Source organism: Eublepharis macularius, chromosome 11, assembly GCF_028583425.1.
Source record: "Eublepharis macularius isolate TG4126 chromosome 11, MPM_Emac_v1.0, whole genome shotgun sequence".
Lineage (NCBI taxonomy): Eukaryota > Metazoa > Chordata > Lepidosauria > Squamata > Eublepharidae > Eublepharis > Eublepharis macularius.
In genome coordinates this window covers 61,178,631-61,322,809 of record NC_072800.1, presented here as the reverse complement: position 1 = coordinate 61,322,809, position 144,179 = coordinate 61,178,631, and the positions used below count along the sequence as shown (strand labels likewise).

Here is a 144,179-nt window from a genome sequence, read left to right as displayed (position 1 = left end):
ATTAGTGACATAATGTTGGAGTAGTGACAGGAGAGAACTGCCCAGGTACCACACTGGACTCATGAATTAAGCTGAAAGGCATTCTCTGCCCTGCCCCATCTTTGGGGACACACTTTCCTCTGAGGCCAGTTAACTCTTCTTACATCATCCATCACATTTTAACACAAGTTTCCATCTGTCTATATTGGATTTTTAAAAATCCTTAGGAGACTGTGAACTGTGTAGAACTTTTACTTGAGTGTACATACTATCTAGTCAGTCTGTTAAAAGGCAGCAGGATGGCCTCTTCCTGAGCAGTTGCCTCACCTTCTCAGAGACTTCCTAGTGCACAATTGTTGCCAAAAAGTAATTAGCAATGGTTAAAATACATTTGTAGCATACCAGTAGTGATTTACTGGAAGGAATACTGAGGTGAAACTGTTTCACTATATAGAGGAGTTCTCCTCCCCCAATATAGGCCTCTCAACTTTATTTCTTCCTTTTCTTCCCTCCCTTCCTCCCTCCCTCACAGTTTGTCTGTTTTCTCTATTACTTGTTCATTCTCACTGTCTTGCTTCTTTCCCCGCCCCTCCTCCTTTTGAATTTTCTCTAGGTTATTTCACATATTTCTCTATGCATATCTTTCTTCTAGAGTATCGCTTAAACACTGCATCTAATTATCATAAGAAGAGAGTTATATTTTCTCTTTGTGTGTCAAAAATGAAGATGAGTTGAATGACACCCTTTAACCTACTGGCTCCCATAGTTTTTCCTCTCCTCCAGACGGGCATCTTTCTCCAGCAAGTCACTGCTGTTAATGTACAGGGAAGTCAGCTTGGGGCCCTGAAGCAAGCACCAAACTCACAAGGACTTCACAAAGAAAACAATCTTATTCTATTCTTATGGAAACTTTGGGATACAGGGAAGGGGTAGCAGAGAGGTAATAGTAAACTGTTACTGAAGGAAAGTGAGACTGGCTTTCGAGTGAGACTGTTATGCAGTTTTTCACCAAACCCGCAATGGAAGGTGGAGAAGGGGCTGGCGGCTGGCATCCTTTGTGATTTTAGGTTTAACCTTAGAATCGAAATCACATACACATTGCAGAGTGCAATAAGGTTGAAATGCAACTGTAAATCAACTTTTGTGCTAGCTTATTAATCAGGTCAGAAACCTAGTACAAAGCATATTCAAAACTGCCTTCAGCTATAACTTTCTATGCACGTTTCCAATTGGATATGCTTAGCATGTGTCATCCTGTACTTTCCTTGATTAGATCTGATTTTATGTTAATCCTACCTTGCCTATCTATCAATAGCTGGGAGCCATCTGCACTGTGAGGGTATTGATTACTCCTATGGTTGGATTTTGCTTTCGAACAGCCGCCCAGCCTCTCTTTGTAACATCTTCAGCCTCCTGCCTTTCTGTTCTTCCTAGCTTTAAGTATAAATTAATCGGACTGATGGATATTTCATGCCTCTGATGAAGTGAGCTCTGATTCAAGAAAACTTATTCTACAGTAAATTTTGTTAGTCTTTAAAGAAGCTATGGGAGTCCAGTTTTTAAAAAAACCTTTGCATTTTTCATACATCAGAGACTGGTTACACACAAATTTAGAATTGCTTTTAGGTTTTTCATAGGTGGCAAAGAACAGCAGAAGGGCTGAAAAGCATTTCAAGCAGTTCCTGTGAATTCAGCCTATGTATTATGCCCTACATTGAATTATGACAAGTTACTGGATGATAGGGGTCATGGGAGAGAGACAGCTCTCTTTTTGATAGGTAATGAAAAATGAATGCCTCTGTTGTAGTTAGGTGCAGACATGGTACCCCTCACTTTGAAAAAGAAAAGAAGAAATATCACTCAACAGTTTGGGGATGTTTCTGTTGGCTTCTGGTGTCATTTTGTTTAGAGCCAGCCTCTTCATCCTCCTTGCTCCAATTAATTTTTTTTTAAAGTACTGATAAATAATCCACTTAATTTTCACAAGTTTGTATTCAGCAAAAGGATTGGAATTTTTGTATAAGTACCGATCAGTGTGAGTTGGTTTCCTGTAGACCTTGTGACCTAACTGATCGGTACTTACACAAAAACTCCAATCACCACCCCCGACAGAAAAGAGGCATAATGAAAACATTAGTGGATCGTGCAAGATGGATATGTGAGCCGCGCTTTCTCAATGAGGAAATTAATCATCTAAACCACGCACTTCAGGCAAATGGCTACTCCAGAAATGAAATCCGAAGAGCAATCAAACCCAGGATGAATCAAACAACCAAGGAAAAACAGTCACCTACAGGAAAAGTGTTTTTGCCATATATCAAAGGAATTACTGATCAGATGGGAAAGCTTATGAAAAAGCATAACCTTCAAGCAGTATTCAGACCCACCCGAAAAATACAACAGATGCTACGATCAGCAAAAGACAGCAGAGACCCCCTCACCTCTGCAGGAGTATACCGTATACCCTGCAGCTGTGGACAAGTTTACATCGGGACCACAAAGCGTAGCATCCAGACAAGAATAAAAGAACATGAAAGACACTGCAGACTTGGACAGCCTGAAAAATCAGCAGTGGCTGAACATAGCCTAACTCAAACAGGGCACAGTATCTTATTCCAGGACACCAAAATACTGGACAACACTTCCAACTACTTTGTCAGACTGCACAGGGAAGCCATTGAAATTCACAAGCATAAGCAAAACTTCAACAGGAAAGAAGAAACCTTAAGCATGAACAGAGCATGGGCTCCAGTTCTGAAAAACACCAGGCCAACAAAACACTCCACACCCGACAATAGCCCTGCAGAGAAGATTAGCACATCAAGCACCAATCCATATGCAAAAGAACCTCCTCAGGATACAGTGAAGCCTCCCGCCATTAGCATTCCACACCCTGGGAAACTCTTACAGAATGACTCAGTGAAGCCTCCCGCCATTAGCATTCCACACCCTGGGAAACTCTTACAGAATGACTCAGCTCGACCCCACCCCTCCTGAGTAGATACAAATGACCTACATCTTTTCCACACTGTGACACTGAGAGATCTCTGTCTTTTGGTGCTACACCTCTGAAGATGCCAGCCACAGCTGCTGGCGAAACGTCAGGAACTACAATGCCAAGACCACGGCAATACAGCCCGGAAAACCCCCAACAACCATTGTTCTCCGGCCGTGAAAGCCTTCGACAATTACTATATTTTATTACTATATCTCAGCTAGTTATAGATATATACTTTTCAGTATTTTCAGTATTACTTTTCTGTATTTCTTCAATCTATATATATAAAGACAAGTGTCCTGACTGACTCATCAACGCCCAGCCCAAACCTCTGGACCAAGAAGCGTGAAATTTGGGGAGAATGTTCCTTTTGTGGTGTAGAGGCTCACTAAGAAGGGATTTTAATAAATTCGCCCCCTAAGGGGGTAAAAAGGGGTAAAATGTGTTTTCCCATAGGGATATAGCTTCCCTGTGTGGCTGGGAGGCTGCTCTTCCCCTCCCCCCGCCAACTGCCAACTCAGCCGCTCTGCCCTGAGGTCATTTGCATATGTGGCCTTGATTGGTGATCATCCCAACATTCTATACAGTACTCAGGACGCATTTAATGACTCCCTGGCTGATTTCGCACACGTTGGATAATGCACTTTCAATGCACTTTAGCTATCGTTTGGAAGTGGGTTTTTTGTTTCACACTCGAAAAATTCAGTTCCAAATGATCTCTATAGAGGATTGGAAGTGCATTATCCAACGTGTGTGGAATCAGCACCTGTGAAGTTCCTCATCATGCTCAACCCTCCTGGCTCCCCAGACCACAAACTTCTTCTCAAAACGGGGGCTCCAGTGATGCTGCTTCGGAACCTCAACCCACCCAAACTCTGCAATGGCACCAGACTGCGAGTGAAAACCCTCCACAGGAATGTCATCGAGGCCACATTGTTCACCGGCAGTGCTCAGGGAGGGGGAGTCAGTGATCATACCACGCATACCACTCATACCATCAGAGAACCCCTTCAAATTCGAGACTGCAGTTCCCCCTCTTCAATAAATGTTATATTTCAAAATTCCCTTCATCAGTTTAAGGTATCAACATGCTTCGCTTCATTCAAACACTTTTGTGAATCTCAGGTACTATGCTATTATACTACAAAACCAACTCAACCTGCCCCCCCAAATCAAAAATATTACTTACCCATAAAGATTATAACTGGATTTAAAGTAATTAAATACCGTAGTGAAGCACGGTCATCAAGCTAGTCTATATATATAAAGACAAGTGTCCTGACTGACTCATCAATGCCCAGCCCAAACACCGGGACCTAGAAACGTGAAATTTGGGGAGAACATTCCTTTTGTGATGTAGAGGCTCACTAAGAAGGGATTTTAAAACATTCACCCCCTAAGGGGGTAAAAAGGAGTAAAATGTGTTTTCCCATAGGGATACAGTTTTCCTGTGTGGCTGGCAGTCTTCTCCTCCCCCCGCCCTGCCAACTGCCAACTCAGCCATTCTTCCCTGAGGTCATTTGCATATGCGGCCTGATTGGTTGTCACTCCAACATTCTAAATAGTAGGCGGTTGCTGTTGGGAGTCACTGAACGTGTCCTGAGGTAAAAATACACCTCCTAGTCTTCCCCTCTAGAGTTGCCAATCTCCCTGTGGGGCCTGGCTTTCCTGTGTGGCTGGTAGGCTGATGGGTCAGCTGTGGAACTCTGTGTTCTGAGGTAAAAATCAAGTAAAGGAAACTGCAGACAGTTGAAGAAATACAGCACAAGACTCCTGAAAAGGGATTTCATATAAAAGTCATTATGGCAACTGAGTTTTTAAATGTTCATGGGAGATGGTGCATGACCTTTCTAGGGGCCATTTCAATGCAAACCTCTCACATGAACCTGCCGAAGTGCCCACCACACCACCCCTCCCTCAGTCCAACTCCACCTCATACTTCTCACAGCCATCTCCTCTTACTGCCTCCAAGAAGCCTCCTGCCAGACATTGTGCAAGATAGACTGATGCTAAAAGGAGGACGCAACTTAGAGATGTAGCAAAAAAATATGCACATCGTACTCCTGCGATGCACTGAGCAGCAGTGGCCAAGTACCAGCCAGTCTCGAGTCCAAGGGAAAGGTGACCATCCCTGCAGGCCTGGGCACAATAGTAATGACACTAGCCGACCTAACAGCCAAGATATACCCTGATATCACCACTATCACGGAGAAGTCCATGGACTGGCTGTGCAAGCATGCCATTCTGACTCCCAAGAATGACAAGGCTGCCATCATTAACGAAAGACAACTTAACTTCCTCAAACGGGCAGAAATGGAGAACAGATCTCCAGAAATTCACCCCCTAAGGTGGTAAAAGGGGGTAAAATCTGTTTTCCCAAAGGGATACAGCTTTCATGTGTGGCTGGCAGGCTGCTCCCTGCTTGCACCCCCACCCACTGCCAGCTCGATCACTCTTCCCTGATTGAGCCAGCCTTTCAAGGTCATTTGCATACATGGCCTGACTGATCCTCACCTCCAACACTCTAAACACTTTGCAGTTGCTATTGGGAGTCATTGCATGTGTCCTGAGGTAAAATGCACCTCCCAGTCTTCCCCTAAAAGTTCACTCAATTTGCCAATCTCCCCGTGGGGCCTGGCTTTTCTGTGTGGCTGGCAGGTTCCTGCCTGCTTGCACCCCACTCTCTCTGATTGGTCAGCTGTGGAACTCTGTATTCTGAGGTAAAAATCAGATCAAGGAAACTGCAGACAGTTGAAGGAAGATGGTAACTGGATTTAAAGTAGTTAAATACTGTAGCAAAGCACGGGTATCAAGCTAGTAGTCTATAAAAAAGTTTACCCATAAATGGCATTTAGTACTATAGGGTCTGAGGTGTTCACTACATGCTCAGATCCTATTCTATGAAAATGCACCTTTCCTCCAAAGACAAAAGGACTTTAATGCATTTCACAGGGACCAATGTAGAACTTCTATTCCTGAATTGTAAGAATACCCAAAGAAGAAACATGTTAACTCTTTGTAAATGAGACTCTGAGATGACTCAGAATGAGTCCATGTGGCATAATATATCCTTTCTTTTTTGTTTTTCTTTTCTAGTCTAGCTTGCCAAATCTCTCTCTCTCTCTCTCTCTCTCTCTCTCTCTCCTTCCCTCCCTCCCCCCTTTGGCATAGTTTTGCTAAAGAAATTGTAGATGGACTACAGCAGCAGTAAATACTTATTCTAGAGGATTACCCACATATAAAAATTAACAATCATTAGCCACGATTTATGTATTTGTTAGCTTGTTTAGCTATGCCTGTGATCACATTGAATTCTTGTGACAACTCAAATCACATTGTAAAATATTTCATAGATTAAAGCACTTTTCAGATGTTATGGTCAGCAGTACCAGGAGTCTCTTGATGCATGGGGGTCACCATGTTTGTGTGAAACGGGCAATGCATGTATTAACCACATCTGTGGATCTTCAGTATGCATGAACTGATTGTATTGTCATATACTGAGGTTGTATGCACTTGGTAAATACACATGTTGCCTCTGTTCACACAACATGGCAATTATGCATATCAGGAAATTACATAGGCAGTGGACTTATATATGATCGGTGAGTTCCTAGTCCATGTGATTGCTACATCTGAAAAAGGCTTACATCATGGCAATTGTTTCCTATTTATTTCATGCTTCTCTGGCTATCTAGTTCAGAAGGGCCATCCACAGGCCAGCCTCACCTTCCAATAGATTGGTGGAGCGTAGTATATAAGAAACTAAGTTACGAATGACAAAGCCCCCAGTTCAAACCTTTCCTCTGCCATGAAATCACTGTGAAATGATGGTAGGCAAGCATTCTCAGCTTCCCATCTGCAAGATAAGGATATTACATTGGCTTACTTATAGGGTTGTTGTAAAGATGACAACAAGACAATATACGTTGTGTGCTTCGAACACTTGGAAGCACCATTAAAATGCTCAGTATCATCATCAAACCCAAAAGTGCTCAAAACATTCTGTCCCCACAGTACTTTATCACTCCTCCCCATCTAGACATCTCTCTTTCCACCCCCTGCCAAGTTCATTAGGAAGCATCTGATCTAGACCAGAACCAGAGTTTTTCCAATATAGCTCAATGCGCTACTTTCCTTACGCTTCATTTCACACTCAACACTTTCTTGATGAACACGAGAAACAAGCCTTAAGAACGAAGGCTGAAATTTAATTAAACTCTTTCCCATTTAGTGAATGGGTTAAAAAGAAGAGTTAAATGATAGCCTCTTTACCTAAACATGCGCTGTGCATACAGAATGGTGCACACTACAATTTAACATACTGTAACGTTATGGTTTTGGTAATTGCTATTCATAGCTTTGTGGGCCTGGTATAAGTGGCCTGACAGTCTCCATTGAGATCCTGACTGTATCATTTAGAAGACCTTTATTTAGAATGCAGAATTGTCCATAGAGTTGTTCACGGCAAATGACTGGTGCTGTCAGCCACATTATCTACCACACCCAACTTTATGTCATTACCAAATGCTACCAAGCCTTTCTGACAACTGTCAGAACTTTACCATAGCATATTAGAAACATTTTCCTTTTATGAATATGTGTGTCACTATTTACACTGTGTGAACTAGTTCACAATTTACACTAGTTCACAATGTGTGAACTATTTACACTGAAAAATATCCACCAGAAACTCACTGTGATGGGTCTGTTTTAGATCTCAGGATCCTCACAACATTGATTTTATGTGAATTAACATTTCACCAGAAAGATGGGAAACTCTACCACAAGAGGGTGAGGGACTGGCTTTTCCCCCTCAATCCACAGTAGAACCCCCCCATGCCAAATTACAAACTACTTTTGAACATACCTTGTAGAAAACAGGTATTCAGAACCAGAAAGGGAGTTGTATTGTGGGGTTCCACAATATCTTCAGAGAGGGAGTTGTATTGTGGGGTTCCACAGGGCACCCCATGTTATTCAACTTCTATGTAAAGCCTTTAGGAGACATAATTTGTAGCTATGGAACTGGATATCATCAATATGCAGATGACACTTAGTACATGCACTCGCACGCTCTCTCTCCCAAATCCCCTAGTGATGCAGTAGAGGTTTTAAATCACTGCCTGACAGCTGTAGTCAATTGGCTGAAAGCCATCAAATTGAAACTTAACCCAGACAAGATGGAAGTGATGCTGGTTGGCAAGGCAGAGATCTTGAAGGACTTTGTGCTCCCCACTTTGAATGGAGTTCAGCAGACCCTTAAGAGCCTGAGGGTTATACTTAAGGGGACCCAGTGCTGCTGCTAGAGAAGCAAGTTAATGCAATTGCAAAAATACATCTTCTGCAAACTCCGTCTAGCACGGAAAATGGCCCTCTACCTTGACTTGGCTGAACTGGCTACATAAATCTACAGCCTGCTAATATCAAGACTTGATTACTGTAATGTACTCTACACAGGTCTCACCTCAAACTCAACTCAAAGACTCCAGTTGGTATAGAATGCCACAACTTTAAGTATTTGGGGAGCTAGGCATGGTATGCATATTATTTCTATTCTGCAGTCACCCCATTGGCTGCCGATCAGTTACCAGGCTCAACTCAAGGTTTTTGCTATCACAAACAAAACCCTTCATGGTCTTGGTCCTTCATATCTGTGGGAGTGCCTCTCACCCTATGCTCCACCAGGACAGCTTAGCTCATCTGAATAGGGCTTGCTGCAGCTGCCCCCCTGCAAATGGGGAAAATCAACAGCTGCTCATATGCATACATTGTCTGTAGTGGCCCCCACCTTATGGAACGGCCTATCTGAAAAAGGCAGACTAATAATAATATCAATCAATCAATAAGAGATGCATCTGCTGTAAGAGAGGATAAATTGCAAGTGATTCTTGACAAACAAGTAAATTTCATTACTCAGTCATGTTAATAGATTATGCAAGTGCAATAGTGGCTGCAACATACAAAGTATTTGTTATTTATTAACAAGGCAGAGCTGCTCAACATAGTGCTTAAGACAAATTTCAAAAGGAAACATTAAGACAATCTAGTGAGAGAGCCTCCCATGGAAACAAGGTAGGGTACCTTTTCATTTTTTTCTCTTTCTTAGTATGGTTTCTAGTTGAACAGGTTTCCAAGTCTACATGGTTTGAATAATGTGATCAGAGACCCTAGTGAGACTAACCAATGTGCTTTGTGATCAGTGATCATTCCATTGTGCTAGTCAAGTCTCTGGAAACCCATATTCTGCACACAACATAACTAGTGACCCATCCAGCAGATCTAAATGTTCCTTGACTCAACACCATCTATTTGAGTAAATGCTTCTAAGTTTGCTTGAAATAGTTCCATATTTCAGAACAATTGTACTTAGAGTCTAAACATTCTGAGGTTAGCTTACGGTATGAAAGCGACAGCATAATAAGCCATCCTTGCATTATAATTAAAGGTAATACCTCTGCTTAGCAGAATTTGAATGTTAAATGTTTTTGTTTATTCTCTGACTGATAGCTACAGAAGCAGAGTAGTACACCAGCAGGTAAGTCAGGTAATCTTCAGTAAGCAACAACAGCAAAACCCCACTCTACTTACTATGGACCAAGTAGTAAAGTCTAACTGCCTGGAATATTCTATGTAGTATTCTGTATAGTGATAGTAGGCCTACACATTATTTACTGGACATGGTTGATTAACAGCAAAAGAAAAGCCCTGATGGATTGGATCAATGTTGTTTCTAATGTAGCATCCTGTTTCTTACAATGGCTGACCAGAAATCCCTTCAAGCATACAAGCATGGCATGGAGACCAAAGCCTCTTCCTTGTTGCTGCCCTTCAACAACTGCTATTCAGAGATATACTGCCTTGGTTCCTAACAAAGGCTTGTGTTTGGTCTCTGCTCCAAACTACTTCTTGTAAACTAGTCTCAGCTTTAAACCCAAACAAAAACACATAATAAGAACACTTAAAACCAAGCTAAAAATATACGCAGTACAATAAAATACACATACATAAAAGCAACAATGAAAACATTGAGCAGGAAGGAGGGATCCCTCAGGGAACACCAAATGAAACAAAAAGTCTTCACCTGCTGGTAGAAGATGGCAACAGAAAGGAACAGGCAACTTTTTTCTGGCAAGAGAGTTCCAGAATTTTGTGCCAGAAAAAGAAGGCCTCTCCCAGGTTGGCATGTGCCTAATTTCAGAAGGCGGGGCACCTGAAGCATGGCCCCTGAAGATTATCATAGTGGTTGTATTGGTTCATAAAGGTGTACGTAGTCCTTCAGGTATGCGAGTCCCAAGCCATATAAGGCTTTAATATTCAACACCAGCACCTTGAATTGTGCCCAGAAACAGATTGCAAGCCAGTGTAGAGGGACAAAGATTGGAGAGATATGGTCCTGTTCACCAATATTATGACGGCAGCATTCTGCACAGGGGTGTGCATAACAGAGAAATTAGCTGAAGAATTACACACAGAACTTGCTGGTTCAGCTTGTTAAAGCAACTTCTGGAATGCTAAACCAAATCCAGGAAACTAAATTGTAACAAATCCCTCCTGCCCCAAAGTCTGTGTGTTTAATTTTGGTTCATACCTTCCAGCAGGAGGCAGGCACTGGGCTTGCCTCACAGGGCAGCAGCTTGTTTTCCTGAACAGCACCAATCAGATCACAAGGGAAGAAAGCTCTTAAATTATTAATTAACTCTGGTGGCAGGAAGGGGGAATGAAACCAATACGCATGAGTACATCTCCCCACCCCCACCCTATAGCTACCTGGGAAATGGCATTCTCTGCCTCCCTGCCAATCAGGGCCTAGCAAGGGGAGACCCCCCCCCTCCCTCCCTTCCTCTCCGATCAGCTTTGGAAACATTTCGAAGGGAGACTTCAGTCATAGGCTTCGATCTGAAAGACACTTCCCTAGGAGTTAGCACTATTGAATAACATGAGGTTTACATCTGAGTAGACATGTATAGGATTGCTTTCATAGTCTTTCAGGGCTCTCTCTTTTTCTGAGTCAAATGGCAAATGTATACCAACTCTGCCCTTCCCCGGCAGCAAAAGGAAAACTTATGGGAAAAACAAGGTGGGGGTGGAGAGAGATTCAGCCAATTATTCTGTCTGCCTGCCAGTCTGCACTTGAGCAATGAAGAACATTGGCAGTGAGAATGCCCCATTTTGGGGCAGAACACTGGGCATCAAAAGGAAGGATTTGGATTTCTCCCTCACTGTGGGAACAAAACTTCAAAGAAAAAGGAAACATGAAACTGACAGGCAACAGCAGAATGCAAAGGTAATAAGTTATTGGAGCTATAAAAAAAGAAAAAGTGAACATGAAGCAGAATTGTTTTTAATGTTGCTACACTCACTGCAGTGGTTGGAGTGCTCCACTACTTGGGAAAGCGCTGCCGCTGCTGCTCCACCTGCCAACTCTCACCTTCTATGGGCCCATTGTTTGTGCTTGTGTGTTCTTGTGCTTGAGGAAAAATTCAGCAGCTCAGTGGTTTAGACTAGAAGAGGAACTAATGGTTGATGCTGTTTTTGGTTAAGCATGAAAACAGCTGCCCCAGAGCCTTGTCCCCTGCCATTGAAAAGAACAGTGTGTGTTTGTGCATGTGCAGCCAATGCACACACACAGGCCCAAATTCATGAAAACAAAAAACCCTGATCCGTTTCCAGCCAGCACGAGCCCACCTGGAACAAACTAGTTACGAATTGATTACGAAACAGAATTATTCCAGAACCCACTGAAATCAAAACTTTCTTGGTGTACACCCTTATTCTTCATCAGCTAAAGTTTCCAAACATTTTTCAAAGGCATCCCTTGTGGACTCTCCATTGGTTCACTTCTTTGTATTACAGTGATCTATTCTAGATATAACTAGGGCATGCACCACAACGGCAAGATCTTTTCTGCTCCAGAAAGATTGCAGATGGCTAACCAGGTAAAGCTGGTAAATGGCACTCCTAAGCCCCAGCTGCTGCCTGCTTATACAGCAGCAGACCTGAATCCAACACCACCCCCAAACTATGGACCTGTTCCTTCAAGGGGAATGTAACACCATCCAGAACAGATGACATCTTAAGTTTCAGGTCAGACCTTCAGCTCACCAGTAGCCCTTCAGTCTTGTTGAGATGAAAGCCTCAGTTTATTTGCCCATGTCCTTTCCAAAATTGCCTCCAGGCACTGGTTCACCACCACCACTACCAATTTATATACCGCCCTTCAGGACAACTTAACACCCACTCAGAGCGATTTACAAAGTATGCTGTTATTATCCCCACAAAAAAACACCCTGTGAGGTGGGGGGGGGGGCTGAGAGAGCTCCAGAGAGCTGTGACTAGCCCAAGGTCATCCAGCTGGCTTCAAGTGGTGGAGTGGGGAATCAAACCTGGCTCTCCAGATTAGAGTCCTGCGCTCTTAATCACCACACCAAAGTGGCTCATGGTTTCTACAGCCTCACCACCTCAATGGTAGTGCCGGCCCTGCTTGCAGGACCCCAGAGGCCAAAGGCCTTGGAGCTGAGCAGCAGTCCCCCATCCCACCTTCTGAACCTTCTGAACTCTACCCTCCAGGTAGGAGCAGAGGCACTGCAAAATGGTGTCTCCCAGTCCCAGCCTGGAAAGGCAATCTAGAAGGATGCCACAATTTGGTATCAAAAGCCAGTGAGAGCTCCAGGAAATCAACAGAATCACACTCCCTCTGTCCATCTCCCAGTGCAGTCATTCATCATCATGACCAAGGCTGTTCCAGTCCCATAACTGGGACAATAATCCAATTGTAAAGGATCCAAACATCTGGTTCATCCAGGAATACCTGAAGTTGTCCAACCACCACTCATTCAGTTCCCTTGCTCAAAAACAGGACATGTGAGACAGGTTATGATCATTTTACATGATTTGCGAGTGATCTGATTGTCTATTTAAATAATTGCCTGCTGAGCAGAGCTTTCACACAGCAAAGATGAGGGTAGTAGAACTCAACGGGGCTGTGTGAGAACACACATGCATGAAAGGCCATTTGAACTGTATTGTCTGGTTAGGAAGGAATGCAAGGAAACAACCTGCCGAACACACATGAACAGATGGACGAAATATCACATCAATAGTTGAAAAATCAGCTCTTGGTACAAACTGGAGAACTGGACTCAAGCTGAACAAGTGGATGTTTAAGCTTCCCTAGTGGGAGTTCCATTGATTCACTCCTTTGTATCCACAAAGCTGACCCTTTGTCTCCCTGCTAAAGTGAACGTGGCAGTTCTTGTGGTAGGGGAGCCTGCCTTTGCTTCTACAAAAGATCATTAGATCATGATGAATGTTTCTCGGTATCAAAAGCACACACTTTTATGCTCTCATATATAGTAATATATATTTATTGTTGGAAGACTGCAAATCATACAAGAGTTGATAGCCTCCTATACATTCTCTTAATTTTTTTTTCATTTTTTTAAAAATTTCATTTTAAAAAAATAACAGAATTTGACCTTTCTGTATTACAGAGCAGTTTGTCAATTAATGTTTACTTGTACTATTAAAATAGTACATGAATGTGTGTGAGCAGTTCTAGGAAACTGGAGTCTTTAGACAGAAATGCATGAGTAGCAAAAAAGGAAGTACACATTTAAAAATTTCTCAGGTGGAAAAGCAGCACCCTTCTTCCTTTAGGCTGGTCATTTTAAGGGTCTTTTCAAACAGTGAGACATAAATAAAGGGGTTTTTTTTTCCAGCGAAAACCTGCACAGCAGCAAGCATCCACTGCAAATCAAAGGCTGTAAAGATTTGTCAGCAAAGCCATCTGTGTTTCTCTTCAAGGGGTATAAGTCAGGCAGAGCTGGAAATATGCCTCAGGGTATGTCTCAAAGCAGCTGTTCCCTAAGGAAGTTCTGCTAGATCCGCTGCCCATTGGGGATAGTTTCTTTTCATTCAAAGTGAATTAGGCTAACTAGGACTTGAGTCTGAAATCTGATCAAAGCTATTTATTAAAATTCCCTGCTGTTCTTTGCCATTGAGATTTGTGAAGGTGTTTCAAATTGTTTACGGGCAGTTCAGTTTCCTACATCCCATCAAAAATATTAATAATTCACATGTCAGTTATCTATGTTTCATTGTCTCTGCTGGTTTCAAGGGTTGCCAGCCTCCAGGTAGTGGCTGGAGATCTCCTGGAATTACAACTGGTCTCCAGGCCACAGAGATCAGTTCACCTGGAGAAAAATAGCTACTTTGGGGGGTGGACTCTATGGAATTATGCCATGCCAAGGTCTTTTCCCTCCCCAAACCCCACTTTCTCCAGGTTTCTTCAGGTTTCACCCCCCAGATCTCCAGGAATTTCCCAACTTGGAGCTGGCAACCCTACTGGTTTCTCACTCTCTTTTCTCCCAATTCAAGGTGCTAGTCTTGGCCTAGAAACAGGGCTATGTATATCTGCACAAAAATTAAAAATTCTTAAGCTTGAAAAGCAGATTCCTAATGGAATCTGTTGGTATTACACCTATCCTGAAATCTGGGCACTGGCTTCCTATCTGCTCTTAGATTTGCATAAACTTTGTACCCTTCCTTTCAAAGCCCCCCCCCCATGGCCTGCCCCTTCTCTCTTTACTTATATCCTAATACATCCGTGTGACCTTCTCTCCTCCAGCTCCATCAGTCTCAGCTTCTGGTGGCTTCCCTGCAATAACTAAAGATGTTACCCCTTCTCCCTTGCCCTCTCTTATGCCTGGTGTAAGATGCTGCAGTCTCTCTGGAAGATGCAGAGGGTCTTCTTAAGTAAATATGGTATAATTTTATTCACAGTGAAAAAAGAAAGTAACGGAAGACCAAACAAAGTCCTTCATAGCAGTTTTCCTAGCTAGTTTACCCTGAGCTTTAAGTAAAATCTGGTCTGGTATTATTCCAGATTTTGTTACCCTAGTACCAATAATAAAATATGAAGTGCTCTTTTGAATAATGCACCTGGAATTGCCTCCCAGAACACTTTTCCCATTTCATTGAAATCTTTCCTCATAACCCATTTTTCCCATGAAGCTTTGCCACAAGTCCCCTCACTACTAAAACCAAACCTAAACATGTATAATGAATACATATTCTCCCCCAGTTTAACCCCAGCTCCCCTTTTGTGAACTTTAGAGTTATGCCAGTAGGAGAGGGAAGGGGCTGGGATAAGAAAGAAGCCATCATCCCTATCCCTTCCCTCCCATTTTTTCTGACAACCCCCCCCCAGTCCAGCCAAGAGGAAGTGGGCAATGGAGAAAGGAGATAATCAATGGGAGACCTCCCAGGCGTTCTTCCTTGACTCAGATTTCCAATTGTTGGGTCTGTGAACAGGGGCCAGACTTCTTATACTCTGTTAAGAACTATGCAGAGGGGGCGTGGCGTCGGCACCGAGAGGAATGGACGCCTAAAGCCAGAGCTCCGGTTCAATTCCACCCCTAAACCCCGATAAGCACTTCAAAAACGTTCTACACAACTTAGTATGAAGGGTAAGCAAGATCTTACTGCAAAGAAGCCCAACTCTAAGGCGGTGAAAAATTTGCAGAGCTATTTCCCAGCTTCGCAAGCAGAAGGTACGGAGGGGGAAATAGAGGGAACGAGTGCAAACATGGCGGCCGCGATGGTGAATGCTGAGGCGCGAAAAACTCAGACGGTTTCCTATGACCCAGCACTAAAAGCCCTACTGCTAGACATCGAATCGAGCTTTTCTAACAAAATCTCCCATCTAATGGAACCACTATCACAACAATTAACTGACCTTAAGATAGTGATGGACTCTGTGGTCGCTAAATCGGATCAGGCTCTTACCCAGACTGCGGCTTTAAGGGAGGACGTCCACTCCCTTCAATCAGAACAAGATCGTGTCCACTATAAGATCCTGGACATGGAGATTCAGCTGCGGGGTGCTAATTTGAAGTTTAGGGGGATAGAGGAAAATGTGGCCGTGGATGCAGACCTGGCCGTTTTTTTGGCGGGCTGGCTGATGACGGAGCTAAAGCTGGAGGAAACCCATGCATTGACTATATTCAAAGCTTATCGAGTGGGCCCCAGAAATCCAGATAAGAGGCGGGGACCTAGAGATGTGGTGGCCGTCTTTGCCGACTGGAAGCTGAGGAAAAAAACGCTTGAGGTGGCGAGGGCGCGAAAATTCCTCTCCTACAATGGAGCGCGAATCAGCGTCTATACAGACCTACCGGCCGAGATTTTGGAGCGACGACGACAACTCCGACAGATAACTGAGGAACTCAGAAATGCCCAAATAGAATACAGCTGGACCCGGTATTCTGCATTGAGAATCTCGTTGAAGGGCATACAGCACCTGATCTCTACTCCCGAGGAAGGCCTCCGGTTTCTACGTGAGCTAAGCATAGAGGTCGCCATGGAGACGGAGGCCAGCTCTCAGAAAAGAAAACGACCGCTGCCCATGTCTCCTCAGAAAAATAATAAAATACCGGTCCGGGACTCTTGAAGCTCTGACTGGTAGGACTTATGACCAGAATATGTTGTGTTGGAACGTCCCAATCTTACTTAATTTACTCGTGGGTAGGGGTGGTTGGGGTGGGATTGAAGGGATTGCTTCTTTATTAGCCCCTTACACAAACAGTCCTCTGTTCTGTTTATTTACAGCAACCTCGTTGCAGAGATTTCTCGCGAGGCTGCTGAGGACTGTGTAGCACCTTAGTTTCTATTTCTCTATTGGAAACGGTTGCTTTAGAAAAATATTAGATCTTGTGATAATTACATAAATACACTCTTCAAGTTCTTCCTGGAAAATAAGTAACAAGACGCTGAGTACTCGTTGTATATAGTTTAGTACGGTAGTTAAGGCAAGTTAGTGATTTAATATTAAGAGGTGTGCCCCTTGGGTTGATCCACTTCTACATAAAGTAATAAAGAGAAATCTTAATTAATTAATACCTTCTTGATTGGCATATCAGATACTCGGAACTCATTGCAGCTTGATCCGACGTTGATAAAGGGGGGGAGGTAACGAAGCAATCTATACACCAGTCACAGCTTGCAGTTTTACCAACTGACTATCTGCTTGCTCCTTACTGCATTTTGCAGAGGTAAGGGCAAGAATTAATTAATCATTTATTACAAGTCTGGGGACAGTTGGTTTAAAGGAATATAAATAGTGAGTTAATTGAATATATCTACACTTTCAAGCTTTTACCAAAAACAATATTAAAGTGCTGCGTGCTTATTGTATATAACTTTGTTAAAGTAGTTAGGCAACTTAGTGATTGAGTGCTAGGAGGTGCATCCATCAATTCAATCTACTCCTCCATAAGGTAACAAACAGACATCTTAATTAATTGATTCTTGATTGATTAGCAAATTGTACACTTGGAATTAATTGCAGTTTGATCCATCCATAATCAGAGAGAGAAGGTAACATAGCAAACCACAAGCAACTTAGTGATTTAAGGTTAAGAGGTACATCTATTAATTTGGTCTACCCCCACATACGGTAATAATAAGAAATTTTAATTAATTGGTACTTACTTGATTGTAACTTGATTATCATATACCTGGAATTATTTGCTGTTTGATCCATCCATAATCGGAGAGGGGAGGTAGCATAGCAGACTACAAGCTTATCACAACTGTCAGTTTTGTCCACTGACAGTCTGCTTGCTTCCCACCATATTTTGAAAGGGTAAGGGCGGAAGTCGATTATTTATTTATTGAAAATTACCAACATAGTAGATTAACTTACGCTTGCTATACATTTCATTGCATTTGTGTTTTGTGATACAATTTCTCGTTCCTTTCCAATGAATTTGTTGCATGATTGCCTTCAAAGTGATGAAATTTGATTGCTTAATTAATTAACACCAGACAGTGATTTACTTACCTGAATCTTATTGCATTCACGTATTGACCCTTTCTTTGGTGCTTAGATCATTTCAGCCATCTCATTCATATCTATTATAAACTACTGAGGCAGGAGCCCTTACACTCCTGCTAGCGGTCTCTATACTTGCACTTTTGGTTCTGCAATACCAGTACATTTCACTTCAAAGGCCAATTTTGATACTCTACTTTTACCCATTCTATAATGGCCTCACAACCACATGTCCATATTGTCTCGCAAAATGTGAGGGGTTTAAACAACCTGGTGAAGAGAAGGAGCGTTCTGACCAGCCTGGCGAAACTGAACGTAGATGTAGCCCTGATCCAAGAAACACACCTCCATGCATCCTATGAGGCGGAGCTTAAGGCCCCATGGATAAAATTGCAATTCCACGCAAAGGGCTCCTCCAAATCCCGCGGGGTGGCAATCTTACTAGCAAACAGGGTCCAATTTGAACACAAAGCCACCCTACGGGACCCTAGAGGCAGGTTCTTATTCATAAAGGGGCACTTCAATGGACAATTGCTTACACTGGCATCTGTCTATGCGCCCAACACGCAGCAACTGGAGTTCACGGAAGAAATCCTCCGAAAATTAGAGGCATTCCAGGAGGGATCAGTAATTGTGGGAGGGGACTTCAATTATGTAGCACACTATGACCTAGATAAATCCTCATTTCCCCGCAACAATGCACCTCGAGTGCCAAGAAGGCCTAAGAACCCCAATCGTGACACACAGATGCTCACGCTATTTACTCGGTTCCACTTAGTGGACATATGGAGGGAGATGAACAAACTGGCCAAAGATTACACATACTATTCCCCACGCCATGACGTATACACCAGGATTGACTATATCCTGGTGTCCCCAGATTTGAGAGACAGAGTACTACTCTCCAGCATAGGAGACATAAGCTATTCGGATCATGCTTGGGTAACGTGCAAATTATCCCTAGATAGGCCCTACGAAAGGGAGAGGCATTGGACGTTCCAGAAAAACCTCATACTTAATGAGAACAATGTCCTACAAATCGAACGAGATATCACCCAATATCTCAAAGATAACCAAACAGGCACGACATCCTCCCAAACGGTGTGGGACGCTCTTAAGGCGGTACTAAGGGGACAACTGATCGCTCTCTCTGCCTCTCTAAATAAGAAGAAAAAACTCCAAAAACAACTCATAATGGATAAAATCCACCAATTGGAACGCTTACACAAGGATAGAGGCAGCAAAAAAACCTATAAACAGCTGCTCCATGAGCGCAAAGCTCTGGAGTCACTTGAAACGTCCCAAATTCAAAAGAACATCTTATATTTAAAACAAAAGTACTGGAACCACTCTCCTAGGACCCTACGTTATCTGTCCTGGAAGGTCAAGGAGAAGAGAATAAATAGGCACGTCAGACTTATAAAAAACGACAAGGGACAAACGTTCACTAAATCTCCCGAAATATTGAATGTATTTACAAAATTTTACACAAATTTATATACTTCCTCCAGGCCAGATAAAACGTCAATTAGGAACTATCTATCAACCCATAAGAACATTAAAAAACTGGCAGCGGAACATAGCCAATTAATGGATACCCCAATCACCGCCGCGGAACTGCTGGAATCCATTAAGAATTTAAAGAGCAATAAGGCATCTGGGCCGGATGGCTACCCGGCCGAATTCTATAAAAAGTTTGCTTTGGTATTAATCCCGCCCCTGTTATCGGCCTGTAATGAGGTGCATAAATTGGGGACCTTACCTGGAACCTGGGCTGAGGCAGTCATCACCATGATCCCCAAGGAAGGCAAAGACCCCTCTAACCCCGGTTCGTATAGACCGATTTCTTTGCTGAATGTCGATTATAAAATCTTTACCTCAATATATGCACGACGCTTCAATTCTTTCATTGGAAATTATATTTGTACGGATCAGATAGGCTTTATCCCCAATAGGGACATCTCCGACAACATTTATAAGGCGCTGAACATTTTAACATTCAGTAGACACAGCAAATTACAAACCACACTCCTCTCCTTGGATGTCGAAAAAGCTTTCGACACCCTGGAGGTCCCGTACCTGCAGTTGCTCCTTTCCCACATGAAATTCGGCCCCAACTTCCTACAAACAATTAAAGCGATATACGCAGGCCCCAAGGCAAGAATCAAACTTAATGACTTAGCGTCCGATCCCTTCACTCTACACCGAGGCACGCGCCAAGGGTGTCCCCTTTCCCCCATCCTTTTCGCCCTCGCGATAGAGCCCTTAGCAGAGGAGATAAGAGCCAATGAAGGGATTCGAGGCATTGAAATAGACAACCGTACTTACAAAATATGCTTATTCGCTGATGACATCTTGCTGTTTCTTACGTGCCCACTTGCTTCCCTAAAGGCTCTGGCAATTGTTCTTGCTCACTTTGGGTGTATATCGGGGTTGAGGATAAACCAAGCCAAATCCACCATCCTATCAGTGAATCTCCCAGAGGAGACGTGTAACGACATAAAACGGCAATTTAAATACCAGTGGGCCAAATCACACCTCCGATATCTGGGCATAAATATCCCTCCCAACCCAGCCCAGCTACTCCAGGTAAACCACGTCCAAAAGATGAAAGAAATCAAACACCTCCTGCTCAAATGGAACAAGCAAAACCTGGCATGGTATGAAAGATACCATTTGATAAAATCCTTCGTCCTCCCAAAATTGACATTTTTGTATAGAACAATTCCGATTGAAATCCCTAGCAAAATTCTGAGCCAATGGCAGACGACATTAAACAGATTCTTGTGGCAGAATAAGCGTCCTAGGATTGCCTTCAAAGTTTTGTGCGCCCCTAAAACAGCAGGGGGCTTTAACTACCCAAATATAGGGCTCTATTCTGATGCAGCCAGATTGACAGACATCCTCCAGATATTACTCCCCTCTGGACACTCTGATTGGATAAACATAGTGGGCACCTATTCCCAGCCAAAAACGTTGCGAGAGACTTTCTGGTCTACCCCAAGTTTGCGTCCTCCCTCCATATATCAAAATATGTTCCTTGCTGCACTGCTGAAGCTTTGGGACAGACATAAGCGTTCCCTTCTCCCGGTCATATCCCGCTTTTCAGTGCTCACATCACATAAGGGCATGCCTCGCCAGCATAATATAACCGCACTGCGCTCCTGGGATGACCTGCGGGACTTGAGGTTGTTGGACATAGCCACCAAGGATGGTATTATAAGCAGAGTAGACTTGAACAACAACCTGGGCAGGGAAGTCCCCTGGTTTTTCTACCTGCAACTGCGATATCTTCTGCACGAACTGAATATAAAAAGCGTAATGACTAAACCACCAACTAAATTTGAAACACTTCTGGACTCCCACTCATTTAACCGTAAAGGTCTCCTGTCAAGACTATATCTCACCCTGCTTGATACCAAACCCCTAAACACTGAAGCGCTGCTCAATAAATGGCAACAGGACTGTGGGATAGAACTCACACAAGAGGATAGAGAGCATGTTTGGCACTCTGCATTGCTTAACTCCCCTGTCACCACTGTGCGCCTCCAAACCTATAAGATTATCCACAGGTGGTACCTTACTCCCCAAAAGCTGGCGAAAATATATCCCAGCAGATCTCCACTCTGCTGGAAAAAATGCGGGGAGCAGGGTACGTTCCTGCACTGCTGGTGGGAGTGTACAAGTGTTGCTGCTTTCTGGAAGGCGGTTCTCCAGGAAATTTCCCGTATCACGACTTATGTGATACCCCCAAGCCCGGGACTTGTCTTCTTGGATCTTTGGGGAGATCTAGATATTCCCCATCTGCGGAAGGCATTGGTCAGAACTCTCCTAGCAGCTGCAAAGGCTGCAATTGCACTCAGGTGGAAATCGCGATTCCCTCCCACTCTTGACATATGGTATAGAGTGGTGTGGGACCACTTTATGATGGAAAAGATCACAGACAGAATTCGAGCATTGCATAACCCCTCCAAACCTACACAATTTTACGCACAATGGTACCCTTTCCTGGAATTTTTATCTCAGAATGAATGGCTGATCTCTAAGCTACCTCACTACGCGATTATAAACCCCGAAATTTGAAATATGGATTTACTCTGCGACATAATGGATGTGCCTGTACATGATTCTCTCGATGCTGTTATAATTAGCTTGCTTAACACTGTATTAGACTCCTATTGATTATGTATAATATTTGCACACTTGAATATTGCCAACTGTTAGTGTTTTGATGTTTATGTATTGTTGTATCCGAACATTGTTACGTATGATGTCATCTTTTTCCTACGCATTTACTGTTGATCTTGTTACTTGTTACACTTTCAATAAAAAATTTTTTTTGGAAAAAAAAAAAAAAGAACTATGCAGAGATGCTCCTTAAATAATGAGTAATTATCATACTCTTGTATACGTATCTATCTGTTCAGATTATTGTATAGAATCACTTCTGCTTACTCTGTGAGGAAACACTATAAAAATAACATAGGTAGCTGAATATACCTACATTATAGCGAGTTGTGCTTAAGCTTAAAAGATTGGATCCAGAGGAATGGGTTTCTAGATCTACATTAGCTTAACTTCAGAGTCTTTATTCCTAAAAGCCTTAGTCTTTCCTGGACATAAAGACAGAAGGGTAAGAGATCTTTCTTTTGCAGCACATGCCAAAGGCCCAACAATTTAAGAAAAAGTGTTTAAGCACAGAGCTGTCCTCCCAGGGTAAAGATCAGTGGATAGAGGCGGGCACAAACCAAAATATGAACCGAAGTTCCTCACGAACCAGGCTGGTTCATGGCTCGCGAACTGGTGATTCATGGGAGCATATTTCTTACGAACTATGATGAATTTTAGCCCAGTTCATTTGGTTCATATTTCGGGTCGTCACTGCAGACAGCCTGGCACTGATCAATCAGTTTCCTAGGCAACAGAGGGGATGGGCTCTCTGCAGACCTTCTGCTGAGCTGTAAGTGACGTTTTCACAAACTGGTTCGCAAACCGGGGCAAGTTCGTGAAAGCTCATGGTTCGTGGTTCATGAAATGTGACAAACCATGAACCACATGGCTCAGAGTTTTCCTGGTTTGTGCCCATCTCTATCAGGGGATTTTAATAGCAAAAAAGGATGTGGCTTTCATGTGGCTCTGATCTGAATTGGAACTGCAAGGGAGTGGGGTTATCTGGGGTTTTATTTTCTTGGTTTTACATTGTGAATTCTAAGCTGCTTTGAGCCATGAGGAAAGGCGGAATATAAATAAATATGTGAAGAAGAGAGGGGGTATAGTAACCGTTCAACTCTTGCTCAGACTGAATGAAATGAGGGGTTGTAGGTCAAAAAAAAGGGAGGAAATAGTGTTGTTGTTGTTTTTTAAATAAATGAGTCTTCAGGTAAGTAATATTGGATGGTCCTGCAGAGAAAGAGAAAAAGGGAGTTTTACTTTCATTGAGCTATATTGAGCACAGTTGCCTTGTCAACTTACTTTTTGTGGTTCTGGACAAATGAAGCAGGCCTCTGCATTTCATGCTCTAATAACATGTTCTAAGATAATGGTTGGTTCTTTGGAATGTGTGTGTGCCTATACTTCAAACCATAATTAAAGGAACTGCAAAAACTCTGAACTCTTTGGAGCTCTGAAAATGGAAGCTTCGTTAAGAAATGGTAGGGTGGAAATTGGAATAGGAAGTCAAAGAGCCAAAACTATCAGGTTGTGGCAGTTAGAAAGAGTATTCTGAAGATACCTTTGCACTATACCTCCCCCAGCCCCAAGAAATTAAACATGCTTTTCATGAGATTTTAAAATGCTCAGAATAAAAGGTCAAAGAAGAGTTTTGATTGACAGGGATGGAAGGAAAGACATTAGGGACTCTTCAAAGGCAGACAGGAGAATGAATGCCAGAAGTTAATATACATGTATTCTGGATATCAGAAATTAGTGTACTTAAGTAGAATGCCAGACATTTATGTACATTTGCAGAATTTACATAAGAGTTTGATTTGCTAGCTTTTCTCAAGACATTTCGTCAAGCAATAGGATGTATCACATATAAGAGTTTCATTCACATGTTCATAGTCCTACACTATTAAAATGCCATCATAAAATAGAGCAACTTTACCAGTTCTATAGCATGAATTATCCTCATACAACATGTTCCAGTATCCTTGAAGTCTGTTTTTAGCAATGTGTGACTTTTTAACCAAAGTGGATCATGGTGGTACTGAAACTTGTCTCCTAGAAAAAAAGGGTAACAGCCTAAAATAATCCACAGATTATATGTTGGTGCTATAATCCACAGATTATATGTCAGAAGAATCTGGATATTCCTCTGTATGACCTCAAGCATTTCAAGCAAATGGAGTATCAAATGAATACGAGACAGGTCATTTTTGAAAACAGTTCTAAGAGAAGAGCAAGGATACTGAAAGTGAAGTAAGAAAAGGAGCCACCTCATAATTTAGCTTGTTTGCAACAGCATCCTGTTTGATAATTGGGTTTGCTCTTAGGAATTAGTGGCTTGCAAAAAAAGTCATTGGAATTTTTTTTTAAGTTCCCTTTTTAATGTTAGACTGCAGGCCTGTTATCTTTCTTTCACAACTAAATACCAGCAAATGCTTCATCTGTTACTGAAGAGCTAACATTGCCAATAGTAGCTAGAGAGAGAAGACAGAATTCCAGTGGTGAAGAGTTGAGGGGTGGGATTTCTTTCTAAAGCAGAAGGAAGGAGATGGGATTGGTGTAAAAGGCTATAAATGAGAGGAACCTTGCATATTTATAAACTGAATCTTCTTTGCAAAGAAGCAATATTTGACTGATCAAATATTGCTTTTTTAAAAGTAGAAATTCCATCTTGCTTTAACCACTGTCCAGTGCTAGTTTTCCTTAATGATCGCCAGCTGCATTCCTTTTATGCTATTGTTTTGGCTCAGGTTCCAGACAAATTTTGGATCCCTGAGCACTAAAAAAAACTTTACTTTGTGCCTTCCCCTCTCTTCTAACAGAAAACAGATTTCGGTTTGGTTATATAAGTATGTGATGAGGTGGAGGAATAAAATGGCTACCCTTTATTTTTTCAGAGTACATGAAGATATTTTTGTCACAAGAAAATCATCCAGAACTCCTCTAAAATAAAAGTACATCTGAATATGAATCTAAAAATGACAGCCTTTCCTAGTGTATCTTCAAAATGTAAAGCATGGTTTCAAAAACATTATCAGTTTTAATCTTATTTAGTGCTTCTGCACAACAGAGATTTGCAGCAGAGGTATTAATCATGCTTGTATGTTGGGACTGCCATCACCATGTTAGGAAATTCCTGGAGATTTGGGGGAAGAACTTAGGAACTGTGGGGTTTGGGGAGGGACCTCAGTGGGGCAAAATGCCATAGAGTCCACCCTCCAAAGCAACCATCTTCTCCAGGGGAACTGACCTCTGTCACCTGTGGATCATTTATAATTCTGGGAGATCTCCACCCCCACCTCTCCAGCAGTTTGAGTTCAGGGTCTGGGAGAATGAAAAACTTGCTGCTGCAGAGTCCACCCACTATTCTAGGCTTGACCACAGCCCCATTCACCAGTGTGAATGCCTCTGCCTCCTTCTGCCCCTTAGCCATCAATTTACAATGATAGGATGGGGCATAATCTCATTGAGTTCCCCACTTTCCAGGACTCCACAAACTCTTGTTGCTGAACCATCTTCCTGTGCCTCTCCCATCTGAAACTGACTGAGTGTTCACGTGTGTATAGTACGTTTTAAATTACAGCAGCCTGCAAGGGTGGAAGATGCATTTTCTCAGTCTCCAACAAGCCTGCTCACCTCAATGCAAACAGGGACCTTGCATCTCAGTAAAGATAGCTTAGATGAAAGGATCTAGAGAAGGGGATATGCCCATTATCACAAAGCAGAAATCTCTGCTTACTCAGTGAATTTCCCAGGTTTGCAAAAAAATTATTTTTAAACCTCAACCCCCAAAATTGTAGTCTGAAAATGCTTCCAAAGGGACAGAATGCTGAGAACAGATGGTACATTTCAATTAATGGGAAAAGGTAGGGGAAAGGTAAATTCATCTGCTTAGTCGCCTGAGAGTTCTGGACTCGGGGGAAATCTCAGGGATGCAGTGAGATTTCCAAAATGTTCCCCCTGCTGTGATTCCTTGTGGGCTCACTACAACTGGAATAATGTGGAAAACAAGGCTTGATTTAAACTTTAGAATAAGGAAGAAAGCTGGGGATGCTCCCTGCTGAAGATAGCCTCTCTCTCTCTCTCTCCCTTCTGGTTCTTCTCTCTGAGATTTAACTCCTTCCTCAGCAGAATCCTAACCAGGTCGACTCAGAATCCAAAGGTATATTCAATGGAACTTGCCCCCAGGAAAAGCTTCTTAGGATTGCACTGTAAACCTCTGAATCCTTAGCCCAAAACCCTGACACAAGGCAACCCCTAGTTACAGGGGGCAACCTTTTTACAACCAGCAGCCTCACTTTTAACTCCCTCTGGAACTTCTGGGTGAACTGGAGAGCACCGACTCTGGAAAAACTGGATGTTGATAGTATAGCTGCAATGGAGATTGGTCAGAGGCAATATATTTTGTTTACTCTATAGAGGGCCCTCTCTTTCCAGTTATAAGCTTTCATTAAAACAATGTCAGCCTGTAAGCGAGCAGTCTGGAAGGGGAAGTCTCTTAAAACAATGATCAACTCCAGATGAAGGGAGTCGAAGGTCTCCGAAGCTGAAAAGGCATTCCAGCCCAGAGGACTGGAGTAGTCCGTAGTCAGCTCAGAAGACAGCTGATAAACCAAGAGTATTCTGAAAGTTGTGCTAGTTTCTGTTATTACTTTCCACTTGGTTGTTTCTTCATGTGCGTGGTATGTAACCCAAATCCCACTTAATTCAGCGTCAAAAATCACATTCTTTTAATGGCTCTTAATCCCAGACTAAAGGGATCCCAAAAAGCAATTGTAGCTGGAGAAATAAAGCCAATGATAAGAACAGTGAGTTTGTTCTTTTCAATCTTAGCCTTTTTGCTGATCAAGAAACACCATACTGATCTCTTATCAGCTAAAGAAAATCATGGTTAAAGAAAGCACAGTAGCCATATGGCTGATTACAAGGACGTTCAAGGCTTCCTGAGAACTTTTGCAAATACTAATCTGAAAAGGCATAATTATATATGGGGGAAGAGGATATATTACTGTGTGGTCCCTAATTCTTACCTACATTCACCTGTGGACAGATGCCTGTTCTTTGATGTTGCCATAGTTCTTGAAGGAAGAGGCTAAACGCAGCACATTTTTTGTGTACATGAACTCTGACAAAGTTATAGGCAGAGGGAACAGAGCACTATTCCAACAGTGAAATCATATATACTTGCCAGAGGGGAAGCCTCATTAAATGCAATGGGACATCTGTATTCTGAATGATCATAAAATAAGCTTTATCAACTGTCAGTTTAATTGTTCGATATCCAAGCATATTTAATTTTAGATTAAAATAGATAAAGGAGACTTGAGTCATCATAAAGTCATAGAAACACAGAGTCGGAAGGAACCCCCAAGGGTCATCTAGTCCAGCCTCCTGCACTGCTCAGGATATTCATAACTATCTCCTCTGCCCCTCACTTCCCCCAGTGACTTCTGCTCTATGCCCAGAGGAAGGCAAACAACCTCCAGGGTTCCAGGCCAATCTAGCCTGGAGGAAAATTCCTTCCTGACCCCAAAGAGGTGATCAGCATTATTCTGAGCATGTAAGAAAGAGTTACAAGGGCCTGGCACCAGCTCATCCCTTCAGGCCCTCCCTCTCCCAATCTGCATCACTAACAGATCACTAAAGCTTATGCCAAGTCATTAAAGCGTTAGTCTTTAAGATTCCCTTTTTTTTTTGCATAAACAAATTAAAATGAATACTGATACTTTAGGTATGACAGTATTATGCAGCTGTCATGGTGTGGTGTGCAGAATTTAATAACTATTTTCAGAATGAAATGATGCAAGAAGTTTGCCATCAAATCTTAATTATTCGAATAATTTAATCTGGTTCGGCTGCAGGATGGCCAGCTCTGCATTCAGTGAGCTAGCCATCCCATTGGCATGGCAGGCATCCAGGTTTATTCTGCAGAGAGCCAGTTTGGTGTAGTGGTTAAGAGCACAGGACTCTAATCTGGAGAGCTGGGTTTGATTCCCCACTCCACCACTTGAAGCCAGCTGAGTGACCTTGAGCTAGTCTTGGCTCTCTGGAGCTCTCTCAGACCCACCCACCTCACAGGGTGCTTTTTTGTGGGGATAATAATGGCATACTTTGTAAACCGCTCTGAGTGGGCATTAAGTTGTCCTGAAGGGTGGTGTATAAATCAAATGTTATCATTATTATTATTATGCGTGCATGCGTGCGTGTGTGCAGAGTAGCTTCCTTGCCAGTGCCCTCTCTTTGGCAGTGCCTGGGGCAAGTGACCGCCCCCCCCCAGCCCTCCCCTAAATACAGCCCATCTTCTAGCTTAGTCTTCTTTCTGACACACTTTCAAATATTTCGACAACCATGCACATTTTGAAATAGCTCATTCCTATGAGGCTGTGTACCTTGCTCCCTTTTCTAAATGTTTGAATCCACTCTTAGTTAACACTAAGGAAGCTAGAAAAACTTTTACCGACTTAATAAGCTTATCAAGATCAAAATATGCCTTTCTTTGACTAAGCGGAAACTACACTTCATAGTACAATCCTAAATAGAGTACAATCCTAATAACTCTGCTTATATACCACTCTTCTAGACAGATTAGTGCCTCACCCAGAGCTGTACAGAAGTTAGTGTTGTTATTATCCCCACAATACAGCTGGGGAGCTGGGGCTGAGATAGGGTTGCCATGTCCCCCTACCCCCTAGGTGGGAGATGGGAGGCCTGGCACCTACCTTGTCTTCTCTGGCCACACATGACATGACATCATCAAAGTGACGAACTGATGGGCCGATTCAGCTGGATCAGGCTGCTGTGGAGTGTGGGAGCACTGCTGTACTTCACTGTGGTCCAATCCAGGCTGATTCAGGCCCGATCTGGGCCAAATTGGACTCAATACAGGCTGATTCAGCCCAGATTGGGCTGCTGCAGAGCACAGGCGCACTGCTGCATTCCACAGCTGCCTGATCTGGGCTGATTCGGGCCCAATCCTAGCTAAATTAGGCCTAATTTGGGCAGATTCAGCCCAGATTGGGCCACTGCAGCACACAGGAGCACTCCCGCACTCTGCAGCAGCCCGATTAGGCCGCAATTTGGGCCCCCCAAGAGGCATGTTCTTCCCTCTGCCAGTCAGGTAAGCAGAGGTGGGGGGTGGAGGGTGAGAGTGGGGGATCCTGCATCCCCAGTGGGAGACTGGCAACCCTAGACTGAGAGGAGTGGCCACCTATTGAGCTCATGGCAGTAGTGGGATTCAAACCAGTAGAGGCTGATTCGCAGCCAAATCACTTAACCACTGTGCTACAGCACAGTTAACCATTGCCTAAGTCTACTGACTTCAATTGATTTAGAAAGGCGTATCTTTATTCAGGATTGCACTAGCAATCTCTTTATGGTGGTCTAGGAAACGGTTTGCTCCTTCCATAACTCCGCCTCATCACTGATAGGTACTGTTTTGGACCCCAGTCTTTTTGGACCTCTCAAAAGGAATGCCATGAATTTACTGTTCCTAGAGTCTCAAATATTCTTTCAGCCCCAATGAATATGAAGGAAACTGTGGCTGGGAAGTGTATGGCTGTCATGGAATTAAGAACATATTTATTTCTAGACTTGGGTAATGGGTGCTATTCTCTGATTTCTACCAATAATATATTTCTACAAGAAAAGCTTTGCCCTGAAATAAAACAACTCTCTAAGAAAGGGCAATACTGCAAATTATTCCTTTTTTTTGCTTCCAGTTTTTTTGTGTTTATGTAAATGTATGAAGTAAATAAAATATTTTCAGAAATGTCTTAGATACTATTGCTTTGACATGTCTACAAATTACATCCCTTTCAGTGAAGTGATTTCTAAAATTTGTAAATGGATTGTAGTCTATTTCACTGATTATTGCATGTATTATATAATATTAATCTTACCATATTGTCCCCCCATACTCCCCCCAAACTCTCTAGTTCTAAATAGTGCAAGTTCAAAGTAGATTAATAAGGATTCTTTGAGAGTTCCGTGTAGGTATTTGTTCCTCTCTAGGATTCTTAATAGACAGCCTGAGTTCTTCCATCTCCTTGACACGTCATAAAGGGAAAGAAGCCCTTCCAGTCTGGCAGTGTTCCTCCATGAGATGCCTTTTATCTTAGTATGAGCCAGCCCTTCCAAGCCCTTGGCTCTCCCTGGACTTAATCTGCATATGCTTTCCAGATGAAAAGTTGCATAGCCATGAGAAGAATCAGCTCAGATTTTCAGTTAGAGGACTGCCACATACTGCATTTGTATTATGGCAAACAACAGGCAAAGCCTCCTCCACCACCCTTTTTTAAAATTTAGAGATTTGCTGCTTTTGGTGGTGAGATGTGTGGCTGGTTTTCCTTTCCTGCACTCAAAGATCACTTATGCCCTGGCGTGAAACACTTTTACTTGGAAGTGAGGCCAATTGATTGCAATAGATCCAGCTTTCAAAATAGATGTTCTAAAAACTGGATCTTTGCGTGCAGTTTTATGCTTACCCACTCCCTTCAAAGGACTCAAATGTCCCTCACTAGTTCCATGAAAGATCTGACAATTGTACTACTTCGTCCAGTCAAATTCCAAAAGTAACATTTTAGATGTCAAAAATTCTGTTCTTCTTTAAATCCAGCACCTGAAAAAAAAATCTACACATCATGGTTTTTTAAATGGTGAAAACCCCTATATACATGAATGCTTTTCTCACCAGTGAAATAGAAGTCTTGGAAAAATCAATTATGTATGTATTGCAAAGAAAACTTGGTGATGAGAAAACTATTTAGACATCCCCTCTCCAAATCTGGCCTCTACCATTTACTGTTTAGGATTTTTGCTCCTCAGGATGACGTGGAAAAGAAGTAAGTCATAAAATTCTTTCTTTGGGGGGAAGGGTTTTCCACAGGCTACAGGGAAGCACACTTAGAATTAAAAGTCCCAGGAAATAAGCCATCTGGCTTTTGAAAGAAACAGGCAAAATACAGGAGGGGGGTATAGCTTTTGTGTTAAGGGATATCAACTCTCAATGTCATTTTTCAAGACAGAAGAATATTGTGTATATATTAGATTCATAGATGAGATGGTGTTATTAGATTTCCAAAACTGTAAACCCTGCTGTGTGTTTATTCTAAATATCTCTGGGACAGGGTTCTGGTGGTCACACCCGGTCATCTTCTGTGCCCTTTCTCGATATGGAAATGCTGAAGTTGCTGGAAGTCACCCCAAAAAGAAAGCATTGTTCGAGAGTCTTGGTGCAGTCAGCTGCCACGTGTGTAGAGATCCAGTTCAGAACAAGAGGAGGCGGAGGTAGCAGGAAGGAATACCTTTAATTTGACAAACTAGAAAAGAAGTAACCCGGACTTGGAGTTCCTAAAGCCACATCAGCAAAACTGGAATTCTTGCAATGCTGAGATTTTAAAATAGTGCAGTTAAATAGACCAAGGAAACTTTCTCATCATAGAATAACCATCTACATTTTCAAATACCATCTGTATTTTTTAACCATTTCGGTAAATAATACTTTGTATAGTCAGGCTAAATACTCCCACAGTCTCTATACAGATACCCAAAAGTGACATATTTTACAGTCCTAACCTAAGCATAGTTATACCCATCTAACTGTGCAATCCTATGGTGAGTTACTCCAGTCTAAGCCCATTGAAATCAATGGACTTAGACTGGAGTAACTGTCCACAGGATTGCACTGTAAGTTTATTGAGGCCAACTTTGTTTAGGATTGCACAGTGAACGTTTGTACTTGAATGGGCTCTAATTGAATTAGTTCATATTAAGAGTTTAATGCAAGTACATATATTCCTAGTCTATAAAATGTAACTAATTGCTATGGTTCTGTCACAGATTTAAGATTATATGCCTCCAGGGTGTCTTCAAATTTACATTGCCACTAAACTGAGTGGCAATGCATCCATGGGATGAGAAATCTGATTCAAAATGTTGCCCAGCAGCAGTGGTACTAGGCAGATAAAAGGAGAGGGTTTGGTGCAAGACTCTGGCAAGCATGTGCTATAGCGGGCTGTGCCTGGGCCTAAAAAAAGATGGGAGAGGCATTCTACTGGCTGGGTATGGTAGCATGCCTTCATGCTCTCATTTGCTTCTGACAGAGCCCTGGAATCTCAATTTTCATTTTTAAAACATAGTTTTCCAGCTAGGTCCTACACTCCACTGTCCCTATTTACCAAGCACAAGACATACCTTCTTGAACCTGTCTCTGGAAAATTATTGCTTTTATTTTTGTCCATTGGGAAGGCCTTGTTAACATTTTGTTGGAATAACTTCTAAGAGTTCAACTCTTTCCCCAGGATCTTTAGAATAGGGGCCCCAATGTGGTGCCGGTGGGTGCCATGGCACCTGCCAGCACCTTTTCTGGTGCCTGCCAAGCAGGGGTCATTTTGTAGAAAAAGAGCTGGAGGAACTCATTAGCATAACTAATTTGCATATGCCACACCCCCTGGCATCACCTATCCTGGCTGTTTTGGACCCAATCCTGGCCATTCAGGGCCGAAATAGGGCTCAAAATGGCAAAAAGGAGCTGAAATGGCCAAAAAGGGGCCCAAAATGGTCAGGATGGGGCCGCTGCTGAGTGGGAGAGTGATCCACCACCCGTCAGAGGCCTGATTTAGGCCTTTTGGCCTCAATCCAGGCCAAAACAGGCCCAAAATGGCTGAGAGTCAGGTGGGAGGGGCCACCTGACATGTGACCTCTTTGGAGAACTACCGGAACTGCGTTCCTGCGCATTCCCCCTCAAAATGAGCCCTGCTGCCAAGTGTTTATAGAAAATGGACAGGGCCAGATGAGGCTTTTGCCCAGCAAGGCTTTGATTGGCCACTGGAGATACGATTATCTGAGCAGAGTTTTTTAAAATGTTGCTTTGGAATCAGCTGTCATTCCAGCACAAGGATCTTCACTGAGTGACTGAATGTAAGCTGCCTCCCATGGCAGCCATTTTGTGGTTATGCCCACCACCCTGTGTCAAAATTCCAAACGTTCCCACAGGCTGAAAAGGGCTGGGGATCCCTGCTCTAGAAGATACAATCAGAATGGGAGATAGTGATTAGAGTTTCCAACCTCCATGTGGTGGTTGGAGATCTCCCAGAATTACAAGTGATCACCAACCCACAGGAATCAGTTCCCCTGGAGAAAATGGTTGTTTTAGAAGATGGCATTAGGGGTGTGCAAAGGCACACCGTTTTGGGTTTCTCGTTTCGGATACAGCAAAACCCGAAACGGCTAGCCGTTTCGGGTTTAGCAGTTCGGGTATTGTTTCGGGTTGTTTCGGGTTTCTTTCGGGTTTTTCAATGGGAAAATGCCTCCGTCTTCCCGGATGCCTGGGGGAGGCATTTTCCCACCGAATCAAGCCACAATTGGTGGGGACCTTCCTCTAACTCCTCTCTAACAACCCCCCAAGTTTCAGACTGATTAGACGTTGGGGGGCCATGTTATGGCCCCCCAAACCAGGTCCCCCTATCCTCGCCTAAGAAAGGGAAAAGTGAGAGTCTTTTTAGCTTGCTGCTGCTAATCTTCTTTTTAATACAAAATACAATTTAATACAAAATAATACAACCCACTTCACCGTTTTTGACAGCAATTGTGTTTGGGTGATTCTCTGATGTGAAGTGAGTTGTGTTATTTTTGTGTAGTACACTGCTTTCATGCCCTGTTGTGCCTTCCTACTGTGTAACCTAAAGCAGTTAAAGAAATAAAGTGCTTTTGACAGCAATTTTTTGGGGTGATTCTTTAATGTGAAGTGAGTTGTGTTATTTTTGTGTAAGATACTGCTGCCATGCCCTTTGGTGTGCCCCCCTGCTGTGTAACCTAAAGCTGTTCAAGAAATAAAGTGTTTTTGACAGGAATTGTGTTTTTGTGATTCTCTGATGTTAAGTGAGTTGTATTATTTTTGTGAGGTGGAATGCTGGATTGCCTTTTGGTGTGCCCCCCCCCCTGCTGTGTAACCTAAAGCTGTTCAAGAAATAAAGTGTTTTTGACATTAATTGTGTTTTTGTGATTCTCTGATGTTAAGTGACTTGTGTTAATTTTTCTGTTTGGGGGACTGCTGGTGTAATGTGTCGTAATGCTTTGCCTACTTGTACTTTGAAAGGGAGAAAATAATTTTTTTGAAACTTTATTTTGTGTTGTTTGTTTTTTATTCTTTGTTGTGCAGTTGGTTCCCATCATAGGGAACAATGGGGTGGGCTGGCCAGCCATCTCTGTAGGTGGGGGGGGGAATTTGAGGGAGGGTGTCTGTGGTTCAGGTGCTCTTTCACAGGGACCAGCTGGCGCTCAGAAGTGTGCCCACCATTGTGGCACCCCTCGGCTGTGCAGAATTGCCCTGGGAAAGAGAGTTTAGAAGTTCCCATCATAGGGAACAAAGGGAGAGGGCTGGCCTTTGCCAGCCTGTTCCTGGGGTTATGGGTGTGGGGCTGCTGGGGGTGGATTTGGATCTGTGAGGGGCTAATGTGGGGATTTGGGTCTGTGTGTGGCAGCTGGGGGGAATTGGGTTTGTGTGGGGCTGTAGGGGGGTGGACTTTGGGGGCTGAGAGCACCTACTTGGGGAGGCCATGAAATGCCCCCCCAAGTGGGAGCTGGCTGAGCCTTGGTGGGGGATGGGAGTAGAGGTGGGAGAAGGGCCCCTGAGGGTTGGGGGGCATTTTGCATGCAAAATGCCACCCCTGGCAAGACAAGCCTCCCCCAGCTGTAAGTAGTAGAGAAAAGAGCACCTACTTGGGGAGGCCATGAAATGGCCCCCCCAAGTGGGAGCAGGCTGTGCCTTGGTGGGGGGTGGGAGGAAAGGTGGGAGAAGGGCCCCTGAGGGTTGGGGCAAGACAAGCCTGCCTCTTCATTTTTCCCCATAGGAAATAATGAAGAAGATTAGCAGCAGCAAGCTAAAAAGACGCTCACTTTTCCCTTTCTTAGGCGAGGATAGGGGGACCTGGTTTGGGGGGCCATAACGTGGCCCCCCAAAGTCCAATCGGTCTGAAACTTGGGGAGTTGTTAGAGAGGAGTTAGAGAAAGGTCCCCACCAAATGTGGCTTGATTCGGTGGGAAAATGCCTCCCCCAGGCGTCCGGGAAGACGGAGGCATTTTCCCATTGAAAAAACCCGAAAGAAACACGAAACAACCCGAAACGTTACCCGAAATGTTTCGGGTTTTCTGAAACGTTTCGGGAAAACCCAAAACGTTTCGGGTAACGTTTTGCGTTGTTTCGGGTTTCTTTCGGGTTTTTTCGGGTATCAGGTTGTTTCGGGGTTTTTTCGGGTATCATACACCCGAATTGCACACCCCTAGATGGCATTATATGGCATTATATCCTCCTGAGAATATCCAGTATGGCATTATATCCTCCTGAGGTCCCTTCTTCCCCAAATCCTGCCCTCTTCAGACTCTACCCTCAAAATATCCAGGAATTTCCCAACTTGTAGCTAGCAACCCAAGTGTTGATGGCGGGCACATATTATCTCAAATGCACCTGCACAAACTTTAAGGTTCATATATTGGGTTAACACAGTTTAAGAAGGATGTATACAATAAAGACAATAAGGATGGTCAGAGTTCTGAAAAATAAGTCCTATGAGGAAAAGGTTGATGGAACATTTTTAGCATGAAGATGAGAGGATTAAGGGAGGACATGACAGCACTTTTTAAGTCTCTAAAGAGATGTCATGAGGGCAAAAACTTATTTCTGGCTACTCCAAATTCTGTTGGGTTTAAGTCAGAGAAGGGCAGGTTTCAGCTGAACAGTCACTTCACTTTTAAAATGGTGTAGGACAGAATAAATACAATGTGTACTGAAGGCAATTTACAGCAGGTAGAATAATGGGGAGGGTGAGGCAATAATCCTTGGCATGAGAATTGGGGAGAGAAGTTGTGAACGTATCCTTATTTCTGCCTCTGAAATGTTGCAGGATATGCTAGGTGTAGAGGTCTGTTAAAATGTCTCATGTCAATGCTGGCAAAATAGATGGTATTTATTAGGGGGTTCTGGAACAATCTCGTTCCATTGCTAGTTTGTTCTGGGTCGGCCAGTACAGGCTCCTATCTAATCCATTTGATTTTTTCAGTTGCATGATCCATTTTCATTTTTTTGGCCCATTGTGTGAGAGAGCCGTACATGCTGTTCTTTTCAAGAAGGGTGGGGAAATGAGGTCCTGGGGTGGCTGTTTTTACACATAATAGCATCAAAATTGCACAAATCACAGTCCTCCCTCTAAACCTTCAACCCACCGAGTTTTCCCCAGTTATATACACACACACACACACGCACGCACAATACACCCTGAAAAAAGTGAGTGTTGCAATAAACTAGCTGGCTAAGTGAATGGGGGGAGGCGGCATTACAATCCTTTCTGTCCAGTTTTTTTCTTTTTCTATAGTGCCAATAAATTATTACCTTTGGTCCTGTGTTTCCTTGTGCTTACTCCCAGGGAAGTGTCTTTAGAATTGCTGTGTATGACTGAAGTCTTCTAGGGCTTTTTATCAAGTTTGATTGAGCAGATCATCTCCTCCCCACTCTGCACTTTTCCTCACAGCGATTCCACATGCCCTGATTTGGGGGGGGGGGCAGACCGGTGCCCAAATAGCACTGCAAAATAAACCAAAATGTAAGACCCATTGTAAGACCCATGTTATTCAACAGTGCTTACTCCCAGGGAAATGTTGTTTGAATTGCAGCCTAATTCTCAATCATTTCCAAAACTGATTGGCATGAAAGGGAGGGGTCTCCCCTTGCATGGACCTGTTTGGTAGAGGTAGGAGGGGAGATGCACTTGCTTATTTCCCCTTCCCGTAAGGTCTCTCTTCCCTTGGGATCTGATTGATGAAATGCTGTTAAGGGAAACAAGAATGCTGCCCTGTGAGGTGAGCCCAGTGCCAAGGTAGGAACCAAAATGAAATACAAAGACTTTTTGGTGGGAGGGGCTCATTTCTATTTACTTTCCTGGTTTTGTTTTAGCATTCTAGAAGCTAATTTGCCAAGCTGAACCAGTGAGTTCTATGTGAAATTTGGGCACTTTTTTCCATTATGCACTCCCCTAGTATTTATTGGCCACAGTATGGAACTTCTTTCTGTCCTTCTACATAGGTATAAGTCTTCTTTCTTCTGACCTGAAGCCTACCAGTGCATTATAATCTGCCTAATTCACTCCAATCAGAGAATGAGGTTTAGTACAGCCTTTAAACTATATTGCCACTGAAGTTTAGATAAATATTTCCATTAAACTTGAATGATTATGTGACCAATGTTTTTTATGGTGCAACACATCATCAAGAATGGCATGACTAGTTTTGTGTAGTCATTAATTAATGCTGCAAGAAGAATGTAATTTCTAGAAGTAAAATTAATTGGTGTTTAAGAGTCTTCCAAATTACCTGTCTTCAGTCATTCTGAACTGTGTGGTCACAGTTTTTAGGACAAACTTGATGGAGAATTCTCTCCTAAAAATCAGACACGGACTCCTATCCTCTGAACTCTCAGGGAGTAATCTAAGGCAGGGGTCTCTGACATTTTTAAGCCTGTGGGCACCTTTGGAATTCTGGTGTAGGGCAGTGGACACAACTAAGATGTGGCAGCTGCAGAAGGTGGAGCCAACCATAAAATATCAGAGAGTAAAGTTATGTGTATCCCTCAGTATTTTATGCAGAAGTTCTGTTTAACAGGATGCCTCTCAAATAGCATTTTGTATAAAAATATTTTCTTGGATATGCACAAAATAAGCATACATCTAAAGTAAGCTAAGAAATCCTCATCTGACAGTATCTGCTTCATTTTGCCAGCATCTAATACGCTTGTGCAAAAGGAAAGGGCCCAAATGCTTTTACTTTATGTAAGCCCTTCTCACAGAAACTTTGGCCAAATCCACACTTACCGGCATAGCGCTAAACGGAATGATAGCATCTTCCTGGCACTCTTTCTGATGTCATCGCGCCATGAGAGCGGCATCATTGTGCAATGATGTCATAAAATGCTCCAGGAAGACACTATCATTCCGACTGTTTAGCACTATGCCGGTAAATGTGGATTTGTCCCTTGTTAGGCACTTAGGGTTGGAGATTTTGGGGATGAAGTCCGGGAATGGTAGGGTTTGGGGAAGGGAAGTACTTAGGGTGCTTACCTCCAGATCGGGGGGGGGGGGACGGGACAATGCAGGTGTGGGGCCCTGATCCATCATCCTTGCTTATACACAGTCCAGAAGCCCCAATAATGTCATTGCCAGCTGAAAAATGGCAGTGACGGGGTCCAGTGGGGCAAAATTGGCCCCCAACCAAGCATTTTTGCTATATTTGGGCCGAATTGGTTCCACTGAGACCCTGTAGCTTCTAGTTTTGAACTACAAGTGCGCCCTCTGGAGTGCACCTGCATGCCATTTTGCTGTGTTCTCCAGCAGATCCCAGCTTACCTACCCTCTCCTTTCCCTCCCTCCTTCTGGCCAGGAGATGAAAGGCAGAAGCAGAGAATCTCCTTCTCTACTGGGGGGCTGGCATCCCTATGCCATAGAGTCCATCCTTCAAAGCAGCCATTTTCTCCAAGGGAACTGATCTCCATCATCTGGAGAGATCCACAGGCCCAAACTGAAGGTTGGGAACTCTACACTAGAAAAGCCTAGGTGGCCTAAAATTTTGCTTGCATTTCCCTCTTTACAGTGTGCATAGTCTCATTGTACATATCTTTGCTTTTTCTACTCTGCTATTTCTTTCTCATGTGTAAATGTAAAGCTGCCTTTTCTCAAACACAAGAATTTAGTAACGCTGAACACATCTTCAGATGGATTCATGGTGAGGTGCAAAATCTCTTGTTGTTAGGATTGCCATCCTCCAGGTGGGACCTGGAGTTCTCATAGCATTACAACTGGTCTCCAGATTACATAGATCAGTTCCCCTGGATAAAATGGCTACTCGGGGGGGGAGGGGGGGTTCTATGGTATCACATGATCACCAACGAGCTTCCTCCCACCCCAGACTCTGCCCTCCCCAGACACTGCATCCAAATCTTCAGGAATTTCTCAACCTGGAGTTGGCAACCCTGCTTGTTGTCCCATGTGTAAGTTCTTTTGAAGATAGACCTATCTGGCAAGTATTAGACCCAAGATACTTCATAAAATATGTATAAAGCTTTGGGTTATGATAACTGCCTTAGTAGAAATCTACAGATGCCAATCTTCATTTGCAAATGGGAATAGCTGGCCTAGATGCTCTCTCTGCGGAAATATCATATATGTTGCATCAATATTTGGCTGTTTAATGACTATCCCAAGAGGCTGAGGTTCCTGCTTAAATGAGTAGCTGCTTTGAAAAACCTGTCATGTAAACAGTTTACTTCGGCTGGTACTGTTTTCTTTGGAAAGACTTAGACTGTGTGGTATTTATCTCCAGGTATTTCAGGATTCCATCAAACCTCAAATCAACATATACTTAAAATGTCTGCAGCCAGGAGGTGAGAAATTCATTGATAGATTCTTGCTAGGTCCCGTTTTCTCTTAAAATATTTATTTACTAAAATTCTGCTCCCTTTCTCCCAGGATCTGCAAAATTTATTGGATATAAACTCACCAAAAATATTTCAGATATTATGTGCTGAGTTTTCCTCCCCCCCCCCCCCACCCCTAATAGCATATATAATTTGCCATACTTTGAGAATCAGTGTGGCACAGTGATTAGAATGCTAGAAGATTTGGGAGATTGAGATTCAAATCCCCACTTCGTCATGGAAGCTCACTGGATGACCTTGAGTCTCTCTCTCTCTCTCAATCTAGATTACTTTATGAGGTTTATGTGATGATAAATTGGAAGGAGGAAGAATGTTGTAAGATGCCTGGTGTCCCCATCAGAGTATAAATATCTAAATACATTTATAAATAAATAAATCGGGTCATATATGTCTAAATCAGAATATTTACTTAGTGGCTTGGGAGCCACATGTGCCTCATTTGCATGCCCCCTATAGTTCTGAGCACGGTTCCACAGTGTGGTACCTGCCCCATGTTCCAGGAAAGTGGGCAATATCTTTAGGCATAGTTTTATTTTATTACTGCCTGCCCAAGATTTCCAAAAAAACCCGTTTATTCTTTTTAAAAAAACCTGTCAAGGTTGCAGAGCTGTACGAGTTCTGTGCTGGATCAACATATACAGCTAAATGAGGTAGTGAAATAGGGCAAATCACAGCTGAATGCTAACACACAACACAAACCCAGCATTTTTTTCTTTTAAAAAAAAGGTGCTGGTACTCATGTTCGCTACCTTGGGGAATCAAGCCCAGAAAAAAAGACCCTGCAACTCCCTGCAAGTAAAAAACTTAGCACAGAGAGATTCTCAACACCCCTTTTGCAGAACTAGAGTAAAACTTAAAGAAAACTTTTAACATAGGGGAACATTTTTTTTAAACCTCCAGCCTAATAACAAATTCCTGGAGAACTTGAAAGCTTGCACACTGTTTTGGGTCATAACTCTGGCTTGCAAACCCTTTCCCTCACTCCAGATAGACAATGGCTGGCTAATGCTTAACAGTAATTGGGAGAGACAACCCGACATGCTTAGCAGTACTCTGGTAATTAAAAGCTATATATGTGTGCATGTGGGATAGTAACAGGACATATAGTAGTCATGTGGGTCTTGTGGTTGATGAGAATTGCCAGTATGGCTCTCCATGATGTGTGGAGTGAGTACCACTAAATAAATAAAGCATGACTCCTCATGTGTGCATACATAAATCATGCCAGATATCAGGTCTTGAAGCTGAAACCTTTAGGGCTAAGACCTAACTCAAAAAACTATCAAGGACGATGTAGAGCCCCCTAGAAGCACACCGTGCAATACTAATGATCACATTCTTCAATTAGCTAGTGACATGATTGGTCAGGCCTGGTATAAGCACTTGTCTTTTCAAAGAAGCAGCAGCTTCTGTTTGTTGCATATGAAAAATGACCATTCTCCCTCATGATCTGTGTAACTAACAGTATAATAGCAAAGAGTCCAGTGGCACCATTAAGACTAACCAACTATTGCAGCATAAGCTTTCAAAAGCCACAGCTCTCTTTGTCTCTTCATCAGAGCTGTGGCTCTTGAAAGCTTATGCTGTAATAAAATTGGTTAGTCTTAAAGGTGCTACTTGACTCTTTGCTATTTTGCTACTGCAGACTAACACGGCTGACTCCTCTGGATCTGTAACTAACAGTGGCATCCTAAGCAGAATCCTACCCTTCTAAGCCCATTGATTTCAATGGACTTGCAAGAATGGAAAACTTCATGGGATAGCACATTTAGAAGAAACAAGCACAGGCAACAAGAAGCTTACTCTGCAAATGTCAAAGCTGGGGATTTACTTGATGGGAAGGAAGGGCAGATTGGCTAGAGAGCCAGTTTGGTGTAGTAGTTAAGAGTTTGGGATTCTAATCTGGAGAACCAGGTTTGATTCCCCACTCCTCCACTTGAAGCCAGCTGGGTGACCTTGGGTTAGTCACAGCTTCTAGGAGCTCTCTCAGCCCCACCCACCTCACAGGGTGTTTGTTGTGGGGATAATAACAATATACTTTGTAAACTGCTCTGAGTGGGTGTTAAGTTGTCCTGAAGGGCGGTATATAAATCAAATGCTGCTGCTGCTGCTGTTGTTGTTATTATTAGATATATAAGGCATATGTAGAACTGGAAGTAGAAGAACTGTATCCCTCCACATGAATGACTTCACAAGGTATCAAGCTGTGAGAGAGATACAAAGGGGGAGTCTGAAGGTTCAAATACATAATACACCCAATACATATCAAGTCAAGAGTACATGACCAGAGCCACAGTCAAACGTATATTGGGGGAGCTCACTTTAAACAGCACTGTGAGGGAATGCTGCTGGGTGGTGAGGGGGTGGAGCTTCTAGTTTCCCTCCCACTTATTTTTTGCCAATAGAAATGGCAGGCTGGCCCCTTTTTTCCGGTTCTACATTTCCTTTCTAGGGCATGCAGAGCCATAGAAAAGAGGCAAAAAGCCTCACTGCCATAGTTTTGGGTGGCAGAAAAGGGTGGGAAGGAAACCAGGGCCGTTTCCGCACGGCTTACCTGAAGCCGGAATGCTGCGCAACATGCCGAAAAAAACACAGAAGTTCACGTTTTCTCGCTTGAGGTAAGCCATGCGGAAATGGCCCAGAAGTGCCTTCTCTCCCTTCACAGTGCTCCCTCACAGTACTGAATGAATGAGCACTGTTTAAGTTCCCCAATGTACATCTGACTGCAACTCCAGACACACACCCATGACCTGACATGTGTCAGGCATATCATGTATTTGAAACCTGAGAAGCTATTAGTGCCAGGCAACAAGATTGTCATTCCATGGCTGTGGCAGAGGCTTCCATCTAATGATCAGTTTGTAGACCACCACTGTGTAAGTCAAAATCTTCTCTGGTGGAGCACTGGGTCCCCTGACAGTTATCACATTACCCTGTTCTTCCTTTGAGGCAGAGAAGAGTATATGCAGTTCTCAAGCCATTTGCCATCTACACAGACCTGTGTAGTTTCAGCAGGATACTTGCATCATATGCCGTCTGACATTTTCTTGGTACCTTCCACCTCCAAAACATAGAACAAAATGTTTATAACAGCAGCCTGGCCTCTTCTGCTTGTACAGAAAGACTGCTGTAGTCTTCCCTTTTTCTTTACTGAGAACAAAACTTAGGCTGATATGGAATATGATGAAAAAAATACTCCAAGGTATTCTCCCCCTCCCATTTTAAAGGCATCTCGGTGTTGTTATCTTTTTGTATCAAATCCCACCCCCAAATAATCAGGCCGAGCAAACTTTGTGTACCTCCATGACTGGAAGACAAGGCATACTTTTACTTTTGAAGAGGGGGAGAGCTGAGACTTGATTGTGATGCGATCATTTTTTCCATATGGTTTTGTTTATAAGCTAAAGTGTTTCTTGCAGACCGCAGTATTCAGCTGGCAGCTGTTTCTAGGTTAATGAAAAAAGGACTTGCTCAAATTCCAGCTGTGCCACGTGACAAGAACTTATATGGCTGAGTAGTATCTGGGAGGGGAACTGGTGTGGAGGGAAGATTGTTCTCATATTTATGATTAGCCATCTCAGCTACAGTATATAGAAGTCTGGGTTAGGAGAGAAAAATAATTTTATTTTTTTGACTACTGGTTTTATGAAGTACTGTATGACTGTAAAGGAGCACCGAAAGAACAGGAAGAAATCTAGCTCATTCACAGCTATCAGAAACAATTATATGAATAGCTCCTAAGGAGTCCAACAGTGCAATCCTAAGCAGAGTTACTCCAGTATAAACCCACTGACTTTAATGGGCTTAGACTGGAGTAACTCTGCTTAGGATTGCATTGCCAGTTAGGTTACAGTCTGACTCAACCAACTCCACTTTGAAAGTGCCATGAGAAAACATCTAAAATTTTTTATTTGAAAATAGTTCACCATTTTTAGGACCATTCTCTGCAGTGTCAAATTCCATCAGGTGACATGACCTTTTCAGGGGCAGTACTGAGATCATGATATTTCCTCCTCTGATAGGCTTAACTAGCAACTTCCTTGATGTCCTTTAGAATGGCAGTCATAATGCCAGTCTAAGTGATTGGTTCTTTGGCATGAGGACATCATTATTTAACATCGTGTGATCCCTGATAGGCTGTGATGGGAAGAAGAAGCTGCTCTTTTAGAAGGCCAAAAAAAAAAAAGATACCCAAACAGCTGTTCAGGAGAATGAGCATCAGGTGAACAAAATGATAAAAACAAGATTTGCGGGTCTTTTAATAAACACTTCAGGCCTCCTTTTCCCACCAAAGGCATACCAAAAATGCATGTGACATGCCCACAAAAATCTGAAGCAGTGTTAAAAATATTTTATATGAAATAGTTAGATCCAAGGGGAAGAGATACAGAGAAAAGAGGTTCTGCTGTGACCTAAACTAGAACTTATGAATCTAAAGGAAGCAGACATTCTTGATAGACGAATGTACAAAGACCAGTCAGTACATCTGTTTTGGGATGCCACATACTCTCCATATGTCCAATGCTCGACAAAGTGTTTATTCTGATTTTTTCCCCTCTTGTATTCTCCAGACAAAGTTTCCTGCTGTAGAAGGCTGGAAAAGAAAACATGGTCTCTTGCTATGAACTGTTAACGGGCTCTTGCTCTGCTTTGCTCGGTTTAAGTATCTTGCTTAGATTGGCCCAAGACTCTGTTTTTTCTGGAAACGTCATTTTGCTCTTGGTCAGCATTCCAAAACCGCAGCGCACTGAAAATAAGTTCCTCCTCCACTCTGTTAGCTTTTTCAGGTTTCCTAACTCTAGCTTTTTGGTTCTTCAGACTTTCTCAACTTTACCTGTATGGAGGAGGAATATTTCTGCCAGTATTTCTTTCAGTGTGTTGATTCCCATTACTGAATTATTTGTTAGATTTAAAAGAAGAATCAATTTGGCATATTTCATGGAAAGGTTACTGCAGAAACATTTGCAAACACTTAAAAGCTCACTCCCACAATGCTTAGCAGGAAAAAAAAATCCTGAAAACATTTCAAAGACAAAAATGCACAGTAAGTTGTACAGAAAAAAACAAGAAGATGGTTTTCTCTTGATTCTACATGATTCACATATGCTCCTTTACCTATGATTATAGCAAAGATTTGAATTAAATGTATAGGCTCTGAAGTCAAGCAGCAGTCATTAACATCTGTTTCTACTTAAGCTATACTTCACTTAGGCGTCCATTCAAAATGCAGCAATTGCCTGCAACGCACTCTTTTTAAAGGGTCAGATCTCCTTGTTAGTTTACGGACTACAAATCTGATGCAATTACATACATTTAAAGTGACTGAGAAATAGTAACTGTATTACCTGTGAAGTGTAAATAGCATGAGCAACTTAGCATCTTTCCCGATGTATTGGTATTTGAACATGTACAACAGCGGGTCATTCCATCCCTTGATTGGATTCAATGTTTCCCTCCCACAAAAGGCATCTTTGGTTGGAGCAAGGAGTCTTTCTTCCAGTGGAACAAAACTTCTTCCAAATGGAGGGAGTAGAAAGGAGATGCTCCAGTCCAGTGACTTCAGCTCATGCATGCTGTTAGGGAGAGTAGGAGAAGGAACAGGAAATACAAGTGTCTTCTTATGTGTGTATATGTGTGTGTGTGTGTTTACTATATAGATACACACAGAGAGGAATTGACCGTATACCTACTACTGGATCATCTTAGCTTAATACTGCCTACTCTGGATGATTGTGGCTCTCTAAAAGTTATCCAATATCTGAGATCTATTAACTAAACACACACAAAAATCTGCTTACTGAGCCCTCCCACTTGCATTTCCTGTTTCTCACATGACTTACAATGTCTGGAGTGGAATATGACATTATAAATAACCAGGTAGATCATGAAAGCTAGAGTAACATTCTCCTTTATTGACACAGAGTTACAGTTAACTGCATTATCGATCCATTTTTAGATCCCTCCTGAGGCCAGAAGGTTCATCTTCACCCCGATCCCAGGGTCTAATATTGGGCAGCTTTGTAGGTATCTGCATCTTTCTCCATCCCCTTCACCTGCCTCCGCTGTTCCTTTCGGCTTTCAGCATCCTCTTGTCTTGCCTCTGTCCAGGTGCATCCTACACCCTGCCCGTGGGGAACTGAGCCGACTGCCGTAAAGGACAACAGGGTGCCACTGTCTGAACTTGCTGCAGTTCAGCCCTGAAGCTTGAGCAGTGGTGGGGATATGACAATCCCCAGGGAGCCATCTATGGCACAGCCCAGTGGGCAGGCCTCAAAGGACCTTTTTGATCCCACCCTTTCTCCATGCAGTAAGATTTATTTTTGTGTGTTATTTATAGCCTGTCTTTCTCTCTGAGGCTCAAGGCAGATTACACAGTGTAATTCGATACAATCGCACAGCTGGGACATTTAATAAACAACTGAACAAAGACTGCAGAAATCTGAAAACAAGTAAAATTTTGATACAGAGTTGAAAACAATGCTGAGACAAAATATAAGCAAATTGACACAACATATTAATAATAATAATATTTGATTTATATACCGCCCTTCAGGATGATTTAACACCCACTCAGAGCGGTTTACAAAATATGTCATTATTATCCCCACAACAGAAAACACCCTGGGAGGTGGGTTGGTCTGAGAGAGTCCTAGAAGCTGTGACTGAACCAAGGTCACCCAGCTGGCTTCAAGTGAAGGAGTGGGGAATCAAACCCGGTTCTCCAGATTAGAGTCCCACGCTCTTAACCACTACACCAAACTGGCTCTAACGATGTGGAACTCTCCAGTAGGAGCTTGCTTACAGCAACACAGTGCACAGTAGTATAGTCTACAGTTCCTGTCCCTTTACCAATGTATCCCTTTCAACTATTTCCTTACAGTACAGTCCTATGTGTGTAAAGAAGCCCTCCTAAATAATTCAGTTTTGTGGAAAACCAAGAGAGTGGGTGTGCTTTCCTGACCTCTTCAGGAAGGCTATTCAATAAGATGGGGACTCATTGAGCCCCATGGCGCAGAGTGGTAAGCTGCAGTACTGCAGTCCAAGCTCTGCTCATGACCTGAGCTCGATCCCGGCAGAAGCCGGGTTCAGGTAGCTGGCTCAAGGTTGATTCAGCCTTCCATCCTTCTGAGGTTGGTAAAATGAGTACCCAGTTTCCTGGGGGTAAAGTGTAGATGACTGGGGAAGGCAATGGCAAACCCTGTAAAAAAAAGTCTGCCAAGAAAATGTCGTGATGCGACATACCCCCATGAGTCAGTAATGACTCGGTGCTTGCACCTTTACCTTTACCTACCACAGAGAATGTACATGTACAGGCAGCTGTTGATTTTGCCCATTTGCTGGGTGGCACCTGGAGATAGGGAGAGAGGCAGTCCTGTAGATATGAGGGACCAGAGGCCATGAAGGGCTTTGTATGTGATAGCCAAAACCTTGAACTGAGCCTGGTAGCTGATGAAAAACCAATAGGGTGATGACAAAATGAGAATAATATGTATACTTCACCTAGCTCCTGATAATTATTGAGCTGCAGAATTCTGCACCAACTGAAGTCTCCAAATTGACTTTGAGGGAAGACCTATGTTGAATGTATTACAGTAGTCTAGACTTGATATTACCATGGCATGGATCTAGGTGGCCAGTTTGGCTGTGTCAAGATAGGGGGGCATCTTATGGGCTAAATTGAGTCTGCAAGGGTCAACTGAACCCCACTGAAACTGTGGGGCACAATGTCCTTCAATATCTCCACTTTCCCAGCCAGCATCACTTGTGTCTTTCTGGGTTCAGTTTCAATTTGTTTGCTTTCAGCCACCATTGACCACAGTAGTTTAAGTGTCAGGCAGTGGCTTAAGGCCTCTACTGCATCACCAGGGGGGTTGGATAACAAGATCCAGAGCTGGCTGTCTTCTGCATATTGCTATCACCCAACTCCAAAGCTACAAATGATGTCTTCTACATCATAGGCTTTACATAGTGGGTGAATTACATGGGGAATAAGATTACGCTCTGTGAAATCCCACACTCTGTGAAGTTCCCACACTGAAGATAGTTGGTCTCCCATAGTAACCCTTTGAAATGTGTAAGCTATCACATTATCAGATATATTGTTAGCTTCTGATGACATCCAAGAAATGAACTATGTAGAAGAAGGGAGGACAAAAAAATCCTCCTGTTAGCCAGTCATTAACAAACTGCATAAAAAATAGGGGAATATGTTAACCTTTAAGCATAGTCCATATACAATATAACTTTGAAAGTCAACTGTGAATCAAAATCTGTGTAACATCACATTTTTTTACTTTGCTTTCCAACTTGTTTCGTTAATGTGGAGGAAAATCAATAGATCCAGCTATATTTAAGTTACCTAATAATTTTGCTATTGTCCCAAGGAAGGATATCTCATATAGTGATTTAATAGTGCCTGAATTTTAATCAATTAACATTTATAGCCTGCCTTTTTCATTAACAGTCAAGGTGGATTACAACATATAGAAAATCATTTAATCAGACAGCAAGGAAATCCAACAAAATGATGCAACAGAATTAGGATTACAGAAGTGGAAAATAATGCAAACAAAAATTGTTTAAGGCATGAAATACCATAATGCCGGAAAGAACAAGATTCAGGTCCAGTAGCACCTTAAAGAACAACTAAATTTCCAGAGTATGAGCTTTCAAGAGCCAAAGCTCCCTTCTTTGAATACATTTAGACTACAATCTTGTTCCTTAGCTACTCCATTATACTACCGTTTTAACAAAAAGGCACTTCCACTAAACCACTGGGGAAATAAAGTGGATAAATGTGCTAAATAAACATATCCTATAAATAAATAGGACTTTCTGGCATGGAAAAACTCTGAGCAAGCAAGGAACTTCTGTTTTACATCCATGTAAAAGTCAGACCATTTTCACATAAATGAAGTCACAGCTAGGAATGCCAGGTGGCCAGGCAACCCTGGAAGCTTTGGGGGTGGGGCAAGGGACAGAAATTACATTAGGCTATATGCCAGCATCATGTCCAGAGGAAAACATGTCAGCATGTTGGTCAATGCTCTAAAAACTTTATGGTATTACCATATAGTTTCTAGAACATTGGCTGATGGCTGATGTCACATTTGGCTTTCTATCCAGGCAGGGGTCACCATAAGTCAGCTGCAACTTGACAGCACTTTATATGCATACAGTGATTGCTTACATGTGTATTTTTCAGCAGAACACCAGGTCCCAGCGATGATTTTTGAGGTGATCAATTACAAGTATTTAGTCTGATCCTTGAGACCTTCTATGTATATACCATGATCCTGCATGTATGTCATGCAGTCATGATGAGGCAGGAAAAAACTTGTTTTAAATTTGAAATTACATTTTCTACATGAAGGTTTCTACCAATGTACCAAAACATGATCAATCGATCTTTCTTTCTTTCTTTCTTTCTTTCTTTCTTTCTTTCTTTCTTTCTTTCTTTCTTTCTTTCTTTCTTTCTTTCTTTCTTTCTTTGTATTTTTAATATAACATCTAGCCTGAAGAAGGATTCTACAAAAAGTATTGACTATTTTGTAAAGATTTGGTTGGTCCTAAGGCCAAGCTATTATGCCATAGATCTTTTAATATATTTATTCTTATGCCCCAATGCAGCTGCAAACATTATATAAATAGGCTCTTTCATTTTGAAACTTTATTTCTTGGTCTTTTTTATTACAAAATAATGAATGATTTCCCCAAAATAAATTTCTTTTACAAATTCACCTGCAACAAAATCATGTGGCTTAATCATTCTTGCCTAGTTTTTGATGACTACCAGTTTGTTGAAAGCTCTTTCAGTTTCTGCCAGACACTGGCAATCTGCAAAAAAACCCATAGGATAGAGGTCCCAGTATATTTTTAATTCAGTTACCAGGAGCACAGGGATCCAATTCCATATACATATGCTTCCCCCAAAGGGTCTTTGGGGTACTTCAAGCAGGAAATCCGCATGGTGAGGAAGCCTTAATTGAAATTGAAATAGAAACTGGGACCCCATGTGACCAATAATTGAATTAAAAATGTGGACAGCTCCATTAAAAAAACCCTCAGTGTCACATCTGGATAAGTCCTCATTATTTAGAACAATGGGGCAGCTCCTGCTCACTCTGTTTGCCAATCCTGTATCTCACAGCGCTTGCAATATTTTTTTATATGGACTCTGACACTGTCCGGTCCGTCGGCTAATGCCAAAAGCATGTTTGAACCAATTTTTCTTTTATACTTATGTTTCAATACATTTTGATTGACAACAAATAATTATTTTTAAAAGAAATCAATTAAAACACCTGGATGTAAAAACATAGAGCATCTGAATTTTAATGGTTTTTTAAAGAAACCAGGAAGTGGTACCTGCCTATCTCCTGCAAGGAGTGTTTTTGGACACTACTCTAAATGTATGATGCTTTAGTACAGGCCTGCAACTCATAAGCTTCAGTTCCTTGTGGAATAACAGGAAGATTTTGTCAGAAGTCCCCAAATAATAAAACTGTGACTCCTCCTGTAGTTGTTTCTTCACAAATCCTATGATGTGCTGTCTAAACTTTCTAATGCAGCCTTATGAGGATCAAAGTAGACATGCAGGTTTTTAAAGAGTTGGGTCCAACTCGAGTTTCCCACAGCTACACAGCAGCTGTGAGGAATGGCTGTTAAAAATAAAGGAGAGCCATTCAAACAGTCCAGTCTTCTTCTCCATTTGTGTAGCTGGGGTGGTGGCTTCACTTCAGTTTCCAGTAGGGCTGTCAAGCTCTTGGAGGAGGCAGGGAATGCCCCACTCTTAGCTTTCACTGCCAACCATTGCTTGAGGGGGAAAAATTTAAAAACCTGGCATCAGCTTCTGAGGAAAACCTGGAAGTGATGGCAGGTAGCTCTAGGAATTGCTGAAAGCTCTTTGGCTTTACCACAGAGTTTCTGGCAATTCCTAGAGCTATCTGTCAGGCTTCCCCTGGAAGTGACATCATCACCCTGGCAGCAACTCCTCCCCCATGCCATGTGTCTACTCCCTAAGCCATATGCCTAAGACATATGCCTGGAAGAATTTCATTGGTTTCCAGGACAACCATTGATTAAAGACATATGCAGTCAAAGAAAAAGAAGTGTTTTTTAAAGCATATCTCAGAGAATTTAAGTAAAAATTGGCTTTGTTTTGTAAAGAAGGAGATATTCTGCACTTTCTCTGTGCTGCTTCCCATTCCTGGCTTCTAGCAAGACAACCATCACTTCCATTGCAAATAGCAGAGGGATGTTCTGGAGATAATCTGGGCCAGGACATTCCAATATCCTTCATTTTTGGCACGGCAACTCCCACAATCATCCTGAAGCTGGTGGCCAATTTTGAAACACCTGGCTTTATCTTCTGCTGAGGTCTGCCTACCACAAATGGATGGATTGATGAACAAACGTGCATTATTTTTTACTATAGATGTTGCTCCTGGTCTAGCACTGGCTCTTGAAAATCTCATAAAATCTGGACACCTTTCATGTTTTATTATGCTATTGCCTACACACATATCCACACATACAAGAAATGCAGCACAATTTCATTGCGTCCTAATACAATATCACGATTTGAAGCATCTTGTTGAATTAAGTTTGTGAACTAAGAAGTCAGCTTCATTTATCATGGGGTGCCATTTGGAGAACTATTTTAAAAAATCCAGGACTGCTTCCAAAACAAAGTAGAGCATTAAAGGGTCAAATCTGACTAAGAGTGTTCAAGTGAGCTTTTATGGTGGCCAGTCTTTCCCTATTTGCTTCATGTGTATAAAAACCCAATTCATTTAGGGGGGGGGGGGAGATAGTGGAAGAAGCTGGAACCAGTGCTTAGGGTACACAGCAAGCAGTGGAGTAGTTAAAGCCCTGTATCAATGTACTACATTTAACTTTTGCAATGCAAACTCCTTTGGCGATAAATAGAATGTGAGTACTACACATTTTTCAAACTCAGTTTTGAAACATCTTTTCTTGTGAGCTCATAAATGTAAATGATGGGTTCTGAGAGCAGCACTGAATGTGAAGACTAAGAAGGGGGGAAAGTAATGACAAAAGAATCTCTCTCTCTCTCTCTCTCTCTCTCTCTCTCTCTCTCTCTCTCTCTCTCTCTCTCTCTCTCTCTCTCTCTCTCTCTGCAACAGAAGCAAGAGTGCCACATGGCTGACTGGATGGGACGGAGCCAAACCAAAGCTCTGCAAAGGCTGCCCTGAATTCTATGTAGACGTGGCTCAGCTGAGTTTTCAGTTTGCAGAAGGGAGGGGGACACATAGAAAAAGAAGCCAACAGAGGACCTTGTCATGCACCCTTTAGCTCCCAGCCTGTATCGCATTTTAAACTTAGGTGGGTAACTGTTCTCGTCTGCAGTAGAACAGCAGGATTTGAGTCCAGTGGCACCTTAGAGACCAACAAGATTTTCAGGGTACAAGCTTTCAAGAGTCAGGGGAATGCTTGCGTCTGAAGACTCTCCAAAGTTTACAATTTGAAAATCTTGTTGGTTTCTAAGGTGCCACTGGACTCAAATTCTGACATTTTAAATGGTCTTTCTTGTACTTGGTTTGTTGCCTTTCATTACTCTTACTCAAAACCATCAGTGAGCACAATCTACCTCTTGCTTAAGTCAATGACGAAATAAAAATTGTTGAGTTGACTTGGGGAGGACCAAAAGTCCCATTATATTCAGAAACAAGTCTTCTGACACTGGGAATACATCTTCCTCTGTTTTTAATTATGGGATCAAGATCACTCTACTGGACACAGAGAGCTTGCAGAGACTCAAATATTATGAAAGGTGTTTCATGGCTCCAGAAAGTTGATAGGCTTTTCATGTTTTATGGTTTTTCTGTGGCCATTTTTTTCTTGCATAAAAGCAGTCATAGTTCTAAAGAGCCCCATATTCAGTTCCATGCATGTGGCAGAGCTTTTTAACAGGTGGCAGCCAATTCATTCCACAGGGAAGTGTTTTGAGTCAAAACAGAATTTGTTGTTTTGTCTGCAACAGGTTAACTCGGCTACTGAATGTTACCAACCATCAGGTGGGACTTGGAGATCTCTCAGAATGACAGTTCATCTCCAGACTACAGAGATGAATTTCCCTGAAGGAAATGGCTTCTTTGGAGGGTGGACTAGATGGCAACTCATCCCTGCTGAGGTCCCTCCCTTTCCTAAACTCCACCGTTCCCAGGCTCCTCCCTATATCTCTAGGAACCTCCCGATACAGATGTGGAAACCCTGTGGCTAACCCCTATGGAACTTACCTTCCGTGTGTGAATGAATTAAAGACTGGATTTGTGTTGCTCTTTTCAACCAATTTCCCACAAGGGTTCCAACTCCAGCTTGGGAAATTCCTGGAAATTTGGGGGTGATGTTTGGGGAGGGGAGACCCTCAACAGAGGTGTGATTCCATAGAGTCCACCCTCCAAAGCTGCCATTTTCTCTAGTTATAATTTCTGGAGACTCCAGGCCCCACCTAGAGGTTGGTAACCAACCATATTTCCCTCCTTTTTCTCTGATGGATGTTTCTTTGTTTAGTGCCTTTAAACAGCCATATGTCAGGCAGAAAATCAGTGGCTGAAGCTTTTCTCATCAGGGCATCCTCATGCCAAGAATGTTTTCACCTGGTGAATGTATGTCTATCATACAGGAATTACAAAATCTTTTTATGTTACAGTATAGAGTGCAAGTCTAAACTGAACTGCCTTCTCATATCATTATTCCATGTTAAACTAATTTGGTAGTAGCCCAGACTAGCCTGCTGTCATAAAACCTTGGAAGATGAGCAGGGTTATCTACAGTTAGCACTTGGATGGCAGACCATCAAGCAAGATTAGGTTTGCTATGCAGAGAAAGGCAATGGCAAACCATTTCTTGCCTTGAAAATCTCATGGTCCTCGAGTCACCATGAGTTGGTTGCAATTTGACAGCACACCATCATCATTATTATTATCAAACTGATTGTGTAATCAAGTTCTCTGCTGAAGGTAAAATACTTAATTCAGCTTCATATTTGCAGGAATGTTCACTAAACTTGACAATGATATCCTTGTCCAAGACCTATAGAGCAAACATATTCATTTAGAAGCTTCAGATGAAGGATTTGTGGAGATTTTTACTTTAAATAAAAGACTACTGCTACATGCATGTCCACCAGACTAAGACTATAGTTCCAACCTATCCATGTCTAGCCTTGGAATAACACTGATATATTTAGAGTTTTGAAATATGTTTGGTTAAAAAAAAAACCATGAGTTAGATGGATTTCATTGCAATCTAAATAGTTATTATATTGGCCTAAGGGTGTGCCTTTCTGTGGCCTTCTCATTTTGGAGATTTTTGTTTATATAAAGCCAATTTATTCTTAGTGGAATGCTGAAAAGAGAAAATGAAAAATTATCTTGTAGTAAGGCAGGCCCAGAAAAGGTACCTTTTCAATAATTTCTGTATTCCAGTTATACATTTCTCCTTCAAACACACTATTGAAAAACACTTCTCGGTCTCTTAAACCAGTAGTCTTCACATTTTCCAGACCTGGAAAATCTTTCACCTGATCTTTCACCTCCAGGTGGTAACATGGAGCCCACCATGTTGCAAGCATTGGACAGGAAATCACATGACATCACAGGAAGAGTTGAGAACTCACTGCTAACTAGGAAGCAGACCAAGAAAGCTGGGGATGAAAACACAAGCTCAGTGGGAAATGCATAGTGAGGAACAAGCCACAGTCAAACAGTCAAATCAGTGGGCTTAGACTGGAGTAACACTACTTAGGATTGCAGTGAAAGCCATAGAAGAATGCTTTCTACTTCCAAACGGCCTCACCTTGCTGCCATGCTGTTCTTCTCAGTATATGTGCAAAAAGAGGTGGGAGCCCTTGCTCTCTACACAAGTGCACTAGCAGCTGGTGATTTCTTAAAGGAACCAAAATATGATAGCTCTTGATGGGCTGCTCACAACAACCCAGCAAGCGATGCCTAGGGTTGCCATCCTCTAACTGGGGCCTAGAGAGCTCCCAGAATTTAGGACTGATCTCCAGATGGCATAGATAATTTCTCCTGGAGAAGACAGATGGTTTAGAGGGTGAATTCTATGGCATTATACTCCACTGAGGTCCCTCCCCAGGCTTCACTCCCAAAATCTCCAGGAATTTCCCAACCCAGAGCTGGCAACCCTAACAGCTTCCATTTCTCCTAGACTTTATGTTATACCATAGAGTCAGCTCTGTGAAACTACCATATTCTCCAGGAGAACTGATCCCTGTAGCCTGGTGATCAGTTGTTGGATGAACTCTATCGCCTACCTGAAGGTTGGCAACCCTACAACTAGTTTAGTTGTAAACTGTGCCTTTAGCTGTTTGACTCCTTAGACAATACTAGGCTTCACCTGAAAGTTGTGATTTCAAAGCTACTGGCCAAATAACTGACATTCTTTGCCATTAGTTCAAAATTACATTCCAGCAACAGTTGGAACTAGTTTAGGAAGATATGGCATTAGGCACCAGCATTTTAGATAGGTACACTTATGCTGAAGAGCTGTTAATGTTGATTTGCTACTCAAAACTGATATTTTCTCCTACTTTTCCTTGAATAAAGGCAGAGTGGAGTTTCCCAAACCTTAGTCCAACACTTTGTCATGTATATGTGTGTATAACTTTCAGTGGGCCTAGTTTCTCAAGGTCTCTGTGTGGGCGGGGCCTCACTTAGGTCTTGGTCTCTGTGCATGTGCTGCCATCTTCCCATGTGTCTTAGTGTTCTCCGTCTGAAAATGTTCTCTCTCAATTGGAAGCAATAAAGAGACCTGTCACTGAGAGTACCAGAGTCTCTTCTGTACTGGCTATTGTCCAGCAGGACTGATAGGTATGCTTATCCCTATCTACCAAGCCTCAGAGTATACTATACTAACTGCTACACCATATTGGTTCTCTCTAGATATGCTTATGGACCGCATCTTAAAAGCTGTAATAGCTGGGGCCAGAAAGAATGAAGCAGGGTGTGTGATAGTGGCTTTGTCCTTTCTTGGCAGGAAGCTTGAAAGCAAAGAAACTCAGCCAAGGCATTGGTGGGTGGCAGTGGACAGCCCTCTTTATGCTTGCCTCTTTAAGAACTTCGTGGAACAAAGTTTGGAGGACACTGCTGCACTTTCCTCCCTGTTTTTCCACAAGTCTTTTAAAACTCCCCTCCCTTTGGCTTGTTGAAATATGTGCTGCTCTCATTCCTTAATGATTCATCCCTGCAAAGATTTAAGGGGGAGGGGTTACAAACTTCAGACTGCAAAGGATTTGTGCATCGCAGTCAGCATTATTCGCCTTAGTAACCTCATTGGTATCAGATCTGCATCCACCCCCTCATGCACAGACCCATAGCAATGTTCTCCAGCTGAACTATTTTATGGACCGTGGAGAGACACTTATTCATGGTGATAAATTTACACAAAGATGCACAACGCATGATGGCCACGGTAATTGTCCTCCTAGCCATCATAATTGCAGATGCTACTTGGAAAATAAATTAGATGCTTGCTTGCTAGGATTTTTTATGCAGAGCATTTCACAAGCTAATATACATTTTCACGCTGCAATAAACAATGTTCTTCACCCTTCACGCTACTGACTTGGCTAACGGTAGTATCTATGGACCTAGTAATGTCCCTTCCTAAGGGGTTATTTTAACACATAGTTAAAGTATTAAACATGTTGGATCAGCTCAGATTGACTTTTTCAGCTACCACAGTGACCACATGATTCCAGCTGCCATATACAATCAAGGACTTTAATGAAAGGAAGACCTGGAAAAGGAACACACACAGCAGGCAACAGACTTCTGAGGTGATAGAATGGACTGTACCACTAGAGACTGCAGGAGGAAGACCACATTTTTAAATTTTACATTAAAATATGTGCAAATAGAAAACTATAATAGCAGACAGGGGTTTGACATTTTCCCCCTATTGTCAGTTTTGTACTTGTAGAGATTTTTTTTAATGTGGGGAAACATTTTAAAATGGAACCCCTGCCACCTACAGCATGAAATGGTACAGTCCATTCTACTACCTCAGATTTCTCCATCCTTTTCTTCAGCGCATGTAGACAAGGCCAAAAAAGATTACTTAAAAAAGTCTCATTAATTTTTCCTGATAAGACAAATGTAATCACAAAAAATATAAATAAGATAGAGCCTCTCAGAAAGAAGTATATGTATATGAACCAATAAACAAGTCTATTAGTAAAGAAAACAAAACAAAATAGAACAGTAAGCGTATAGCCATCATCTAAATTAAAACAAGAAAAAGCCTAAAAACACTGACAATTCAAATTACCAACAGAGTCTGCACAAAAAGAATTCAGGTTACTCTAAAGATATCTTGACTTCATTCTTTATGTTTCTGTTTTTATGGGAAATAAGGTTGCCAGCCTCCAGGTGGGGCCTGAAGATCTCCCAGAATTACAACTGATCTCCAGACTACAGATATCAGTTCCCCTGGAGAAAATAGCTGCTTTGGAGGGTAAACTCTATGGGACTATTCTGTGCTGAGCTACCTCCTCTCCCTTCCCCAACCACACATACCCCAACCTCCAATATTGACAAAACAATGACCAATGGGACCAATGGGTCATTGTTTTGTCAATATTGGAGGTTGAAATGGTTGAAGACGATATGGATAAGTAACGGCCTGAAGAAGGAAGTGGGTTGAACCGAGTAAAAGAGAAGGAGACTGGTTGAACTCTTCGCCGTGGACACTGGTGCTGTGGACACTGGTTCAGTGAACTTAATGCCATGGACATTGGTTCTAAGGAACTCAATAGCTACTATTTCTCTATTGTGGCATTGCTGCTATTGACCATTTCTGGACATTGTATATGTAAATACATCATGCATGAGTGGTGCATATTGAAATTGTTCAAATGAAGGTTTATTTGAACCAGATATATACTGGATGTTAATTTCGTATCTCATTAGTCCGCAAATTGGGCGTTGTGGGGTCGAAAACTTGGGACTGTATGAGAATCACCATTGTAATCACACTGTAAATTGTGTGTGGTTCGTAACTTCCTCGAGCCTGTGTGCTCTCTTGGCCCTGGATGACCAAACAAACAGGCATAGAGCTCAAGGCCCTCTCCTGTGGCTGCCTCCCAGCACTGCCATTCAGCAGTTCACTGCCTCTGCATATGGATGTTCAGTCACCATGGCTGGTAACCTTTCATGGACTTCTCCTCCATGACTCTGTCTAACCCCCTTTTAAATCTATGTTTGTAATGCTCACAACTGCTACAAGCCATGAAATCCACAATAATTACTCACTGACTAATACTAGTTTTGGGTTTAGCATTGTCAGCCCCTCCAACAATAAGAAATGCAATGTCTTATTACTGGTGTCATAGACCCATTGTTTTTATGCCTTCTTCTGGTTCCAAATTTGGCCTTATTTGGAAGCATAATAAACAACTTATTTTGGGCAGTACATGCAATAATGGGAGCCATTTTTTCTTTTGCCTTCAGTTTCCATCTTTGTGTGCCAGAGATCCACATCCTTAAACATTTTGCAGATTAACAGTGCAATTTTAAACAGAGTTAGAGCGGAACTACAAGTGACAAAAGGCACAGGTTGGACACTTGTCAGCTTCCCTCAAGTTTTGATGGGAAATGTAGGCAGCTTGGCGGAATGTTGGACAAGTGACAGTTGAAAAGTCCATTGGACAGCAATCAGAGAGCCAAGCTGCAAGACTAGGATGCCTACATTTCCCATCAAAACTTGAGGGAAGCTAACAAGTGTCCAACCTGTGCCTTTTGTCACTTGCAGTTCCGCTCTTACACTCTTCTATGGCCATTGAAATCAGTGGGCTTAGAAGGGCACAACTCTGCTTAGCAGAGTAGGAGAGCACCACTCTTCCTTTATCAAGGATCATTGCTCAAGCACCATCATCCTTATTACACGTTTCCAAATGTTATATACCATCTGGTGTATGCTGCATTGACTCTGCAATAGCCTGCCATGCTCCATTTCAAAAGCCAAGGTGTTTATTCATTATGCAAAAAATATGCTACAAAAATTGTCTTACTATAATTGGAAATAAGATATATCATCATGTCAAATGGAAGCGCAAGTGCTATTTATTTACTTGTTTACTTCATTCATTTTTTCCTTCATTTTCTTCCCAGTTGGGATCCAAAGCAGCTAACAACATTCTCTCCTTCTCCATTTTTTCACAACATCCCTGTGAAGTAGGTTAGGTTGACAGCATGTGACCAGCCAAAGGTCACCCAGCCGCCTTCCATGGCAAAGTAGGTATCTGAGCCTAGTGCAACACACTAACCACTGCACCCCACCAGCTCTCTTGTTATATAGCAACAATATTCATGCATGTTTGCTTACCTATGTGTACATTCGTTGTGATGTGCAAATGCAGGAGAATGAGGTGAGAATGAGATGCTATATCACTGTGGAACGAGAATGGACATCATCATTTTAAGATTTCAGTTGGAAAATCATAGAATATCACATTTTAGAAGGCTCTCCTATGTTACAAAATAATGCTACCGATACAAAATTAGCAAAACAAGCTTTGTAGATAAGTAGAACATTTGTTTGAGCTGTACTAATTTTAGATGTGCATGACTTTTTAGGTGAAGGAACATTAGCAGCTGAGACTTCCCTTCCTGTAGTCTAGTGTGGTGTAGTCTCTCCTGCCATCTCATTGCGGAGTGTTTATTCTGCATTGGTGAACCAGGCTTCCAGATGCATCCACCCCACTTCCCCATTTGGAGATTTAGCTTCTAGAGACCCTGAGGAAACGGTTGAACCCTGAAGACTGATACATCTAGCAATACACGCTCATAAAATGTTCATCCCCAATGGGCAAAAACAAGGGCAATGATTTATCAGAGACAAATTCCAGGATGCAGGGATTGCCCCCTGAGAAATAATGGTAATTTGAACATATGGCAATAGGAATTCATCTTTCAAGATCATTAGATCAAGCCCAAAGTGGTGACTGCCATTTTGTCTTTCTGATTCATACCAGAAAGTAAATCCTTCTGCTGTTCGTAGATAAATATAGGTAAATGAGGAAGGAAAGTTGATACCCAATTTTAACATTAAAATATACACAAAAGGGCATTTAAAATATACATTTACTGATAATAAAGATCAAAATTTCCAGGTATAAATATTCCTACAGTCCCTATGGCAGAAAGGTGGTTTTGGGGAAGACTCTCTGATAGCCTCTCTTCAGATATCAATGAAAACCTGCAACCATTTGAACATTTTTAAGATCAACCAAAGATGTTCCTTCTATTGGCTATAAATGAATCTGTGCTAGTTAGCAGCATAAAGGTGGACAAGAATATTTATAGAGATAGAATGAGTAATATATATAGAGAATAAGTCAAATTGTTTGATATAAACGAATGTATGATCTATATGGTTTATGATATATAGAAATACCTGAAATTGAAAAATTGGGATAAATTGTTTATCTAAGATGGAAACAAAGGCTTACAGTTTGGGCATATAATGTTAAAAATAGTTAAGGATGTACTGCTTAGAATAATGGAGAATATATATTTGTTTTAGATAGAGGAAGCTAATAAAAGTAAGGGAAAGGGGACAAAGGGTTGGAAAGCTGTTGGAAGTCAACAAAAAGGGGGGGGGAAAGGGAGGGGGTTAGAGATGAAAAAATTGGGGAAAATTGAATGTAAATGTGGAAATAATGGATTCTAACCCAATAAAAATTTTTCAAAAAAAAAAAAAGAATATTTATAGAGCTTAGTACCGCTTTAATATTCACAATGAGAATACCGGGCAAAAAGCTGGAGTGAAATGTATACTATATGGGGATTTCTTCTCTGTTTGCAGTGGGGAATCTGTCTCTGGAATAGATGATGCTGTGGGAAAGGACATGTGCCTCTGAGCATGTTCCAAATGCCTTTTACTCTCCAGTGAATTATCACTATCAAGATCCTGAGCTCACCTCCCAACCATTTGGGATTAGGACTGAAGAGGTGTGATATACTCAGGCAGGCTGAAGGTACAGAACCTCACACGAAGTACTTTACTGCAGAAGGACAAAGGGCTGAGGGAGCATAAAATGCAAGTAATCTTAAACTCCACCACACTGCAGAAAGATAAGATCTTGGGAGGATCAAAATAAATTTGAGCCAAGAATAGTCCCTTCTCAGAATGTCTGAACTACAGATACCCGGCATGTTTGCGGAGTTCTGACCATACACATAATGGATAATGTCTAGGTTGAGAGGATTGATATTCAGGGAGGTGTGACTTGGGATTTTCTCTTTTTGTTAGTTAAATCACTGATTAATTGCCATCTCCCTTATCCCTCAGTTTTCCCAACACAGTTTTTAAATCTTATCCGCTCTATGCTCTGCAACATTTTTTGAGAGAAAAATATACATACACTAAGATTTATAAGCAAATAATTTTTCCATGGTTACATGGTAGTGTGCTATAGTTCAAATGCATGGCTTCATCATGCATGTTTGCTTGTGATAATCGGAGATGGGAGGTACTATATAGCTCCACTGTATATTACATACACCACATACTAAATTTCCATTTTATTTTTCACCTGGTAAATAGCCTGTCTCTTCAAAGGCACATAGCTGTGACTATACACATTCACAGGTACAAAACCCTCTCAATATGGCTATTACATGCAACATCAGCAGGCCCTGACCCATGTGCCCACCCATAAAATCATCAGGCCGACCCAGTGACAAGACCAGCAGCTCTACTATCCCTTAATGTACTCATGCCCTTCACTGTAAAACTTCTGGCCTATCACCAGGATACCATGCCTACTTATGTAAAAGCTCAAGGAGGTGAGAGAGCATGCACCAATAGCCTCTCACCCTGCTATTCCAGAAATTCTTTGTCACGCTTTTCTCACCAATAAGCTGTAAAGCACAATTAGACTAGACCCCTGCTTGGTACCTCAGGAATGAATAGATTAGGGGCCAATGGAGAATCACAGCAGCAGTTCCTATCTCTCTGTTACTCCAGGTCTTAAGCCAAACTAAACTTAACGGTGTCCACGAGTCTGATCTATGGATGACAACACCATTTTAAAGTGATTTGAAAATGTTGGGAGGGATCTCCCCACAGCTGTTTTGGTACTTGAAGAAAAGGCTGGCAGGGGGGACAAGAACACCTCAGCCTGCCAGTCTATGACTCTCATTACATTTTCAAATCACTTAAAAATGGTGGCAGAATCCATGAGTCAGACCTGGGCATGCAGTCATGTCTAATTTGACCCTTAGAGCCAAGCTACAAGAGATGAATTACCCAAGGAGGAGCACGTGAAGGGAGTCGCAATCGCAATGTTAGCAAAGTTAAGTTTTTTAAGAGATTGAAAGGCTTTGTCAATTTCCCCTCTCTACAGAGCCAGGGAGATCACTGCTCAGAGGGTTTGTTAATTTCCACTTTGCCTTGGGAAGACTCTGTCAGTTTCACCTCCCCTTCTAAGAGGTGAAGAGGAAATAAACTTTTTTAGCTGCTATCTCCCTGGCTCTGTAGAGAGGGGAAATTGACAAAGTCTTCTGATCTCTTTTAAAACTCAGCTTCCCAGCTAACATTGCAACTAGGGGTGTGTGCTTCAGGTTTCCGATTCGGGCTTTTAACCCGAATCAGGCTCAATTCGGAAAGATTCAGAAAGATTCAGAAATCCCAAAGCAAAGCTTTCTGAAGCGATTTGGGTCGCTTAAGAAAGTTTGGGGGGCCCGGGGTTAAGTTTAAAGGGCCATTTTGCAAGCAGCAGGGGAATTCCCCCAACCCCCCTCCCAGCTGAAGTTAAAAGGGCCCTACCTCTTGCCAGTGGCAGGAAAGAGTCCTTTAAACTGTCCCGTTCCCTACCTTACCCCCCACCCCCCACTTACCTGGAACCATGGAGGAGGCAGCCCTCCTACCTCCCTGCTGGCCTCCGGCAGCAGTGGCAGCGGCCCTCTCTGTGGTGGCGGTGGCAGCGGTGGGGACGGCCTTCTGCCCATGTGGCTACTGGCTGCGCCAGCAGGCCACAACAGCAGGGAAGGCCTTCTCCACCAGCCAGCTGGCCAGTGCGGCAGTGGCTCCAGCGTTCCGCCCATCAGGTAAGTGGGGTGGGGGATGGGGTTTAATGGTGTGGGTAGGCATTTAAGGGTGGTGGTGGGCCTCCCCCTCCCCCTCCCCTGTCACTTCAGAATCCTCCAAATCTTTCCAGAGCATTCTGAAGTTACTCAGAAACCCGAATCCAAAGCGGCATGCCGCTTTGGATTTCAGGGTTTTCTGGACCTTTTCCCGCTTCGGGTAAACTCGAAGTGGAAAACCCAAATCTTTTTTGCATGCACACCCCTAATTGCAACTCCCTTCACGTGCTCCTCCTCCTCCTGTAATTCATCTCTTGTAGCTTAGTTCTTAGAGAAGTAAGTGCTTGACAACCTACTCAGGCAGCCCAGTCCTGAGGGCTGCTGGGGTAGTGGCAGCCAGCTGTCAGTGTAATATTTCATGATGTGGGAAACCACTATGGACAACAACCACGTGAAGAATCTCTTACTCTGATAAGAAAGCTGGTGCTATTGCTCCTTACATTTCTTCTCGGTCCATCAGTTGAACCAATACTGGATTTACATAAGATTTATATAAACATAGAGAGCTTTCATTTCTATGGAGCACAATCCCATGGCTGCAGGTTTGCCTGGAAGTAAAACCCAATGAGGTGCAATTTTCATCTTGTATTGCATACACAAGTTAATGTGTCTTTCAGAGCTCTGACTTGCAAACTGGGTTTTGCATGTAGAAGCTTGGAGGGGGCAGGGAAATCTGAGCTTCTAAAAATTGCTGCCAAAAACAGTTCAGCTGGGCCAGCGTCATCTTAAAAATCATCTGGAATGTGACAACTTCAAGTACTTTCCAGTGTAAGTTATGGGCCCAGGAGCAGTTGCTGAAAGTGTAATTTACCCATACTCAAAAGGAAGAAAAAAGTGAACTCCCTTGCATGCTATGACATGCATTTCTCTGTTTATCTGAAGACAGATTCTTACAACTGTTCTCAGACTGATCTTGTGCAGAATAAGGCAACCATGAATTCAAGGACAAATTGAGCACATCCTGTTGCACAAATGAAGGAGTAGCTTCTATGGAAAATCAGGTATCCATGCACACCTATAGAGGTTTTTCTTGTCTTTCTTTAAAGAGCTTGCGACAAACTCTTCAGTTTTAAGAAAAAAGATAAGCCCTAATTATGTCCTGGCAAAGTGTATAGAGCAGCAGCTTGTTCTTATTCATCTCATATCCAACACATATAAACATGGAACCACCACGTTTACATGTATTATATGTAACATGTGACTGAGACAAATGAAGGTCATTGTTGGTAAGTGGAAGGTGATGCATACTGGAACAAAAATTCCTAACTTTAATATGCTGATGGGGTGTGAACTGGCTGAGCCTGAGATCAAAAGTAACCTTGGGGTCATATTGATTGGCTCAATGAAAGTGTCAACCCAGTTTGTCACAGCAGTGAAAAAGGCAAACTCTATGCTGGGGATAATTAGGAAAGGGATTGGAAATAAGATGGCCAATGTTATAATGCCCCTGTGTAGATCTATGGTGTGGCCTCATTTGGAATACTGTGTGCAAGTCTAGTAACTGTATCTCAGAAAGACTATTGCAGAGCGGGAAAAAGTCCAAAAGAGGGCAACCGAGGTGATTAAGGAGTTGGAGCACCTTTCCTAGGAGGAAAGACTGGAAAGCCTGGGATTTCAGTCTAGAAAAAAAGATGGATAAAGGGAGAGATGACAGAGGTATGTAAAATTATGCATGGGGTGGAGAAAGTGGATAGAGAGAGCTTTGTCTCCATCTCCTATAATAGCAGAACTTGGGTGCACCCAAAAATTGTTGGCAAATAAATTCAAGACAGACAAAAGGCAGTATTAGTAATTATTGTGGATTTCATGGCTTGTAGCAGTTGTGAGCACTATGGACATAGATTTAAAAAAGGAGTAGACAGATTCATGGAGGAGAAGTCCATGAAAGGTTACCAGCCGTGGTGACTGAACATCCATATGCAGAGGCAGTGAACTGCTGAATGGCAGTGCTGGGAGGCAGCCACAGGAGACGGCCTTGAGCTCTATGCCACTTTGTTTGATCATCCAGGGCAACTGTCTGGCAGCTGTGTGAAATGGGATGCCAAACTAGATGGACTGTTCATCTGTTCCAGCAGGCTTTTCTTATGTTCTTATGATTGTATTATATGGTGTATTATGGTGGTTCTAAAATCAGATTGTTGAAAGCAGCTGTGAGAAGGATTTGGCTGGCACTGAGCATGGTTGGCCTTTACTCCTCAATTTTCTCAATATGAATTGTCATTCTGAGTTGTGCGTTAACTGGAAAAGGAACGGAAATAAATACACACTTCTCAGCAGGGCCAGTATCAATATACCCTGAGGTGGGGCATCTGTGAGGGCTCAGGGCTTCTGGCAGGGCCCCCTGCCACCAGCCTCCTCAAACATGCCTCTTCTGCGACCTGCTTGCCTCTTCTCCACTTGCTTGCTTGCATGCTCTATCTCCTGTGCACCTAGCACCACCAGGGAAGAACATGTGGATGTTGCAAGCATGCTCCCGACTGGCATGGCATGGCACTCTCACCACATACACACAATCCAATGATGTCGAGGAAAGGGCATGCAGGCGGTTGTGAGTACGGGCAGTAAGAGGGTTTGTGAGCAAGCAGGGGAAGGGTACATAAGTAGGTGGTGCATGGTTGGGGGCAGAAAGGGCAATGTAAGCTGGGGTGATGAAGTGAGCAGAGGAAGGGTGGAGGCCCTCGGAGTGCTCTTTGACCAAGGACCCTCAAAAGCTGGATCCAACCCTGTTTCTAAGGCATCCTATCTACTGTCCCCCTCCTCTGCAACTGGCTGGCCAGCTACTTGCCTTCTCCTGAAGAAGCTTTGCTGGGGTGGGACAGGAGAGGTATTGTCCTAAAGCTGAGAGGGTTATGTTTTAAGAAACTTGCACGTAGAAGAAAGATCCTGAAAGTGTTCTTTTGTCCTTGAAATCATATAGCCAGGCTTCCCCATCTTCAAGGAGCCATCAGTGCTTCTGTGAACTCAGCAGCTCTTACTCCAGTTCCCACGTTCATCTAGTAACCAGCATGTTATAGAGGGATATAACTGAACCGTGAGCCCATGCAAGCGTGCAGGCGCAAAGGGAATGGCAAGGTTAGAGACTTCTAGAGTAAGCCCAGTGGTAGGTTCCGGCAATCACACTGACACACAGCTAACACCGGCAGGTATTTTTAAGGGGTTAGATAAAACAGGGAATCTTCAGCCATCAAAGGATGGGAAACATTGACTGGATTCTGTGGTTGCCAGTTTAGCTCTCTACCAGGCAGCCTTCGAAGAACTCCCAGGTACAATGAACTTGTGCTGTCAAACCCACTCTCCTGAGATGTACTGTTTGTGCTGATTGGCTTCCTTACACTGAACATTTTGCTTGACAGCTTCCTACACATCCATCCTTTCACTGCATTCAGGAAGTTCATTGCTGCCACCTGCTTCTAACATCTCTGTTATCAAAGCCCTTCCCACCCACCCTCATATGCATAACCTACAGAGATGCAACCCCATGCCATGCACCCTGTCATCTAAGATACAGCTGTCCTGATGAGGAGGGTTTGTACAGTACATGGGAGAGCTGTGCTTGCCTGCAGATTCTGCTGCTGTCCTTTGCCAAGTTGTGGCTTGGAGATATGGCAGAAGATCGTGGTAGACAGTTGGTTCTTCACTCCCAACGAATTCAGTTTTTAAGTGTTTAGACTTATTCCAGGATTTATCTGCTGGGCAGGGCTCAGATCAGAGCATCTTAAGATAGCGAGTCAGCCCTTTTCTGCCCCCTTATTTCTATGCTTCCTCTGCGGTATGTGCCTCCATGGTACCAGCATGCCTCGTCCCTGCCATATTTCCAGTAACGCCAGCAGATGTCCAGTTATGCCAGTATCAGCCTTAACTGGCATCCTGAGCACTTTGCAGGCTGTTGTTAGGATTTCTCCCTTTCCTTCAGTGAAGGCAACCTTGAGTCATTCCTTCTTTGCTTCTCAGCCTAACCTACCTCGCAGGGTTATTGTGAGGATAAAACAGAGGACAGGGAATTTTGCAAGCCTCTTTAGATCCCCATTGCGGAGAAAAGCAAGGTCTAAATTGCTTCCATAAATATTTTGACTAGCTATGGCAGAGAGACTCTTCACATGCTCAGCAATACTCTCTGGTTCTCAGGTTCCCAGTATGAACACAAGCAGGGCACACAGATTCCTTCAGCAGCTCAGAAGTTGCTGCTCTTCCTAGTCTAACTTGTTACTGCTGGTTGATGTGACGGGACAAGAATTTCTTTGCCTGGTAACAAAGCAAAGAGAGAGAGAGACAGAGAGAGAGAGAGAGAGAGAGAGAGAGAGATGAGGGGGATGGGTGGGAGGAGCGGAAGCGCAGCCGCCTGTGGGTCCTTTTCCCACCCCCTACCTTGGAGGAGAAAGTGGGAGGGGAAGGGAGTTTTCTGCTGCAAAACCTTGGGGAAGGGAAGACGCATAAGGAATGGAGCTTCTCTGCTCGAGGGGAAGCCACAGCCAAGGCACCCCTAGAGATGCCAGGAGGCTGCCCAAGAGAAGGAGACACCCCCTCGGATGGAAGGCGGCTTGGCCAGGCTGAAAGACCACGTCAGCCACCGCAGAGGAAGGCAGAGGGAGGGGTGGCGAGGAAGAAAGTGGGGTCAGTCGAGGGAGAGGAATGATGACGCCCAACCAGACTCAGGATGCCGAGGAATTCCGGGATTGGGGGGGGGGCGAGGTATGCAGAGTCTGGGAGGAAATCCTCCCTCACTTCCCTGGAGCAGAGTTCCCTAGGGATCAAGATTTGGGTCCAGTGGCACCTCAAATTCCAACTAGATGTCCAGGGTATAAGCTTTGGAGAGTCAAGCTCCCTTCCTCAGACACAAGTAACGCATCCACATCTTCTCTACTTTTTTTCAGAAAGGGGGGGGGGCTTTGACTTTCAAAAGTGCATACCCTGGTCTTCAAGGTTCCACTGGACCCGAATCTCACGGCTACACCTCACCCTAGATATCCGTGGGACTTGCCTCGAAGGAAAGGGGATCTGGAAGGGGGCCTTGCAGTCTCCATAAAGGCTGGAGTTGGGAGGGGAGGAAGGCAGCCCGGGAGGTCCGTCTGTCTGGACCAGGATCTGTAGTCCGGCCCGAGATGGAAAGGGGACGGTTTCTGAGCGCGAGTTTTCCTTCTCTGCCAAATGAGAACACCTCGGTTGTCACTCCCGAGATCGGAGGGCCTCGGTCTGAAAAGTGGACCTTGATGGTTCCCAGGCCGAGGGAGCGGAAGGGGTCGTGAGTAGAAGCGGAGCAAGCCGAGCTGGAGGAGGAGGCAGGAGAGGCTTCGGCGCAGAGGCGGCCCCTCTCCCCGCTCCTCTCTCCCACCGAGCCCTCGGCGAACTCTGGAGATTGTCAAGACGAGCGGCTGCCGCCTCCGGCCTCCTCCCAGTGCCTGGCGCTAGGAGGTGGCACGCTGGAGTTGCTGGCCCGGGGCTACCCGTGCCTTCGGAGGCCAAAGGAGGCATATCCCCTCGACACGCCCAGAAGGCTGCGGTCCCCAAAGCACTTGCCCCTTTCAGGCGACAGTTCCAGAGTGGGCGCTTACGGGGGGGCTGCCTCCGGGTAAAGAGCTGGGTCTGCCTGGGTTTCCTGGGAAGGCCTCTGACGCTTCGGGAGGGGGCTCAGAAGTTCCAGGGAGCTCCGGGCAGGTTTCCTCCCGGCCGCTCTGCCCCCTTCACCTGGACGGCAGCGCCTGGACAGCTCCTGCTTTGAAGGCGCCTGGCTTTGCCGCCCGCCCGCCGGCGAGTCCCAAGGCTTCCAAAGCGGGCAGCCCGCAAGAGAAGACAAACGGGGGAGGGACCGGGGGGGGGGCAGGAATCCAGACAGCCAGTCACTTTTTCCTTCCTGAAGCCCCGAAGTGTCCACGTCCTCAGAAAGAATGGAACCAATTTGGCCCCCCTCCGCCTGCCCCCCCGCCCCCCTGGCGTCACTCCCCCTCTGCCGCCCCCTCCCTCGCCCCGCTCTGCCTCCAGCCCTCCCAGCAGCAGCCGAAATTGCCGGGACAGGTTGGAAAGGAAGGTCACGTGACGATCCCGCAGCGCCCCCCCCCCTCGCCCGCGCCTCGCAGCGCTCCCATTGGTGGCGACGCGTTCCAGGGTTCCGGCCGCGCAGGGAAAGGAACCTCCTGCCGTATAAATAGGGCTGCCGAGGGCTTTATTATTTTAGCATCCCGGGCAGCAGGTTTCTGCTAGGTTTGAAGTTGCCCCCACGACTGTATGCCTGCGTCCCTTAGGTAAAAGCTCACCACCAACCCAGGGACTCTGAAACACAAGGAGTCTGCATGTCTAGGCAGTAGACATGCTCAGCTTTGTGGATACGCGGATTTGGTTGCTGCTCGCAGTAACTTCATGCCTAGCAACAAGTCAATGTAAGTGCCTTCGGATGGTTTGGGGACGGGGAAAGCTCTGCTAAAGAATATTGCTTGCCGTTGAATTCTTCGCCTGTATTTCCTTTCGGGGGTCCTAGGGAGCTTCCAGAGCTGACCAGTCTGGGCGTGTTTCAGAACTTTAAAAAATGTACCGCGTGGATAGCAACTGGGTTGCTCCAGTATATAAGGGATTTGGGAGTTACCGCTCTTCTGGGCGCCTGATTTAATGGACAATGAGAGAAAGATCTCATTTCCAACACACGCACACCAGTTTAGAGATTCAAAACTTTCTGAAACTTTCTCCCCCGCCCCCCGCGCAGATGCTTTGGTACTGGCTAGAAGTCAAGCAGTTTCCCCTTCCCACGAACTCCCTCCTCCTCCTTTTTTTTTTAAAGAGAAGACGCGTTTTACAACTGAATCCACCACTCCAAGAAAAAAACCCTCAAAAACTAGTATGATAGAAAAACATAATCAGGATGGTGACGAAGTTGGCTTTGAGTAAACAGACATTCTAAATGCATCGTCTGCTTCGATAACTACAGCGAAGTTTTAGACTACGGGGGGTTTTTTGCCCCACTTACTGGAGGAAAGCCAGGAAATAACAGAGAACCAGCTGCTTTGAGAACAGACAACGCGTTTTAGGGCGTTGTACATCTTTGTGTAAAGCTGGAGCGTTGGTGGTGCTCACCAGGCGCCCTCTAGCGGGAAGAAGGCGGTAGTGCCGGGCATCCGACGCCGAGCATTTGGACCGGAGTCCGCAGGGACCAGCCCTTACGAAAATATGATGAGTGTTTAGTTACTCGTCGCGACACACGCAGGGAGAGAGGGAAGAGGTTCCTAACAAAGAAGTCTCTTGGGATAAGTTGTTCCAAATGTTTTGCTTTGATGTATCTTGAGGGAAAATGAAGACATTTTTGAGAAAACTGGAACAAAAAGGGAAAGAGAGTACACTTTTCATAATCTGGGGGTGGGCTGGGGAAAGAGAACCGAATTGATACGTCTGATGGATATCCCAGGAATCAACCCCACAGTGCCCCTTTTTGGTGAAGAAGGCAGAAAGTAATCAAGAATAAATTTACATATGCCACAGCAACAGTCTAAAATGGAGCAGATTACTTACCAAAATAATATTCCTCATAATAGTAATCTTTCCTCCACATGTGAGTTGTTTTTTTTAAGATAGTGAGCAAGTTATTGAGTATAAAACTTGGCATGGACACTTGCTAGTATCCTAATGTCAGATCAGAACAGCATTCTTACATGCAAGCTAAATTCCCTAACCACACTGGCTGTGGTGAGCTCTGGCTTGGGCCTATTTTTTTTAGCCTCGGGGTGGCTTTAATGTTGCAGCCACTGGTTGAGAGGAAAAGTCCTGTATGTCTGATGCACAATCAGAAGTTGGTCCAGCAAAACATTATCACCATAACTATTTGGTTTGTCTTAAGTAAGTGCGGTAATCTGGATGGCCTGTACTAGCCAGCTCTTGTCAGATCTCAGACACTATGCAGGGTTGGCAGAGGTTGGCAGTGGTAAAGCACATCTGTTCTTCTCTTGCCTTGCAAACTATGATTGCTTTCACACATGTTGGATAATGCATTTACCGTGCACTTTATCAATCATTGCAAGTGGATTTTCCTGCTTCACATAGGAAAATCCAGTTGCAAATTATTGCAAAAGTGCATTGAAAATGCATTATCTGCTGTGTGTGAAAGCAGCCCATATAGGGTTGCCTAAGTTGGCTATGACTTGATAGCACTTCACACACACAAGTAAGTGCAGGTTTTAGCTTTCAAATCAGCACTTCTGTATGGTGGTAATGCCTAAAATTCTTGGTTCATTGCATAAAGACAAATTCTGCCCATATTGTAAAAGAAGCATTTACAGTGTACACATTTTGGGTAATAGGCATCTAGATTAGCTGCAACAGGAACTCTGTTAAGGTTAATAACTGAACACTAGCCAAAAATAATGCAGGACCATTGTCTGTTTTGTAGTTATATTCTTGCATCATCAACTTGACCATACCTTTTATGCACCTTGTAAATAGATGTATTTCTCCCTCTGGTGACAAGGAGAAAGAATGACAGTTTCCCCAACCCAATAACACAGAATTACTATTGCACCAGTAAAAATTGGTATTTGCAAAACCATAAATGAATTTTGTTCTGACCTGGATAGCCTAGGTGTGCATGGTCTAGTCAGATCTGAGAAGCTATGCAGAGTTGGCCTTGGTTAGTAATTGGATGGGAGACCTCCAGCGAAGACCAGGGTTGCAGAGGCAGGCAATGGCAAACCACCTCTGTTAGTCTCTTGCCATGAAAACCCCACCAAGGATTTCCATAAGTCAGCTGTGACTCGATGGCACTCTCCACCATCAGATAAACTTAATTCCCAGTAAGCACCATTTTTAGTCCATTACATTATTATTTTAAAAAACTAATTATTCAAATATTTTACAAAAATGTGATTTTAGAGTATTCATCAGATGCATCAATTAATTTAATCATTTCCACATGACTTATTTTCCCATTGGTATTGTTCTGATGCCAGATGCTTCTTTTTGTTTAAATTTTATCTTAATCAATGTATTTGCAAAATTAACAGGGGAATCCTAGAGTTCATGTGAAATAGTTTGCTTAAAGGATAGTTGTAGAATATTTTTGCACTTAAGAACTCAGAGTATGTAGCATTTGTCTCTGGACAAGCACTTCTTCAGATTCTCTTCTCAGATGTCCCCGTATCATAATCTTGTATGTGGGCAGACAGGTCAGTAGATTTGGGGTACTTCTGAATGTAGGGGGATGTGCTTGGTAGACAGGCAGTATGAAGCTGTGTTATTTTTTTACTCTGCTGCTGCAACAGAGACTTTACCCAACCTTCTCTCCTGCTTTGGGCAACTTATAGCAGGCAGGAGAAAAGTGAGGGAAAGGAAAGCAGCAGCACGGTAGCATATTCTCTATAGGAGTGTGTGTGTGTGTGTGGCAGGGAAAGCACTCTTAAAGAGACATGCTGTCTCTGCACTAGATAGTCAAACATATTTGTAAGTATCCGCATTTTAACACAGTTACTTTAAAATCAGAACAGACAACTTTTAAACCGGTGGTAAATAGAGTTGCCAGCTCCAAATTGGAAAATTCCTGGAGATTTGGTGGGTGAAGCCCAGAGAGGGCAGGGTTTGGGGAGGGAAAGGACGTCAGCATGGTATAATTCCATAGAGTCCACCTTCCGAAGCAGCCATTTTCTCCAGGATAATTGATCTCTGTGGCCTGGAGTTCCAGGAGTCAGCCATCACCTGGAGGCTGGCCACTCTAGCGGTACAATAGACGTAGCACATTATTTGTGGCACGTGGGACTGCTGAGTATAAATCTGCCTTGAAACAAGGCCTCCCATGCCATATCATGAATTACTTCAGAAACTCCATTCCGTTGTTAAGAAGTTTACTGTGCTGTGTGGGAGAAAGACCACTTCAAAGTCTCTCTCTATGTATACAGAAATAGTTTCATGATTCTTTGGTGATGGGGTTATGTAGGGATTTGGACTTTATCTGTTAGAGCAATTCAATGTGCAATCTTCTACCAGTTTAAATTTAGCAGAATAAAATACTCAGAAAGGGAATGTGTTTGCTGATGAATTTGCTAACATCTGAATTCCAAAAGTAATCCAATCTAAGGAATACGCATATCTGAAAGAATCACCTGAGCAAGAATATCTGAAAGAATACCCTGTCCTCCTTAGCATTACAAAAATAGAAGACTAATAAACTCTGTTTGAATCATCTCAGGTTTAAAATAATGATTTTGCCTTTTCTGTAACATTCCCTTTTCCCAAGAGGCGAGTCTCATGTTGTGGATCAGCTTCATAGAGTGCAGAGGGCTGAGGTTCAAAGGGCCTGAGCTTGCTTGCTTGCTTGCTTTATTTATTTATTTATTTATTTACTTATTTATTTACTTATTTATTTATTTAAAACCAATTAATCATTAATTAAACAAATAATTGACTCTTAATTAAGTCATTGAACTATTTGTAACCTGCCTTTCTCATAAAAAGAGGACATAAGACAGCTTACAATCAAAACCACAAACCAGCACTAAGAACTTTTTTGGGTTCTTGGAGGGGGATACTTATTTTTACTTCTGGGTATATCTCAATTCTTCTGCCATCCAGTGCTGGAGTGTCCCCTGATCTTCAGTAGTGGATAAGGGTTACAAAGGATTACAGCAGGGGTAGAAAAGCCCCAGTTTGTGTCAGGTGTTCTATGCATGATCCTTTATACCTGGGTTCTGATTTTTGTAACATTAAATATCAACTTTTATTAATCAGGACTTTAAAATCAGGACTTTGAGGACTGCTGTTTTACTTTGAGGTGCCCTTTGAACCTGAATGAGTCATCCATGAAAGGGTACCACAGTGATCAAAATTTAATTAGCTTTATGTGTAGTCTTTCCTACTTTTGACATTTCAGTGATGATAATGACAACATTGGTTAATATAAAAGGCTTTGTAATTTGCAAATTAATTATCTGTTTTCTTCCTTTTACATCTTTTTTCAGATATAAGTGAGGTCAGTACAATCATTTTAAAAATAAAACCTAATAGAGTAGACTAAATGGCCATTTACTAACCAAGGAGTGCATGGGCAAACTGCCGGTTATTAAGTGTCATGGGGCCTGCCCAAAAAAGTATCCTCCCCTAGTTTCCTAATGGGCAGTCCTTGTACAAAAGCTACCTTCATAGGTGAATGCAAGACTAAGAGGCTCCTGCACGGCAGCAGGAACCACACAGCATGCTTGATGGTTTGGGAAGTGGATAGCTGACCTTTGAAGCCAGTAATCAGAGTAACATTGTTGCATCAGAAAAAGCATGAATGCTGCCTGGTATGACAATTTAGTGCTTTTCAATTTCAGTTTTAATTGCACGATACATGGACTACTAACTTAACTGAGTTTTCTCTGCTAAATATGCATTTCTTTTCACTAATCTATCTAATAATAAATGTAGTTATTTCTAGCATTTAGAATGAAATATTGATAACTTTAGATTTTTCTCTAATTTTATATTTGTTCCTTTCCAGGCAGGGGAAGAACAGAAGGTAAGAAAGATTCTCACGTAAGAATTTGGGAACTATGGGGGGAGGGCGCAATCCTAAACAAGTCTAGTCAGAAGTCTTATTTTATTCAGTGGGGCTTGCTCTCGGGAAGGTATTTTAGGATCGCAGAGGTACTTTCCTAGAGAATGTCTAGCATCCTAAAGAAGAGCCAGGTAGACTGGGATGTGTGAATTTTTAAAATGAAATAGTTTTACATACTATTGGAAGTCAGCCGTGTTAATTTTTAGTGAGCTTTCTGAGGCTTGCAGTTAAGCGTATGTGAAGCATGAAAGTTCAATTCTATACATGACCATTCAAGAAGTAACTTCTGCTAATTTCAATGGAGCTTACTCCCAAGGAACCATGAAAAGGTATTGTTACATTAGTTGAAAATAAGGTTTACTGAACTACTCGAGTTTCTGGTGTGCTTAGGAGTATGGTATATTGATTAAAGTATACTGTCATACATGAAACCAACATTTACAAGAGAAGAGTAAGACCTAAACATTCTTCTTAAAAGTGTCTCTGAAATTGTTAGTATCTAATAGTTGTGCAAACTACCTACGTACAGAAGGTTTTTAAAGGCATGTACAGGCTTGCTAATAGATTAATGCTAGATACTAAATGAGCTACTCGGTCGTCCTTATTAAACATTTCTCTATATCTCTCTACTGATTATTCAGTTGAGTAAACTACCAGTAGAGTAGACCTCCAAAGGTCCCACTTACTTCTCATTACACTATTCAGCAGGGAAACTATTGTTTATGCCTTTCATTGACACCTATAGAGTATTTTTGTCACACTTTCATTAACAGACATTTCTCATCATGACTCATCATGGTTTATATGCTTAAGCTGTTTGCTTGAAAGATTCATCCACAACTGATGCTTTCCTTTTTGTTTTTCAGGGTCCCAGAGGAGACAAAGGGCCACGAGGAGAAAGGGTAAAGAATCATGATTGTGTTCACTTTACCTTCTCCAACTGAATCATTGTTAGTTAACTGGGAAAAAAGCTATTGGTCATGTGTACAGTATAAAGAATCTCAGTTTTCTGAACTGCAATACTAAATCTTCTGGCTATTTCAAATCACCATGTACCTATACCTATACAAAAAGGCACGGCTGCTTATCTCAAGTCCCCCTCCCTTGTGTTTCCTGAGATAATTCAGTTAAATGAGATTGTGATCTGTATGACTGAATGGATTTCCTAGCGTGCCTAGTTTGGGAAAGGTCAGCGAAGTCAGGGGAGCTGTGTGTCTTTAAATGAGGTCAGAATTTGGACCCAAAGTCTAATCATTTAACCATTTTGACGTGGGCTGGTGTCTGCATTCCAAAGTCCCACTGAAGTGTCTGGATTTGATTGCAGCAAATGGGTTTTTGATCTGCATCCATATATTGCAGCTGTGAAATGTATTTACCTGGAGGGATCTTATGTTCATTACAGAGTGATTAGTAGAGACTGATAGCATCTTGATGTGGAAAAGAAAAACTTAGTTAAAGTGCATGGTTAAGATCAGTTCATGTAAGGGGTTCAAGACATCCCTACAGAATATGTGCGCCTATGTGTAATGAAAATAGCAATGCTATCTTAAATTGAACTGCACCCTTCTAAGCCCATTATCTTCAGTGGAGTTAGAAGGATGCTTTAGGCTGCTGTAGACTGTTCCTGCATTGGGCAGGGCATTTGACTACATTGTCTCTTAGATCCCCTCCAACTCTATGATTCTGTGACAACTCTGCTTAACATTGTGCAATAACTCTTGCTTCTGCATTCTTCCCTGCTGATCATGGTTTCAGGCAACACATTAAGAATTAACTCCTTTTGATTTCCACTGGCTGCTGAGTGGCAGCTGTTGTGTCACTTAGTTTGACAGGCTTGCTTTACTGACATCGAGTTGACATAGACATGCATCTAATTATCCATACAAGATTTGATAGATTTGGCACCATTATGTGGCAAATGCAGTTTGCAAGATCACTGTGCCATGACCTTATGAATTCAGAAATGGTGACTGCATATGGTTCCTAATCCAGATCTCCCTCCTTCTTCTACTCTGCAAACTTTTGCCTGCTCCACTCATCTAAAGGCTGCAATATCTTTTCCACACCAATCTTACCCTCCCTACAAGATTCCTTCACAAATCTCACCTGCAATGATTTCTCTAAATATTCCATCTGGCCAGTTGAAGGATACATATTTACAATCTCACTGGTTTGTCATTGAGGCAATGTGACATTAATGTCCCTCTCTACATGTGATATTCTATAGAGGTGCCGTTTGCCTGTTTCAAAGGAGGGAAGCAGGAGGGAACGTTTCAATGTTGATTTAACAGACCAGTTACTATGTATGGGGTTTGCACCAGAGAGGTATAAGAATGCAAGTCGTAAATCAGGCCTTAGAGATGCAGTTGCTGACAGTGCCATCCTAAGCAGACTTCAGTGGACTTAAAAGGGCACAGCTGTGTTTAGGATTGCACTTTACATGCTGTTTCACAAATTGTATTTTCAACGTGAATATGTAGAAACTGACTGTGAATGCATGAAAGAATGTGTGTTCAGCACATGTGTCAGGGAGTCAGGAGTGGCCGTTGTTCCCCACAGCTCATATGTGCAGTAATAGATGCACATAGGGCACCTCATAGATTGTAAATTGGCCCTAAGGTGTTTAGAAGTATATTACTAAAGGTTTTGGTTCTAAGGCAACCCTTAAGACTCATTCCCTGCCCCTTTACTTGATAACCTAGATTTAAATACATTGTTTGACATTTAGTGAAGACTAGCACCATTTGTAATCCAAGAGTTCAACACATACCAAGTGGTACAGTCAGTTTATTGAGTTTCCAGTAGGAGGCCATATATGGCTGCCATGTTGCATTTAATTTGGTAGGTCACAAGTTGTGTGCAGGCTTGATTTAGAACTAATGATGTGCCAAGGAACTAAGATTTTAATCTAAAATTATATATGTTGTGTAAGAAGCGTAGGGACCTCTTCCCCCAGCAAGTATGCTCACTAGAACAGTCAGTGGAGGTCCAGGTGCATTCTGGGTCAGCTAGAAGGAGCTATGGAGTGTATCTCATCACTGGAATTAGTGGTCAAGAGTAATGGTGGGAGGGCTGCTGAAAGAGTCCTACCTTCACTCTCCCCAACACAGATATATGAAATTAAACTTACCAAGTTATATCTACGGCATCACCTAGACTATCACTTCCACTCCACTAGACAGTAAAATGATAATTGTTATGCAACTACCGGACAGAGACCAGAAAAATCTAATTAGCTGCAAGCAATTTGGGATTTGCCCAAATCAGTATAGATTTTGTGCCTAATGCATGAATACCTATTAACAACTGAAAGGCTTTTAATCATTGTAGTTACTTGAAACATGGATGGGTCTCAACAAACTTAATTAAGTCCTTATTTTGATGTTGATTTTAGTGTTAAATAAAGTGTTGACTACCCAGTATCATGTAATTGGGTTGAGAGCCAAATTGACTTGCATTCTCTTGATATATTAGCAGTTGTAATAAAGAGAGGGACAGGGAATTCATAGATTATTTGTATGATGCTTGAATGGTTGGTTTCATTATCTAGTTTACAAGTACATTGCTGGAAATGAACATGTCTCCTTTAGGATTAATGGAGATACAGCAGTTTTATGAAATGGTTTATTTTCATAGCCTAATTCTGTCTCACCATATTAGGCCTACCTTTCCTGTTTCTTACATCATAGTTGTTGTCATTGCATGCTATATGTTACAAATATCCACTGTACAAAAGACAACATCTAATTTTGCCATTGTATGATCTTAAGTGATATTAACAAGTTAATAGATACGAATTACATGAATGAATCATAAACCTTTTTCCCGACATTTTGGTATCATAACATGCAGTTTGGGACCACCCCAGCATAGTTTGGGAGCAAACAGGCAGTGTCCTAGGGAACTTTCTTTGTATTGCAGCTTAAGGTTTCCTGATCCCCTAACCCTCCCAGTGGGAGGGAGAGGACCCAGAACTTACTTTCTTACTCTCCTTGCATGCTCACAAAGCATGGAAGCACTCCCAGTGTGGCACAATAGCCTCAGTTTCAGGAGTGACGTCATCGCACAGGCCCTAGAGTGCTCCCGTGCTTCACACTGGGCTGATTCTTAAAGAATCAGGCCATTTGGGCCCAAATCGGCCAAGTACAAGGCACCAAAGCACTCACGGGGCCTGTGTGATGATGTCACTCCTGGGAATGATATCTCCTCCCCCACCAGCCAGGAGAGAGGCAGCAGGGGGTAGAGGTTGGGAATGGAGGATCCTCCACCCCCACCAGGGGACCTGGAAACCCTGTTGCAGCTAGGGATTGGGAAATTCCAGGACATTTGTGGGTGAAGCCTGGGGAAAGCAGTGATTTGGAGAAGGGAGGGATCTCAATGCAGTATAATGCCATAAAATCCATGCTCCTGAGTAACTGTTTTCTGCAGAGGGACTGATCTCTGTAGTCTGGAGATCAGTGCAGAGGTTGGAAACCTTAATAGCAGCCCCTTCTTGAGGCACCTCTTCTAGTCATTTGTGGAAGACTTTTGGATCCTTATTCCTTCTCCGTATGTCCATTCTGTACTGATTTTTTTTTTAGTCCATTAAAGCTAGAATTAATATGCTCACTAAATTATAAGATCTTCCTTCTTCTCCAAATCCTGTGGTTCTTATTATGCAGTATAACTGGGGAAATTTCAATGGTTCCAGCTTTCAAGCATTGTAAAGGTATCTGGGATTATCAATACTAGCCTTCATTTCTTAATAATTTGACTACTTAAAATCTTCTGCCAGCTATTTCCTTTTTGGACTGAATATTGTAAAATTTTCCCCACAGGGTCCACCAGGCCCACCAGGCAGAGATGGTGAAGATGGTCTACCAGGCCCACGAGGGCCCCCTGGTCCTCCCGGTGTCAGCAGTGTAAGATATTTAAAGTTTTATTTATTGAAGTTGTTTGATGGTGCATTGTCACAGAAGTAGCCTAACATTTTATAAACAGAGACAAATGTCACATCCATGAATATATCGCTTCATATATATTATCCAAATTCCACTGTGGTATGTAGGAATATCTCCAGAATGATGTACAGTCAAAGAATGAATGTGTCCCATTTACCATCTTCTATTTTAAATCTGTGTTCCTTCACTGTACGTTCAAGAGCTGTTCTCCTATTCAGGAGTCCATTAAATGAGCACATATGAACAAAACAGGCCACAAAGTCACTTATGCTGTTTGGCTACTGCTGTTGTACAATGCAGCCCTACCCTGCTAGGTTTTTCTATATGAAATTCTTATTTGCAGATATGAAGGTCTTGAGATACAGACTGCTGCTTCTGCACTCCCTTATTCATTTTTCTGGGAGAAATGTCCAGTCTGCTTCTCTCAAACTTGACCCAGGATGGTTCACTTAATACAAATCTCAAAAAGAAACATCAATAAACTTAATAAGTGTGTAATATTCCATAAAAGAAGCTGTACTAATATTATGTAAAGCACGGAACTAGACTGAGAAGGTTATCAGGTCACTCCACAATTCTAGAATTCTAAATATATTTACTAGGAAATAACTCCTGTTGAATGAAGTCAATGGGATCTATTTCTGGTTAGTAAGCATGTTTCAGGTGAAGCTGCCAGCAGAAATGCTCAAATGTAAATCGTTATTAATCAGCAAGATTAATTTGGCAAAAATCCCAGTGACCCTTGCTGTTTAGTCAAAATGATAAGCTTGTGATTTACTGTGCCATCCTAAGTGGAGTTGTGCACATCTGAGTTCACTGAGATCAATGGGCCTAGAAGTGTGTAACTCTGTTCAGGATGGCACTATTAAATTCCTAAATCCTTGACCGGAAAGATCGGTCAGCTTTCCAGAGGGATCACTGTTCTGTGTTTTAGTAAGCCTATAATGGAAATATAAAATCAGGTGATAAGTAAAGCAATCACGCTCAAAAAACAGAGTAAACAGCTAATACGTCTTTTCCAAAGCACCTCTTAAAGATCTGTAAACCTCTGCTTTATTATTTGTGTAGTTCTAAAGCACGCCTAGAAAAGGCTTGAATACTAATTACATCTAACCAGTACAGTGAAAATATTTCTGTACTAAGATATTTATTTTCCTTGAATATCCTAAATTGCTACTCTCTTTTTTCTCTTAGTTTTATTCAGAGATTTTACCATCAATAAAATGTGTTCCATTCTTTTTTGATCCAAAAGACTTATCCTTATTACAACAGGAGGCATTTTAAGATAGTTAAAATCAGCCATACAGAAAGATAATTGTGTCCTGGGAATACGTTATTTAAATGCAAAAGCTCTTATAGTAATATGTCATTTCTATTTTCTACAGAACTTTGCTGCTCAATACGACGGATCTAAATCAGCTGACTATGGCCCAGGACCAATGGTAAGGATTTTATTTCAATACACATACAAATTCAATACACATGCAAAAAGAGATGTCGTTTAGTGTAATTGCTAGAGTGTCGAATTAGGATCTGGGAGACCCAGGTTCAAATCTCTACGCTCCCATGGAAGTTTCCTGGGTGACCTTGAGCCAGTCCCACACTGTCAGCCTAACTTATCTCACAAGGTTGTTGTGAGGAAAAAATGAAGGGAAAGAGAAAATTGTGAGCCGCTTTGGATCCCCAATCAGGACAAAGGTGGGGTATAAATGAAGTTAAATAAATAAATAACACTAGGAAGTCTTGCTTGTTCTCTTACCAAACTTACCCAAACATTTCACATTGATACCGAGATGACGCTGTCCTCAGCCAGGTGTGTAGAGATGAAGCTAAGGATACCCTGTTGCATGTGTACATACACACACAAAGAAATGGGGTGAACCAATGGGTAGTGCCAACAGTGGCAACCGAAACCCACCACGTTATCTGTTGTGTGCTGCTTCCCCTATAGAATGGCAAGGTCAGACCACCTGTGTCTCTCAGGCTTATCCTAGCTCAGGCTAAACTCATCCTCTCCTGAAACCCTACTTATGGGCCGAGCTGGAAATGGTCGTCTCTCCAGTCTGCTATGGTGCAGACGAGAAGATACCATGCAAAGAGTAGGATTGTACCAGAGATCACTTACAGGCTGTATCTCAGGAGCTGCGAGGGTGGTAATTTGGTAAACAGGCAGGTGATTGGGCCACCCAGTGGCTTCCTGCTGCTCGCACAGCCCCCATGTTGCTAGAATCTGGAGGCCTCTGCATAAAAAGGTCAGAAGATCCCTGTTGGATGAAGCTAGTAGTCCATCTTGTCCAGTGTCCTGTTCCACCAACCAGTTGCCCTGAAGATCCAACAGACAGGGCAGAGATGCCAAGGGCCCCTACAATGTTGCCTCCTAGTGCCTAGTGGTCAGAGGGTTACTATCCCTGAGTGTAGAGCTTCCCTTTAGTCCTCAAGGCATAGATGCATGGCTGACATTGGTCTGCAGCAGGTGCTGGCCACATATTTTTGCATCCACATTGTCCATATTGGCAAGCCTGGAGCTTTCCTTATTGGCTGCAGGCTTAAGCCACCTATAATTGGAAGCAGTCCCATGCATTCAAGTCAGGCTTTACTAGATTCCCCGCTGTATCAGGGGATCCCCCACCCCCAGCCTCTGTCAGCTTCTACCCCCTGCCACTGCTCACCGGTCAGTGGTAAGAAAAGACACAGGGAAATGGAAGAAACAAGCCTGAAGCATGTGCTAAGCTTTGAGCCAAGTTTTAGAGAAATGGGTCCCAGTGTGACCTCTCATGTCCACGTTGCACTAGAAATGAAGTCATTTTCCAGTAACATGGGAGTGCATGCACACCAATTGTGCACTCAGGATAAGTATACGCTGCCCCTCCATTGTCCCCCTCCCTGTCCTACCATTTTGACCTCCAGAGGACCTGACAATACTGATTCAAGTAAACCCAGTTAGGAGCCCAGTAACAGTGATTGACGGTCTTACCATTTCCCCATTTAGAGCAGGCAGCCTCCAGGAAATTTTGCCTGTTGCCCACCACTGCTTTCAACTCCATACTATTCAGTGCAAGGGCTGTTGGATCTACACCCCTACAATGTTGGCAGGCCCTCCTATCCTGAAATTGGGGGAGGGGTCCTGGAGGTGCACTCTGTGTGCCCTCAGTGATGTCACTTCCGGTTTAAACTGAAAGTGAAAGAGTTTCAGTGGTTTTGCTATGTTTGGGGCTCATTCTTAAAGAATCAGCTCTGCTGGGATCCCATTGCTTCTGGTTTAAACAGGAAATGATGTCATCGAGAGCCTGCAAAGCACACATGCGCCATTTTGGCACATGCTCCAGCCACCTTCCCCAAACTTCTCCCCTCCCCTGCTTGCTAGCTGAGCAATGTCGGGGGGAGCAGCAGCTGGGAGCAGGGGATACTAATCATGCAGTACAATTGGTGAAATGTAAAACAGTGTGGTGAAATGTAAAACAGAGATTAAAATCCAGACATACCCTGGCCCTAAAGAAAAGAAAACAGATGAAATCTAATTGTAAAACTGGAAACAATATAATCAATATATATAAAGACAAGTGTCCTGACTGACTCATCAGGCCCAAACCCTTGGACCTAGAAACATGAAATTTGGGGAGAACATTCCTTTCATGATGTAAACGCCCACTAAGAAGGGATTTTAAGAAATTCGCCCCCTAAGGGGGTAAAAAAGGGTAAAATGTGTTTCCCCAAAGGAATACAGCTTCCCTGTGTGGCTGGCAGGCTGCTGCCTGCTTGCACCCCTGCCCACAGCCACTTCCCTGATTGGGCCAGCCTTTCAAGGTCATTTGCATATGTGGCCTGATTGGTCCTCACCTCTTACATTCTAAACACTATGCAGTTGCTATTGGGAGTCATTGAATGTGTCCTGAGGTAAAATGCACCTCCCAGTCTTCCGCTAAAAGTTCACTACGGTTGCCAATCTGCCTGTGGGGCCTGGCTTTCCTGTGTGACTGGCAAGCTCCTGCCTGCTTGCACCCCCTCTCTCTGATTGGTCAGCTGTGGAACTCTGTGTTCTGAGGTATAAATCAGGTAAAGGAAACTGCAGACAGTTGAAGAAAAATGGTATTTTATATAAAAGTCAGTATGGCAACTGAGTTTTAAAATGTTCATGGGGAGATGGTACATGACCTTTCTAGGGGCCATTTCGATGCGAACCTCTCACATGAACCTGCCAAAGTGCCCACCACAGCACCCCTCCCTCAGTCCAACTCCACCTCACACCTCTCACTGCCATCACCTCTTACTGACCCCAAGAAGCTCCCTGGTAGATGTCGTGCAAGATACACTGACGCTAAAAGGAGGAAGCAGCTTAGAGATGCAGCAAAGAAATATGCACATCGTTTAACTTGAGGAAGGAGTGCTTCTTACATGGGTAATTCTATGTGGCCTGCCCCAGAGTGAGCTTACCCAGCAGCCTGGTGATTCTAGCACCTGAGGGGGGAAAACCACCAATGTGGTCTACAAAGAGGTCCTTCAGTAGAAAAAAACCCGGTTGTACATATTTTCCACTTTATTATACTACAATCTTTTCCTTTTAAAATCTCTTCAATAAATGTTATATTTCAGAATTCACTTCATTGGTTTTCGGCATCAATATGCTTTGCTTTATTCAAACATCTTTGTGAAGCTTGGGTACTATGCTATTATACTACAAAACCAACTGAAAAAAAACCCACAAACCAAAAAATGTTACATACCCATAAGTATTATAAATGGATTTAAAGTAGTCAAATACCGTACCAAAGCACGGGTATCAAGCTAATATAATATAATATAATATAATATAATATAATATAATATAATATAATATAATATAATATAATATAATATAATATAATATAATATAATATAATATAATATAATATAATATAATATAATATAATACTAGCTGTTAACCATGGATGAAATTCTGATAACTTTCTGAACTAACGCCAAAAGAGATGATCTCTTTGGATAATTTGGATCCAATAACCTATTATAGTGATATCTCTGAACCAGAATTCTGTCCACTTCAGTGAACGAGAGCTCTCTAATGGAGCAGTAGGGGAAAGAATGACAGCAGCATTAAGCTGGATCTAATATCCACTTTCCCTCCACCCACCCCCACCCCCCATGCAAGGAACTCAAGGTAAAACTAGGCCCTGGTAGGAGACCTAAGCTCTGTGTAGCTTTTGCCAACCTTTGTGAATCAATTCCTCAGTGAGAAATCCAGTGTAGTTACCTTTGTCCCTATCCTCATCCGCCATATAAAGCCACCTTGAGCCAAGAGGACAGGCAAGGTATAAATACTTTAATTAATCAATAATAAGTAAAAACCTAGATAGCTTGCACTTGCTGGGCCAAAAGGTTAAGCTGAGAATATGGAAATCTCAAAATGTTATGTGCAAAATATATCCATCAAAAATACAACTATTCCACTTGAAGCCACCTGGGTGACCTTGGAGCTATCTCAGCCCCACCCACCTCAGAGGGTGTTTTGTTGTGGGGATAATAATGGCATACTTTGTAAACCGCTCTGAGTGGGCATTAAGTTGTCCTGAAGGGCAATATATAAATTGAATGTTGTTGTTGTTGTTGTTGTTATTCTCAAATGAAATGATCTATTTAAAGCTACAATAGAAGGAGATGAGTTTGGCTGCAGTTATTGATCTTTTAAGGATATGGAGAACTATCGTTTTACTTATTTAGGGCACCAGCCATTCTTTCCTTCATCCTGTTCATCAGATAAAATGTGTACGGTAGCCAACCAGCTATATAAAAAAAAAAGACACATGTTCATTTTGGGCGAGTTGCCAGAACTTTTTTGTGTCAAAGCCAGCAATTTGCCAGTTTTTAAAACAAGGATGGATTTTTTAAAAGTAAATTTGCCCCTGCATTTTACCTTACTCTTGCCTAGCCATGGAGTTCTATTTCATGAGTTTTGGCATGTCACACTGCATTGCACATGTGCATAGAGGTGAATGAAGGCATTTTTGCCACCTGAATCTGCCTCCGTCACTCATCTCCCTTTCTACAACTGCACCCTGCCTCAGACAGCAAGAGAATCTAATGCTTCGTTCTCACTTCTTCACTGCCTGGAGTCACTCTAAAATGTGCATGGCTAACTATGCATGCCCTGTAGGGCTTCCCAAATTTTCACAACATTTTAGCTGCCCCAGCAATGACACCATGCCAGAAGAGTTCAGCCTGCCATGCTTGCACTTGAATAAATAGGATGCTCTACTCTTAACATGCTGGGGAAATCTAGAATGGCCTAAAACTGGGCCATTTAGTGACACACCGCATGACTGTTTTTGTATTAAATTGACAAGTCACAAAGAAAACACGAATTTTAATAGTAATCTTTTTCTTAATGAGAAGGTTGAAAACATACCCTTATACACTATAAAAGGGTTGGGAGCAGGGTATCCAGAGGACCACCTCTTCCCATATGAACTCGCATGGGTATTGAGATCTTCCCTAGAGACCAGCTCTTCTGGAGGTGGGGTGACTGACTCAGGGCCTCCTCTGTGTTCGTGCATCATCAGTGGGACTTATTCTCTGAGCTCAGTTGCTTTGAGAACTTTTAGGCACCAGGTACAAACTTTGCTGCTTATCCAGACATTTGGTGGAGCTTACAACAGCCTTAGTTTCCTGCTGTTTAACCTACCAACAACTGTAGGGTTTCTTTTTTATTATTATTTACTATTGATAATTGTTTGAAATTGCATTGTTTTGCATCTCAAAAACGTTGGTTAGCAGCTAAGAATAGAAATATTTAAAACCAATATTGTATTCTATAGCATATTCTACTAAATCACATTGTGTTGGATCCAGCCAGCTTTTTCATTGAATCTCACCCAGTTCCCCTTTCTTCCCACTCCACATGGCTTTTGTACATGCAGGTCCCATGATTTCCAGCATAGCCTTTTTAGTTGGTAAAAAGGGAGCCTCTTCCCTTTTTCACCAGTGAAAAAGCTGGTGGGATCCAGCCTGTTGGCTGCTATAAAGATTCTAGACAATACATTACAAGTTATATTATACTGTGACTAGGAAAAGGCTGATCCAGATCTCTGGGCTTTTGTTTCCATGCTTACTGCTTGTTGACTGTAGGCAACTAATGTAACCTATGTCAACAACAGCAATGTTGTTTGGTTTTGTTGTTATTATATTGATCTCTGTCTCAGTGTCATTTGCCTGAATTAAGTGATGCTGGTGACCTGTTGAGTTATCCAGTTCTCTAAATGGACTTTCCCCTATATCTTTTTCCAGGGACTTATGGGACCCAGAGGCCCACCTGGAGTAAATGGACCTCCTGTAAGTATTTTCTGATCACAGCCATTGATGATCATTTGTCTATGTACATCAAGTATCAGCTATAAATCAAGCCTCGTGCAATAACCCTATCTGTAGAAAATATATTCTTTGCCAGCAAATCCAGTACTACTGTTGCTGCTAGCATCATCCTAGCGTTGAACTGGCATACCTTATCTTTGACCCTCTTACCATAGTATGGAAGTACATTTTCCTCTTCCTCTTCTCCCTTCTCCCTCTGTTCTGCCCTTTTCCAAATTCTTTCCTTAATAATCATACCAACAGATGACAACGTACACAGTACGTCTGCCTGGTATCTCTCCATGTTCCCACTGCTCATTTGTTTTGGCCTTTTATGGTATGGAAGTCCACTATATGTTTCACATATATGTATGTGACATTGTATGTGTCACATATATGATATGGAAGACCGCTATGTGCATCATACCCCAACACTCCAGGGCTTTCCCAGTTGAGTGTCTGAGCCTTTGATCTTGACTCTGGCTTCTTGACACCATATTCAGATCCAAATCTCTTTTCAAGATACTCTCATCTCTAAAAGAGTGCTGCTCACCATTTTAATGTGGATTTTGTTGTTGTCCTCCTTCTAGGGCTCTCCAGGCTACCAAGGACCTTCTGGTGAACCTGGTGAACCTGGTCAGACAGTAAGTAAAAATGTTTATAGTGATGACAATGACTGGAATTTTGAAATTCTTATATGGATTACTTTGTCTGAATAGTGTGTATTCCAGATATTAGAACTGAACAACCACAACGTTGCTAGAAAGGCAGCCTTCATAGCAATTGCTGCAAGGCTATGAAGTGGAATGATCTTCCCTTTGCAGTGTGAAGTTCTGTCTGTTGGTTTTAGCGAGGGTTGTGCGGGCACCTCTTTAGTCAGTTTGGCAAATCAGAAGGATAAGTGCTAAATTATTATTGCCATTTTTGTTTTATTTTGCCACGGTTTTTGTTCTGATATACTTGCATGTTTCACTGTTGCCTTACTTTAAGCTGTCCTGCAGCTTCAAAAAGTGGCACAAAATGTTTTCAGCAAAAAAACCCAAGACCTTTGCTTTTATGAAGTCCAACACACAGGCCCCTAAAGTTTGGAGCAATGGGGCTCAGGCTAGGAACCTGATTTAGACAAGAGCACTAGGACATATTTCATCCAAGGAAGCTGGTACTACTCACATCCACTCTTTTGCTTCAAATGCAATTCTTCTTCATCATCCCTAGGGTCCACAAGGTGCTCGTGGTCCAGCTGGTGCTCCTGGGAAGTCTGGTGAAGATGTAAGTCTTCCTGGGAAATTTTAGAAAATCGGAGCCATCCCAGAATCCAAGCAGCAGTGTTCCGTCTTCGTTGTACTCCTCCTCCCCCATATGATCGCTGCATTTCTGCGTATTCAGATTTCTAATTGTCCCAAAGTTTGCATGTTTCTTATGCCCAGCAGATTCTAATATGTAAAGCAGAATTGTACGGAATCAGTCCACCGGCCTATCTAGCCGGGTACAGCCTGCTTGGATGGACAGCAGTTTTCCCTTATTCAGAGGTTTTTCCCAGCCTCGATTATAGCTTGTGATCCTGGGATTGAACCAGGGGGGCTTGTGCTTGGAAAGCAGGCAGACTCTGGGCGGTGGCCCTTCCTTCTTGTGAACTTGAGAAATAGTTTAATCATGTTTACTCAGAAGTAAGTTACACTGAGTTCAATGGAACTGACCCCAAGGATGCAGCTTAACTATCTCCAATATAAGTTTTAATCCTAAACATAGAACAGCTTTAAAATGTGCCTTCTCTTTAAAAATACCCTGAATATAGGTACATTAACATGTTTGATGTATTTGTTGTCAAGCAAAAAAAAAAACCCCAGTAAATTTATTTCTTCTTTATTTACTGACTTTTTAAGGGTCATCCTGGGAAATCTGGCAGACCTGGCGAGAGGGGTGTTTCTGGCCCCCAGGTGAGTGTCATCTTTTCTGCAGACTTCAGAATCTGCTCGTTAAACCTGGCTACAGCTAAGAGAAAGGGGGAACAATCTCTTCTGCTGCTTTTTAGTAATATATTTAGTGTAAAGACATTTTTACATAATACGTTATTTTTTTAAAAAATATTTCAGTCATTTATGGTAGACTTCAGCAATTTGCCCCAAGAACAAATACGGTCCCCTGAAAAGATTCTACTGGTAACCCCAGTTTCTGACCCAAGCAAAAGGAAAGGAGCAGTGGCTGCAGCAACTGGGATTTACTGAATGGGAGTAGCCTTGCTCACAGTCCCACCACTTCCCATCCCTTCTTCAGAGTGGCCTTTTAGGAAAATTAGTTGTTGGCCAAGAATTATGGGTAAGCAAGCTGTATAACTAATTGATGAATCCATAGAAAGTTTTAAGTCATCCTGAGAACCATATAGTTGAAGGACAGGATATAAATCACATACGTGTTCCTTACTCTATGGTGCACATGTGCATTCAAAAGCTATGTGCTTAGAAGCTCACTTGCTACAGTCACTAGTTCTACACGCACTGTTTAGGAACGCACAGTATTTTGGAAAATAGTGTTGCAGATTTCAATGGAAGTTATTTCTGGGGAAACAAGCTTAGCCAGGGATCTCCAACTCTTTTTGAGCCTGCAAGCACATGGCATTTTGAGATGGGAGAACACTGCCCCAAACTGGCTGCCACAGGAGGCAGAGTCAAGACCAAAAAGGCTGCCACAGGAGGTGAAGCCAAATGGAACACCTCTCTCCTCACCTCCTAGGAAGAAGGAAAGCCTGAAGGAGAGATGGAACAACACACTGACTGGTGCTTAGCAGTCCTCCTAATTCTCCAGTAGAAAACCCTTTCACTTGAATGAGAGCAGCCGATAACAAGGTCTGCCTTATAATAGCACTGCCCACTTTCTGAAAAGCTTAGCAGGCACCAAGAGAGATACTGGTGGGCACCACATTGGGGTGATTCTAAGGGTGTTTCCATGTGTGAAGTTTAACTTGCCTGCTGACTGATCTTGTGGAAGAGAATGATGTTGTGCAAAAGAACATTCTGCACAATCAACGGCATTAGAAACATAAATGAATGAAGCCTAATATATGAAAATGGCCAATTGTAAGCTGTGACTCAAGAGATGCAAGAATTGTCAGTGCATTGTATGTGGGAAGATTGGCCTCCAGATTTCAAAGCCTTTCTCACATCTGTAGGCTTCATCTGCTTGACCTGACATAAAAAATTAACAGCTCTTACTTTTCTATTTTCCTTTCAAGGGTGCTCGTGGATTTCCTGGAACTCCTGGTCTGCCTGGTTTCAAAGGAATAAGGGTCAGTATTTTGTGGGGAGAGAAATATAATTAAGGATAATGAAAGTTAAAGAGACTGACAATGCCACCCTAAGCAGATTTACACCCTTCTGAACCCATTAACTTTTATGGATTTAGAACTAAGCGCTTACAACAACTGGCACTGTAAAAGTCTGTCGTGTTTTCAGTAGCATAGACCATATACACCACGATGTCACTGTTTTGTACAGTTGTTTGTCTTAAACAAAACAATGAAGAAAGCTACTACATAACATGGTTTTCTCTGTTAACTCAGTCAAAATGGTTTCACACTAAATTTGGTAAGAGCTTTTATGTTTTAAGTAAGAGGCTCTTGCCTAACTCCTGATTGTGTCTACGATTCATCAGTGCAAATGCACAATTAGCAAAGCAAACTGCAGTTTTAGTTGAAGGCAAAGAAAAGGCAATTCTAGCATTTCTGTGCAAAGGGGAAGAAGCCCTGTATCAAACTGGTCGCAGGTCATTAGCCTATACCACCCCCGTAAGTAGTAGGGTTGCCAGGTCCCTTTAACCTTCTCAGGAGGGGAAGCTGGCACTTACCTTGGCTATCTTCTTTTGCATGCACAAAGTGTGCATGCACTCCCAGCAGACGCAATGTCACTCCCGGAAGTGACATCATTGTGCCTGTGGGGAGCGCGCCCCCTGCGTGCTGGCCCGGGAGGTTTCTTGCCTCCAGGGCCTGTTCCCCAGGGTCTTTTCCCCTGCTGGCCAGGTGGGTGGCTGTGGGAGGCAGAAGCTGGGAGCAGGGGAACTCCCACCCCCACTGGGGGACCTGGCAATCCTACTCTGTAGCCCTCTCTGATTAACCTTCAAAGGTATATAACTGTTAATCGACTTGGGCCATGCTAGTTTTCCTTCCACAAGTGTCAGCTGCACAAGGCTTTCAGAATACCAGGACTAACAGGAATTGGATATGAACCACGTTGTCTTCGCCAGCCCTTGGAGACTGGAGTAGAGAGACTGGGTGGAATACCAATTGTTAAAACAGCGTCAGGCCTTAATTTAAAATGGTCTCTGATGCCAGCAGTGTGTGATTGTAGGACTAGCAGGGTAACTGTACAGAGCTAAGCTAGTACTTAGTCTCAGCCATCACTTCTTGGCTCAAAGGACATTGCCTAAATGCTTTCAACTGGAGTAGACAATTGTTTCCTGGAATGTAAAACCACAACATGTTGTGGATGGAATGCAGTTCTTCCAACCCCACCAAATGTGAGTGTTGCCTCCATTTTGCTGTGGGAGTAGTGGGTGTGCTATTGTCATGGAAACTGTTTGCACAGGTTCCTGTAATACCATATGACTGTAAGGTACCTCACATGTCCTTTCCTTGCCTACCTGCAGCATTTTGAATGTCCTTCCATTGCAGAAAATATTTGTCTTAGGTTTCCCTTGAACCTGTTTTTCTGCCACTCTTATAAATCCCTGGCAGTATAACAGTGTAATCCTAAACAGAGTTCCACCCTTCTAAGTCCACTCATTTAGGATTGCAGTGCAAAACAGACTATTTTGCTCTCCCCTCAAAAAAATGATTTCCTGGCTACAAGCCATAACCTTTCTTCAATATGAGAAGTTGTGTGTGCATTTAAAATCTGTTACTTTATAAGAATTTAACAATAATTTTTTTTTCATTCATTATAGGGACATAATGGTTTGGATGGCCGGAAAGGAGAACCTGGTGCTGCTGGTAACAAGGTAAAATTTACTGACAAAACAAACTATATGTGTCATTTTTCTTGGGGAGACCATATACCACATAGCAATACCTCCTTTCTCAGTGCAAAGTTTATGTGTTTTAAAATATCACCCTTTAAGTTCTTTCTTTCTACCTGCTTCAATTTTATCCTCACCACAACAGCCCTTTGAGGTAGGTTAGGCTGAGAGAGAGTGAGCAAGCCTCCAGGACAGAGAGGGGATTTGAACCTGGGTCTCCCAGATCATAGTCCTACAGTCTAACTACTATACAATACTGTCTTGAGCTCCCCACTCTCACCCCTTGCAAGAGGTCCTTCTCAAGTGTTTCCTGTTTTGCTATCAGGCACTGCCTTTGTCTGAATAAAGAACTCCTCTCTCCTCTACTCCAGAACAAGGTAGGGTAGGAAAGCTCCTAACTGGCAAGGACGGTTTTTTGGAAAAGTGGGGAACTTACAGTGAAATCCTAAGCAGAGTTACTCCAGTCTAAGCCAGTTGGTTTCAGTGGGCTTAGACTGGAGTAACTCTGCTCAGGATTTCACTGTTAGTGCAGAAGGACTATTCTTGTATCTTCATTATTCCCCTTTGACATATGTGGCCTAGAAAACCAGTGTTTTGTTGAAGGTTATGTAATGATTCTGTATATGAGATAAGCTTTCAAGAAAGGTTTCCTAAAACCATATCTTTTGTGTTATCTCCTGGACTGTGCTGGCTCACAGTTAAGAGAGGATATCCCCATTCACATAGGGATAACAATATGAAGTGTTGTTACCTACATAGGCTTCCCAGTTGCCCAGGCCTGGAGGGGATGGCCCAGCCTCAATTTCATACCCTTGGAGAATTGAAGAGAGAGAGAGAGAAAATTGCCTCTGTAGTGACATTCCAGGAATTTCCCTTAGTCTCTATGTTTGTTATCATAAAGATTAGGGGAATTCCTAGAACATCACCTACAAGTAACATCACATCCCCTAAACTCCACTCTCCTCAGGCATTGGCCCCCCAAATATCCTGCCATTTGCCTCGGCAGTGTTGGGAACCCCATTCATACAATGGGGAATTCTCACTCAGATGCCCTGTGCCTCCTAGACATGGAGCTGTGTAAATTGGTCCTTCTGATCCACGGTTCTAAGGAACAATATTTTTTAATAAGTACCTTTAAAATAAAGCTACAGAAAATACAACAGTATATATCTTAACTTGAGTTGGAAAAATGCTTAAGGAGCCTTCTTCCAACTTTAATGTCTCTTCTGTTGGAGGCAGGATTGCCAGCCAGTGAATGGCAACTAGTAAGAGGCTGAGGGTGGGGATATGGGAGGCACTGTCAGAGCAACAGAATTACATCACTTCTAGGGAAAACCATAGAGTTTCCACGATTCCTAGAACAGAGTGATGTCAGTACCAGGTTTCCACCCAGAATGATGTAACATCATACTGGCAGCAATTTTTTAATTTATTTTTGTCTCATTGGCTGATGGAACTAGGGTTGCCAGGCCCCCAAAACCTCCCGGGGGGGATAGGGGCCTGGCACTTACCTTGGGGGAGAGGGGGGTGCGTGCGCGCAAAGCAAGCGTGTGCCCCCACAAGCGTGATGATGTCACTTCGGAAGTGACGTCATCGTGCAGCCCCTGGGAGCACACCCAGGCTCTGCAGGGGCTCAAAATGGGCCTCATCCACACCGAAATGGGTCTGTTTTGAGGTGCTGTGGAGCACGGGAGCACTCCTGTGCCCCACAGTGCCCGAAAATGGGCCCATTTTGCCATGGGTCGGGCCCATTTTGAGGTACTGCAGAGCACAGGAACACTCCCGCGCTCGCAGAGGCCCCAATCCAGGCCAAAACAGGCTCAATCCTGGCAGCTGCTGTGCATGGGAGTGTGCAGCGCGATGGGGGAGCATGCAGGGAAGGTGTGCAACCCCCCACACTTGTTAGGTAAGTGGGGGCAGGGTGTGGGGAGCAGGGATGGGGGATCCCCCGCCCCCGCCGTGGGTCTGGTATCCCTAGATGGAACTGTCATGGATAGTGTTGGTTGCCAGTGGGAGGTCTCCGCCTTAGCAACCCTAGTTGGAGGAAGAGCCACTTGAAAGGCTTTTTAGGCTGGAGGAAGACTTCTACATTTGCTCACCTGACTGGTAGGCTACAAACCAACAATTTAGTTGTCAAACACCAGTCTCCACTCTTGGCTTACCCCAGGCCCACCAAAGTCAATATAAATATTATAATATAAATATTAAATATCTTTCCATCTGCTGGTTGTGCTATGACACACTAGCAGATACACATATTGCACACTAGGCAAAATATTATCAGGCCTTTTCTTTAGTTGCTGTGGTGAACTGAGGCAGGCAGTTGCTCTTGAGTTTATATGAGAAAGTGTGGAAAACGAGATGTGGGGAGTAAGAACTTTTAATTTTAAATTATGAAAAAGAACCCCCCGACTTCTTTGTCAGGTTCTGATGTTTATTCAGGAACTGATGTTTGCTTAGGAAGGTAAATCAATGAAATGGCAATATGGTTCATAGCTTAAACTATATTAGTCCCACCTTCAGTTTCTGCTGCAGTTGACATCTGATGATAAAATACTTAATTCCTATCTAAGAAACACTAGAACATAGCATATCCAAAGACTGTTCAAACTATATCAAAATGGATCTTTGTAAGTCAAGAAAATTATTGTCCATGTCTTCTCAAAACCAAAAGAAGGTGGATTTGATTGGCAAATCTTATCCTCACTGCAAGCTAAGATATAGTAGATTGAAAGGAAGAGGTTGGTGTGGGCCTACACATGTGCCCCTAGTCAATGTTCCATGTTTGTTCTAATGTGCTTTCAGAACTCTTATTTAAGGAGGCTGTACAACTTATTTCAATGGATTGAATAGTCCTTCATGCTCAGAAAATCCCCATGAATTTTCTTCCATTAAAATGGATAGACTAGCCTTTGTAGCAGGGTAGCTATGTTGAATTCCCATGCCTACAAAATCATTTTGTTCGACTGGATAAACAGTTTGCATAAAAAATAGAACCAACAAGCTTGTGAAAATAAAGATTCTCCCATTAACCCAAAATACTGATAGTCAACACAAATGGTTGTATTCAGACTCCCTCTACTGCCACAGATGTGGGACAGCTCTCAGTCCAATCTGGATACACACCAGGAGAAGGGTCAGGACGAAATTTATGCTTCTTCATACTATTTTCTAAATACCTTGGGAATTGCATTCCAAGAAGTGGTGCTTTCCATACATAAATTGTCTAAATCAATAGGATTGCATTCACTAAAATCTATAGCTTAACTGGTTTGTGAATCCATTTGCCCAAATATTGTTACACAGCGGTGTAGCATGGGTTTAGAGTGCCTGGGGCAACTCCTGGGCTCCATATGCATGCTCGCAAAGAGTGTGCATGCTACCAGGACTGTGCAATGATGTCACTGTGATGTCATTGCCCTTGGGGGTGGGAGTGCTCCTGCAATTTGGGCTGCTCACCTCCCTATCCATCATCAGGCAGGCCTCCATGGCAGCCGCCCACTGCTGCCAGCTTGGCACACTCATTGGCTACAAGATGGCCAGCTCAGCACTTAGCGAGCCGGCCACCCTGTCAGCATGGCAGGCGGCCAGGGCACAATGGGTGGCCTCCTGCAGATGGAGCGCAGGGTGTCCTCAGCACAGCACCCCACAGCGCCCGCTAAAAATTATGCGCCCAGGATGACCACCCCTGTTGCCCTGCCATGCCACTGTTGTTACATCCTAGATACCTTCAGCTAGCATATTTTGTATCCAATCCAAAGAATATCACCTTTGAAACAGAATTTAATGGATTTTAGGTTAATTATAACTAACTTGTCCATAAATTACTTCTCAGTGGGATTTAAGCATGAGTGACATTCTCTAGATTGCAGCTAAAGTTCATGCCATCACTCTTCTAATTGCAAAGCAGGCTTGTGAGTTACTAATCTGAGTTGCTTTATTCAAAGTAAATGTTTATGTGTATGTTATATGGTAGATCTGTAAAAGTGGACCAAACCACTTGCTGAAGACAGTAACAAGCATTGCAATGAAAGAACAATCTAAAAATGTGTTAAATTATACTATTTGTTATTCACAGGGTGAACCTGGTGCCGCTGGAGAAAATGGTACCCCAGGACAAACTGTAAGTATGTTTTTTTATAATGTGTAAAATATTAAATTAACGTGATATTTGTAAATTGCCATTTCTTAAATGTCTCAGCATGTCTCAGCTTGACATGCTGATAACATCACCCAAAAGAACATACCTTGTTTGAACTCCCTCAGCTGTCATGGCCATTCCAGTCATTAAATTGACTGACTTCTATATCACTTGCAGTTCATCCATTTTTTTAGGCTTGCTTTAAATGATTGACATTGCATCCCTTAAATGACTGACATTGGCTAGATCGCAATTCCTGCTTTTTATAACATTAATAATAATTACATTTGATTTATATACCGCCCTTCAGGGTAACTTAACACCCACTCAGAGTGGTTTACAAAGTATGTTGTTATTATCCCCACAACAAACACCCTGTGAGGTGAGTGGGGCCGAGAGAGCTCCAGGAAGCTGTGACTGACCCAAGGTCTCCCAGCTGGCTTCAAGTGGAGGAGTGGGGGTCAGAGTCCCAGCACTCTTAACCACTACACCAAACTGGCTCTCACTACACCAAACTAGCTCTTGTGCCTGGCTGGCAGTGGCATCTATTCAAGAAGCTACTGCAGGAACTAATCACAATCTGCTGACTTCGTGGGCAGATGCTGAAGGCATAGAGAAACACTAAGTAATAAGTCTCAACTCAAAAATCTCAAACTGATTTTAAAAATTATTAAGTGTCCTTTTTAAAATGCTAGGTGGTAGGTGTCATAAGTCATATATATTAAAATAAATTGCATTAATATATAATGCTTAGTTCATAGTGAAATGTTATTATTTGATTAAAATACAAAACTTTTATGAAGCTTCAACAATGCTGTAATCTTACACTCACCAATATATGTATGTAATCCTGTTGCGTTCAGTTAGAGTTATGCATGAATAACATTGCTCAGGGTTACAGCGTGTTGTAAAAACGGGGAAAGATAGATGCTAAATTATATTACTCGATGAGCACACTGTGGTATCTGTGCATATATATTAAGTAACAATTTGCATGTACTTTGCTTTCAGGGTGCTCGTGGTCTCCCTGGTGAAAGGGGAAGAGTTGGTGCTCCTGGACCAGTTGTAAGTGATTACAAACCTGGGCAACCTTCTTATTTGAATTAAGCTTTCATTTCTGTTCTGGATTCTTTAATTCCATACCAAGAATTTAAAACGGCATTTGTTTTCTTTAGGGTGCTCGTGGCAGTGATGGAAGCGTTGGTCCCGCTGGCCCTGCTGTAAGTCAGAATTTTAGTTTACCTAATTTATTATCTTGTCTGGAATTCATCCCAAGTTATGGGTTGTATCTGTTCCCTCTCCCCATTCCCCACCCTTGGTCCATTGAGCAACAGGGGATATTTAAGAATACAGACCTGTCACTTGCAGGTATGCATCCAAGTGCCAAAACATTGCAGGTAGTATTCTAAGGGAGCTCTGCAGACTCTTCAATTCTAGACAAGCTGGTATTGCAATTCCATGCAGTATATCAAGAATGGCCCCAGTTTTAGCCCCAACATCGGAATTCCCTCCAGTCAAACTGCACCAGGGCGAAAGCCCTTTATTTGGCCAGTTGGTGATGTGATCCTCCATTCTCAGCAGCTTGTCCAAGGAAAACACCAGTTAAGGAGTCTGAAGGGCCCATGCTGGTTGGTGGTGCCCAAAGGGAGGGGCATCTGCCAGCCAAGAGGGAGAAACAGCATTTTGTGTGCACAGCATGTGCCTTGCTGTTAGGCATTTACTGCCATTTTCCTTGGCCATAGGGCCAAGCAGCTTCAAAATGAGTTAGCAACTGCTCCTCCTATCAGAAAATGGGAAATTATCCCAGAGGTACTTCATGGGCTGCAGTAGCTGGTTTAATAACAGCAAGAAAAGCTTTGCTTCTGGTTTGGGTCAACAAATAACTTTCCCCATCAGTGAACAGGAGATTGTTCCAGGAGCTCCTACAAGATACAAGCAAAAATTTCCTGATGGGAGAGATGCTATCATTAGAGAAAACAAACAGGGCACTCACAAGGCTCATTAGGGAGGAAAATCCCATCCTTCTCCTGGTCCCCAATGTCTTGCTTCTTGCTCTTTCTGGTTGCTTCCTTCTCTTCCCCTTCCCTCATGCTTGGAAACCACTTTCTCTCTTCCCCCCATCACCTGTTTCTTGCCCTTTCTCTCCCACGCAGTTGCCACTTTCTCTCTCTCTTCCCTCTCTCACATTACTGCTTTTGTTCTCTTTCCCTGTTTTTGCCCCTTTCCTTCTCTCTCTCACTCACTCTCCCTTCCTCAACCCTGTCATCGCTTTCTCTTCCCCATTGTCACTTCCTGTCTCAAACAGTACGAGGGCCGCCCCAGTCAGGATTCCCTTGCCTCCATGGATAGCCAACCCCATGATGCTGAATATCACCTTGCGAGAACTTAAGCATCATTCTCTGCTTTTGTGGGGGCTTAAGCCCCACCCCCTTTTAATGTTTTGGGAGGGATCTATAAACTAGGAGTTTCTCAAAATTTTCAGAAACATCTCCCCTGTCTAAGATAGACCAAACTCCTCCTGTTGTTCCAAGATTTTGTAGCAAAATTTTTGTGTAAATTGATCTCTGATGTTTAGTACATTCAGCTGCAAGCTTGAGACTACTTGATTAAGCTTAAAAGGGTATCCTCATAAGTGATACCAAGAATGCCTTTTTGAAATGAATAGAGGATTTATTTGAATGGAAATGTAATGCCTTTTTAAAAAAAAATATGAAGGTATCTTCTAGAAGATAGATGTTTTCTTAACTAAGAAGAATAGCTGAAGTGCGCCATGAGAAGTTCAATGAGCCTGAGTGATGCTCCAAATATTACATTTCTTAGATGTACATATGAAAACCTAAAGTATAAATAAAGCATCCAGATGCACTTGAAAATGTTGGTTATGCAGGTATATTTGTCAGAATGCAAGGATTGGCTATTTTTCCTGACAAGTGAATACTTAGTGATAAAGTATAGTTTGCTGTCATTTAACGTGTGGAATGAGATCTTTTTAGGGATTTTGAGACATAGCCTGTTAAACACCAGTGGCCAATGACTCCAATGGCAGTTACATCCAGCTGACATATTAAGCATTGAGGGAGCTTGATAGCATAACAACTTTGCAGCTAGACTTATCACATGCCTAATTCTGCCAGGCAAACTCCCACCCATGCTGCCCTGTCTCTGCTAGTGTTCAAATGACCTGTAGAGGGTGGGGGTGGGAAGAAGGGGCATTGATCAACATTGTGATGTCACTTCTGGGGTGACATCCAGAAGTGACATCACACCACTCTAGAAAGTCCTATAAACTCCATGATTTTACCAGATAAAACCCAGAAATGATGTCACAACATTGATAGATTCCTCATCTCCCTGTGCCCCATCTTCAAAAGCTCTCAGTGGTTGAGGGCAGAGGCCTGGCACAGGTCAGCCAGAAAATGTGATCCTAGCCACATCTTCCAGAAATAAATAGTAAATCTTGTTTGATTTATACACCCAAGACAAATTTCCTAATTGGATTTTTATCAAGTCAAGCAGAACCTTTTGCGGGTTTGAACTAGTATAAGGTTGTTGGTATTATGAGGATAGACCAAATCACATAGATAGTCCCCATGCTAGGCCCTGCTCTCTCCATCAGGGTGAACTAATGTTGGCATGGAAAGTCCTCATCTAGTTTAGTCTGCTCATATGATATAAACCTCCATAATTTAGCAGTATGACTTGGGAGATAACTATAGCTTTTCAGGAGCAAAGATGTTACAAAGATAATATGCCTTAGATGTCCAAAGCTTAGATGTCAAATGTATGTCCATTTATTCACAACATTCAAAAACCAGAAGGCGAACATTTTAATCTTCTAGGCCATTCCAGGCTCTTTCCTACAAATTGATGTATGTTCCTACATGCAGGATGTATGTACGTCCACTGTAACACATGAACAAGGTTCAAGCAACACTGTTATTTACAGATTTAAAAATGAAAACAGGGCAGTGCTACTCTCATTTATATAGTATTCTTCCAGTTGATACTGGGAATATGTACATTTGGTTACACTGTTGGAGCAGATTTCTCCTCCCCACAAAGTCTGGCATCAGGAATTAAAGAGATAAAAGCTAATTATACGGTTGTCTCCCATGACGTCATCTAATATGGCTGCTCTGAAGATAATTCTTTCACTTCAGAGATATTTTGTTATACTTCACATAACAAAGTGCCTCCTTTTTTGCTCCACGTATAGTTTCACAGGAACCTCATGGAACTGACAAAACAGTGTCAGCACGTACTTTTTCTTGGATATTTGATGAAGAAATGAAATGCTGGCATCTAGTGAGTCATTCCATGTGATCCTATGACCTTGTGGGCCACAAGTTGAGTTAAAACATGTAGGAACTTCAGACTTTGTCTGCCTTGTGCCTTCTAGTATTTGAGTTCAGGCCTGACAGCTTTTGATCCACCAAGGTAAATGTAGCCCATGAGAGTTCAATAAACCCTCACTCTTAGCTGACTGTCTGGGCCTAGGGAGGGGATGTGTGTCTAATGTACTTCGTGAGCTGTAACACATGGCTAGTGGGCTTCTTTTAGTTAGTTCTTCATGACCACCATGTGGAACTTCCACCCTGCAGAAGCATTTCCAGAAGCTTTCAACCTGCTATCATAACATAAGAACTGGGTCCAAAGCTGCTACCATTAGACAGATCCAGTAATGGATGGAATGTAGGGTAAAAATATTTAGATTAAGGAGGCCTTTTTGAATGGCTTCTGGACTTAGATTGAACCTTTTTTAAAAAAAATCTAGGAGGTCCCCAGTCTTTATGATACCATGGGCACATTTGGAATTCTGACAGTGTGGTGGCCGCGGTCACAAAATGGCTGCCACAAAATGGCAGCCACATCTGAAGGTTGTACAGAGAAGATCTTTGTGCTGGGGAAACAGCTTCTGCCAAAGTAGTATTTTTAAAAATTTGCACAGCCAACCAGATCTCCAATAACCAATCAGAAGCCATACTTGGCAAAAGTCCCACTTGGTCCCATCCACTTTCTAAAAACACTTGGCGGACACCAAAAAAGGTGTTGGTTGATGCAGTGGTGCCCATGTGCACCACTTTGGGGAACCCTGATCTAGGCTAAACAGGGAATGTCTGAAGGCACTTTCAGAGTCCTTTCAGCGTATTATGGTAGTGAACAGTGAGCTCTCTTCATTTGTTCAAGTGGGACTTCTCATAGAGCCTTTCCTGTCCCCATCAGATTGTTCTTCTGTAGGATGGTACCTGAACCTGATCCACATTTTCTTCTGTTAGAACATCCTGCAGACATAATTGTACACTCATACAAGCCTTTGCAAATAATATCAATCATGGCTTATCAGAACTGGGCCTTGTCATGTCAGCATTCCAAAAGAATGTTCATTGATTCAAATAAGCCTGCTCTGTTTTCTCAGTTTATTCTGTCAGAATACCTATACCTGCAGATCTCTAAGCCTTTCTCTCTCTCCTCCACTTTCTTCATCTTGCAGGGTCCTATTGGTGGTGCTGGACCTTCTGGATTCCCAGGTGCTCCTGGTCCCAAGGTATGGACATCTTGAACAGTAGGGCATGTATCCTTGAAGTGAGATTGTTCAGCAACATGACAGGTTTAAAAAAAAACTTTCAAACATGGCAGCATTTTAGTTATACACTTCCAGTGCAATTCTAAACTAAGCCCACTGAGGTCAGTGGATTTAGAAGAGCGTTAATTTGTTTGAAGTTTCCTTCCTGCTAGCATACATGATAATGCTTTGGGAATGGGCCATATCTCACTGAAAAGTCTGTGATTATGTTGATAATTCTGAAATTAGTTAGGATTTTCAAGGGCTGAAAAGTAATGAAATTAAGACCCCCCCCCCATTGCATACATAGATCCATTTCTTACCAGAATGAATAATGTTACTATTATTATGTATACTCAGTATCAGGACATGAGAGTTGCCGTGTTGGATCAGACCAGTGGTCCAGCATCCTGTTTCAGGTAGTGGCCAGCCAATAAAGGCAAAGACCTTCCTCTGACATTGCCTCTTAGAACTGATATTTAGAGATTTACTATATATGGAGGCTCCCTTTAGTCATCTTGACTAGTATCAATCCTTTATCTATCTAATGCCCTTTAAAAGTCATCTATGCTAGTAGCCATCCCCATGTCCATAATTTAATTATTCCATTATTCAAAAAATCCATAATTTAATTATTCATTCAGTAAAGAAATTTCCCCATCTTGAATCTATTGTACATCAACTTCATTAGACCCATTACATTTCATTGGAGAGGAGGACAAGGTTCTCTCTGTTCACTTTCTCCATGCACAATTTTCAAAATCTTTATCGTCACTCTCAAAGGAGACCAGTTCTTAAGAAGTCATCTTTTAATAAGAGGGATGTTGACAATTATTGATGTGTGTCCAATCTTCCCATTCTGGGCAAGGTAATTGAACAGGTTGTGGCAGACCAACTACAGCCATTTCTGGGTAAAATATTTGCCCTTGTGCCCTTGACCCATTCCAATCTGGCTTCAGGCCTGGATGGGGAACCACATCAGCAGTATTATCTTTGTTGGATGGTTTCCAGCTGCCCTTGGATAAGGGCAGTTCATTGCTGCTGATATTATTGGACCTATCAGCAGCATTTGATATGGTTAGTCATGATAATTTAATGGATCAACTGCAATTATTGTTTGGAGTAAAAGGGACAGTCCTCCACTGCTTTTGCCTGTTCCTTGCTGGCATGGAAACAGAGACAGAATCAGCTAGTTGGGATGTGTAGGGTGCCCCAAAGATCCATTTTATCCCCAGTGCTCTTTATTCTGTATGGAAAATCCTTGGTTGAGATCACTGGGAGTTTTGGATTGAGTTCTCACCGATATGCTAATTACATCCAGCTTTATATATCATCATCTAAGCTTCAAAAAGCAGTTGTTTTGGACCAGGATGTTGAGACAATAGTTGAGAGGCTGAGGATAAACAAACTGAAGCTTAATCCAGACAAGAGGTGGTGATGCTAGTTGGGAAGGCAGAGTGCCTAGCTGATGTCAATCTGCCAGCCTTAGATGGGGTTACACTTTTTAGTAGATTAAATTAAGAGCCCGGAAGTGCCCTTCGCCCTTACGGATACAGAGGTTGATTCTCTTGGTAGGAGCTCCGTCATTCATTTATATCCAGCTGATAAGCTGGGCTTTTATTTCGACTCTGTTGACCTAGCCACACTGATCCAGACTGGACTATTGTAATGTGATGTTCATGGTATAAAGTGCAGCAGCAAGATTCCTGCATGGGAGCAGCTGCTTGGAACATATAATTCCAATGCTGTATCAACTGTATTGATGTCCCATCTAGATCCAGGCCCAGTTCAAAGTGCTGGTTATCACCTTTAAATCCCTTCATGGCCTGGGGCCCTCATATTTTGAAGCATATCTCCCAGTAGTCTCGTGCACCAGTTATGCTCCTTAGACAGCCTTCTCCTGGTGGTCCAGTTACCTAGTGGTATCAGATCATGATCTTTCTCTGTGATAGGTCCATTCCTCTGGAATGGCCTACCAGAGTGGCTGAGGAGGGCATAGGATTGCCAGTCTGCAGGTGGGGCCTGAATATCTCCTGGAATTACAACTGATCTCCAGACAACAGAGATCAGTTCCCCTGAAGAAAACAGCTGCTTTGGAAGGTGGACTATAGGGCATTATAACCTGCTGAGCTCCAGCTCCTCTCCAAGCCCCTCCCTCCCAAGGCTCTACCTCCAGAGCTGGCAACCCTAGGGGGAATCTTCACTTGCTGAAATCAAGATGACTGTTTTTTATTTCGGAAGGCATAGAGTGTGGAGGGTGGAGTAAAGTGCTTTGGAAGATTTGGCTGCATTTAAACCATGTGAATTAACTGTGTATTAGTTTTAACTTGCTGCTGGATATTTGTGATGTATTTAATAACCTGGCAGCTTTTACTGTTTTGATAGCTGCCTAAAGCTTATAGAGATAAGGCAGGGTATACATATTTTAAATAAATAAATCATGTCTCCACCTTAGTAATCTCTTTTCTAAATGGCAAGTCCCAGACTCTTTAACCTTTCCTCATAAGAAAGGTGCTGTGACCCCCTGGTTACCCTCTCCTGAATTTTTTTCAGCTCTGCAATATCTTTTTTGAGATATAAATTGTTTAGTACTCGTATCTTCAAATGTTTGCAGTTTGTTAAAGATTTACAGCTCCATCCTGGGCATGTCTAATCAGAATCCTATTTTGTTGGACTTACTCTCAGGAAAGCATTCTTTGGGACTGTTTCTGACACATCTCATGCAATATGTCACATGAGCCAAGATCGAATGTCAAGAAGTGTTCTGTAAAAGCAATTGGGAGCTCCTTTCTGTTTTGAAGAGCAATCAGCCAGAGTCTGACCATGATTATTCTGGCTAGTACCCCTTAGAGTGAGTTAGATGAGTGTTCTGGTGTTATCACCATTTTCATCTCTAAAAATAGACGAGAGTGGTATAGGTTATTTGTACTGAAGGGGGGGGCAACATCTGCTGCCTTGTGCTTGAAAATTTATGCCTGAAATCTCTTTCTCAAACAGGGTGAAATTGGATCTGCTGGGAGCCCTGGCCCATCTGGTCCTGCTGGCGCACGTGGTGAAGTTGGTCTTCCTGGTGCTTCCGGTCCTGTTGGTCCCCCAGTAAGCTAATTTAATCTCTGCAATTTCTGAATATGAATTCTATGACCAGGAAGAGCAAAAAGGGGGTAATACATATATTTTAAAAAATCTTTTGATTTCTTTTTTAGGGTAACCCTGGTGCCAACGGCATTAATGGTGCTAAAGGTGCAGCTGTAAGTATGCCTACATGGACCTGAATCATTTTATGGAACGTGTTTCCATTCATGCTACAGAGAAGGTTGTGATGCGTTCTTCTCTTTTGTTTTGCATTCTGTGTAGGGTCTTCCTGGTGTGGCTGGTGCTCCTGGCCTGCCAGGTCCTCGTGGTATCCCTGGCCCCGCTGGCCCCGCTGGCGCTGCAGGCGCTAGAGGACTTGTTGTAAGTGATGCTCTCTATGATATGTCAAACTTTATAGTGGCTTCTAACGTGTGTAATGGCAACAGGTCTGAAAGCAGGCACTTATTCTCATGCAGTATCTAAACAAGCACATGTGGCTTCTGTGCATCGCAGCCTCTTGGTGTGCTCTGGGGCAAAGCTCCCTGATGGCTCCTTTTCCCCCTTCCATAACGTTGGGCATCTTTGCCACGTTCTTAATATTTATCCAGGGATGAAGCAGTGACTGATAATGATAATGTTTAGAGTGGTGTGTTCAGTTTGAGTAATGCTTTTGACATCCACCTTAAATATCAAACAATCCTAGTCATTTTCTCGCATTTTTGTTATTACTTAACACTTCCCTCAGAGCTAAAAAGCAGACTTGTGAGATAGGGCAGTTTTATTATCTCCTGCTCAGTCTCATAGTTATCATATATACGATATTTTTAAAAAATTAACTTTAGGGTCTACAGAACCCCTTCTACCTCAAAGTGGTAGACCAAGGACAGCACAATTATGTTGGCCCACTAACAATAAGCTTGTAGCTAGGCCATTGGCTGTTAGTGGTCTTCCCTTATTGGAGAATGTGGCTACTTGGAAGGTAAAATGCAATGGGCTCTTTCTTAACTTTCTTTTTTTAAAATTTAGGGTGAGCCTGGACCTGCTGGATCCAAGGGAGAATCTGGTAACAAGGGTGAACCTGTAAGTACTATAGCACTTAATTGTTCACAGCGTATTGGGTGTAAAAGCATTTTTAACTCAAGCCAGTGACTGTTTTACTCTCTTTACTCTATGCAGGGTTCTGCTGGCCCTGCTGGACCTGCTGGCCCAAGTGGTGAGGAAGGCAAGAGGGGTGTCAACGGCGAACCTGGATCTTCTGGTGTACCTGGCCCAGCAGGTTTGAGAGTAAGTACTTTTATACAGTGCAAAAATAGCAAGAGAAAATGCTAGGGGAATACATGACCTGACAATCCTTGAATGGGGTTTTCTGCACTCCCGCAGATTAGAACAGAACAGGCGAGGGCTTAATGGCAGGAAACCAAGCTTTGTATGCATAGGCCCTGGAGCTCCAATTAAAGGATTGTGGTCCACAGGGCAAGCAAAGACCATTGCCGGAATACACTGGAGATCACTGTTAGCTATGGCATCCAGTACTGGACTAAATAAATAATTGGACTGATTTGATACAAGGCAGCTTCCAGTTTTGTCTAGAAGAGCCTGTATTTTGCATCTCAGCTATATAGTTAGCTGGTCAGTTAGTTTGACTTCTGTTCCACTCTTCCATTCCAAAGAATATCCAGATGGACATGCAATAAACCAATAGAATGCAACTTCCATTTTCTATTTAATTACAGTACTCTTTTTTTAAAAGTCACTTTTAACCAAAATGTTTCTAGCCCATGTATCAATTAGTATATGTAAACTTCATGCTGGCGTAGCTGTGGAGATGTAATGTGTGATGTACATTAACTGTCTGCTTCCAGGCCCATGTTCTTCATCTCCAGATCTAATGGAAAGTAGAAGCAATTGACATGCATAAGACCATTTTTCCCCAGGGTTATCCAGTTATAAAGGTCAATTGCAGTAATGCTTCTATTAATGTAAAAATAAAATGTGTGAATTGGCTCCATTGTCATCATTAGGTCAAGTCTTGCTTTGTTCTGTTGATGTGGGGTTGCCCTATATCTAGCTTCCTTAGTCACAACCATAGCACACCCATAATATACTCAAAAGACACTATATGTCAGTGTCATGGAAATGTAGCCTTAATAGTCTGAAAGCTGTCATTGGTTATTTCTCATTTGATTCCCTTGGAGCTGCCATTAAAATCAATAATAGAGAATCAAGATTTTGATGCAACACTGAATTAGAATGCTCTGTGACCAAATTGGCTCGAGATCAAGGATGTATCAAGATAAGCCTAAATTCAGAGGCACAGGTGATCAGTGTGCACACTTGATCAGTCAAGTTGTGCAGGATGCTTCAACCTATTTGGTCCCAACATTTAACTGATAACACAGTGGCGGTAGGTTTAATCCACATGGCTGACTTAAGTATAATCTTGAGGAACATATCAGTTGCTCCACAGGGTACTTCCTGTTCTCTCCATTACAGTCTATATAGTACCCAGTTAAAACCACAGAACAGATTCTAATTCAACTTTTCCAGGGTATTCTGAATTCAAGTTCTCTTTTAAAGAAAAGAAGAAATCAAATGTTGGGAAACAAGGTCTTATTTGTCAGTGTTAAAGGATGTTGTTCATCATCAAATGCATGACAAATGGCAGGCTATGCCAACAACCTTTGTTGTTGTAAACCCTCTTTTTGCCTTGGATCTGAAGTGCATTTGGTTTCTGATCTGATTTTTATGGTCTCTCCCTCCTTTTTATAGGGTGTTCCTGGATCTCGTGGTCTCCCTGGACCTGATGGTAGAGCTGGTGTTATAGTAAGCCAACTTTTTTCCCTTAAGAAACCAGAGTTTTATAACAAATAGTTGGGTTTGTTTGGGATTTTTTAAAATAAAAGCTAGAGGAATGTTGACCTTGTTTCTAGTTTTGTTCCCTCCAAGCTGAGCTTGATGTATCTCTTTGTAGGGTGCTGCTGGTAATCGTGGTGCTTCTGGCCCTTCTGGTAGTAAAGGTCCTAGTGGTGATACGGGTCGCCCTGGTGAACCTGGTCTCATGGGTGCAAGAGTAAGTATGGGTGGGTGGTGTGGCTTTGAAGGGAGCAACATCCAGATTGATGGGTGAACAAAATAGTAAAATGTTAGAGGATACTTGTTTGCTGAAATTAGTTGGCTTTTTTTTAAAAAAGCCCCATTTTAAAAGTGCACTATATATTAAAATACATTGCAGCCTAAGCTTAAGCCCAGTCGGGAGGACGGCGCGCAAAAGACTCAGAACAACCAGAGCTGGGGAAAACAGGCCACAACTTTATTGCAAACAGAAACAGCAAACAAGGAGCATTGGCAAGCATATGGATCGGATCTCAAGCAAAGGCTGGCCCGCCTGTCAGCCGCTGAACCCTCCCCCCCTTCAGGACCCCCGCTGAAGGAGGGGGCACCAAGGAGTGACATTATGGGGGAATCAGATGGGTGTATACCTCTGCCTGATTCCCCTGCCACCTGGGAGTGAGTACCTCGCAACCCCCGCCCGGGTCTGCCACTCACCTCACTCCCAAGATTCCATATGGGAATCCCCTGAACAGGGTACCAGAGCCATGGCCCTGGTCCCCCAGATAGAGATCCGATCCAATGCTACCCGCAAAGCTGTGACAAATAATTCGCAGAAAAACAGGGAGTGGAGGGTGGGGTTCGCGTCCCGGCGCAGACTGCCGGGCGGCGGGAGCCAGGTCTGCCTAAATGCAGAGCCGGCGGACCAGAGGGAGAACCTCGCCCTCCAGGTCCGGCGGTTGGCCCCGCCCCCCGGCAGCCACCCCCCCGGCGGCTCCAATTGGGCGGCCAAGGTTCAAACTGATTGGCCGCCCCAGACCGAGGAGCCTGCCGGGACGCCGACGCCGGGGACTCTCAGCCGATCCTCCCTCCGGCCGCCGGCTGCAAAGCCTCCGCCCGGTAAGTCGGGCCTCGGTTCCTTATGCTATTGTTAACTCCAATGACACTTCATGTGATTAGAACAGTTTTTGTTCATTCCAAGACAGATTGTACATTTTTCTATTTTGCAAATATGAAACTAAGGTAGAAAACCTGTGCACACTTGCTTGTGTTTGTTCCATTGAATTCAGTAGGAACTTCCCAGTAAACTTGTATAGAATTGATAGCAACACATGTTTTCATTTGAATCTTGTGCAAAAATATGTCTTGTGAGAGAGACAAAGACACTGAGATGAACTTTCTGCGTTTTTCAGGGTCTCCCTGGTCAGTCTGGAAGCCCAGGCCCTGCTGGCAAAGAAGGTCCTGTTGTAAGTATTCCACTCCTGATTCTGCAAAGATCTATTTAGAAACATAAATATTTTAGCTAGCTTTTATATTTTTATAAATCGTTTCCACAGTAGCATTCAATGTACTAAGTGTCTGATAATTTGCATCACATTGATCCTAACAATCTCCCTATGACTTAGTTTAGGCTAAGAGATTGTGATTGGCCTATAGATAGCCATGGCTGATCCAGAGCTGAAATGTAGGTCCCCCCATGGCCAACATTCTATCATGGCTACCCAACATAGGCCTGTTTAAAAAAATAGTAGCTAATTGTAGCTAATAAAAATAATGACTAAAAGTTGTCCATCCAGCTTTGTTGATAAAGGACCAGGTTGGTGTGGTTGCTAAGACCACCTTCTATTAACTCTGCTCAGTTTAAGATTTATCCTCCCTTCTGGTTTCAACAGATCTGGTAACAGAGATCCTTCTTTTTGTAAGGTTAAGGATAGATTATTGTAACATGCTTTACATGGGGCTACCCTTGAACATCTCCCAGAAACTTCAGTTGGAATAAAATGCTGGGACAAACATTGATGTGTGTTAGTCATGAAGTACATATTACACCTGTGCTGCAACATCTTTGTGATGCACCTATTTGTTTCCAGGCTCAGTTCAATAGTTTTGATCTATAAAGCCCTTTACAATTTGGGACCAATGCGCCTGAAAGACTGTTCTTTCTGTCTGAACCCTTGTTGATGTCCCCACAACAGGGTTTGCTTGTTGTGCCAGCTCAACTTCACATTCACGCCAAAGTGGTGAGATCTGTGTTTGCTCCCCTCTCTAGAAAAGGTCTACCAGAGGAAATTTGCAGAGCCCATCTTTTTAATTACATTTCACAAGGGTGATTCTTGAGACTTGGGAGCTATGAATCAATGTGATGGTGATGCGAAGAGTGTTACAGTTGTTTTGATTTGTGCTTTGTGTTCAGTTATGTATGTCCTAATTTTTATTGTTATTATGTATTGTCTTATAATTTGGTTAATGTTGTAAACTGTCTCAGACATAGGAGCATGTGGATACAAATTGGCAAATACCTATAGCATAACTCATTGTCAACTGTCCATTTCACTTGTGTAAACTGATGAACCCGACCTGAAACCCGACCTGGTGGATAACACAGGGAGTTTCATTGTCTGTGTACTTAAAATAAAAGAAATGATATTTTTCTCTAGGGTCTGACTGGTCCTGATGGAAGACCTGGACCAGTCGGTCCAGCTGGTCCCAGAGGTGAACCTGGCATCATAGGATTCCCAGGACCAAAAGGTCCCAATGTAAGTGTAATGAGGCCTTGCAGTTTTAATGATGTGGCAACTGAAAGGGTGCCTGCATGATTTCACTTTTAAAGTTTCAGTATCGCAGTGTGCATATGAGAATAATATCACTACAATGTTAGGGTAATGCTACAGCCCATGACCTTAAATGATGCAGAATCCTGTTCATAGAATTACAGAATCATAGAGTTGGAAGGGGCCTGACAGACCATCTAGTCCAACTCCCTGCCCCATGCAGGAACAGCCTAAAGCATCCCCGACATGTATTCGTCCAGCCACTCCTTGAAGACTGCCAGTGAGGGAGAACCCACCACATTCCTAAGTATGCCTTTGTTGGCATAAGGAGCTTTGGGACCTGGTTGTCAGACCCACACATGTGGGCATTTTATTCTCAATAAAGAGAATGGCTACTATTTGGCAGAATCTCTGATGTATGCACACATGCGTAGGAAGGGTTTGCCTTCATATCCAGCACTGCATCTCATTTAACTACAGGTTGCTTTCAAAGTTGAGAGGAGCAATTTTTTAAAGGATCAGAGGTGGCGTTGAACCAAAAACAACGAAGAAGATCTGTGGCCAAAAATTCTAAGGGGCAAACAACATAGGCCGTTTCCAGACGGCTTACCTGGCTTCGAAACGTTGCGCCATCTTGCGGGGAAAACGCGAAATATCGCGTTATCTCGCGCGAGTTTTGCGCGACGTCATGTGATGTCGCGCAAAACTCACGTGAGAAAACGCGATATTTCGCGTTTTCCCCGCAAGATGGCGCAACGTTCCGGAGCCAGGTAAGCCGTCTGGAAACGGCCATACTTAGAAAGATTACTGTGGTCCAGGTTTTCCTGGATTTTACCACTTCAGATCACAAATAGAATGTGTGTTTGAAGGCTCATCTCCTTCAAAAGTCACGCTCTGAGGAAATCTAGCAGGTGAGGGAGCCTAGGCCTCTCCCTGGTATGCTAACTTCATATACTCAAAAGGTTTTGTTTTTTGAAACATGGTGAAACATTCAGACATGAGATCTTCTATCTTCAGTTGAAGATGGAACTGTCTCAAGTAGCCTACAATAGTCCAGACCAAATAATTCAGATCTACAACAATAATTGGCTGAATAAAACACTAATTTTGCTCTGTACCTTTCTTTTTCTTGGCCGTGATACCTTGTGTGTATTTGTCAGGCCATTTGAAAGCCTGATGAATGTAAATAACTGTACTCAATGCCACAGAGGGAGAGAGAGAGAGAGAGATGATTAGTGCAGATTCAAATTACAGTGCAGAAGCATCCTAATTATCCAGTCAGGGCCACAGTGAAAGGCTGCCCAAGGAGGTTCTAGAATCTACTTCCCTGAGGCTCTTCAGAGAAAGGTTGTAAAAGCATCTCTTTGCGTTAAATTACATAGTGGGGTAGTGAATTAGACTTCATTAGTTCCCTTCCACTTCTACATTTCTTTGGGTTTGTGGCTGTAAAGAGTTTGAGTGGATCCTTAGATATGTAGAAGACTGGAGATACATAGGCAGAAATAAAATGCATGGGAAGTAGCTATTGTTCGCTTTGATTTGGAGACTTCCACTAACTTTTTTCCCATTCTGTTTTAGGGTGAACCTGGCAAACCTGGTGACAGAGGCCATGTTGGTCTTGCTGGCCTTCGGGTATGTGCTACTTTATATCCTGTATAACAAGATTTAGAAAAGGATAGGCAAATGTCTAAGAGAACGAAATGCAAGTTGCATAGAGGCTTCTTCTGATTTAAGTCAGATATATTCTTAGGAAGGGAAGGCGGCATGGTATAGCCCAGTCTCATCAGATCTTGGAAGCTAAGCAGGGTCCATACTTGAATGGGTGACCACCAAGGAAGACTCTGCAGAGGAAGGCACTAGCAAACCACCTCTGCTCCTCACTTGCCTTGAAAGCCCCTTGCTGAGGTTGCCATAAGTCGATTGCAACTTGAACACACACACACACACACTTAGATTTTCTTTCAATTGCCAGAAGTTAATACCTTGCACTGTCTTTGTTGTATCAGCTTTTCTTTTACACATCAATGTGTAAAATGGAAATGGATCCCTCAGAAAAAAGGCTTTCTAAGAATAAAGCCATCATGTGAAATTGTAGCTACGCCATGTTTCTATATCAAAGCCAAATTACCTCTGTGGAACAACTCCATGAAAAGAACTCTTAGATGGAGGAAAGGGTGTGTTAATATGCTAGAATCAAATTTTTGTCACAGTACCACTGTACCAAGTGAGTGGATGACTCTTGAGATAAAAGCTCAGATCCTAAGAACTGTGAGCGTGTTCCTCTAGTGTTATGGGGCTTTTATGCCTTCCTGCTGCAGCCCCATTAACTCCCCCAGAAGCATAAGGAGGCTGTCCAGAATGGTGTTGAATATGGCTGCAGCTGAGGTAGATCAATGGAAGTTCCAGCTGTGCTTTCTGCTTATACTAGGACACCACCTGACCTAGCTATAGCTTCTCATTCATTAAATGCCCAACTTCAACAGTTTTTGCCTATTTGGTTTTTGGAAGGGGGCAGAAAGCATGGTGTATGTTTTCTTTTGTAATTAAATTCTTTTTACTCTAGGGTAATCCTGGTCCTGATGGAAACAATGGGGCTCAAGGATCAATTGGTGTTGTTGTAAGTACAAGATGCTTTACAAGATCTGTTAACTTTTAATGTGAACATGGAGTTCCACCACCTGGAATTAGTTGGCCATGCATTTTAATGGATGGTGTGATTTACACATACATTCCTTTGTGTAGTTCTGCCTCGGAGCAATTGCTCGTTTCATTATATACTGCAGAATTCCATGTATTGATAAAAAATTCTAACTTGTTCTCATTTCTGATGTAGTTATTTATTTTCGCTTTATTGCTTGTAGGGTAATGCTGGTGCCAAAGGTGAAACTGGTCCAGCTGGTGCTCCTGGCTTCCAGGTAAGTAATAGATAAACTTAACTAAGTAAATATGGTAATTCTTATTAGAATCTAATATTAAGATGCAGTTTGAAGATTCTATCATTGGAAATCCATGTTTGGAACAGCAGCAAGATGTTTTCAACTTTGTGGAATGGTATATAGAAATTATCTTCTGCTCTGTACATTCTAGTATGTTTAATTTTAATTAGCTTGCTGGCAAATGAACCAGTAATCTAATAATAACATATGCTAAAACTGAGTTCCAGAGCCCAGGTTTGCATGCTAAGGAAATCAGAACTTTAGATGAGAGCAAGCCATTGCTAATCAAATTTAGTAAAATTATCTGAAACCCTTTTCATATGTAACTGAACACGTGCATTTGGCAATGAAGTTGTGTTCACCTCCAGCTCGATTCTGTCTAGTCCCAATAATACCTGATGACATGTAATCCTTGCCAGGTGTAATTAGGGGGTAAAGATCACAGGTTTTTGATCTTGTGTACACTAGATTCTATGAGTTGAAGAAGCACTACACGTTATATTCAACACATGTAGGCATAGCTGGGAGTGGATGGAAGGATGGTATTCCCACTGATTCACTAGGCAATAAGTATAAATACATTTAGATCCATGTAAAAAGGGCTATAATTAACCTGCAAGTGAACTGGTTAAGTAACCTGTTTCTTAAGAAGCTTTGGAATTCTCGTATGTCTTATAGAGGGGATGAACAGTTTTGCATAGTCCTAGGCTTTCTTTGATCTAACAAGATCAACTGTCTAGCATACTTTCATTAAGATGGAGCAAAAAGCAAAGTCAGAAAATAAGGATCCGAAGCAGATATAGCAAGAATAAGGTGGTTTGATTAGACAGCAGTGACATAATAAAAGCCCTTGATCTCTGTAGGAGCATTTCATTGTACTTTGAATGTGATTCATATTGCAATCCCTCTGGCTTTAAATTGCCATCCTGATTAAGCTGCTTCTTGTTGCAAGTCTTATGGACTCATTTGCCTTTATTTTAAAATGCATGGTACACTTATATATATCTAATCATCTCTTCATGCTTATTCATTTAGGGTCTACCTGGTCCCGCAGGCCCAGTAGGTGAAGCTGGCAAACCAGGAGAAAGAGTAAGTGATAACAGACTACCGAGATCAGTTCCCCAGGAGAAAATGGCAGCTTCAGCTATTAGACTCTATAGCATCACATCCTGCTGAGTTCCCTCCCTTCCCCAGACTCCAGCTTCCCTAGGCATAACTCCAAATCTCCAGGAATTCCCCAAGACAGAGTGGAAACCCTAACTGTACAAGCAGTTTCACAACTTCTAAGTAAAGATAGTGTGCAATGGGGGGGGAGCCACATTAATTTTAAAGATAGCCATTCAAAATGTAACTTTTTAATTTCCCTAAACTACTAGATGGGGTTTTTTTTGCTCTCTCTCTGTCTGAACACACACAGCCTTAAATAGGTGCCTTATTCTTGATGTATCTTTATTTGTTTTTATTTACTTATCTCATTGCTATCTCAGGAGCCCTGGGCAGAATGTAGGGTCCCCCCCCCCCTTGATTTTTGTCTTCTCAATAACCCTGTGAAGTTTAGTTACGTTAAGAAAGATTGACTGGCCCAAAGTCACCCGACAAGCTTCATGGCTAAATGGGAATTTGAAACTAACAGTAAAATCCTAAGCAGAGTTACTCCAGTCTAAGCCCATTGATTTCAATAGATTTAGACTAGAGTAACTCTGTTTAGGATTTCACTGTTAATCTCCCCAGTACAGCACTTCATCCACTATACTACCCAGCCATCATCTTCTGGCAGAGAGTAAGACAGAATCCAGCTTCTTTTCCTTGGGACTTTGACCTCTCTTACATTAGAAAAGACTGGTTATAGTGTTTCTAAGAACATGAAAGTGTTAACATTGGAACATGCATGTTCTTATGATATCATTCCTCTGATGCAGGAAATAAAAAACTAGATATAATTTTTCCTGGGTAGAAGTCTGGGCCTCACTGCACTGTAGTTTGTAGTTCAGAATGTCGGTAATCTTTCAGTGTAATCTCACAGAAACAAAAGATCCTTAGTTGATCATGAGGGGAATTCTTAACCAAGAAGGATTGTACATAAAGTTAATCGGTCTTCCTTTTGTGCATAGGGTCTTCATGGTGAATTTGGGCTCCCTGGTCCTGCTGGTGTTAGAGTAAGTTGGTTTTGCTATGTTTTGCAAGGATTCAAAAGGGTTTATTTTTTAACAGGCTGATTCATACATGCATTTACTTCACTTGATGAGGCTATATTTAGTGACTGTACTGAGTGTACTCTACTGTACTGATGACTAGCAGCTGAATATGTGAACAGATTCCATTGAAAAATGTCTTGAAGGCAATATGAAAATTTGGGGTTGGGTTCTTTTTGGATCCTGTCAGCTATTCTGATGACAAAAGAGGGAGGATGTCTTTTGACCACTGTAAAAGTTGAGCTGGGAAGATCATAGACTGGTGTGGACTTCAGGAATCACAAGACTTTGCCAAACTTTTATATGCAATAAATTTAACCATATTCTCATATATCTCTATATAATATTTTTTTGTAATTTGCATTATTTATACTCTTGCCTTTCTCTCTAAGACTCAAGGTGGATTACTCAGTGTAATTCAATATAATCAACAGATATTGATCAAAAGATCAACTTAGATATTGAGATAGAATTGCTCAGCAACTCTACATGAGCTTGAACAGTTCAGCATGAGAATAGGGTCCTCTTTAGATGTTAGGTCCACATGAACTATACATATCAGCAGTGCGCTGTTCTATGATGCACCTAATATGCATAGTCACTGGTTTTGTGTGAAGTGGGCAAGACACATGGGAAATCCAACATTGCCTAATTCATGGGAAATAGGAACCACATATATCAGGTGCATTGCAGGGACTGCTCTGATGGAATCCCAGTTTGTAGGAGCTGATGTGCAGGTGATGGGTTCCTAGTTTGTATGTATAACATCTGAAGATGGCTTAAGGCATATCCTTAAATCTAAATGGCATTCAATAGCTTGCATTTTACATGAGCTAGTAGGTAGCGCTTATTAACTATACCACTAACATTTTTCAGCGTCAGTGTAATGCAGTTGGCTTCTTCACCCTAACATATTATATGTTCTGGACACTATTCAAATGCCCATCAATCTGTTTACTGCAGGGTGAACGTGGCCCTCCAGGTGAAAGTGGTGCTGTTGGTCCTGTAGGTTCCATTGGAAGCCGTGGCCCATCTGGCCCACCTGGGACTGATGGTAACAAGGTAAGGGAGAAAACTTGCAGTATTTCTGGAGTCCTGGGGAGGGCAGTCTAGCCTCCTCAACGTGAGTGCTTATGGGGCCATCAATGGCAAAATTCTCACATGTAATCCTGAAACACTGGGCCAAATCTTTTGCAAATATAAATGGAATACACTTGTGACTCCAAGTTAAATTCTTTCATTTCCAAGAATGAAAGGGTTAACTACCTGCACAACTAGCCAAATGTTAACAGCTGTCATATCTGAATGTTTTTGATTGGGTTTTGATTGCAAGCCCTTGTTAGAGGTTCACCTCTTGGAAGTTGTATCTATGATTCTCAGAATTCACTTTTGGCACCCACAAGAAAAGATGCTTGTCACCTTTTCCTTAAAATGACAACTCCTCACCAGCTCCAAAGTTTACTTTTGAAGCTCTGGGTTTTGAGAGGGGATTTTTGTGCAGTAACTAAAGAGGCTGCTTTCTATTAAAGGTGCTTGTCAGGTGTCTCTGAGGATCAGGGCCGGTATGATTTACCCTGGTTCCACCTGTTAGCAAAGTTGCATCAACTTATATGTTCGTCAGTGATGTATTTTGGATGGCACTTTATAGGAGGGGACTGCAGTTTCGTTCCTTGGAGGAAATACCATTGCCCGGGCCATTTAGGAAGTCTTAAGCATTTTCTTCTAATCCAAATAACGAGGGAGGAGAGATTAAGATGAGAACAAGAGTGCACTGATGATGATTCAAAAATCTCAGAGGAAGTAGGAGTGAAAGGCTTGCAAGTTACCCCCACCCTGGACTGAAATTGTTAGGAGAAGGCAGGCAGTGAGATAATGCAGAGCCGTGAGGGGGGAGGATCAAAAGAATTGCCATAATCAGTGAAAGACAGAAGAGGGCCTACCCAGGAGGCCTCGTATCTGAGGGCCAAGCTACACATGACGAATGACACTTGAACAGCAAGTGTATTTCTCCCTGTTCACTTGCCCTCCACTCAATCCACTTGCCGTTCAAGTGTCATTCGTCATGTGTAGCTTGGCCCTGAGAGGCGTGAGAAGATGACATTATTGGTGCAGGAGGCGGGCAACTTGGCTGATGGTACATTTCCTGGTGGAACAGGAACAGGCAGAGAAGTTTATCTTGCTTGTGACCTTTTGCTTAGCACTAGTAGGGTCCTCCTAGGCCTCTGCCACTATTCTCTCCAAGTTGTCAAAAGTTTTAAAAACCCTGTTGTCACTGTAGAGAGTTTGGTAAATCATAATCGATCCTGAAAAGAGAGGCAATTTTGCATGGGGTTATACATATCTTGCATTTTAAATTCCTTTCAGGGAAGCCATTCTGTACATCACATTTAATTGCTCCTCCCTCCTTTCCTTAGTTCTCTGGCAGCCTATAGTTGCAACCCTGTGCACTCATACAGCTGTAAATGGGCCAAATTGAAGATCTGTGAATAGTATCTCCTGTGAGAGAAGGGTTTTTTTAAGCAGCTCCATGTGACTTTAACATTTGAGGAACTACAGAAAGGGGAAGGGCAGGGCCCTATTATTCATAAGGCTGACTAGGCTGTAGCCTAGGGGCCCACAGGGACTAGGGGTAGGCTTGCCAGACTCCAGCTGATAGCTGGAGATCTCCCGGAATTACAACTGATCTCCAGGCAACAGAGATCAGTTCCCCTGGAAAAAATGGCTGCTTTGAAGGGTGATCTCTATGGAATTATACCCCGCTGAGGCCCCTCCCCTCCCCAAACCCCACCTTCTTCAGGTTCCGCCCCCTCAAATCTCCAGGAATTTCCCAACCTAGACCTGGCAACTCTAGGGTCCTGTCAATTTTTACATCCCCACATAAATTACAATTAATTGATTCTTTTATATAACCTCTATTAATAAGATAATTAGCTGCTTCCTTATTGAAGTGAAACAAATGGTCTCTTATATTAAAACAATTATCCATACATTATAAATTTTTAAATAAATAATAAACATTTTATTCACCTCAAAATATTACAGTATTGAACAATTATACCCCCAGAATGTGCTTTCCTGAAGAGTTCTATTCACACAATAAAAATATTTTTAAAATTGTGAGTAGAATTGTTCAGGAGACTCTTATGGGTATGTACTGTGGTCTAGTATCTACCGTACCAGGGTCAGGCTGTCAGCTGTGTTGGGGTGAAAGATTGAAGTGCCGGAGGGGGCCTGAAATACCTGAAAGCCTAGGGGCCTGGCCATAGGTTAATACAGCCCTGGAGAAGGGAACATAACTCCTTCCTCCAATTAAGGTTACCAACCTCCAGGTGGGGCCTGAAATTTGCCCAGAATTACAACTGAATTCCAGACTTCAGAGATCAGTTTCCTTGCAGAAAATGGTAACATTGAAGGGCAGGCTCTATGGTATACAATAGATTCTAGGTGCCATCCCTCCCCAAATTCCCCCTATCAAAGACACTGCCCCCCCCCAATTTCCAGGAATTCCCCAAGCTAGAGTTGGCAACCTTACCTTCTGTGTTGTGTCCTCAGAGTGTGTGTATGTGTGTGTGTGTGCATATTAGATAAATATGGATATATAGAGATACATACATATTTGTATGTATACACACACACACACACACACACAAACACACATATGAAGCTGCCCCACACTGAATCATACCCTTGGTCCATCAAGGTCAGTATTTTCTACTCAGACTGGCAACGGCTCACCAGAATCTCAGGTGTTTTTTCTCATCACCTCCTACCTGATCCTTTAAACTGGAGATGCCGGGTATTGAACCTGGGACTTTCTGCATACAAAACTGATTCTCTACCACTGAGCTACATCCCCTCCACAAATTCCTTCTCCTCCCCCGCATCCTCAAGTCCAGAACGGAGAAACATCTGGTAAAGATAAATAAAGACTAATCTAAGATGGATCAGTTCTACTCACACAATCTTTTCTAAAATTTAACAAGGGGAGTATGGAGAACTCCAGGAATCATTGTGTAAGCTTTCAGGTTCTGGGTGCTGCTTTTAGCATGCATAGCAGTGTCTAGGGTTGCCAGGAACCACATGTTTAATACTGGATTAATTTAGAATGTGCAACAGTCACCCTCCATGTCAATCTAATATATTCAGACATATCTGAGCCTTCATAGGACACCTTCCATATGTCTGTCTGCATGGTTGAGAAATAGATTGTTTGAAGAACATGAAAAACTGCTTGAGACACTACTATTAATTCTTTTTAGAGTCACAGTTCAGAAAAGTTAACAAACAAAATAAGCAGGTGGTTGGCAGTGCATTAGAATGCACTGTTTCTTTTCTTTCTAGGAGCCTTAAAGAATTAATGTTTCCTTCCCCCTTATTTATTCTACCAGGGTGAACCTGGTTCTGTTGGTGCAGCTGGTTCCTCAGGCCCATCTGGACCTAGTGGAATCCCTGGAGAAAGAGGCATTGCTGGTGGCCCAGGAGGCAAAGGTGAAAAGGTAAGAAAATGACCAGGGGGGGCAGGATAAGAAAACAGGGGGGTTGAATTTAGTAAGTATCCGACAGTTGTTTAAAGAGAGAGATACCCTTTAAACAATTGTTTAAAGAAACAGATACTATTTCAGATCTTCCTAAGGGGATAAAATTATTTAGAAGAAAAGGTAGAAAACATATCAGACAATGAAGGGTTTTTTTTCTCAAATGATGTGAATATCAAGAGAGCTGTTAACCTTCCCATTGCAGGGAACCATTCAGTCTTGGAACCAGGCATGCATCAAACAATGCTGCTAAGAAACATGACATGAGTACATAATGTCCCATTAGTGTTTTTTTTTTACTCCTTCATTTATTCTTCCTTTCTCCAGTAAAGACCTATGTTCTAAACAATGTTATGTGTTCAGTCAAAGAGGCAAACTTGAAGTTCCTTCCCACTTCACTGTATTCACAACAATCTTGTGAACTTAGGCTGAATGAATGAATGCCACTGGTCAAAGATCACCCAGTGAGCCTCATGGCTGAGCGGCCTTCCCAAATGCAGCACTCTAGCCACTACACCCCAACATTTCATCAAGATGTTGAATAAACAGTCACTTGTGAAGCACTGCAAATGTGATAGAATACTTCAGCTTATGTAAATATATCTGCATTCAGACAAGCAGGCATGTGGTGCCCACTAATTGGACTAAAAACTGACTTAAATGAGGTAGAGACTGTTCTACATGAGAGCCAGTTTGGTGTAGTGGTTAAGAGCACGGGACTCTAACCTGGAGAGCCGAGTTTGATTCCCCACTCCTCCACTTGAAGCCAACTGGGTGACCTTGGGCTAGTCACAGTTCTCTGGAGCTCCCTCAGCCCACCCACCTCACAGGGTGTTTTGTTGTGGAGATAATAGTAACATACTTTGTAAACCGCTCTGATTGGCCATTAAGTTGTTCTGAAGGGCGGTATATAAATCGAATGTTGTTGTTGTTGTTGTTACATAGGGAGCCATTCTTGGGCAGTTGGTCTCCACATAGGACTTCCAATCCTCATTGTACTACACAAGATTTACACTAGTAAGGACTGGAATTTTCATGTGATAATGGCTTCCTATGGGAAGCAGCATCCATTCAATTGCGTTTAAACCAGACATACATGGCTGCTTTTTTCTTGAATCTATTCCAAGTCTTTAGATTAATTCAGAGAAAGCCACTTTGCCAAAGGTCTAACATTTTGTTAATGATCATACTCTTCAAACCATTTTAGGTGGATTCATCATTTTTAACAAGAAAACAGCGTATTTATTTATTTACATTATTTATAGACCACCTTTCTCACTGACATTCAAGGCAGATTACACAGAGTGAATTAAAAACAGTCAACAGGAAGAGACAAGGAATAAACAAAGCAATAACTTATCTTGATCTGGGTGCACTAACTCAAAACTTCATATACTCATCAGCCAATTTTTCCATAGCACTATCACATCCAAAGCGTTCAGCCATGGGAGGATAGGAGTTTCAACATTAGGAGATGAAATAAGGTATACAAAACTTCCGATCCAGCCTGCCCTAGGTGAAAGCAGTGCAAACACTGATTGCCTTTAATGAAGCAGAACAATAAGTAAAATCGATTATTTTAAAAATAGGGCATATTTATTTAACTGACATGCACTTCCAAGTTAATGTGCTGAGGTTCTGTAGCATTTGTCTGTAATAAACACAAAAGCCCTGTCTGCTCAATATGGTCCCATCAGAGTCTGTGAGATTGCACCCAACCAAAGTGGCAAATTGATTCATATGAAGCCAAATAGGAATGTTTGATGGATGTGCATCCATTTCCAGCCTGTCAGTGTTCCATGAATCTGTGCTGCACATAAAGAGCTGCAGATAAAGAGCAAACATATGGTGCTGGTGCTGTTAAAAAGATGGTGCACATATGATATAGCCTTTATGTGGTAAAGGAGATTGTACTTAATGCAGTAATATGTGTGCAGGCACTGAGAGAACCATGTTTTCCCACAGATAACAACCTTATGTGTAGAGTGACCATGAAATTAACATTTTGTAGTCCTTGTCATAACTCAGATGTGGAAGGGGCCATAAGACACTTGTGGATATATTTATTAACAAAATTTGTGCCCTGATTTTTGTTCTCACTGGGATCGCCTAGTGGCTAACTATTAAAACAAGCAGTACAAAACCAATTAAAACTGGAACTAAAATACATTTATAAAAGCAAGGAAATAGTAATTATAGGGCAGAAAAAAAGAATCACTGAGGAAATGCCACATGAAACAAAAAGTTTTCACTTACTGGTGGAAAGGCAGTGATAGAAAAGGACAGACAAATATCCCCTGGGGGGAGAGAATTCCATAGTTTTGGTGTCACAACCAAGAAGGCCTTCTCTTGGGTTGCTACCAGACTAATCTCAGGTGAGGGCACCTGAGGTAGGGCTTTGGAAGATGACCGTAGGTTCGTTAGTATGGTAGGAGGTATCCCCTCAGGTATGCTGGTACCAGGCCACACAGGGATTATTAAGAAAAGGCTGTGGATAAGGAAGTGCAAAGACAAAAACTTTTGGTGGTACTCAAAGACAAGAGCTTTACAATGAACATCTAAATCCCAGTTGTGTTTTCTCATTTTAGAAGCTTTAACGTTGTTGCAACATGAAGCATGCCTTCTTTAGTCTGGCACAAACATATTTCTTGCTGTTTTCTTGATTTCAGGGCCCAACAGGCTTCAGAGGTGAACCTGGAGCAACAGGAAGAGATGGTGCACGTGTAAGTATACTTCCTAAATTATATACATTGAGCCAAGCACGAAGTCCTTTAGCAACCAGGATGTGAAAGCAAAATAATTAAATTTAAGCTGTAACAATCAATCATATCCTGGCACTGTCTCTTTACTCTTAAAGATATTAGCCTGAAGTAAGTAAAAAAATATAAATGAGAATGCTTAGATTTTTATTTTTTGAATTTGAAAATCAGCCTGCTTTTTCCCCATCACAGTAGGCCTATCCTTAATTACCAGAGTTCTGGAGCTAATTTTTTTTAACATATCTACAAAAATATATCCCCTATATGAATAGATATTACATAGATTTCATCCAGAAGTTCAATAGTTTTTAAAACTGAAAACTTGAAATAATATAAAACTTGTTCACTATTAATGTATTAATTCAAGCAATTATCTTTTAATATACAAATATTCTCCATATATGATTGGGAAGAAAATCCACATTTAAAAAAAATAATTCTCTTGATCTTCAGGGTGCTCCTGGTGCAGTTGGTGCCCCTGGTCCTAGTGGAGCTTCTGGTGAAAGGGTAAGTAGTGCCAATCTTTTCAAATATTTCCTAGTAATATCCCCTCTAACAAGGCAGAAAAATTGCATGCATGAATGCAAAATGCACAGACTGTTGACCATGTTCCCAGGGGTCAGGGGGGCAACTAAGCCCTCCCTCTTTCATTACCATGCCAAAATGACTGCCAGACTGTAAACGTCTTCATACCTAATAATAAGACATCTCACTTAGTGGAACTCAGTCCCTGGGTCCAACTCATTGCAATTAACATCTTTTCTTGCCCTTCATCATCAGTCAGCATTATCATCAGCATACATTAATTCACATAGTACTCTTTAGCATTCAAAAAATTGTCCAGTAATTATTATCTAACAACTATGAGAGAGTCCATTTGTAGTTTCATTTCACAGATAGGGAACTGAAGGGCAAATGACTTGTCCAAGGCAACAGAAAGAGCTGAAGGCTTATCATAGAACTGAACACATGTTTCTCTTGGACACTCCAGCCCTCTAGCTTTATTTCTCTTCTAATTCTAAAGTCTCCATATTCATCCATATGTAGGAAAACTCCCAACGATTCTACTACCTCAGCAGGAATGAAAAAGAAATCAAATCAGAACAAGTTGTTCAGCATCTTAATACCCAATAACAGAGTTGTGACAGAGATTGGGAATTGATTTTCTTGTCTTAAGGGCCATCATTCCTAACAAAATACAAAATGGGCACCACTAGAGACAGCTTTCTCCACCATTGGTTACCCAGTGCAGCTTATATTATCCTCTCCTTCATTTTATCCTCACAACAACCCTGTTAGGCTGAGAAAGAACTGGACCAAGGTCATTGAGCAAGCTTCCATGGCAGAGCAGAGATTTGAATGTGGGTCTCCCAGATCCTAGGATCAAGCTAAATGAGTTCCCTGCAGCTACATGGCAGCTTTGGGGAAAAGCTGTTAAAAAGTAAAGGACAGCCCAAAAGGCCTCAGAATGCCTCCATGGCAAGGAGGAGGGGCTTCACCCTCCCCCCTCAAGCCATTTCCCTGTGTCAAAATATCACAGGGGGAGGGTTTTTTCCCTGTTTTCTTCTGCTCCCCGTGGAGTATTCTGTCCATGTGGTGCAACAAAAACATGCTATTTTGACATGGGGAAATGGCTTGCGGTGGGGGGGAGCCATTCTAAGGCCGTTTGGGCTCTCCTTTATTTTTTTAACAGCTATTTACTTTTTAACTGCTATATGGCTGCAGAATCCCAAGTTCCCCAGACCCAACTCTTTTAAAACTTGCATATTTAGCTTGACACCTAATGTGTCACTTTAACCCCTATACCACACTGGTAGAGTGGTGTAGTAGCACTTTGTTCATTTTATTATTTCTTCCTATACTGGGAACCAAATATTCTTTCCTAGCTCCTCAGTCCTCACTCTTCCAAATTCTAAGAAGTTACCATACTGTTTTTTTAAAAAAACTTTTCTTGTTTGTACTGATCAAAAATGTAATTTAACAATTGTAGCCTTGATCTAGAGAAAGTTAAGCATACTTTCCAAAAAGATAATTTACTTATTGTTCTAATAAACACCATCTGCTGTTTTGGAGGTTCAGAAATGTTGTGTTTGTAGGTTTGAAGTAGTAAAGGGTATTGTTTCATCTCTAAGTATCTAGCTCTGCTGTTAGTAGGACTCAATAACTGGGTCCCTCAGTAAAAAAAAAAAAGAGCTTTTATTTGCCAATAATTATCCTGTAACAGCAAAAGAGTGGCTTTATTTGGCTTTCATGATGGCAAAATTATATCATCTTTCTTTGGAAATACATGAAGTAAATTGCTATCAGAATAACAATTTAATTTTTTTATTATTTAGTTTTATATGTGTTTATGACAGTTTTATTTTAAATAACCATTGAGCATTTGTTGGTTTTATTTCTCCTAACCCTTACTGTTAAAAAGTCTAGAAATGTTTGTTAACGTTACTTTGTTAAATATGCTGAATAGAATGTCAGCAATAAAACATATTTGCCATTCTGTAGATTGTACCCATTCTTTTTACCTTGTCAGTGTGCACACACCTACATTAACATCAGAAAAAAGAGATATCTACATTTATATCAGAAAAAAGAGAGTAGGCCATATTCCCCACTCTTCTTTTGCTAAATTTATGGAATTTATGGGTTTTGCTCAGGATCTGACCAATTACAATAGTTTCTCTCTCAGAAAACTGAATAGAAAGCTTTGGGAGAATTTTCCTCATAAGAAGAGCCCTGATGGATCAGATCAGTGGTCCAGCAGTCCAGCCTGCTTCACACAGCAACCTGGAGGGCCAACGAACAGGACATAGGCCAAGGCTTCTCCCAGTGGTGCCTCCTAGTACTGGTACTCAGAGATTTGCTGCCTCTGAATATGGAAGTTCCTTTTAGACACCAGGGCTAGTATCCATTGATGGACCTAGTCTTCATGAATCTGTCTAACCTCCTTTTAAAGCTGCCCATGCTTGTGGCCATCATTACATCTACTGGGCAGTGAATTCCACAACTTAATTACTTAAATCCACTTTACAGCTTATTTTCCTATATTAGTTGTAGTGTGAGGCTTACTTGGGCTACCTGGAATTGTTTGCTGGGGATGTACATTTCTGCTGTACATCTGTTGTATGCACATTCTGACTTGAGTTTCATCAGTTCATCATAGAAAGGTTGATGGGCACCTGGCCCTATACTTAACACTTGCATTCATGTAGATGGTCTTTGGTTCTTCCTAATGTGATCCCTGGATGGATGAGTTTGTGTGCTAATGACACTAATGAATTGTATATTTAAGGGTGAAGCTGGCCCTGCTGGCCCTGCTGGCCCTGCTGGTCCTCGTGGAATACCTGTAAGTACTGTAGTCTTTCCTGGTAACAGTGAACCATAGGGATGGAATAGTGGTTTGCCTTTTGCATTAGAAGTGTTGTTGTTTTTTCCTCCCACTGTAGGGTGAACGTGGTGAGACTGGTCCTGCTGGACCTCCTGGATTTTCTGGCCCTCCTGTAAGTATTAAGGAAGAGAACTGGTTTTCTCTAGTTTTATGTTGGTTGGAGTTTATTTTAAGATTTATTTTCTCTTAACTTCTTAAAGGGCGCAGCTGGTCAATCTGGTGCTAAAGGTGAAAGAGGTCAGAGAGGACCCAAAGGCGATGTAGGCCCTCAGGGTGCCATTGGTGCTGTTGGTAATGCTGGCCCCGCTGTAAGTAAATTGAATATCTTACAAAACTATGCTCTTGTCTGTGTGGATTTCTGCTAGCCGCACCCTTATATCTATAGTGTCAAAGAAGTTTCAGTTCGTATGGTGAAAATCTCTTTATTTTACATGAATCAAATAACGTAGAATTAAAATGTAACTCACTTTCATGATATCACATCTCAAATAATGGGAAACTAACACCAGCTAAAAAAGCAAACAATCACGACAGAAAACAAAGGCATGGCTTTAGAAGAAACACTTAAAGTTAAACCTTAATCTAACCTTCACAAAGAATTTTAAAAGTGTATTGCTAAGGGTAAGGAAGAAAGCAGTTGTATATTTCCTCCTTGGTTAGTTATGTATACATTTCCAGACAACTTTAACCAGTCTGATACACGGTAGTTAAGATCCTTTCTGTTGGTATGTCACTGGTGCCAATCAGATGAATTTGTCATAAATACACTCAGTTCAAGGACTTAGTAACAATACAGTGAATATTATAACAGTAGTAACTGAATACTGTTGGTTATTCATATGTCACTTTTTAAGAATCAAGTGCCTTTCTGACCGAAAAATTTCTCACAAGAATTATAGGTTATCATGTAAACCCTCTTCTAAGCGAACAAGATCACTCACCTCTCCTACCACTAAATGGAGTTGTACATGAGGCCCCAGTGGTAATGTAATGCTTTGAAAACAAAGATCAGTCCAATGGGTCCAACGTTCTTTCCGCTCCTCTGTTTTCTACCAGTTGATAGAGATTTGCTATAGAAACAAACTGCTCCTTCTCTGCTGGGATTGCTGCAGTGAGGTTGCTCCTTTGAGGAACGTTTTTGTTTAATGTTCATAGGAGAGTTTACCTTAATTAGGTGATTGGTAGCATTTATAGGGCTTGATCCTTTTCGCTGTAAGTCAGTTGCATAACTTTCATTGATTGCAATGTTAATCAGCATTAAATACTTGAAAAGTTTTGGAATATTTTGCTTGCTTTATCTTTCCCTTTTCTCTCCTTGCAAATAGGGTCCAGTCGGTGCTTCAGGCCCCAGTGGTGGTCGTGGTGATTCTGGTCCACCTGTAAGTTTAGCAGTTTATCCTTGTCTTCCCACCAGTATTAAGCTTCTGATCCTAGTGAACCTTTGTTAATCTCTTGCTTGACTCCCCCCAACAGGGTGCTACTGGTTTGCCTGGTGCTCTTGGTAGAACTGGACCTCCAGGACCTTCTGTAAGTAGTTATTGAGAATACTTTGTATCTAAATCCAAGAGGTTAGATTGCATTACATTTAGCTTCTTCTGATCTTAGATTCCTCGTTCCAAGGAATTACTCTGGATAATTACTTTCAAACAATATTTTGGGGGACCTGGAGTTTCTCTGCAACTTCATCAGTAGTTCTTCAATGGCTACTTTGGGAGGTGGACTCTATAACAAGAGAGGTCCCTCCCCTCCTCAAACCTCACCCTTTCCAGGCTCCATCTCCCAAATCTGCAGGAATTTCCCAGCCTGGAACTGGCAACCTTAAATGTCAGCTATGTTCTAGAGCGCATTTTCATTCACATGAGGCAATGGTTGGAATCAACAGGTCTGGCCAGAACCCTCCATAAAATTTTGATGGAAAACACATGAAAGAAACCACAGCAACCCTCTTCATCTCTACAACCAGTATTGGGGGGGGGGCTGATTTGGGCAGGAGTGATGGGAGTGGGAAGAGATACTGAACTCTTACTCCTCCCCCAAGCAGCTTTTCTACCTACAGAGTTCAAAGCACATCTTTTATCTCGCAAGCATGCATTCAGAAGGAGAAAAGATGCAAATTAGCAAAGGAGGGAAGAGCTTCAGAGGGATCCTAAGAAGCAAGGGAAGGCTAAACATTCCCTTCCAGATGTTGCTTCTGTGCATTAAACTTCCCCCTCCCAATGCTACTTTACAAAAAAGAAGCAGACTGGGGGCTTTCTTCCGTGTATAAAATGCCATTTTTCTCTGAGTTTGAGCCCTAAAACATGGGCCAGAATCATGTGCAGGGTCTCTAAGGAAGAGGTGCAGGAATTCTGCATCAAACAAGAACATACGGAAAGCTGATTTGTAGAAAATTTGAAAATCATTGCTGTAGATTAACATGATGGTAAAATCAGTTTTAAAAGGACTGTCTGTTTTCTCATCCAAAACTTGGCTCCTCTTCTGTCTATGAGGAATTCTGGAAACCAATCCAATGAGGGCAGTAGAGTAATGAATTGAAGGGACTAGTGGCATAAAATGTGCTTTGTCCTAAACTTTCAGAATTAGAGATCTGGGATGCCTTGGAAATAGGAGAACAATTGTTGACTCCTCTGCTCACCCTGTGGGTTTATACTCGGAACTTTGCATGCTTTCTGTTTTGAATATCTTCAAAGACTGGCTGGCAGACTCTTCTTGAACATGGTTCCCCCCCCCAAACTGATCTGCCTATACTGAAGCTGTCCCTTTAGTTTTTATGCGTGTCTGACAGCAATCTTATGAAAAACATTAAGGAGCTCTCAAAACTGGAGGGGGAAAACTATAAGATACTGGTATGATCACAAGCAGCCAACACAAATGGAATGATAATGGGACTCACTTTCAAATAAACCCATATAGGATTGTGGTTCAAGTCAACCAGGGTTTTTTTTCAGTCATCACGAGGAAAATTGTTAGAAGACATTCCTGCCCCCACATGGCTGAAATGCTTTTTACTAAGAACCTTTGTCAGTTCTATTCTTTTGAGTTAAATACATATTCATCATGAGGCAGCAAAGCATGCATGTAACTGTGTCATTACAAATGTATTTTATTCCTAGGGTGTCACTGGTCCCCCTGGTCCCCCTGGTCCATCTGGGAAGGAAGGCATTAGAGGCCCACGTGGTGACACCGGACCAGTTGGCCGTGCTGGAGAAACTGGCCCTGTGGGACCTCCTGGTTTTGCTGGTGAGAAAGGCCCAAGTGGAGAAAGTGGTGCTGCTGTAAGTTATTCAGACTCCTTTCTCATTCCTGAATGTTGTTTTTCCAGTGCCATCCCAAGCATCCTTTGAAGCCCATTGAATTTGATAGACGTAAACAGATATAACTTTGCTTAGAATTGTACTATTAATGTACTTGTTAGGCATTTTTGTAAATATCAGTCAATTCATCACATAAAGTATGTGTTCTGAGCATGAAAGAACATCTTTCCTTTTTTAAGTGCAAGCAAAAGTAAGTAAGTGCATGAATGCTTAGGTCTCTTGCAAAATTGGGACCCTAAGCTACAAAATAAAATGCTGGCGGGTCTTCCAAGTCACGGTTTGCAAATTTTACTCCGAGTCCTGATTAATACTTCATTCTGTGCATAAGCTCTACTAGTCTTCATGGAACTGCTCAGAGCACAACATACAACTCAGTTTTATTTGTTTGTTTACACTTCTAGCCCAAACCAATACCTAAGTTGCAAAAAAAGGAGTTGCAATACTTTCATTTCAGAACGTCACATTCTATTACATCAGATTCTGTTACAGCCAAAGTCCATGTTGAATTTACTAACCACAAAGAACCCTGCCATATACAACCAACAAGGATAACATTGCTGATGTTATCTTTGTGATCATGTGTTATCTATGCTGATCATGAGCCAAGAGTCAAGGGGTGGGGGCCACCTCCTTCTACAAGAGGGGCAGTGAACCTGCATGATAAGCTCACCTCCCAAGTCCTCAGCCCTCTTCCCACCCCTTTCTACTCGGGCCAGTCAGCTCTATTTGGCTGGCTCAGCATTTGAATCTGGGCCACGCGGACTCTGCCCCCACCAGGACAGCTGGAAGCCCACGCCAGCCTCTAACATGGAGGCCGCCCAGCATCCTGCTTTCCCCACTCTACATGGCCTTCAACTGATCCCACCAGTTAAGTCTGGGAGTATGCATTTCTCTCTCAGTGGTGACAGAACCTTTAGCATGAGTTGCCACTGATCGCTTGTATTCATCTTAGTACATATATTCTTAGTCTGTTCATACTCAGTTTACATTAGTATCATAAACTATTAGTAGTTCAGCTGTACATGTAGTTTTTGTATCATAAAAACCTAGTGTAAACATTTATCCCAACTATGTACAGACACCTACAGACAAAGTAGTAAACAGCAAAACATTTTGATGTGACAGATGGGACTGACATACCGAACTTCAGACTAAAGAGGAAATTTAAATATGGAAATTTAAAAGATCTCATCCTGCCATAAATTGTATTTTGCACTTACTTTGCAGGTAAAAAACTCCAAACTCAAGTGGTTCTTATTAGTTTGGGTAGTTTGCTTAGTTAACAACCCAACCTTAGTCCCAAATATGGGATTAATCACTTATTTCTTTTAGTATTTGATATCCCAGGCACATCAACTGCTTTTGCAGTTTTTAGGTGACTGTGTAAATACCTTTTATCCCCTATTAGAAGCATCTGCATGAATATGGGGAATGTTTGGGGGGAGGAGTCACAAAAAGCAGGGGAGGGGGCATGAGTATGCATTTATAGCCCAGGCAATAATACAGTGACCTGAAGTGGATGTAAAATCCTAGTGTAATGTACAGAAGATCTAACCTGTTTTGCATAGGTAGGTAGCTGTTAAGTTTTATAACATCAGAAGTGATCTGTACTGCTCTGAGAATGCATTAAGTTGCCAAAGGTGACTAGCAGCACAAGTTTGCACAAATGAGAAATTCACTGGTCTGTAAATCGAATTTGAAAAAATATACTCTGCTCTCCTCTTATGCAGGGTCCTCCTGGTTCCCCAGGTCCTCAAGGTCTTCTTGGAGCTGTTGGTACCCTTGGTTTGCCTGGCTCGAGGGGAGAGCGTGGTCTCCCAGGTGTTGCTGGAGCACTGGTGAGTACATCTGCCAAATCTTCAAAGAGGTGACAAAGATGGCACACATTGATGTCAGTGGTCAAGTCTGGTCTTGTTGAGAAACAGTTGGATGTAATGGCAGTGCATTCATAAATGGAGCAGAAATTACATGGCAGTTGAACAACCACCCTTCATAAGCCAAAGTTCTGTATGTGTATGCAGTTGAGAGATCAGTTGCATACCTGAATGCATTTCCACCTTAAAATGTAGAACACTTACTGGGGGTTTTGCCCTGAAAGGGAAGCACAGTGTAAGGAGGGTGTCCTGGGGGTTTTAGGGTCCTGAGCTTCTGACTTTGTGCTTGATTGTACCAGTCAGTGGACTGTGGCAGTATCTTCTTGGATGTACCTAAAGGTTAGACAGTCAGTTAAATAGCAAAATGGACTTCTGTGAGAAAGAGTTTTTCCATCATAGCTTGTGAAGAGCAGTGGAATGTACCCCTACTGTTGTTTTCCAGGGTGAGCCTGGATCAGTTGGAATGGCTGGTCCCTCAGGTGCCCGTGGCCCATCTGGTCCTGTTGGCCCCTCTGGCGTGAATGGTGGTCCCGGTGAAGCTGGACGTGATGTAAGTAGATCATTGCTGGAATATTTTAAAACAATGTTTAGTTTTTGGTAATCTTAATAGGGTGGGGGGAGATAATCAGAACATATTTTGAGTGACAACTAAAATGTGCAACAGTGTATGAAGCAGCAGCTAAAGCCTGCTCCACTAAACTGGTTTTCTTTCATGTTGAGATAACATTTGAGATCTTTTTTTCAGTTCAGTCAAATTGAACTGGGATGAATAAATGAGATCAAAACTGTGAAGTGTTTTGTATATTTAGAAAGAACTGGGAAACGATTGATAGAGTTATGCACTTTAAGACCTGCTGCTTTCAGTGGAAGAGAGTTAACCATGTGCTTAACGTTTCCATTGAAATCAGATGATTTTTGAAGAAGGGATTCATTTTGGTTGGACCATGGGAAATATTGGGAAGTTGCGGATTATTCATATCATGCAACCTTTACCAATTTTGCAAAATTAAAAATACATGACAAGTATAAAAAATAATCACTTTGCAATGGGGGAAAATGGTTTTATACATCTAAGAGTCCTCAGCTAGATTTAATGGGCATGTTTCTACAAATTAAACTTGGCTGTAATAAGAAGTAGCCTGCATTAAGCAATGATCTTGCCTTTGCCATCTACTGCAAAATAATTAACATAACTTAACTAGTCAGGGATTAGCACTTAGCATCAAAAGTATAGGATTACATGTGATGACAAGATTTTTTTGTCTTCAATTACAAGCCCCTCTAAGTATGTTCAGCATCAAAACACTGTAGACATTTTGATCACGTATTTGTTTAATGAAGCATTTTTTATTGACTGGCTTCAGACATTTAAAGTGACTTCTTTTCTGGCTTGAGCGGCTTTATATCATCTCTGTGGAGATGTGAGGTTCATGGCTTTAAGGCCATAGGCCACTTTTGCCTTGGGCCACATTAATTCAAATATGGCACAAGGAGTGATTGGTGGGCAGTAACTAGAGGGTCAGCCAATCAGGGGAGGGCAACAGGAGGTTACTTGCCTGACGATGCCCTCCCCTTGGCAAGCATTTTGCTGCTGTAAGCAAAAAGAGCCTAGTGGAGCCTTTTGTTTCATCTGTGCCGCTGGATAACATTCTGAGCCACTGGATGGCCCTGTGCTAAGTGGCATTTTTTTTAACTTGGTAGGTGCCTTATGCCCATCAGGGGAGATAAATGAACCTGGGCACCCCTCAGCACAGGAGAGCTGTGCAAGCTAGGATAAACAAGGTGGGCGAAACCACCAGCCTAGTTTGGAGCCAGGGTGGACTTGCCCAGTAGGCACCCAAGAAAGTTGCCTAGGGCAGCCCACCATCAAAAGAGGGGCACAGCCAGCTCTGCAGCAACTATGACATAGATCAGCCACAAATATTTGAATAAAAAACTATTTGGCCGTACACAATTGTGCCTGTGTCATTATTGTCTCGGGCCATATTTGGGATGCTGCGGCCAATGCAAGGGGCATCCCTGCCTGTATATCTTATCCTTCTTTTGGAAGCCCAAAAGTAGAGAAACATTGCCTACTCGTGCTTCCGGTTCTCCTTTGGAGCTGTGCATTGGAAATTGCTCTGTAATGAGAGGCTTAAGGGCTTGACTTAGGATGACTGGTGCTGGGTGAAGGTACCTGCAGGCACAGATCCATTAGTGGGCATACTCTGTCCAGGAAGAGCTATACGCATGTGCTTGTCATCATGAGTCCCACTGCTCTAACAGAACATGAAATCTCTCTGCAAGTATGAGCACATGGCAGCAGTCAGAAAAGCCTGTTGAGTGCACTGATTCTTCCTCTCTGCTGTTGACAAAAAGGAAATGTTTAAAAAAGGAAAGCATCACCTTTCCATTAATATAACACTGTGATGTAGAGTCCATCCAATGGATCAGAGGGCAGAAGAGTCCTGAAATCATCCATTTTAGTTAGAAACAATAATAAAGAAGTACTACATACATAATCATAGCTACCTGTACATTATGGAATAGTGTGAATAGGCATAATGTAAAAAGTTGGTTTATTTCTATAGTTCCTTGGTTCCGCTACTCTTGCAAAGTCGCTTTTATTCAGAGACATCCTTTAGAAAAAAAGAGCCAGAGTCTAAGGAAATTGTCCAAACAGAATGTTCAGTGGTCTCTGCACTGCTCAGTTTGGGTCTGTCATTCCTTCTAGTCATTTTAATTGGCTCTACTATACAGCTACTGTTTGTTCATAGTTAATCACAGTTGTCCACAGGACTTGGCATATTTTAAGAAATCAGTAGATGAACATACTATTGTACAGTACACCACCATTGTCTATTGTTTAATGCTTGTAATTTAGAACAAACGTTCACAGTAGGAAAGGGAAATATTATAAATTATTATTCTGGCCCAGATCTGATCTATGGTCTGCAGGGAGGGGAGGTTGTAGCGGTATTTCAAATTCAGTAAAGAACAGTGTTTAAAATACCTGTAGAAAAGAGCAAGAGTCCAGTAGCACCTTTAAGACTAACAAAATTTGTGGTAGGGTATGAGCTTTTATGAGTCACAGCTCCTTCAGATACTTCTTCAGGCTACCCATCTTGATCTAAAATACATGTCTGATATTAATTATATCTTCTTCACAGGGAAATCCTGGTAACGATGGTCCTCCAGGCCGTGATGGTGTTCCTGGTTACAAGGTAATCTGATCCTTGAACCAAAAATCTCTCTGTGTTTATCAAAAGCCATTTGCTATGTACTTATCTATATTGCCCGTCTGTTTTCTTCTCATGTTCTTCTTTGCAGGGTGAACGTGGTGCTCCAGGCAGCCCTGGTCCTTCTGGTGCTCTTGGTGCTCCTGGCCCCCATGGTGCTGTTGGTCCTGCTGGCAGACCTGGAAATCGTGGTGAAGTGGTAAGTGATCCACACTGCTTCCATTAGATAACACAAGTTTGCCTTTATATAAACAATCAGGGCTAGATTAAAGGTACTGTAGGCCGTGTGTGTGTCAACTAGCACTCTCTGTATCTTGTACTGAACTGGTGTAAGTTCATATTTAACTTTAATTATAAATTGAGTTATAATTTAATTGTATTTATTTATTGAACTTGGTCTTGGTTATTGCATTGTTTTGTTAGGGCTGTGAGCCAGGAGATTCATTGAGATAGGGTGAGCTATTCATAGTAATTATAGTTCTAATTTTATTTATTTGTTTGTTTATTCAATGTTTATACCACTTCTCTTCAATTCACAAAAATTACAACAGTAAAAAAACCAATAGAAAAATATAATATGTTCTAGAAAATCACAATAAAACAACAACCTAATACAAATAATTAAAAACCACTCTAGTCCCAATCTCAACCAATAAAACCCTGTGAATAAAATTGCGGGTAGATAAAATGCATGGAAATTTGCTCTGCCTCACAGTAGAATACTAGATACCAAAAAGCACACTGGAATAGTTCCGCCTTACAGAGTTTCTGAAACATTAGCAGGTCCTGCTGAGCTCACGTGCCTTCAGACAGTGCATTCCAAAGGGAGGGCGCCACAATCGTAAAGGCCCTCTTCCTGATGGAAGAAAGGCACGCCACCCTGGGACTAGGAACCACTAGCAAGCCCTGCAAATTATAATAATCAATTGAGGCTATATTCAGTGTCTGATCCATTTATTTATTTATTTATTTATTTATTTATTTATAACTTTCTTCCTCAATGGGGACCCAAAGCAGCTTAAGTTAAGCTAGCTGAGCATGGGGGAGGGGGAGAGGTCACCCAGTGAGCTTCCATGGCAAATTTAGGTATTCCAGATCCTAGTCCAACACTAAAATGACACTGGTTCACCACATGTTCTCAGCTTTCTATATTCTCGTTTGAAGGTAGTCAAATGCAGACATGCACAAAATCTCCCTTAAGGTCTATATAGCCTATTTAGCCTTTCCACATAAATCTTCTTTAGTACAAAGAAAACTCTGTTCTTCATGCTGACAAGACTCTAGTCTTCTTGGCCTCTGCTCCTTTGTCTTGAGAAGAGGGAGCAGACATGGGTTTCTGACCTTTGAGAATTATTCAGGTAGCTCAGTGTAAAGGTAGAATGGGGACTACTTAGCATCATGGTGAATCTCATCCTGAAAATTACATCACTGTAGCAGAAAACACAATTTCATATTACTTCTTGTTGAAGCTGATGGTTGTATTTCCAGAATACTTTGCACCAGCAATGTTTTGTCCCCAATAAGAAAAACAAACAGTAAGTGCACAATATGATAATGAAGGTTGTAGATTGATGTACTACAGGCTTGGAACCCCTGTACTGTTTGTTGTCCTTGAAACAGACATCCATCATGCCCAAGAAAGAAGTGCCTTCTGGAAACACCAACAGCTTTGGATGCTACATAATGTGGCAGAACAGGAAACACGAGTGTTTCGATCTTCCCATACAATGTATACCTTTGTTATGGAACTGTCACATCTCTTCTCCTAATAATATGGTGAAGTGAGCAAGCTCCCTATGCAGAGACGAATTGAGCTTCTCTTTACAGAAGGAAATGCAGAAGTTCTTCTTTGGACAACACAAAAAATGGAGAATAGAAAGCAAGAGCCGCTTGTACTTCCTATTCTCTTTGCATTGGTTAGAATCTGAAGCTGCTCACTGATTCGGCCCTCCAAGGTGTTTTGTTAGTATAATATGAAATAAACAACTTCTGATTGTGTTTGTGTTATTGTTTCAGGGTCCTGTCGGTTCAGTTGGCTCTGTTGGCCCAGCTGGAGCAAGAGGTCTTGCCGTAAGTCTGGTGGGGAGGGTGTTTCATTTGTGACTATGGACTTTATGGATATAGAAACGGGAGCAGAGGTATTGGAAGTTAGAAGGGTGGGCGAATCGTTAAGAAACACTGAGCTGAGTCAAGGTGTTAAAGAATAGGGTAGTTTCCCTTCACTGGAGGGATCTGAAAGTGGTAAGAGGACACACGGTTGGGGGTTCATGGGGTCCTTAGTGTAGCCCCCTTTGCTCATATAGTTGCTTGCATGCATTGCAAGCCTTTGAGATACAGAGATAAAGAAAGAGCACATGACAAATTAACTTATTTTTTAAATGCAAGCTCATAAAATTGTGTTATATGCCCTGTAACTTGAGACTGTGGTGGGATACAAGTCAAATAAATATGAAAACAGATATCCCTACATGAGGTCTGCTCTAGTTGAAGTTGAATACATTAAAAGGAGAGGGTGGCACCAATGGCTAAACATGAACATAAGAAACTAATCAAAATCCAAAAGGGTGACAGCTAAAATGTATGAAACTGAACATGTTTTTGAATGTGCTCTTCGGGTCAAAATTATCTCTGAGCCATGGAATGTTTGAAATCTCTCATTTTTAATGTTACCTCTGTTTTATCCTTCCACAGGGTCCACACGGTCCACGTGGCGAGAAAGGTGTTGCTGGTGACAAAGGACCCAGGGGCATGCCTGGATTGAAAGGACATAACGGACTTCAGGGCCTGCCTGGCATTGCTGTAAGTGTGTTCTCTGAATGACGTGGTTGAATACCTCAGAAAAAATGTCTCACAGATAAACAAAAAGATCTCCATTTTTGGTATCTGTCACAGAATTCAAGAGTCTTTCTGATTTAATTCCTGCTCGCTCAGTGGTTACCTTCATGAATTTAGTAGTCATAATTTTATCTTGTCCTTTCTTCAAAGAGCTTAGAGTAGCATACATAGTTTTCCTTCCTCATTCTCAGAACAGCTCAGGGAGGCAGGATAGGCTGAGAGAGAATAATGATTGCCCTTACAAGATTTGAATCTGGATCTTGTAGTCCTTTTCTGACTCTCTGAAGCTCTTTTTTCATAAATTGTCCTTTATTACTATGGAAATTGAGTAGAATATTTCCATGAGTTCAATAGTTAATTTGTAAAATCAGAGATGTTATGACTCAATTCCACATTAAAACCAAATGCTCTGGCCTTGAAGCCTACCATTTAATCCTAGACAATAACTGGCTGGAAGGGAATGAGTGAAGGTTGCCTGTAGTTCTTCAGTGGCAAGCAGACTTGTACCTATAGCAGTCTGTACAGGGCAAGACCCTTTTCAAATATCTGCTTATTTTTGTAAACCCCACTTACTTGTGGAAGTAAAAGTGTGAAGGCATATAATACATGATTGCTCACTGAACTTTCCCTTGTCTTAATAACAAATAACATTACATTCGATTTATATACCGCCCTTCAGGACAACTTAATGCCCCACTCAGAGCAGTTTACAAAGTGTGTTAAGTCTTCCCGTTCAATAAGTGCAAAGGCACTACAACAACTGGCAAGTGTTAGTCCTTATTTTTAAATTTTATAAACCTTTATTTTATTCATACATTTTTAGAACTATATATTAGGAGACCTGGAATTAAAACCTGAATTTTCTGTAAGGATTCCACCCCCACTCCCTTAAGCTCTCCTTTACAACAAGGTGGTGGTAAGGGAAAGATACTTTATATGTCCATTGAAGTAGTTCCTTCTGCATTATTATTTCAATATTCTTCATTAATATTTTATTATTTCGTTCATTCATCATTTATTCCTTATTATTTCATATGTCTTGGGCCTGAGACATCATATTGCAAGTAGGTTTAAAAACTGAACTCTTGGCTAAACTAAAATCAAGAATTATGCTTTCCCAAAAAAAACCCATGAGACTCTACCAATTGCCCTAGGTTAGATATTCTGCTTTGAAACGGTGTGTGTGTGAGTGAGTGATATTGCAGTTTCTATTATTGTTCCTAATTCTCTCTCTCTTACAGGGTCATCATGGAGAACAAGGATCATCTGGTGTCACTGGTCCTTCTGGCCCAAGGGTACAGCAATTTAAATGCTTTCAATTTGTGTGGGATGTTAAATGTCAAAATGTATGCAAATATATGTGAATGCCAGGGAGGCCAGGTCTGCCCCCCACCACCACCATTCCTCACCACTACTCAACTGGGTTACAGGAGGAATGGGAGGGGTGATTTGGCATTATGCCAATACACAAAATCACTTCCACAGTGAAACCACAAGTGTCATCATGTATCAGCATGATGTTGTAGGATTCACGCAAAACTCTATAAGGTTTAAGTGAATCCTAGAACATTGCCCTGACACAATGGCATCACTTTAGATTTTGTGCCAGAAATGACATTGCACGTTGGCACAACACCAAATTGTTTGCCTCCCACTCCACATTCTCTTGCTGATTACAGATAGATAGATTTACAGGTTCACAAAAGCTGAGGGCCCACAAGGAAACGGGGGAGGGAGGGTCAATCTGGAAATCCCCACCTCTCAGAATTTCGCTTCCAGAATTCTTCAGAATTCAGCAGGCTTATTTCTCCCCGAACACCAGCCTCCCCCCCCCCTCCTTTGATTGATACACAGCTGCTGTCAACATCCCATCCCTTCTAAAGCCTATTTAGTCCTTATCAGCCACTTTACTGGGAGATATGGCCATATATGTATGTCTTTAATTGCATTATTAGTGTCTAAGTTTTTCTTCCACCTCTTTTAGGGCCCTGCTGGTCCCTCTGGCCCTTCTGGAAAAGATGGCCGCAATGGTCTTCCCGGACCTGTTGGACCTGCTGGTGTCCGTGGTTCTCAGGGTAGCCCAGGACCTTCTGTAAGTATGAGTTTAGATCCTAAAGATACAAATTGAAACTTTCACTTTTATCATTCAGTATGTTTAATTTTATGGAACTGTATTTTATTATGTGTTGGAAATCAAGAGTTACTCCTTGTATTTGTCTCCCTCCACCTCCTATCCAACATCATTCCGCCCACAAAATCAGCCCGGAACCACTTTGATGAGTGATCCACAGCATATTCCATAAAATAAAAACCCCAGCTTTAACAATTTTAATTGGAAATAACCCCTGTTGATTTCACTGGAGCAAAATTTCTAATCATATCCTCCCCCAATTAAAAACATACATGAAATCAACAGTATTTGGGGTGTTTGTTTAAAATCACATCAGAGATTATTCCAGTTTCCTTCTCTATAATCAAATCATTACAGTGAAGCCTCTAGGCAGAATGAAAATGGATGGCATCCATGCTGGCTACAGGAATACATGTAAATTGTGCATGGCATTTTCTGGCACCAGACTGTCCTAAGCAAAATCTGTTCCTGCTCGTTTCAATGGGACATTTCCAGCACAGTTCTAAATAGTTACACCCTTCTATGTCCATTGAAGTCAACAGGTTTGGAAGGGTATAGTTTTGTGTGGGATTGTACTGTTTAGGGCTTACTGCATAAAAACAATTTTTCTTTAAATTACCAGTTCTGCCCTTTGGTAGCATTTCAGTAGATAAAGCAAACAGTTATCAAACTAAGCCACACAGCTGTCACTTGAATACTAGATTAAGTATTCATACTAAACAAGCCTATGAGGAATCGCAAGATTCTGGAACTCTCATGTTACCCTGACAAAATCTTTCCCCCTCACTCCAGGATTCTATAACTTCTCAGAGGCTTGAGCAGCTGATTTTTCTTTCCCTAACTTTCTTCTGTAACTAACTTTCCTTCAGCTTTTTAAAAAGCTATCCTCAACATTCTGTCCTCCTAGAGCATTTTGAGTCCTCATGGGTCTTGTTTTAGGAAGGGTGTATCTTTCTTTTTCTATTTTGATTAATTGCTAAAGACGTATTTTCCTGTATGTCCAGGTAATCCTCCAAATATGTGGAGGCCCCTACTTTGTCTGTTGGTTGCCCTATTAAGTTGCTTTCATTATCCATACAGACACCAGTCACTTTACTATTTAATATATTGTGGGCCATTTCAGTTCTGCTAATGGTAATGTTCAATAAAATAAAGACTTCACTCTCTCATTGATGAAGAGTTCCAGGATTTACCTCAGTATTTTATGCCAATCATCTTGTCCCCACCGTAACTAGCCCAGACTACTTCTACACTGGACATTTCAGGCAAGATTTGCTGTTCCAGGCTTCTGTTAAGGATAGAACTATGGACCTTCTGCATAATCAGCGTGAACTGGATTTAAACAAATGCATACTCATTTCTTCCAACTCTGTATATATTTAGGGTCCACCAGGCCCACCTGGTCTTCCTGGCCCACCTGGCGTCAATGGTGGTGGATATGAAATTGGCTTTGATGCAGAATACTTCCGGGCTGATCAGCCTTCTCTCAGACCCAAGGACTATGAAGTTGATGCCACTTTGAAAACATTGAACAACCAAATTGAGACTCTCCTGACCCCAGAAGGCTCTAGGAAAAATCCAGCTCGTACCTGCCGTGACTTAAGACTCAGCCACCCAGAATGGACCAGTGGTAAGTTAGTTTTAGATGCTTGACTGATGAATCAGTTTGGTATGGGTCTTGATGGGCTCTGGCCCTTGATTCATGTTAATACCATAACATTCCATGAGTCTGATGATTAGTGGAAGTTCAATGTGCCACTTAATGCAGTCATACCTGCGGTGAATAAGAACACATCTTCATGGTTGCTGTTGTCAGCCTCTTTACTTAGCACAGCAACAAGAAGAAGATAGACCAGACATTCAGTGTGGGCCAGTGAGCAACAGGGCCAGCTGCCTTGAGCCCCACACTGGGCACGGGGCCTGAACACTCATGACCCAACAGAGAGGCACAGCCAGCTCTGCAGCAATACCTCTTGAGCCTGCCCCTTTTGGGGTTTAGGCAGCCAAATTCTGGAGACAGCAGTGGCTCCCACCCACCATACAGATGGTGAGGGCCACCCCTGATTTGGGCCTCCGGGGCAGGAGGTAGATGCAGCGGTTCTGTGGCCCTCTCCTGGATTTTTGCCCAGGGCTCCAGAATTACTAAGACTGTCCCAGAACTGGCCCCATAGCAACCTCTGTCACTTGTGGAAGACTGGGTCCTTGCATAGATGTACTATGCTGGCTTCACTTTTATGAACACATCCAGGAGTTACACTGTTTTGCCTGTTCACCAGTACCCAGTCTCCTTTCTGTTTCCAAACAGTCATGATACCAGCTATGGTAGTGTCACAATGATTAGTTAATGACTGCTGTGAGTGCTACGGATGGCCACAGAGTCAAAAATGGCTCTGTAACATTCCTGTGGCTGTAGCAATAGGAGCACATGCCACCTCCTGAGTGTTCCAGTTCTTTTCCATAGCAGCTCCCACCTTGTGGGAAAGGCTCCCTGAGAAAATGAGGGGGGGACTCTGTCTTAATTGGTTGTTAAGAGGCAATCTAAGGCTTTTTTATTTACAAAGGTTTTTAATGTGGTTTAAGAGGCTAGCATTTTCTTGGAAATGAGTAATAAATAGGTTTTTATGATACTGTATATCTATTTAATTTTTGGAAACGTGAGCTATCTTGAGCTGCAAGGGAAAGGCAAGTATAAATATGTCAATATTTTAATAAATACAAGCTGAAGCTGTTCTTTCTATTGCTTTTTTAAATTACAGGCTTCTACTGGATTGATCCTAACCAAGGCTGCACCATGGATGCCATTAGAGTGTACTGTGATTTCTCCACTGGAGAAACATGCATCCATGCTAATCCAGAAAACATCCCACCTAAGAAATGGTACATTAGCAAGAATCCTGCAGAGAAGAAGCATGTGTGGTTTGGAGAAGTTATCAATGGTGGTACTCAGGTGAGTGGCCATAAATCATAGATTCTGATGTCTAAGAGCAAACATCCCATTGATTTTAACAACATATAAGAAATTCCTTGGTACATTTTACCAATGATCTATGTACTCTTTCCTGAAGGGTTACTATGAGCTGATAAGATACTGAAATTATGATCTCAGTATGTCCTCTACTGCATCACTTTCAGATCTCAGTCAGTTGGCTTATACATAGAGCAGGCTGATAATATTCATGTGAATTTAATGGAAGGATTCCTCTTTTTTCAGTTTGAATACAACGAGGAAGGTGTGACCGCCAAAGACATGGCCACCCAACTTGCCTTCATGCGGCTGCTGGCTAATCATGCTTCCCAGAACATCACTTACCATTGCAAGAACAGCATTGCCTACATGGATGCAGAAACAGGAAACCTTAAGAAATCAGTGATACTGCAGGGATCCAATGATGTTGAGCTACGACCCGAAGGAAACAGCAGGTTCACTTTCAGTGTTCTTGTAGATGGCTGCTCTGTAAGTACCACCTTCTTGCCTCTTTAAACATCTTTGAAAATTGTTGCCCACTTCCAGAACTAAATGCTAATGTTTTGATAGAATACGGGTCACAGGTTCATTTACTATATAGGAATTGTCTAAAGAGCCACTTTCAAATGGTATTAAAATCCCTCACTATAGTAATGCCACATTCCCTGCAATCATCAGAAGACTCAGACATAAGAAAAGGTAACCTTGGAGCAATCATGAAATTATTTACATGGCACTTGGGAAATTTGCCTTCCTGGAAGATAAGGACTGTACTAGCCAATCTGTAGCAATCCCAGAATAATTCAGTTAAGCTCAGGGTTATGTATTCACACCAAAAAAAACTTTTACAATGCATCTCCCCATTTATCTCCACATAAGTTTCTGTATATAAGGGCAGTTATGTTTGCTTCATAGCTGCATCTGTTTATTAAACGCCAGAAGTGGGTGGAAAGAGGCCGTGAATATGGATGGTTGGAGAATATGGGAACCCAAGGGGTTCAGCAGATGGGATGACGTGAGGTGTGCAAGAGGGTGCTCAGACAGGTAAATGAGGTGGTCCCTCTAATAGTCATCACTGTATACTTTTATAGCTATTCTAACTACTTGCTATTATCTTCCAGACAAAGAACAATCAATGGGGCAAAACAATTATTGAATACAGAACAAATAAGCCATCTCGCTTGCCCATCCTGGACATTGCACCTTTGGACATTGGTGGCGCTGACCAAGAATTCGGTGTGGACATTGGCCCAGTCTGTTTCAAATGAATGAACTCAAACTAACTTAAAATGAAAAAAAAATATTCTTTCTTTGCCATTTCCTTTTTTTATACTGAAAGCTGACTCCTTCCATTTTTTTTTCTGTTCATCTACTTGCTTAAACTCTGGGCGAAAGAGAAAGGAGAAGGATTTAAGGAACGTTGTGCAATGCAATTTAATACAGCTCCCCAAAGGAATCAGAAGTCTTTTCAAGATTTTTAACACCTTGTTGTGGAAAATGTCAGCCTTTGTGTAAAAAACAAAAAACAAAAACAAAAAACCAAATAAAAAATCCTGAAAGTCTGCACCACTTGTGGCCTTTGAATATCTTCCACAGAGGAAGTTTAAAACCACAACTTCCAAAAAGGTTTGAACTACCTCATACACTTCAAGCTGAGTGTGATCCACATCCTTATACATATTATCTGAGGTGCTTTTGATCCCATTCATAATAAAAAAGGTGCTGTTTTCAGTATTATAGAGTATATTGCCAATACTTGAACTTTAATGGTGCTAGCGTCATTTGAAAAACCACTTTTCTGTATTAATTTGTATTGTTTCTTTGAAATCTGTCTCAAAATAAAGCCAGAATGTCCCATCTCACCCCCCAGACTAAGCATGTGGATCATTCCTACCCCACCCTACCTTCATCTTCTTCTTCAACATCAGGTTTCAATCTCATTTTCATCCTCTACAATGGGCAGAAAAGGAATCAACGTTTCTCAAAAAAAAAATTGTACCTATTTTGTATATGTGAGATGTTTAAATAAATTGTGAAAAATTGAAATAAAGCATGTCCAGTGTTCCAAAAGAAATCACTGAATGAGTAAAGTTCCTTGCCTAAGCGCATCAACAAATATTTCTGCACCTAATGTTTACTTTCTGACTCTGCTTCTTACTTATTTTGAACAAAAAGGCAGCAAGATCCAGCACAGCCTCAAATGTGCCTCCCTATATCCAAGCCTGTATTTTCATTTTTTTCTGAGTAATCTGGTGGCTGAATTTGCAAAAGTCCTCCTTTTTTGCA

At 42.3% G+C, this 144,179-nt stretch overlaps 1 protein-coding gene across 1 annotated transcript; it reads left to right on the top strand.

Annotated features, from left to right (window-relative positions):
* The first annotated feature begins 73,660 nt into the window (after positions 1 to 73,660).
* COL1A2 (collagen type I alpha 2 chain) lies at positions 73,661 to 143,967 on the top strand. The gene is made up of 51 exons (XM_054990946.1): positions 73,661 to 73,753; positions 74,032 to 74,049; positions 74,955 to 74,990; positions 78,906 to 78,989; positions 80,414 to 80,470; positions 86,304 to 86,348; positions 86,957 to 87,010; positions 87,582 to 87,635; positions 88,250 to 88,303; positions 89,596 to 89,649; positions 91,302 to 91,355; positions 95,452 to 95,496; positions 96,526 to 96,579; positions 96,690 to 96,734; positions 101,006 to 101,059; positions 104,075 to 104,173; positions 104,281 to 104,325; positions 104,432 to 104,530; positions 105,176 to 105,229; positions 105,326 to 105,433; positions 106,919 to 106,972; positions 107,121 to 107,219; positions 108,391 to 108,444; positions 109,636 to 109,734; positions 111,328 to 111,381; positions 112,313 to 112,366; positions 112,611 to 112,664; positions 113,721 to 113,774; positions 114,797 to 114,841; positions 115,841 to 115,939; positions 119,266 to 119,373; positions 122,082 to 122,135; positions 122,625 to 122,678; positions 125,461 to 125,514; positions 125,615 to 125,668; positions 125,757 to 125,864; positions 126,882 to 126,935; positions 127,030 to 127,083; positions 128,670 to 128,831; positions 130,601 to 130,708; positions 131,187 to 131,294; positions 133,894 to 133,947; positions 134,054 to 134,161; positions 135,979 to 136,032; positions 136,654 to 136,761; positions 138,039 to 138,092; positions 138,782 to 138,889; positions 140,312 to 140,558; positions 141,685 to 141,875; positions 142,140 to 142,382; positions 143,015 to 143,967. Exons 1-51 carry the CDS (start codon positions 73,661 to 73,663, stop codon positions 143,159 to 143,161), a joined length of 4,104 nt encoding a protein of 1,367 aa, XP_054846921.1. The 3' UTR covers positions 143,162 to 143,967.
* Positions 143,968 to 144,179: the final 212 nt, after the last annotated feature.

Bases quoted from the DNA above. Each gene is read 5' to 3' on its own strand.
- COL1A2 (XM_054990946.1), top strand. From the start codon at position 73,661: ATGGGCAGTCCTTGTACAAAAGCTACCTTCATAGGTGAATGCAAGACT. The intron at 89,650-91,301 runs GTCAGTATTTTG...CATTCATTATAG, and splicing joins CTGGTTTCAAAGGAATAAGG to GGACATAATGGTTTGGATGG. The intron at 127,084-128,669 runs GTAAGTAGTTAT...TTTTATTCCTAG, and splicing joins CTGGACCTCCAGGACCTTCT to GGTGTCACTGGTCCCCCTGG.